This window comes from Dipodomys merriami, unplaced genomic scaffold, assembly GCF_024711535.1.
Source record: "Dipodomys merriami isolate MVZ:Mamm:240054 unplaced genomic scaffold, mDipMer1.0.p SCAF_4, whole genome shotgun sequence".
Classification (NCBI taxonomy): Eukaryota; Metazoa; Chordata; class Mammalia; order Rodentia; family Heteromyidae; genus Dipodomys; species Dipodomys merriami.
The window spans coordinates 66424632-66567605 of record NW_027205603.1 but is presented as its reverse complement, the minus strand read 5'-3'; the positions used below and the strand labels follow the sequence as shown (position 1 = coordinate 66567605).

At 45.8% G+C, this 142974-nt stretch overlaps 2 protein-coding genes and 2 long non-coding RNA genes across 4 annotated transcripts; 3 read left to right on the top strand and 1 right to left on the bottom strand.

Annotated features, from left to right (window-relative positions):
• Window positions 1-41538: 41538 nt before the first annotated feature.
• Window positions 41539-48154, top strand: Klf10 (KLF transcription factor 10). Its single transcript, XM_069991178.1, has 4 exons — window positions 41539-41681; window positions 44834-45067; window positions 45162-46071; window positions 46451-48154. The coding sequence occupies exons 1-4, from the start codon at window positions 41646-41648 to the stop codon at window positions 46708-46710; spliced, it is 1440 nt and encodes a 479-aa protein (XP_069847279.1). The 5' UTR covers window positions 41539-41645; the 3' UTR covers window positions 46711-48154.
• A 32533-nt stretch (window positions 48155-80687) lies between these two features.
• Window positions 80688-111309, top strand: LOC138805917 (uncharacterized). The gene is made up of 6 exons (XR_011365674.1): window positions 80688-80984; window positions 88294-88381; window positions 89462-89615; window positions 100185-100299; window positions 100800-100982; window positions 106547-111309. It is a non-coding gene; the product is annotated as an uncharacterized lncRNA (long non-coding RNA).
• Odf1 (outer dense fiber of sperm tails 1) lies at window positions 104133-112674 on the bottom strand. The gene is made up of 2 exons (XM_069991177.1): window positions 112225-112674; window positions 104133-104738 (listed from the first exon to the last, which is right to left on the bottom strand). Exons 1-2 carry the CDS (start codon window positions 112539-112541, stop codon window positions 104270-104272), a joined length of 786 nt encoding a protein of 261 aa, XP_069847278.1. The 5' UTR covers window positions 112542-112674; the 3' UTR covers window positions 104133-104269.
• A 13585-nt stretch (window positions 112675-126259) lies between these two features.
• On the top strand, window positions 126260-141461 carry LOC138806306 (uncharacterized). Its single transcript, XR_011365775.1, has 5 exons — window positions 126260-126345; window positions 129102-129175; window positions 133968-134060; window positions 137785-137892; window positions 141373-141461. It is a non-coding gene; the product is annotated as an uncharacterized lncRNA (long non-coding RNA).
• The last annotated feature ends 1513 nt before the right edge of the window (window positions 141462-142974 follow it).

The window sequence follows — 142974 nt, the reverse complement described above, 5'->3', positions numbered from 1 at the left end:
TGTCTCTGAGTTTTTTTGTTCAAGGCTAGTGCTCTACCACTTGAACCACAGCTCTGAGTTCAGTTTTCTGGTGGTTAATTGGAAATAAGCATCTCATGAGCTTTCCTGCCAGGGCTGGTTTTGAACCTGCGATCCTCAGGTCTCAGCCTCCTGAGTAGTGAGGATTACAGGCATGAGCCACTGGGGTCCTCTAGAAGCTGCTTCTAACTCTCCAATGTTGTCATCAGAGAGAGAGAGAGAGAGAGAGAGAGAGAGAGAGAGAGAGAGAGAGAGAGAGAGGATTCCTGAGTAGTCTAGCTGTCCCCTTCTTGTTTAAAGGGTACAGCCCCAAGCTGACCCAATCAAGTGCCACCTTTTTAAAAGCCTTAGCTGTGCACAGGTGATGGCCACTGTCCCTGCAGTCATCTTGTGACTGCAGGAAGGAGGAGCTAAAAGATGAATCATCTGGGTCCTTGACCTCCTTGCTGTCTCTGCTGCTGGTCACATGATTAATGCAGAGGCCACCCATAGTTCCTTCTGCCCTTCATTCTATAATGTTTATGAAGTACCTACTCTGTGCCAGGTGCTGTTTTACACGCTGGGGTACAGAAGTAAAAATAGATGAAGACATTCTTCCTTCTGGAACTTATGTTCCTGTACCAGGAAGAGAGGAATGACAAGCCATCAAAATAGCTCAAATAAATAAGTAAATAACATGCCAGAAAGTTGTTAAGTGCTAAGGATAAAACAGAGCAGTTTGCTAGAAAAGATTCTCAAATACTGAGTTTTTCTGTCTCAAGTTATTTTCAGGGGGCTGGGAAGGTGGCTCAGTGGTAGAGCGCTTGCCTTGCATGCATGATGCCCTGGGTTCGATTCCTTACCACCACATAAGCAAAAAGAAAAAAGCCGGAAGTGGCGCTGTGGCTCAAGTGCTACAGTGCTAGCCTTGAGCTGAAGAGCTGAGGGACAGCGCCCAAGCCCAGAGTTCAGGCCCCACGACTGGACCCAAAAAAAACAAACAAACAAAAAAAGAGTTATTTTCAGAATCAACCAAAGCATCTTTTGGGGGCTACTATAAGCCTAGTACTGGAGCGGGTAAGACTAAGGTCAGGCAAAATTAAGGGAGGATTCTGCAGAAAAGTTCTTTTCTCCAACTACAGGTACAAAGTATTGTTTAGTTTTGCAGTGCTAGTAATTGTGTGTGTGTGTGTGTGTGTGTGTGTGTGTGTGTGTGTGTGTGTGTGTGTGTGTGTGTGTGTGTGTGTGTGTGTGTGTGTGTGTGTGTGTATGTGCGCAGACCTGAGCACTGCCCTTCTTTTGTATTGCTCAAGTCGCTCATACTCTGTCTCTTGAAGCACAGGTCCAACTTTTTTGGAGGCTAGCTGGGGATCAGATTCTCAAGTACTTTTGTGCCAGGCTGACTTAGAATATTGATCCTCAGATCTCAGCCTCCTGAATAGCTAGGATTATAGGCATGAGCCACCAGTGCCTGGAATGCCATTGTTTCAAGTAGAAGATTCTAGTCTTTTCATTAGAAAAGCTTTGAAACTTCTTTTTAAATATATATTTACTTGAAAAGAGGTAAGATAGTTTGAAGCAAATAGTATAGAAATAATCATATAAGGCCAGGCTTGGTGACTCATGGCTGTAATCTCAGCATAGGTAGGAGGATCACAGACTAACTCTATTCTTGATAAGTAACTAAAAACAAAAATCTTGGAACGTGGCCCAAGTAGTACAGTGCTTGCCTACCAAGCATAAGTGTCTGAGTTCCAGCTCCAGTACTGCCAGAGTGAGAGGAGAGAGAGAGAGAGAGAGAGAGAGAGAGAGAGAGAGAGAGAGAGAGAGAGAGAGAGAGAGAAGGGGGAAAGAGGAGAAAATAAAGTAGATGGTTTATCTCAGTTTATATCAGGTCAGCAAAAGTGATGAGGGAGGAACCCATATGGCTTCTTCCTATCCTCAAACAAGCATCACTCGTTTAGTCTTTGTTGATGCTTTTCTCTATAACAGAAAATGAGTGTTGACTCCAAGCTCCTTAATAGAGAAAAGAAATCGGCCATTCTGCAGAGGTTGCCTGTTTGGGAGCAGATTGCTATTGTCCCTTGTGATCTTTGCTAATGTTTTCTAGCTCATATCTTGTAGATAGAAGGAGAAAATTTGGGCATCCCACAGAGAAAAAGTCAATTCCATACAGATAAATTGAAATCATTAATACCAGACAGCCCTGCAACATTAGGCTTCTGGCTGCTGGGAAAGGAGCAGCTTTTAGGGAGATGCGGCTTCCATTCCGGTGCTGTGAATGCATCCGCCCGTCCCACCTTTTGTTAGTTACTGTAAACATCCCGTCTTTCTCATCTCTGAGTGGCACCTATTAGCCAATGAGACCCCCCAGGGCTGGTCCTGCTTGTGACAGGGCATTTCACATTCCGTACTGGAGATAAGAAGGGACACCAATGATCTATAATACCTGCTGAAGCCAGCACAAGCCACCCATAGGGTAGAGAAGAATTGTGTCAGATTTCAATTGTGTGGCTTGAAGGGGGGGCTCCATGGTGACATGTCTGGGGTGCTTTGACTTTAATGGCTTTCTTTCCAGCGGGCCTTTGGCGTGGATGGAGCCATGGCCTGTAGATCATTCTCAGTGTCCAGCCACCAGGCTTTCAGGGGCCCCAAGGTGGAGGAAACAATTAGGAAAGTGACATGGTGGCTAAGAAGGTGGAGTCTGGAGTCTAAATCTCTCACAGTATCAACCATTCTGTTTGAGAACTGGGTTAGGTCAGATGTCGGTGGTTGGTACCTGTAACAAATCACCTGACCCTATTCAACTCACTTGATTTTTTTTATTTTTATTTATTATTTTTTGCTGGTCTTGGGGCTTGAAGTGAGGGCCTGGGTGCTGTCCCTGAGCCTTTTTGTGTTCAAGGCTAGTGTTCTACCACTTGAGCCACAGTGCCACTTCTGGCCTTCTTTTGAGTGGTTTATTAGAGATCAGAGTCTCACAGCAATCCTCAGATCTCAGCCTCCTGAGTAGCTAGAATTTCAGGTGTGAGCCAGTAGCACCAGGTATGAAATAACACAATGAAGATGTAATCAGCCAAACCCAGAGTGAGGGAAACTGTAGTATAGTTTGTTTTTTTAAACAAATACATGGCTGGGGATGGGGTATATTTGTCATTTTTGTAATACTTAGCAGAACAACTTAAAAGAAAGAAAAGAGCTAGGTACTAGCGATTCACACATATAATCCTAGCTACTTATGAGGCTAGGATCTGAGAATCATGATTTGAAGCCAGCCTGGGCAGGAATAAAAATAAAGCCAGAAGTGAAGCTGTTGTTCAAAGTGGTAGAGTACTAGCTCTGAGCAAAAGAAGCCCAGGATAGTGCCCAGGCCCCGAGTTCAGGACCAGCACCAAAAGAAAAAAAAAGAGGATTTATTTTGGCTTATGATTTCAGAAGTTTTACCCCCTCATGGCTCAGAAAGCATAGCAGAGCCTCATGGCAGGCCCAGGGCAGAGCAGGGGGCACTGTGTGGGCACTGTCAGGCTCTATTCTTTGTTTCTTTTTTCTTTTTTTGTCGGTCGTGGGGCTTGAACTCTGGGCCTGGGTGCTATCCCTCAGCTCTTCAGCTCAAGGCGAGCACTCTACCACTTGAGCTACAGTGCCACTTCCAGTCTTCTGGCGGTTTATTGGAGATAGGAGTCTCACAGTCTTTCCTGCCCGGGCTGGCTTTGAACCTTGATCCTTAGATCTCAGCTTCCTGAGTAGCTAGGATTATAGGCGTGAGCCACCAGTGCCCAGCTATTCTTTGTTTCTTTTTGTTCCATTCAGGCCCTCACCCTATGAGATTATGCCATTCACATGCAGCCTGGGTCTTCTCCCAACTTAGTCAATCCTCTCCTGAATCCCCCTCATTGATACACACAGAAGTATGCTTTACAAATCCCCTAGACAAAACTATCCAGGCAAGTTGGTAATCAAACATCACAGTTTGAGGTGGAAAACTGAGAGATTTAATAGGACTTAAAAAGTTCAATGTGTAAAGCTTCTTTGGAGTCAGTTCAAATAAACCAGTCATTAAAAGGCATTCTTTGAGACAGACTAGGAGATAATGCTAAGGAATTCTTGGTAATGTCAGGTAGAATAACAATACTGTATTTTTACTGATGTACTTACTGGTTGAAGATAAGTACTTGTGGATTTGTCTGAAGAATTTATGAAATCCAATGTTGTTAGGAATTCCCTTTAAAATTCTTCCTAGAGGGCTGGGAAGGTGGCTCAGTGGTAGTGCTTGCCTTGCATGCATGAGGCCCTGGGTTTGATTCTCAACACCACATAAGCAGAAAAGGCCAGAAGTAGAGCTATGGCTCAAGTGGTAGAGCGCTAGTCTTGAGCTGAAGCTGAAGTCTTGAGGGACAGTGCCCAGGCCTAGAGTTCAGGCCTCATGACCCAAAAAAAATTCTTCCTAGACAATTAAATAGAATTGTTTGGGGATGGGGAAGGCTGGATGGAACAATAGTGAGAATAAATGTGGATGTGGATAGAAGCTGGATATTGAGTACAAAGAATTTTGTTACCCTTCTCTCTGAATCTCCATATGTTTAAAAACCAACCCTCAAATTGCAAAGAGTCAAATTAATTTAGCCATGTGTCGTGGCTCATGCCTGTAATCCTGTATACTCAGGAGGCTGAGGTCTGAGGATCATGGTTTGAAGCTAGCCCAGGAAGGTCTGTGAGACTCTTTTTTTTTTTTTTTGGTCCAGTCGTGGGCCTGAACCTCTGGGTCTGGGCGCTGTCCCTCAGCTCTTCAGCTCAAGGCTAGCACTCTACCACTTGAGCCACAGCATCACTTCCGGCTTTTTTCTTTTTTGCTTGTGTGGTGCTGAGGAATCGAATCCAGGGCCTCATGCATGCAAGGCAAGTGCTCTACCACTGAGCCACCTTCCCAGCCCTGTGAGACTCTTATCTCCAATAAACTACTCAGAAAAGCTGGAAGCAATGCTGTGGCTCAAGTGGTACAGTACTAACCTTGAACATAGAAAGGCTCAGGGACAGCCCCCAGGCCCTGAGTTCAAGCCCTACAACCAACAAAAAAGAAAAATGAAATAAAAATTAATTTTAAAAAATTGAGTGCTGAAGAGCATTCTCCATTCAGATGAAATGGAAGATAGGTACCTGGTGGAGTCTGAGTGGATCAGCTGGTAGCAGGTCTAAGAAGCCCTGACAGCATAACCACATGACACCCTGACTGCTACCCACACACATGCTGATTGCAAAACTCTATTTGACATGCTGCACTGACTACCATAATGTCTATCAACGGAGCTAATTAAATTGTTAGACTTTGCCAAGCTGAGAGATGGCTCACTTTCCATACATACAGTCCCTTTTCCAAAGCTGCAACCACTCTGAGAATTCCCCCTTGAAGTCATAATCAGTCATCCAGATTTGTTCCCAATCAAATTGTGCCTCTGATAAAGAATTCCTAGTCTGCATTCAATCTTTCCTGAGTGGAGCTGGAACTTTGTTTATTTGATCTCAGCATGATCCGATGCGGTGGGCCAGGTCAGGAAGAGGCCTCTGGGTTTAGAGCAGAAAGGCATTTTTGAAGTCTGGAATCCAGTTAAAAACTGATTTTATTCCTCCCCAAGTTTCTGGCAGGGACTGAGAATGCGGCTTAGTAGTAGAGTGCTTGCCTAGAATGCATGAGGCCCTGGATTCCTCAGTACTACATAAACAGGAATGTCTGGAAGTGGTGCTGTGACTCAAGTGGTAAAGCACTAGCTTTGAGCACAGAGAGGCTCAGGGACAGAGCTTTGTCCCTGAGTTCAAACTCCAGGACTGGCAAAAAAAAAAAAAAAAAAAAAAAGCTTCTTTGGCCCAGTGGCTAAGAAACACCCATCTTAATATCAGTGAAACTATATTCCCTGCCTTATATGCCAATGTCTAGTCAGGCAGGAGAAGGGTGTCAGAACCCACCAGGAGCCCTGGCAAACCCCCGTGAGATATAGTGGAATGAACCATAGACCCCTCTCAGGACAAGGCTCTGCTCTCTCCCAGGTCCCAGTGTCCTTATCTGTGAAATGTGCATCGTGGTTTTAAGCACTCCTTTCTTGCTAGAAAGTCAGCTTTCTAGGGGCAAAGACAGCGTATCTCCCAAGTCTTCCTCTGCACCTTATGTGGGCCTGGTCTTTGTCCATACTTGTCCCAAGTCAGGACCAATTCCCACAGCGCTGATGCTCTTTCTCCTTTTCTCCTCCTGAGGCCAGAATCCCTGAAGGCCAGAATTCTTGCATGCCATAACTGTCCTTCTTCCTCTGCCGTGTCTCAGGCCCCAGCCATCCCCAAATAGGAAGGTTAATAAACAAATCTCCCACCTGAACAATAAGAACAACTATCACAGTAAACTATTTGAAAGACAAACCAGGGGAAATAAAATTGTGATTTCTACTGGATGATTCTCACTATTGTGAAAGTTTCTACTCTATTTTTTTTTTTGGGGGGGGGGTCCAGTCGTGGGGCCTGAACTCTGGGCCTGGGCACTGTCCCGCAGCTCTTCAGCTCAAGGCTAGCACTCTACCACTTGAGCCACAGCGCCACTTCCGGCTTTTTTCTTTTTGCTTATGTGGTGCTGAGGAATCGAACCCAGGGCCTCAGGCATGCAAGGCAAGCACTCTACCACTGAGCCACCTTCCCAGCCCAGTTTCTACTCTAAAATGTATCTAGATCAGGTATCTTTTATGTATCATCTGGGTCTCTAAAGCTAAGCTCACATGCATCAGTTAAAACCTATTTGTAATTCAGTAACTAATTTTGTTTTATAAAGAAAAATTTATGAAGCAAGCTGTAATTTAGAGGTCAGAAATGTGGTAAACTCTGTCTAGTTTTGATGCATTGATAATCACCGCCCTGTGTCCCACACTATATAACCAGTGCTACATTATTCCATTTCTTCCTCTGTCTTCTACATATTCAGAAATCTTACTTTTGTATCCCTTGTAACTTAGATTTTCTTTTTTTTTTTTTTCTTTCTTTTTTTTTTTTTTTTTGGTCAGTCGTGAGACTTGAACTCCTTTGTAACTTAGAAACCAGACTTTCTCTCTCTGTATTTTGTGTGTGTGTTGGTTGGTCCTGGACCTTGAACTCAGGGCCTGGGCACTGTCACTGAGGTTTTTTTGTTTGTTTGTTTTTTGCCTTTGTCGGTCATGGGGTTTGAACTCTGGGCCTACACACTGTCCCTCAGTTCTTCAGCTCATGGCTAGTGAACTACCACTTGAGCCATAGCGCCACTTATGGTTTTATGAGTTGTTTATTGGAGATAAGAGTCTCACAGACTTTCCTGGCTGGGCTGGCTTTGAACCGAGATCCTTGGATCTCAGCCTCCTGAGTAACTAGGATTACAAGCGAGAGCCACCAGCGCTCGGCTGTCACGGAGTTTTTGTGTTCAAGGTGAGTGGTCCATCACTTGAGCCACAGCTCCAATTCTGACTTTTTTGTTGTTAATTGAAGATAAGAGTATCATAGACTTTTCTACCTGGGCTAGCATTGAACCATGAGCCTCAGATCTCAGTTTCCTGAGTAGCTAGATTACATATGTGAGCCACCGATGCCTAGCTCAAAAGAAAACTTTCTAACATATGCTGCATCCCCAATTTCCCAACTTGGTAACGGCCTGAACAGTGACATGCCAGACAATTAGCACCTGGACTCCTGAATGTTTACTTAGACCCACAATACATGCACAGTCTGTTAGGATCTGAACTGCACTTAACTAATAAAGTTTATTAAAACTCAAAAATGACTAAATTAATTTTTAATTTAAAAATTAAAATTTAGGGCTGGGAATGTGGCTTAGTGGTAGAGTGCTTGCTTAGCATACATGGAGCCTGGGTTTGAATCTTCAATACCACATACACAGAAAAAGCTGGAATCAGCACTGTGGCTCAAGTTGGTAGAGTACTAGTCTGGAGCAAAAGAAGCTCAGGGATAATGCCCAGCCCCTGAGTTCAAGCCCCAGGATTGGCAAAAAAAAAAAAAAAAAAAATTGAAATTTAAGCCAGGGACCAATGGCTCACACCTAAAATCCTAGCTACTCAGAAGGCTGAGATCTGAGTATCAAGGTTTATATCAGTCTCAGTAGACAAACTGGAGAGACTCTTATCCCCAGTTAACTAGCAAAAAAATGAGAAGTGGAGGTGTGGCTCAACTGGTAGAGCACCAGCCTGTAAGCAAAAATGCTAAGCATGGGTATAAGGCCCTGAGTTCAAGCCCCAGGACCAACACACACACACACACACACACACACACACACACACACACACACACACACACACACACACACACACACACACACACACACACACACACACACACACACACACACACACACACACACACACACACACACACACACACACACACACAAAGAGTATTTGTTGTGGTATAGCTCTTAACTGCCCCTCAAAAGTTCATGTGTATAAAGTGTGGGTCCCAATGAAGCAGATGCCATGAGGAAAGTCAGAGAATTAAAAAAAAAAAAAAAAAAAAAGAGGCAAGAATTTAAAACGAAGCAGGAAATCAGTAACTCTGAGATGAACTTTGGCCTGCTTAGTAGAAACCTCCTTAGGGGTAGGCCAGGGGTGGAGACAGTCTCAGGAAAAAATATCGAAAGAGTACAATGGCCAAGTGGGTGACACAAGCCTGTTATCCTCCTAAGAAGTTGAGGCAGCAGGGTCAAGAGTTCAAGGCCAACTAGGGCAACAGTGACTCACGCCTGTAATCCTAGCTATTCAGGAGGCTGAGATCTGAGGATAGTGGTTCACAACCAGCCTGAGCAGGGAAAATCCATGAGACTTTTATCTCCAGTTAACCACCAGAAAATTGGAAGTGGCGGAAGTGGCACTGTGGCTCAAGTAGTAAAGGGCTCGCTTTGAGCTGAAGAGCTCAGGGACACACCCAGGCCCTGAGTTCTAGTCCCAAGACCAGAAAAAAAAAAAAAAAAAGAAAAGAGTTCAAGGCTAGCCTGGATTGCAATAGTGAACAAATAAAAACAAACCAAGAATGCAACAGTAGACAGATAAACATAAATGTTGGGTGTTGGGGGAGCAACAGTCAGGATAATATCCTGTCATCCTAGTTGGGAGCCAGAGACCAGATCTGGTCTAGATTTGATTTTATTGATGTCATTTTGAATATTCTTACCAGACAATAGTGTGCATTTTGAGATTTATCAGTTAAGAGAAATTACAGAAACAAGATAGCTCCCAATTTCACCAGGATTTGGGCTTCCTGGATAATTCTTTTTGTCCTACAAGATTGTTATTGTTGTTGTTACTATGATTATTATTTTCCAGGCTGGTATTAGGGCTTGAACTTAGGGCCTAGGCACCATCCTTTAGGTTTTTCCACTCAAGGCTGGCACTCTACCAGTGGAGCCACAGCTCCACTTCCAGATTTTGGAGGTTAATTAGAAATAAGAGTCTCCTGGACTTCCCTTCAGGGCTGATTTTGAACAGATCCTCCAAGTTCAACCTCCTGGTAGGTAGGATTACAGGCATTAGCCACCAGAACTTGGCTTTTGATTCTTTGAAGATCTTTAGAGCATATATTGTACCTGGAGGACAGTCAGAAGCTTTTCCTACTGTATGGCTGAAAATGGAAGTCCATGAAGTGTCTTTGAGCAGAATCGTATAATATTTAGTTGTGACAGTTGTGTGGAGAACAGGTAGGGTAAAATCTTGGGAGACCAGTTAAGAAGCTATTGCAGTTGAGCCAACGTGGAATAGTGTTTTCTTGGCCTAGTCTGGAGTGGGGAGAGGAACTAATCCATATACTTACAATGCTGGGGAATGAACCCAGGGCCTCTCATTCATATACTAAGCATATGTTCCACTGTTAAGCTTAACTCCCAGCTGAATACATAATATACATCCTTGAGATATCGTACTATAGCCATTAGCATCAAATGACCTCTGAATTCCTTCCCAATGAAATGATTCACAGATTTACTATAGAATAGAAATTGAATAATGAAACATTTTCACCTATGTGATCACTTTAATGAAATCTGGCAATTAGATGCCACTCCCCCCCCCCACTCCCCTACCCTCCCCACCCCCACCCTTTTGTTTTTGGTACTGATCCTGGGGCTTGAACTCAGGGCTGGGTACTGTGTCTGAACTTTCTTGCTCAAGGCTAGCACTCTATCACTAGAATCACAGCTCTACTTCTGATTAATTAGAAATAAGAGTCTCACAGACTTTTCTGCTCAGGCTAGGTTTGAACTGTCATCCTCAGATCTTAGTCTCCTGAGTTGCTAGGATTATGGACATTGAGCCTAATACCCAACTAGTCATTTGCTTTTCCTAGTTTTATAATTTAGAAAATTCAGGCTTAATGAGTTTGAACACTGAATTCAAATGCCAATAAATTCAGATCACCTTCATATCCAGGTCTTGTAAATGGAGAATCTATCCATCTCCTCTGTGAGAAAAAGTGCCAAGAACATGAAGCTGAGTCAAAGAAAGTCAATGCAGGCATTTAAAAATAAACATTCCAGGGCTGGGAAGGTGGCTCAGTGGTAGAGCGCTTGCCTTGCATGCATGAGGCCCTGGGTTCAATTCCTCAGCACCACATAAGCAAAAAGAAAAAAGCCGGAGTGGCGCTGTGGCTCAAGTGGTATAGCGCTAGCCTTGAGCTGAAGAGCTGAAGGACAGCGCCCAGGCCCCACGACTGGACCGCCCCCCAAAAAAACACAAAACATTACAAAGCCTGGCGCTCATGGCTCATGCCTGTAATCCTAACAACTCAGGAAGCTAAGGGCATCACAGTTTGAAGCCAGCCTGGGCAGGGAAGTCCATGAGACTCCTGGAAGTGGTGCTGTGGCTTAAATGGTAGAGTGCTAGCCTTGAGCAAAAGGAGCTTAGGGACCACACCTAGGCCCAGCATTCAAGGCAGAACAACAACAAACTATAAAAACACCATTTCATATGATTAAATTAACAAATATAATTGCAAGCTCTGTGGGCATAGTAGTGCACACCTATAATCTCAGCACTAGGGAGGCTGAGGCAGGAGGATCACAAATTTGGAGGCCATTCTAGGCTACATGGCGAGACTATCTCAAAAAACAAAAACAAACTAAAAGACCCCAAATATCATGGCAGAGAGAACATAACCTATTACATGATGATTGTGGCAACAATTATTCAGTCAGTTGGCAGTGAATGTTAAAAAAAAAAAAAAACAGCTCTTCTGGGGGGGAAATCATGATTTATAACATTTGCTAGTTTTCTTTCTTCCTTTCTTCCTTCCTTCCTTGCTTGCTTGCTTGCTTGCTTGCTTGCTTCCTTCCTCCCTCCCTCCCTTCCTTCCTTCCTTTCTTTTTTTTTTTGGGTCCGGTCTTGGGCCTGAACTCTGGGCCTGGGCACTGGCCCTCGGCTTTTCAGCTCAAAGCTAGCGCTCTACCACTTGAGCCACAGCACCACTCCGGCTTTTTTCTTTTTGCTTATGTGGTGCTGAGGAATCGAACTCAGGGCCTCAGGCATGCAAGACCAAGCGCTCTACCACTGAGCCACCTTCCTAGCCCTCCTTTCTTTCTTTCATTAGTTGTCGGGCTTGAACTCAAGGCCTGGGCGCTGTCCCTGAGCCTCTTTGTGCTCAAGGCTAATGCTCTACCACTTGAGCCACAGTGTCATTACCAGTGTTTGAGTAGTTAATTGGAGATAAGAGTCTTACAGAGACTTTTCTGCCCAGGCTGGCTTCGAACCACAATCCTCAGATCTCAGTCTCCTGAATAGCTAGGATTACAGGTGTGAGTGCACTGCACTTAGCTACATTTACTAGTTTTCTTGGTGTAAATACAAAGAGGATCAGTTTTGCCATGGTAATTCACATTATAATGTCAGGTCAACATTATCTGTTGCTGGCTCTTCCCCATCCCACTTGTCTCCCTATTCAATAGGTTTCAGTGACTTTCCTTACACCATCTTCACGCAGACACATCTATTTTGGTACCATTCATCCATCATCCTCTTTCTTTCTCCGTTCACCTTCATCCCCTCATACTCACAGTTACATTCGTGTTCTCTCTCTCTCTCTCTCTCTCTCTCTCTCTCTCTCTCTCTCTCTCTCTCTCTCTCTCTCATATGTGTGTGTAATTATATATATCCAGAAGTATATCTTCAGAAAGATAGGTATCTTGTAGGTCTAGATTCCATAAATGAGCAAAAACATGCACTATTTGGTTGTTTGAGGTTAGCTTATTTTGATCAACATGGTGATCTCCAGCTCTATCCCATTTTCCTGCAAAGGGCATAAAACCAGGACCAGTTCCAAAGCCTCAACATGAGGTCCATGAGCACAGAGTTGGAAAGAGTCACATATAACTGTCTCTGAAGATGGAGTGATCTCCAGCACACTGCCCTGGTGGTCCCTGTAATGTTTAGAGAAAGAGCTTTAAGTATCATGGACATGATAATATAAGATTCCTAGAAGCTCCCAGATAGATCACACACACACAAAAAAAAATTAAAGTGGCTGGGCACCGGTGGCTCATGCCTGTAATTATAACTACCCAGGAGACTGAGATCTGAGGACTGCAGTTCAAAGACAGCCCAGGCAGGAAAAGTCCATGAGACTCTTATCTCTAATTAACACCAGAAAACCGCAAGTGGCCCTGTGGCTCAAGTGGTAGAGCACTTGCCTTGAGCTGAAGAGCTGAGGGACAGCGTCCAGGCTGAATTCAAGCCCCATGACCAACAAAAAAAGACAGGAAGGAAGGAAGGAAGGAAGGAAGGAAGGAAGGAAGGAAGAAAGAAAGAAATTAAAATTTTTCTTTACTTCTGATATACTACTACTGGTCATCTAGAAAATCCTACAAAGATATAAAATTTCACTTATCAGGGAAGTGTTAACCTTGTGCAAAAAACAAGGCCCTGTTAAAAAAAAATAATGAAAGTATAAAAGGGCTGAAAGCATAGCTCAAGTGGTAAAACACCAGCTTAGCAAGTACAAGCCTCTGAGTTCAAACCTTAGAACTACTAAAAATATTTTTTTGGGAGGGGGGTCCGGTCGTGGGGCCTGAACTCTAGGCCTAGGCGCTGTCCCTCAGCTCTTCAGCTCAAGGCTAGCGCTCTACCACTTGAGCCACAGCGCCACTTCCGGCTTTTTTTCTTTTTTGCTTATGTGGTGCTGAGGAATCGAACCCAGGGCCTCAGGCATGCAAGGCAAGTGATCTACCACTTAGCCACCTTCCCAGCCCCTAAAAATATTTTTTAATGAAGAATAAACTTAAAAAGAAGAAAGAAAGATAAGTAGACAGACAGAAAACTCCATTTGAGTTAAGGTTGAGCATAGGTATACAATTATACCACAGAATTTCTCCTGCCCAAAGTCTTCCTTAGTACTGATTTAACTGAACTTTATATAGGTTAACTTAACTTTATATAAGTGAACTCTCAGCAGCATACTTCACAGGAGAATCCGGAAGCCAGGTGTCCTTGAGAAGGGCTGGTTTAGAGCAGGCCCCACAGTTTCAGCATTTGGGATATAAAGGACAGAAGGGCAGTGAGCTTATAATAACAAATGCAGGTTAGCTGTTTAGCTACCAAGACACCAACTCTCATAAAGAAATTCCAAGAAATCTGCTTCTACAAATACCAGCTCATCAAATTGCCACAACTCCTTTCTCCGTGGAGTAGTTTTAAAATACAAAATAGATCATTGTGAAGTATCTAAAGAAATGTTAGATGTGTGGCTAGAATTCTTCCTCACTTAATATCTAGAGCCAGGATTTAGGCTTTTAGGGCAGAATGCAGCATTTTGGTCCATAGCTCTGATTGGCTTTGACAGATGAGGATAACATTTAAATATCCACTGTGATTCTTGGGGTCATTACTTCGTTTAGGAGGCCAGGAGCCACCACTACTCTCGAGGACTCCCTTAAAGAGAAGACGCACACTTGATCCCAGGCTTCCTTGTGACTGGCGTCTGGTGTCATTGCAGGGGTCACCAGTGGCTTGGAATAGGCCCAATTGGCAGATGGTTGGGTGGCCCATGGGGCTCTCCTGGACTTATCTTCCTCTTGGCTGCTAGCCTCGAGCTCCTGCCCAGACTTGCATCAGGAGCTGCTGGAAGTATCTAAGCTGCTTATTCCACTTACCGGCAGGACAGGCCGTAATGAGCTTTGGGCAGGGTCTTTCAGACGGCTAGACAGACATCTGGAACCAGGTTTTTATCAGACCTACCCAAGTTTGATCCCTGAAACAGTTTGATTTTCTAGCATTTCCTCTTTCGCATATGGTTGAAAGCAGGACTCAGCTTAGTTCTGAGTTCAGCTTTGAACTGTTTATCCTTCAGCATCTGCTTTAGAAATGAGGTAAGTAAGTGGCTAAGACTCCTGGGCCAGGTAATGTAGGGCTCTCTGACACGGGAAGGACTTACCATACATGTGGTTCCCAGCTGTGCTCCTGGCCTCTTAGCAGCTACCAGCACCAGTGATGGAAAGTCCGGGGACTGTAGCTTTCTTGTTTATATTTTTCTAAGCCCTTTTCTCTTCCTTTCCTTTCCTTCTTTTCTTTTCTTTCCTCTTAAGATCCTATCTCAAAACCAAAATACAAACAAAAGGGCTGAGGACACAGCTCAGAACCGGTAGAGTGGTTGTTTAATATGTTCAAAGCCCTTTGATTCCCCAATATGATTCAACAAACAAACAAAAGATAAATGAGAATTAGCAAGGTAAAGCAAGGCAGACCTTACTTGATCTGTTGGAGGGTCCGGTCGTGGGCCTGAACTCTGGGCCTGGGCGCTGTCCCTCAGCTCTTCAGCTCAAGGCTAGCGCTCTACCACTTGAGCCACAGTGCCACTTCCGGCTTTTTTTTTCTTTTTGCTTATGTGGTGCTGAGGAATCGAACCCAGGGCCTCATCCATGCAAGGCAAGCACTCTACCACTGAGCCACCTTCCCAGCCCCTTAACTTGATCTTTTGCTGACCAGATGCAGGAGTTACCCACCTAAGGGAGAGGCAAAAACTTCTACCCCAGAACTCAGCACCCACAGGCTCTTTCTAATGTAGGTACTGCTAAGTGTTGGTTTCTGATCTACTTTTTTTTTTTTTTTCTTGACACAGGGCTGTTTCTTCGCTTTATAGAGCAGTGAACACAGCAAATCTTCCCTTGATATTCGCAATTTCCTCTGTGGTTGAGCACCACATGTCACTCTTGCCTATAATCCTAGCTACTCAGGAGGCTGAGATCTGAGGATCAAGGTTCAAAGCCAGAAAGGAAAGCATGAGACTCTTAGCTCCCACTAACCAGAAAAAAGCCAGAAGTGAAGCTGTGGATCAAGTGGCAGAGTGCTAGCCTTATAGAAAAAGCTCAGGGACAGCACTCAGGCCTAAGTTCAAGCCTTATTATTGGTACACACACACACACACACACACACACACACACACACACACACACACATCCTATGAGCTACATACACACAACTTGTAACTACCCCACACCCCCAACTCTTTTCATGATGAGCAAATAGGGGCTCCAAAATGTAGACATCCCAGGTCATGTGGTTTGTAAGTAGCAGACTGGAACAGAAAGCCACATGGTCTCTAGGCAATACTCTCTAGCACAGCCTGGCTCCTGCTGTGCCTTGCCTGACAGCCTGACAGGGCTCCCATTCATTGCTGTGTTAAGCCAAGCTCTACAGGTAAATCAATGCAACTGCAGACCAATCAAATGGACAGGATGTGCAGATTCCTAACTGCCCTGGGAACAGGGGTAAGAAGCCTGGGGAGCCGTGTCTGCAAGCATCTGGGTCCATATCAAGCTCCATTTCTTTTTTTTGTGTCCATGACTGGGACTTAAACTTGATATCGATGCTTTTGCTTATTGGCTGGTGCTGTACCACCTGAGCCATGCCCTCAACCTGTGTTTTAAAGTGACATTGTGTCATACAAATCTTTTTGCCTTTTCTTGTTGATTCTTTCCTCCTCCTCTTTCCTTCCTCTCTCTGTCTCTCTCTGATTTATTGGGTGCTTAAGTTAGATGAACTTGAACTTGGTGACATTTCTGTACAAATCTATTTCTTTGTTTTTTTGGTTGTTGGGCCTGAACTCTGGGCCTGGGCACTGTCCCTGAGCTCTTCAGCTCAAGGCTAGCACTCTACCACTTGAGCCGCAGTGCTACTTACAGCTTTTTCTACTTATGTAGTGGTGAGGAATCATACCCAGGGCCTCATGCATGCTAGGCAAGCACTCTACCACTGAGACAACTTCCCAGCCATGTACAATTCTATTTCTATGCAAGTATGGTTTTCTTTGAAAAAGATTTCCTCATAAACTAATATAGGAAGGATGTGTCAGTGGGCCCAGACGATGTTGGAGGGCTCTCAGAGGACGCCTCAAGAATAAGGGATAGCTTCCATTCAGCACACTTGACAGGTTCAGGGTTCAAATGCTTCAGTAGACCAGCGATCATGGGTCTGGAGATGGAGGACTGATTCTGTTATACAGTTGGTTTTCAACTTGGCCAATCTGATCAGCCAAGATTGATGAAGCACCCTGATGTAGGGCTCCGACCAGTGAGGTGGTGGATGGCCCATGGCTGGCAAACTGGAGCTGTATCGGTGTTCAGTGTGCTCCACCCCCTCAAAGGGGCTAAAGATCTGGTCCTTGGTTCTAGACCCTCCAGAGGAGGTCTAGCCTGATTAAAAAACAGAAGTTCTAGCTCCAAACCAGAGGTGACCTTGACATGGCTCATTCAGTTATTTCACAGGCCAGGTGCTGTGCTGGATGCTGGCGATTCAAAGGTGACTAAATCACCAGCACTCTCCTAAGGGTGCTCACTTTTTAGTGGGTCACAGATATGGAGACCTCATTCACACGGTATACAGAAAAAGATGATTGCTATGGTGCCAGGGCAGGGAAGTCTATGCAAGGAGCCCAAGAATTCCTATCCCTTAAAAAAATTTTTTTGGGGGTAGTATTGTGTACTTGGGGTCTTGTACTTATTAGGCAAGCTCTCTACTACAAGGCTTGGGCTTTTGCTTTTAGTTTATTTTGAAATAGGGTCTTGCTAATTAACTTTTGCCCAGGCTGGCCTCAAACTGTGATCCTCTTAGCCTTTACTTTCCAAGTAGCTTGGAATAATCCAGCACCTCTACCTGGACCCTCTCTAAACCTCTCCCTTCCCCCATAGTAGTAGTGCTACAGTTGAACTCCACTCTACCACTTGAACCATGTCTTCAGTCCTCTTGTGATTTATTGTTTAGGTAGAGTCTTGCTTCTTGCAACTTCAGACTTCAATCTTCTTCACACACACAATGGGGTTTATAAGTACCTTAGCCTTTATAAGGTTTATAAGTGCCTAGTACCTTGTTTGTTGAGATGAGGACTTACTAACTTTCTTTTGCCTGGGCTGGCCTTAAACCATGATACTCCTGATCTCTACCTCCAGAGTAGCTCTAGTGTGTGTGTGTGTGTGTGTGTGTGTGTGTGTGTGTGTGTGTGTGTGTGTGTGTGTGCTTCATATGTGCACATGCACCAGTCTTGGGGCTTGAACTGGACCCTGTCCTTGAGCTCTTTTGTTCAAGACTAATATTCTACTGCTTATGGCACAACCCCACTTTTGGCTTTTTGCTGGTTCATTGGAGATGAGTGTCATGAATTTTTCTGCCTGTGCTGACCATAATTATCAGATCTCAGCCTCCTGAATAAGACAGGCATGAGCCACTGGCACCAGCTTCTTCCCAGAGATACTTTTATGGGGTCACTTTGTGGCCCATATCTGTCTGATGATAGTAGGCAGAGGTCACAGGCCAGACTCAGGGCCTCTATGGTAAGTGTTAGGTTTTTAAAAAGAGATACCCGAGTAAGAACAGCACCACGCATGTGGCATTCAGGTAAGGGGTAGGTTTATTTAGTAGACCTGCTGGGACCAGGCAAGGTTGGCACTTCACATGGCTGGGAAAGGCCTGGGAAAGAGAGAGAGCTGGGAAAGAAAGAGAAAAGAGCAGAGAGAGCAGAGAGAGGTCAGGGCCTGGGTTAAGCCTTATCTAGGGTATGGGTGGAGAAAGGTGTGGCCACATCAAATTCAGATGTGACCTCAGCGGATGCAGATGTGACCTCTTCCAGGTGTGCCAGTTGCCTAGGTAACGCTGGTACTGGGTGGAGACTTTGCTGCGAGGAGGTTGGAGTCTTCTAGCCATCCAGGAGCGGACCTTACAGTAAGCACCTCAGGCTGCCAGAAACAGTTGCTCAGGTTGTGGCTTAAACAAGGATACCTGTCTTAAAGAGGAAGGCAGAGGAAACAAAATGCCTTTACTACCTTTGCCCAAGGTGCTGAGTTTGCTATCAGACAACTTGGGAGTGGTATTTTTCAATTACCCTCTGGGGTTGTTTGCAAGTCTTACTATCTTACAGGCTTTCCTTTGGATTTATTTATTTTTTAAAATTATTATTATAAAGATGATGTGCAAGCTGGGCGCGGTGGCTCACACCTGTAATCCTAGCTATTCAGGAGACTGAGATCTGAGGATCGTGGTTCAAAGCCAGCCCGGGCAGGAAAGACCGTGAGACTCCTATTTCCAATAAATCACCAGAAAACCAGAAGTGGTGCTGTAGCCCAAGTGGTAGAGCACTCGCCTTGAGCTGAAGAGCTGAGGGACAGCACCCAAGCCCAGAGTTCAAGCCCCACGAACAACAACAACAAAATGATGTACAGAGGGGTTACAGTTACATAAGTCAGGTAAAGAGTACATTTGTTTTTTTACAATATCACCTTTTCTCTGCTCTCTCCCAATTTTCCCCTTCCATCCTTACCCATAAATTGTATAGTTCATTTTCAACAGTTCAGTATCATTGCTGTATTTGTTCACCTTTGTCCCTCTATTTCTGTGCTTTCCTAACCCTCCCAAAGACAGATAAATGAACAGACAAGACAAAAGGAAAAGAAAACAACAACAACAAAGGGGGAAAAAAAGTTTCCATTTCCTGGAATTCATTTCCATACTATCACTTTATGCAATCAGGAGCACTTTTTGCTTTGGATTTAAATGAAAGACTGGTTCCTGGGTCCTAATGTCTTTTGCCTAATTAGCCACACATGGATCTGGGCTGCTGAGCCCCTCTGAGTTCTCACAGAAGTCAGATCTTACACAACTTGGGAGGATCTGGGAGGTGAAGCCCAGGACCAAGTGGAGGCTGGATGAGGAGTCACCAGGCAGTCAGTGTGACATGCTGAGCACCCTGCCACCTTGGAGGAACTGTAAACAAGGAGGTCTGGGGAGTGTGGAACTCCATGGAAACATCACCAGCATCCGAGGGAGGGCCTGGGGTTGTTCGGAGGTCCTGGCATTAACACTCAGGAAGAGGCACTGGAGATGAGGGCTAGAGAACAAGGACAGGCAGGAACCTACCAACCTTGAGTCTGCCTGATCCCGTCACCTCCCCAGAAGAATGGCACCATTGGGCTTTTCTTCTGAATCTCACATGAGTTCTTTTTTGGCCAGTTCTAACTTAAAACCTTCCAAGGAAGGAGCTCTGGGAAAGGCAATGCTATCTCAGCCACGTTGTCAGGGTGCATACCATGACCATTAAAGAAAAGGGTGAATGGACTAAGGAGGTAGAATACCCCTCTTCTGTCAAGAAATGAACACTGCAGGTCAAAGGGTCAGATTCATGTGGGGCAGAAATGCATTGCTTGGGAATTGAATTGTGGAGATTGTGTGTGTGTGTGTGTGTGTGTGTGTGTGTGTGTGTGTGTGTGTGTGTGTGTGTGTGTGTACCTCCATACTGGGGCTTGAACTCAGGACCCCTAGCTTTTTCCTCTCAAGACTGGCACTTTACTATTTGAATCACTTCCAGTTCTTTGGTGGCTAGTTGGAGGTAAGACTATCATAGACTTTCCTGCCCAGGCTGCCTTCAAATCAAGATCCTCAGATCTCAACCTCCTGAGTAGCTAAGATTACAGGTGTGAGCTACCAGCAGCCAGCCTTAAGAACTGTTGAGAAGGGCTGGGAAGGTGGCTCAGTGGTAGAGTGCTTGCCTTGCATGCATGAGGCCCTGGGTTCGATTCTTCAGCGCCACATAAGCAGAAAAAGCCAGAAGTGGTGCTATGGCTGGAGTGGTAGAGAATTAGCCTTGAGCTGAAGAGGTGAGGGACAGTACCCAGGCCCCGAGTTCAGGCCCCTTGACTGCCCAAAAACAAACAAACAAACAAACAAACAAAAAGAACGGTTGAGAAGACTTAGCATCTGCTTTAACAAGTGATAGCAAAACACACAGGAGTTTAGAACCTCTGTCTCCAACCTTACAAGCAAAAATCCATATTATTAATTCATCTTTAACAGCCTGCTAGTGGGAACCTTTACTAGCCCTACAGGGACATGGGGGCCATGACCTTGAAGCTGACATTACCCCATTGCCTTCTGAATGAGACTTTGGATTCTGTGTCTTCCTCCCTGATCGGTTCAAGAATGAGCTAAGATAGCAGAGGCCAGTGCCCTCCTGAGCTCCTGTGCTGGGAGGGGACAGTCAGCCGGGGACTCTCACACTGACACTGCCAAGGGACTACTAGATTGAGAAATGAAAGGTGTGCCCCACTACACAAACCAGGTTTCCTGGTGACTCATACATTTGATTTGTCTCATTCAAAGGATTGCCGTCAGACGATGCATCTGACACCCCAAGTGTGTGGGCATCTACGTGGGGACCATGTTAAGCAAGTGAAAATGACAGGCACCTGCCTTAGAGGTCAGGTGGCCTTACAGATGCTCCCGCAAGTCTTGTTTTCCCTGCCACTCAGACCCACCTACCTCTCCACTCACCTCCCACCACTCATGCCAAGGAAACTTGGCCCCAGCTGCCAAAGCCACAGGCAAGGCCCACCTCCTGCTCCTTGACGCAGGGCAGGACCTGCAGGTGACTTGAGAAGAGTGGAGGGAGGATGGGTGGGGCCCAGAGTGACCCAGCTAAGCCAGAAGGCCGAGTGGAGCAAGGCCTTCCTGCAGAAGCCAGCATGCACACCTGCAGGCTGCATCCTCCTGCCCCTTCCTTGTTGGCCTTGCAAATTGTCACCAAGGCCCAGAAACACATGGGAAGGCCTCACCATCTTCTTTTTTGTTTTGTTTTGTTTTTTGGGTCCTGTCGTGTGGCCTGAACTCTGGGCCTGGGCGCTGTCCCTCAGCTCTTCAGCTCAAGGCTAGCGCTCTACCACTTGAGCCACAGCGCCACTCTGGTTTTTTCTGCTTCTGTGGTGCTGAGGAATCGAACCCAGGGCCTCAGGCATGCAAGGCAAGCGCTCTACCACTGAGCCACCTTCCCAGCCCTTCACCATCTTCTTGATCAGTGAGAGTTTGTAATGCTAGCCAGACCATCCAGTGGTCCGGGGATCCTCTGCATGGCCCAGCCACCCAGACAGCTTGCAGATGGTTGAGTTCTACATGCGGGACTGAGGAAGTTGTATTTTAAACAAGTGTTCCCAGAAATTCCCAGGCAGCTGGTCAGAAACAAGCTGTGGAAATTACTGTATTACACAGAATGTGTGTGGAGGTGGGGCAGGAAGAAAAGGAAGCAACAGATCAGAACTTGAGAGTCCAGCTGGGATGGCAGATTGTACACAAGCAGAGGAGACTCAGGCTGGGCAGCTCCTCTAGCATCATAATTATTGAGGCCTGCATCTCAGAGGCTGGCCCTGTGCTGACATGGCTCTGCAGTGAGCAGTTCTTGAAAGTCTGTGCCCTTGGCTCCTCACTTCCCATCAACAACCAGGCCTGGCATGTCATAGGAGAGACTGAAAAACACAATGAATCCAGGCACTAGTGGCTCATGTGTACAATCTTGGCTACTCAGGAGGCTGAGATTTTGAGGATCACGGTTCAAAGCCAACCCAGACAAGATAGGCCCTGAGATGCTTATCTCTAATTAAGCACCAAAAAGCCAGAAGTGGAGCTGTGATTCAAGTGGTAAAGTGCTAGCCTTGAGCAAAAAAAGCTCAGGGACAGCACCAAGGCTCTGAGTTCAAGCCCCAGTATTGGCACAAAGAAAAGGAAGGACCAAAAAAAAAAAAAAAAAGAAAAATATTAAGGAAATAAAGGCTGGGAATGTAGCTTAGTGGTAGAGTGCTTGCCTAGCATGCATGAAGCTCTGGGTTCGATTCCTCAGTACCACATAAGCAGAAAAAGCTGAAAGTGGCACTATGGCACAAGTGGTAGAGTGCTAGCCTTGAGCAAAAGAAGCTCAGGGACAGTGCCTAGGCCCTGAGTTCAAGCCCCAGGACTGGGGGGTGGAGGGGGGAGGAAGGAAGAAAAGAAAAGAAAGAGGAAAAACATGATGAGTAAAGAAAGGCTGTGCAAGTGTGTGTGTGTGTGTGTGTGTGTGTGTGTGTGTGTGTGTGTGCACATGCATGCATGCATGCATGCATGCATGAGTGTGTGCGTGTGTGTACAGGTCCTGGAGCTTGAACTCAGAGTCTGTGCGCTGCCCCTAAGTTTTGTTTTTTTTGCTCAAGGCTAGCACTCTACCGCTTAAGCCACAGCTCACTTCTGGGTTTATGATAGTTAATAGAAGATAAGTCTCAGGGACTTTCCTGCCTGGGCTGGCTTCAAACCATGATCCTCAGATCTTAGCTCCCTGAGTAGCTAGAATTTACAGGAGGCTTGAACCACCAGTGCCCTGCTTTCATGCTTTTATTTAGCATCTGCTGAGTACAATCCATGACACTAGACGTGGGGCAATTGGGCATGATGGTAATTGCAGGAGAAAGTAAGTGGAGAAATGGATGCTCAGAAGGTCTGAGTTCATGCCTAGAAAACTCCACAGGCTAGATACAAGGCTGGATGCTATGCAGATACAAAGACACAGGGTAGGGGGTAGGCCATGCTGGGGGAGGAGCAACCTAAGATCTCTCTAGACCACTAGCCCTGCTGAGCTGCCCATGGCTACTTCAGAGACATTTGTCAGGTGACTAAAAGCAAGTGCCAGCCTTCAAGTTCCAGAGATCCACATAGTATGTTTTACAATTTGATCATTGAGTCTAAGTCCATAAAAGCAAATGCTTGCTTTTTCCTTTTTCTTTTTCTTTTTTTTTTTTGGTGCGGTCGTGGGGTCTGAACCCTGGGCCTGGGCGCTATCCCTCAGCTCTTCAGCTCAAGGCTAGCGCTCTACCACTTGAGCCACAGCGCCACTTCCAGCTTTTTTCTTTTTGCTTATGTGGTGCTGATGAATTGAACCCAGGGCCTCTTGCATGCAAGGCAAGCGCTCTACCACTGAGCCACCATCCCCGCCCCAATGCTTGTCTTTTTCTACCAGATATTAAGTATAAACTTCCCACTAATGATCTAACCTAGAGTGTCTACACTTGGCTGAGAAAAATTGGGAAGTGCAGGCTTACTTGAGAACTATGAACTCAGATCTGTAGCGAAGAGCTCTAAAGATCTACCGGGAGCCGCTCGTGGTCACTCAGTAGCCATGGCTGTTACCAGAAGTGAAGACACCTGTGTTGAGAAAACATCATGGGCCAGCCTGGCAGAGTGGTCACAGCCCCTGGACCTGGGGCAGGGCCAGCTTCCTGAACTCCAGTTTACTGACCAGCTGTAGTTCTCATGTTAAATGTCTTCCAGTGTGTCTCAGCTCCTTCCTCTGTGTGAGGGGAAGACACATGCAGCTATGGGGGGGGTGTCATGGGGAACAGTCCTCAGGGACCTGCAGTGGACCCAGCACAGGCGGTATTTGCTGTGGTCACAGGTGTGTGCCTTTTCAGCAACACAGCCAGCTTCTCACGGTCCCTTTTTGGCTACTACCAAAGTCACATCTGGCATCAGAGGGCTGGGTGCCTGTGATGCATGAGTCACTAGTGCGCAGGAAACTTGCATTCTGAAACCCAGGGAGGAAGCCTCCCTGTGGGACCCAATAATAAGGTTTACTAATCGGATCTGGAGACTAGAGGTATAGTTTAGTGGCAGAGTACTTATCTAGCATGGGCAAGATCTTAGACTGAATCTCCAACCCTACCAAAAAGGAAGGAGTAGGGGAAGGGGAAGGGAGGCATTTCAGTGTAGCCTCTGTCTTATTGCTGTTTCTGGTAACACAGTTGCTCTTACCTTCTCTGGCTCCACATATACACACACCCACTTGGAATTTAGAGCCTTAGCACATGCCAGGTAAGTTGAACCACTAGCCCACAGTGAGTCCTTTCTGAGTCCTTTGCCCGTCTCTTCCCCACAGCTGGGGAGCCTGGGAAGTGTAGATGAGCCTCTAAGAAAGACAGGACACATTGTTTTGTGATGGAGTGACACCATTGGTCCACAGGGACACCTCCAGCAGGCCTGGATCCCCTCACAAGGAGAGGAGGGAGCCATTTTGCGTGTGGCTTTCTTACGTTGGTGTCCTTCTCAGGTTAGTGAGGAAAAGCCCTCCCCGCCCCAACTTGCCATCTCAGACTCATCTTTCCTTAAAAAGAAGAAAACAAAGGGATTGCCTCATTCCTCTGTGAACTGTCCACCCACCTTCCTCTCGCACCTCTGCACCAGCTCTCCTAACCCCCCAGGGGTCTGCCTCTGCCACTGCACCTGAGCAGGTGGCCAGATGGTGGCTGTGAAACTCAGTCACCACTTTACAGAACTCTGCTTCAAAGACCTCTTCCCCTGCAAGACCTGGGAAGTGCAAAATGGAGTCACACAGGCCTTGGAAGGGTATTAAAAATGTGTGACACTTTAGGCATCTTTTGCACCGGTGTGTCTGAGTAAAATCCTCCCTTTAAGAGGATTATGCAAACATTTTTTGCAAGTAATTTGTTGGCCTGCATTTAACCGTCATTTAATTGGCTCTAATTTACTAATTTCTGCTTCTAGGTGTACAGCCTATAGAAACATGATTAAGATGTGCAAACTCAAAGCTGAGGGTATGGTTCATCTGCCTCCACTCTCTCCTCCTTTCTCTACAAAATGTGCAGAGTCAGGTGAACAGCTCCTCCCTCAGCGCTGGGAAGGCCTTCCAGTCTAGCCTTCTTCCTGGAGGCTTGCAGTAGTAACTCCAAAATGGCAAAACTGGCATCCACAGAGTGGAAACTGCAGGGAAGAGGAGGATTTCCTCTTGACAAAGAAAAACTCTTGATTAATTACAATAATTATTTTAAAAGAAGCAGAGAGCTAGGTGTTTATAACTATAATCTTAGCTATTCCAAAGGCTGACATCTGAGGATCATGTTTCGAAGCCAACCCCAGGCAGAAAAGTCCAAGAGATTCTCCACCTCCATTTTACCACCAAAAAGCCAGAAGTGGAACTATGGCTCACCAGCCTTGAGTGAAAAAGTTCAGGGACAGGAAGGAGGAGGAGGAGGAGGAGGAGGAGGAGGGGGAGGAGGAAGGGAAGGGGGAGAGGGGAGGAGGAGGAGGGGGAAGAGGGGGGGAGGAGGGGGAGGAGGAGGAAAGAAAAAAAATAAAAGAAACAAAGGGCTAGTAGTATGCCTCAGTGATAGAGCCCTTGCCTAGTATGGAGAAGGCTCTAGATTAAATCACTGCAAATAAATAAATAAATAACAATTCAATTAGGAGCCAGGGAGTGGTGAGCATTTGAGCACTGGACAGTGTTGAAGTTGGCACCAGGACCAGGCTGGGAGCTTTGTCTGCTCTTTGCTTCTTGGTTAGAGGAGTCCCAGTCAGCTGTGGGATCCTGTGAATATTCTGGTTAGAAAGTTCTGTCTCTCCAAGGAAACAGGGCCTTGGATTGAGCTAGGGAACAAGGCTTTCTGCATGAAGACGTGTCGTAGACATGTGCAGTTATTTCAGCAGGTAGCTGGTAGCACAGAGGGCACAGACGCTTCCTTACAAATGGAGTTAGTATCTTGCTGTCAATCATAAGTAAGGGGCTTGGGACAGAGCCTTGGCTCACTCAGAGATGAAGATTCTTATGATTATTATAAATTAAAAAAATAGTCTCTTGGGGCTGGGAAGGTGGGTCAGTGGTAGAGCACTTGCCTTGCATGCATGAGGCCCTGGGTTCGATTCCTCAGCACCACATAAGCAGAACAGTCAGAAGCGGTGCTGTGGCTCAAGTGGTAGAGCGCTAGCCTTGAGATGAAGAACTGAAGGACAGCGCCCAGGCCCAGAGTTCAGGCCACACAACTGACAAAAAAAAAAAAAAAAAAAAAAAAGTGGGGCTGGGAAGGTGGCTCAGTGGTAGAGCACTTGCCTTGCATGCATGAGGCCCTGGGTTCGATTCCTCAGCACCACATAAACAAAAAGAAAAAAAGCCAGAAGTGGCGCTGTGGCTCAAGTGGTAGAGCTCTACCCTTGAGCTGAAGAGCTGAGGGACAGCGCCCAGGCCCAGAGTTCAGGCCCCACAACCGGACCTCCCTCCCCCCACCAAAAAAAAAAATCTCTTTCTTTCTGATGATATAGACTTCAGACTGCTTCTGAAATGACTAGCAAGCTATGAAAACTGGGTTGACATGGGAAAAGTAAGGTCTTAGGATGTGTGTGTGTGTGTGTGTGTGTGTGTGTGTGTGTTGATACTGGGGTTTGAACTCAGGACCTAACACTTTCCCTTAGCTCGCTTTCTTTCTTTCTTTCTCTCTCTCTTTTTCTTTCTTTCTTTCTTTCTTTCTTTCTTTCTTTCTTTCTTTCTTTCTTTCTTTCTTTCTTTCTTTCTTTCTTTCTTTCTTTCTTTCTTTCTTTCTTTTTTCTTTTTTTGTCGGTTATGGGGCTTGAACTTTGGGCCTGGGCTTGGGCGCTGTCCCTGAGCTCTTCAGCTCAAGGCGAGATCTCTACCACTTGAGTCACAGAATCACTTGCGGTTTTCTTGTGGTTTATTGGAGTCTCACAGATTTTTCCTGCCCAGGCTGGCTTTGAACCACGTTCCTCAGATCTCAGCCTACAGGCGTTAGCCACCAGTGCCCGGCTCCTTTAGCTTTTTCACTCAAAGCTAGTACTCTACCGCTAGAGCCACAGCTCCACTTTGTGTTTTGGGGAGGTTAATTTGAGACAAGAATCTCATGGTCCCTCAGATCTCACCCTCCTGAGTCACTAGGACTACAGGCATGAGCACCAGTGCCAGGTTGCTGGGTCTTTAAATATGCTTTTTGATGGGTCTTTCAAAGTCTAAGTAAAGTGAAGGATGTTATAAGATACAGATTTGTCAGGAAATGTATGCTGAGTACTGGAGATGAGCTCAGTGGTAGAGCCCTTGCTGAGCATGTGCAGGCCCCAGGTTCAATTACAACACTGCATATATGTATACACATGTATATATAGTGAAAAGTTAATTACATATACTTCACTCTTAAAAATGAGTATATTGTTCAACTATCTCTATACCTAAGAAAATATATTTGAGTATCTTTTAGTTTCTAAAGGAAGTTCACTTTCCCCTACTGGTTACAAAACTGTAATTCTCTTTTTAAGTGGGTTCATAATAATTGTCCCTGTCTGGTGGCAATTAACCTCACTTGAGTGGTGAGTGAAGAGAAAGACAGAGAACAAGCATGAACTAATGATTTTCTCCACAGCTGTTTCATTTCTTAGCTACCTAGCAATGAGAGAGACAAAACCTTATGTCTTTTTATTAAAAGTCTTGTGATGTGGAAGAAGAAAGGTATTTCCTCTTATTAGAGCAAGTCCCAGAAACTCACACAGGCTCTTTTACTGGATAGTTGCTGGAAGAATTTGTAGAGTGAGGTTGATTTAGAGAACAACTCTCAAAACAGATACTTCAAGAAACTCCAGAATTCAAACCTCTTTTTTTTTTTTTTTATTGTAAAAATACTGTACAGAGGGGTTACAATTACATGGGCAAGCATTGTTGCCTCCTCCTTTACTTTCCATCCCTTCCCATCTTCCCCCCTTCCCCCTTTCCCCCCCCCCCCCATCCCCGTCAATCCTCTTTTTCTGTTTTTGGTTGTTTATGTTTTGAGTTAGAGTCTCAATATGTAGCCCAAACTCATCTCTTAATCTCAAACTCTCAGCCCTTCTCCTCAGTCTCCTCCCCACCCCTAGAGCTGACTGAGATTCAAATGACACCTTCACTCCCTGGCTGGCATTCTACCACCTGAACCACTCCTCCAAACTTCTTTTATTTATTCATTTTTCCGGTTGTGAGTGCTTGAACTCTGGGCCTGGGCGCTGTCCCTCAGCTCTTCAGCTCAAGGCTAGCACTCTGCCACTTGAGCCACAGCGCCACTTTCGGTTTTCTGATGGTTTATTGGAGATAAGAATCTCACAGACTGCCGGGCGCTGGTGGCTCACGCCTGTAATCCTAGCTACTCAGGAGGCTGAGATCTGAGGATCACGGTTCAAAGCCAGCCCGGGCAGCAGAGACCGTGAGACTCCTATCTCCAATAAACCACCAGAAAACCGGAAGTGGCGCTGTAGCTCAAGTGGTAGAGCGCTAGCCTTGAGCTGAAGAGCTGAGGGACAGCGCCCAGGCCCAGAGTTCAGGCCCCACGACCGACAAAAAAAAAAAATCTCACAGACTTTCCTGTCCAGGCTGGCTTTGAACCATGATTCTTAGATCTCACACTCCTGGGTATCCAGCATTACAAGCATGAGCCACTGGTGCCCAGCTACCTCTTTTAATTTTTGCAACAGTACTGGGGCTTGAACTTAGGACCTTTCATTCTTAGCTTTTCTGCTCAAGGATGACACTCTACCATTTGAGCCACACCTCTACTTCTGGCTTTTTGCTGCAAAGAGATGAATGTCTCAGATTTGTCTGCATGGGGTTTGAACCAAGATCCTTAGATCTCAGCCTCCTGAGATTACAAGTGTGAGCCTCTGGCCCCTAGCTGCCTAAATCTCTTGAGTACTGGGATTATAGGTGTGCATCACCATGCCTGGCTCAAACCTCATCTCCACTTTCAACTGCCCTTTGAATATATTCTTAGAATTTTATTTTTGATAATATTAGGGTTTGAACTTAGGACCTCATGGTTGCTAGGCGGATTCTCTATCAATTGAACTATATACTCACAGCCGAAGATACTTAGAATTTTAGAGCTAGAAAACCACTTTAGAAATTGTGTTGCGGGCTGGGAATGTGGGGCTTAGTAGTAGAGTGCTTGCCTAGTATGCATGAAGCCCTAGGTTCAATTCCTCAGTACCAAACAAACAGAAAAAGCCAGAAGTGGTGCTGTGGCTCAAGTGGTAGAGTGGTAGGCTTGAGCAAAAAGAAGCTCAGGGACAGTGTCCAGGCCCTGAGTTCAAGCCCCAGGATTGGCAAAAAAAAAAAAAAAAAAAGGAAGGACGGAAGGAATGAAGGAAGGAAGGAAGGAAGGAAAAAGAAAGAGAGAGAGAAAGAGAGAAAGAAAAAAAAAGAAAAAAGAAATTGTGTTGTATATGGTAAAATACACTTGCAAGGTAATTCTTCCGTTTTATAAAAAAACTAAAGAAGTGCATCGATGATTTACCTCTGCCACACTGGCCCTCTGGAAGGCAAGCCCCAAGTCTCCTGAATCTAGAGCAGTGGTTTGCAATCTGGAATGCACAGTGGGATCACCTGGAGAGCTTTAGGAACTACTGGTATCTGGACCTCACCCCAGAATGCTGACTTAACTTGTGGTGGGTTTGACTATAGTGAAGATTTTTAGCAGCACCCCAGGAGATTCTAACAAGCACCAAGTTGACATATACTACTCATCCTAAGTTTTGGGAAAGGACTCATATTACCTGAAGCAGCCCCTCTCCCTGTCCTGCCAATCTATTTTCCACCCTGTTATTTACGTTCCTTCTCTAATGTTGTCATATCCCAACAACCACTAAAGCCTAAATGCTGCCCCTCAAATAAAAAAACATAGTTTTGCTGGGAAGGTGGCTCAGTAATAGAGTGCTTGCCTTGTATGCATGAGGCCCTGGGTTCAATTCCTCAGCACCACATAAGCAGAAAAAGCCGGAAGTGGTGCTGTGGCTCAAGTAAGCTAAAGAGCTGAGGGACAGTGCCCAGGCCCAGAGTTCAGGCCCCATGATCAGCAAAAACAAAACAAAAAACAAAAAACAACAACAAAAAAAAAAACCACCAAAAACCACAGTTGTGTGCAATGAAACCACAAGCAATAAATAGGAGCAGAGAGGGAAAAATCCTGCAAGGCAGCAGGTACCAGGTCCTCCAGGCCTGCTGGCAACTCGACAGTGGGCCTCAAAGCGAAAGGAACAAGGGAGCCAGCACCATTCCCACAGCAGCCATAACCCAAATTTAACTGTTCTGCATCTGCTCGGGGCTTGGATTCCATCCTGGAGCAGCAGGCAGCAGAAGCTAACCACCGGTCCCAGCAGACCCAGCACACCGCAGAGACTCAGAGTCCTAGAGCTGCAACCCCTCCCCTGCTCTGCGGATGAGACCTTGAAGCCAGGCTCTAGAACAATCCTTCTCACTGCTCACTTGCTCTCTTGTTAGCCACAGGAGTCCGTTCATTGCATTTAGTTGGGTGTGTATAAAATGAGCGCTGGATCCCTATCTAGAAAAAGTAGTAGTGAAAGGGCAAATTTTTTTTTAATTTTTAATAGAAAAATATGGTGAAATTGTGACATTTATTTATTTTTTGCTGGAGTTCATTTCGATAAATATTATTTATTTTATTTTATTTTATGAACATACTGTACAGAGGGGTTACAATTACATGGGCAGGATAATGCGTACATTTCTTATCAAGAATTGCAGCCTCCTCCTTTGTTTACCCTTCACATCCCTTCCCAGCCTCCTCCCCCACCCCCCCAACCAATCCTCCCCCCCCACCCCCCAACCAATCCTCCTCCCCCTCCCCCCCCCCACCCCCGCACCAAGGTTGTTTTTGACATGACAACTTGTACTTCTCATTGTTGAAACAGGTCCACCTGTATCCTTAAATGACTTGTTTTTCCCCATCTCCTCCACAAGTTATACTGACATCAAATATAGTGAAGGCAGGGGTTATACTGTGGGGGAGGGAGTGAAAGGGCAAATTTAAAAATAATTTTTCCTTTTGTGTAAAGTGATCCTACAATGAGAAAAGCCTGTTTCAGAAATCCAGGGTCTTTGTACAGTGCTTTGGGCCCACACAGGTCATCAGTAGCTAGGAGGGACCTCTTTCTATCACTAGCCAATCATCATCATCCAGTGGATGGTCCCTCAGATCTGGGGCGGGACTTAGACATGTCTCCTGGAGAATGCACTAATCAAGACCTCCTAGCTTCACTGAGCCATTCCCCTGATGCTCTGACCTTCAGTTCTCAGTTCCTTCCTAGGTGAGTGCAGGTTACTCTTAACTGCTTCCCTCACCCCCAAAGTGGGAAAGATGCAGGCTTTCCCACAAACAAGCACACTAGCACAAGGCCAACCCTATGGGTAAAATGCCCACCAGATCTGACTGCCCAAAAGATAGCTATGATTTTTCTGAAAGCTTCAAGGCTCCAGTGGTATGTAGCTTCCATTTTCCCACAGAGGCATTTATTAGCACAGTTGCATGTGAAGCTGTTTTCCAACCCAATCCCTGAGAATCCAAGCGGAACACTCCTATACTATTTAGACTCTGGTTTCATTCCACTAGGGAGGGGCCTGGGGATTGAAGGGGCCAGATTACTTTCCTGAGTGGTGGCATCAGGTGACACACTCTCCAGCTGTGCCCAAGAGTTCATCTTCCCCACTCTCAGCAGCCATAACTATTACCTTCTTATTGATACAGACCATTCCTAGACAGATGCTTAGAGGGCATAGAACAGGTCATACAGCACTAAGGCACTTCCCCTTGTAAGAGACACAAGAAAGGGGATGCTTTAGAAGAATTGTGCAAGAATGAATTATCTGACTTACAAAGCTAAAAGGCTAAATGTAGATGAGTCTTTTTGGGAAGTCTGTGAGAGACTTAGCATTACAAATACAAACTGTTGTAGAGTGCCGGTGGCTCACGCCTGTAATCCTAGCTACTCAGGAGACTGAGATCTGAGGATCATGGTTCAAAGACAATCCAGGCAAGAAACTCTGTGAGACTCTTATCTCCAATAAACCACTCAGAAAACAGGAAGTGGCATTGTGGCTCAAGTGGTAGAGCGCTAGCCTTGAACTGAGGAGCTGAGGGACAGTGCCCAGGCCCAGAGTTCAAGCCCCATGACCACCAACAACAAAAAAACCACAATTTTTTTGCGCTTTTTTTGGTGCAAATATCCATTCAGTCTTTGTGCCAACTCTTCCATGCTCCATGCTTGCTTAGCTTGTATTGACTGGGCCTCCAGAATTATTTGACTTGGCTGTGGCCAGTCTTTACTATGGTTTACCAATCTTCAACAGACAAGCAGAGATGGAGTTGTAAGACCAGAGTGTCTTGATGACCAGAAGAAGCTGGTCTCACCAGACCAGTGTGTCTCCCTCTCCATCTGCAACAGGCATTCTCAGAAGACTGGATACAATACTAACGACAAAGACAACAATTATTATTTTGGGTCCCTGCTACTCAAAAGGATAGTCCTCAGTATATAACAACTTTGGTACCACCTAAGAAACTAGGTGGTAGAAATGCAGAATCCCCAAGATTTTGTGGGCCAGTACTGGGGCTTGAATTCAGGCCTTGCACTCTCACTTGGCTTTTTCTGCTCAAGGGTAGTGCTCTACTACTTAAACCATACCTCTACTTCTGGCTTTTTGCTGGTTAATTGGAGATGAGTCTCATGGTATTGTTTGCCTGGGCTGGTTTCAAACCCAAGATTCTTAGATCTCAGCCTCTTGAGTAGCTAGGATTACCATTTCAGATTCTGGAATTTCTATCACATTCTTCAGTCCATCTTTGGTGGTTGTTTATATCTATTATCAGTAACAGAGCATCCAAAACCAAAAGGGGCTCTAGGCTTGTCTTGGAGAGTGCCTAGAAAGAATGCACACCACAGCACAGATGAAGGACTCCAAGGGAGGGGATGTGTGACCTTCCTTCCTTGGTCTTCAAAACAGTCTCCCCACATTGGGAGGATTCCAATGGAAACTGTCCTCATGCTGGGCCATCAACCTTAGCTTCTAAAGTTACTCACCCTTCTACCACTTTATGTCCTAATCTTGATTAGAGTCCATAGACAGGCTACATGTTCAGCCTTTGAACTAGAATATCCCAAGCCCTAAGCTGGATTACCAGGATTCTGAAGTCTAAACAAGTAAAAGGAACTTGGACTATTCCAACAAAATGGATGTTCATACTGGGTTTTAGTTGTTGTTGTTGTTGTCGATTATAGGGCTTGATCTCAGGGTCTGGACACTCTCTGAGCTCTTTTGCTTAAGGTTAGAGCTCTACCACTTTGAGCCACAGCTCCATTTCTGGTTTTTAATTGGAGATAAGAGTCTCATGGGGGGGCTAGGAAGGTGGCTCAGTGGTAGAGCACTTGCCTTGCATGCATGAGGCCCTGGGTTCGATTCCTCAGTACCACGTAAGCAGAAAAAAGCCGGAAGTGGTGCTGTGGCTCAAGTGGTAGACCACTAGCCTTGAGCTGAAGAGCTGAGGGACAGCGCCCAGGCCCACAACCGGACCCCCCCCCCAAAAAAAAAAGTCTCATGGGGACTTTTCTGTCTGGGCTGACTTTGAACCATGATCCAGAGATCTCAGTAGCTGGGATTATAGACCTGAGCCACAGGCGCCAGGCAGAAGTTCATACTTTTAAGCAAGCTGTAAGAACTCGACTTTGTAATTATGGATATACAGAGAGAGGTACCTAATAGATTAAGTTTTATTTTATTTGGCAGTATGAGGTGTGGTTTGGGCTCAGGACTTTGTGTTTGTTTGGCAAGCATTCCCCCCGCCCCCGTTTTGCTCTGTCTTCTGCAAAGGGTCTCCATTTTTTGCTGAGCACTAGCTTTGTACCATGATTCTTCAACCTATGCTTCTAAGTAACTGAAACTATAGGTATGAACTACAACTGGCTTGTTGGTAAAGATGGGAGTCTCCCTTATGTTCTTGCCCTGGCTGGCTCTACCACTTGAGCCACAATGCCACTTCTGGCTTTTTTCTTTTTGCTTATGTGGTGCTGAGGAATCGAACCCAGGGCCTCTTGCATGCAAGGCAAGCGCTCTACCACTGAACCACCTTCCCAGCCCCTAGCTTAAGTTTTTAAAAAAGCAGACTAGTGGTTAGGCACCAGTGGTTCACACCTGGAATCCTACCTACAGAGAAGGCTGAGATCTGAGAATCCCAGTTCAAAGCTAGCCTGGGAAGACAAATACGAGTGACTCCTATCTTCGTTAACCAAGGAAAAAGCCAGAAGTGGAGGTGTGGCTCAAATGGCAAAGCACCAGCCTTGAGCAAAACCAGCTAAGCAAGAGGAGGTCCTGAATTCAAGCCTCAGCGCACGCACGCACACGCATGCACACACACACACACACACACACACACATTTGCTTACTATGTTACTTATCAGCAGATCCCCACATTCTCTTTTTAATTTTTTTAGGCTGTCATGGGTCTGTCACGTCTGCTCCTGGGTGCAGTCCCTCAGCTCTTGAGTTCAAGGCTAGTGCTCTACCACTTAAGCCACAGAGCCACTTCTGGGTTTTTTGCTGGTTAATTGGAGATAAGAGTCCCGAGATCCTCAGATTTCAGCCTTCTGAGTAGCTAGGATTACAGGTGTGAGCCACCAGAGCCTGGCCCCCATAGTTCTTGAGGATCTTGAGTTCTGCATCTCTTCCACAGTGTACAAAAGCTGTTTGTGAAGTGGGCGCTGCTTGTTCATGCTGTAAATCCTAGCTATTTGGGAGGCTGAGATCTGAGGATTGTGGTTTAAAGCCAACCTGGGCAGGAAAGTCCATGAGACTTTTTTTCTTTTTTTTGGTTGGTCATGGGGCTTGAACTCTGGGCCTGGGCGCTGTCCCTCAGCTCTTTAGCTCAAGGCTAGTGCTCCTACCACTTGAGCCACCACACCACTTCTGGTTTTCAGGTGGTTAATTGGAGATAAGAGTCTCATGGATGTTCCTGCCCGGGCTGGCTTTGAACCACGATTCTCAGATCTCAGCCTCCTGAGTGAACCACCAGCATCCAGCCATCCATGAGACTTTTTTTGGTCAGTCGTGGGCCTGAACTCTGGGCCTGGGCACTGTCCCTCAGCTCTTTAGCTCAAGGCTAGTGCCCTACAACTTGAGCCACAATGCCACTTCTGGCTTTTTCTGCTTATGTGGTGCTGAGGAATCGAACTCCGGGCCTCATATATGCAAGGCAAGCACTCTACCACTGAGCCAGCCCCACCCAGCCCCATCCAGGAGACTTTTATCTCCAATTAACTACCAAAAAGCTGGAGGTAGAGCTCTGACTCAAGTAGTAGAGCTCCAGCCTTGAGTGGGAAATCTAAGGGACAATGCCCAAGCCCTGAGTTCAAGCCGCAGTTTGGGCAAGAAAAGAAAAGAAAAAAAAAGACTGTGCTTGGTCTGCTGTGCTTAACAACTCAAGCTCCTTATCCTATAATTCAAATCTGTGATCCAGACCATTCAGACGATCCTGAAACTCCAGTGCTCTCTATCATCTGCCTTAGCCCCTTGACTCCCCCACTTAAGAGATCAACTAGGGGAAGCCTTCCTTAAGTCAGGAACTCATGATCCTGCCTCCTGAATGCTAGCTGGGATTATATTATATTATATTATATTATAGGTATGAACTATCATACCTATCCCCTTCCTTTGTTATTCTAAAGGGGGGAAAACAAAAATACCACAGCAGCAGCAGCAACAAATGATCAACATCTCTTAGAGGCACTGCTTACCACTGCCCAAGGGCTTTTGTCTTACTCATGTCCCATATGACAGCTTTCTATTCGCTGACACAAGGGCAAGGCACAGAAGGATGCATACTTCCACCTAGGCACTGGCCCACATTCAGTTTGCAACTCCAGGGGGTCTTGGGGACAATCTGCAATTTATTTTCTCTATTGGAAAAATACTGAATGCCTACAATAGAACAATTACTGCAACTGAATGATGATTATGATCTGGCGGCTGTCTTCAAGGAGCTCAGATCTAGGTGAAATGTGGGCAGGGTTTATTATTATCCACTAGATCCTGCTATTAGACATGGTAAACACACCATTCTCTGCTCTGGTAGCAGAGACCAATGAATTCCATCAGGAGTTAACAAGGAAGTCTTCAACTATTGGGCAAGGAGCAAGACATTGAAACCCAGGAAGACTAAGGGGGCCCTTCAAGAATAAAAATTACATTTCCTCCAAGACACTATGGCCTCCTCCTGGTGCTATGAAGAAAATCTGCTTCATCCTCAGTAGTCCACCCACATTGCTTGTCATCTCCCGCTGTCCCCAGCACACACCTCACTTCCAGCCCCCAGGCCCCATACCTGCACACTCCTTCCTGCTGCAGGACTCTTCCTTGTTTGGTTTTGCATGCACTTTACTCAATTTTCCCACCTTTTTCATTAGCTTTTCACTTTCAAAGTTTCCTGAGGGTATAACTCAATGGTTCAATGCTTGCTTAGCATTTGAACTGAGGAGGCATTAGGTTCAATCTTCAGGACCACCAGCAAATGAGAGAGAGAAGGGGGGGAGGCAAGAAGGGGGCAAAACTTCTCAGAAGTTGGGCACTAGTGGCTCATACCTGTAATCCTAGCTACTCAGGAAGCTGAAATCTGAGGATGGTGATTAAAAGGCAGCCCAGACAGGGAGTCCATGAGACTCTTATCTCCAATAAACTACTCAGAAAGAGTGGGAAGTGGTGCTGTGGATCAAGGGGTAGAGTGCTATCCTTGAGCAAAAGACCCTCAGGGACAGCAACCAGGCCCTGAGTTCAAGCCCCAGAACTGGCAAGAAAGAAAGAAAGAAAGAAAGAAAGAAAGAAAGAAAGAAAGAAAGAAAGAAAGAAAGAAAGAAAGAAAGAAAGAAAGAAAGAAAGAAAGACAGAAAGAAAGGAAGGAAGAAAGAAAGGAAGAAAGAAAGAAAGAAAGGAAGAAAGAGAAAGAAAGGAAGGAAGGAAGGGCTGGGAACGTGGTTCAGTGGTAGAGTGCTTGCCTTACATGCAGGAGGCCCTAGGTTTGATTCCTCAGCACCACATAAGCAAAAAGAAAAAAGCCAGAAGTGGCGCTGTGGCTCAAGTGGTAGAGCACTAGCCTTGAACTGAAGAGTTGAGGGACAGTGCCTAGGCCCAGAGTTCAGGCCCCACAACTGGACCAAAAAAAAAGAAAGAAAGAAAGAAAGAAAGAAAGAAAGAAAGAAAGAAAGAAAGAAAGAAAGAAAGAAAGAAAGAAAGAAAGAAAGAAAGAAAGAAAGAAAGAAAGAAGAAGAAGAGAAAGAAGGAAAGGAAGGAAGGAAGGAAGGAAGGAAGGAAGGAAGGAAGGAAGGAAGGAAAAGAGAGAAAGACTTCTCAGAAAGCCAGGCATTGATGGCTCACATCTGTAATCCTAGTTACTTAGGAGGCTGAGATCTGAGGATCGCGGTTCAAAGTCACCCCAGGCAGGAAAGTCTGTGAGACTCTCATCTCCAATAAACCACCAGAAAACTGGAAGTGGCACTGTGGCTCAAGTGGTAGAGTGCTAGCCTTGAGCTGAAGGGCTGAAGGACAGCACCCAGGCCTAGTTCAGGTCCCACGGCTGACAAAAAAAAAAGACTTCTCAGAGCAACTGTCTCCCATTGCCCCAAACAAATTATTTACTTACTTTCTATGCATTGCAGGGAACTTTCATTAATAATGCTTTCATGTGATATGTGAATATACATGTGTGTTTCTACAAATATACATACTGTGTACTTGTCTTTGTCTCCCCATACCAGCTTTTCTCAAGCAGGGACCTTGCTTGTCTGTTATTGTTCTCCCCAAACATATTAGATATTCGATGAATGTTGGAGTGAATAAATGAACAAAGGTACAAATAACTCTGTGTTTATTGAGTAAAGATATGACAGGGGCATGAAAATGTACCAGATGTTGGAGAAACAGCAACTCATTGGTGTAAGGTCCGCTCCTGGATGGCTAGCAGACTCCACCCTCCTCGCAGCAAAGTCTCCACCCAGTACCTGCGTTACCTAGGCAACTGGGACACCTGGAAGAGGTCACATCTGCATCCGCTGAGGTCACATCTGAATTTGATGTGGTCACACCTTTCTCCGCCCATACCCTAAATAAGGCCTAGCCCAGGCCCAGACGCCCTCTCTCTGCTCTTTTCTAGCTCTTTCTCAGCTCTTTCCTTTTCTTCTCTTTCCTAGCTCTCTTTCCCACCTCTTTCCCAGATGCTCTCTTTTCTAGCTCTTTTCTCTCTTTTCTAGCTCTTTTCTCTCTCTTTCCCAGGCCTTTCCCGACCGCATGGAGTGCCAACCTTGCCTGGTCCCAGCAGGTCTACTGAATAAACCTACCCCTTACCTGAATACCACGTGCATGGTGCTGTTCTTACTCACTACCTCTTTTTAAAAACCTAACAGTTGGCTGTGAAAAATGGAAGGTATAAGCTGGAGATGACATTAGAAGGGTTGTGGGGATACTTGGAGACAGGCTGCTAACTTATAATGAGATGACCCCTGGTAACGATTTTTTTAGGGAAGTGTCATGATTGGATCATGACTTTCAGAAAGCCATTCTGGTCTCAGCTAAGAGTTTGGACACTGAAAAAACACCTAAGGGGTGTGTGGGGGCGGGGAGGGTATGGAGATTGCTTTATCCAATTAGGAGCTGAAGACAGAGCCTAGCTTGGTCCTGTGAGTATACCTGTAATCCCAGCACTAGATAGGTGTAGGCCAGAGAACATGGAATTTTTTAATTTAATTTAATTTTTTGTCAGTGTGGGTCTTGAACTCTGGGCCTGGGCCCTGTCCCTCAGCTCTTTAGCTTAAGGCGTGCTCTACTCCTTGAGCTATGGTGCCACTTCCGGTTTTCTAGTGGTTTAATGGAGATAAGAGTCATGGACTATCCTGCCTGGGCTGACTTCAAACAGTGATCCTCAGATCTCAGCCTCCTGACTAGCTAGGATTACAGGCATGAGCCACCAGTGCCTGGAGAGAACATGGAATTTAAAGCTGATCTACATTACACAGCAAGTGCCAATCTAATATGAGCTACAAGTGACTCTATATTAAAAAAACAATAAAACTGACCTAGAGCAACACTTGAAGGGTAAAAATAGGCAGGGCACTGGGCCTGCAATCCTAGCTACTCAGGAGGCTGAGATCTGAGGATGGAGGTTCAAAGCCAGCCCAGGCAGGAAAGTCCCTGAAACTCTTATCTCCAATAACCCACCAGAAAACCGGAAGTGGCGCTATAGCTCAAGTGGTAGAGTGCTAGCCTTGAGCTGAAGGGCTGAGGGACAGTGTTCAGGCTCAGAATTCAAGCCCCACAACTGACCAAAAAAAAAGGGTAAAAATAGGAAGTAAGGAGATATTTCTGAGTCAAGAGACCTGGGGACTGAGTGGATCCTGGGCTTTGAAGAAAAAGGTGGAGGCTGGGCCATTGAGGAGGAATCCAAATAAAAACCATAAAAACAGCGATGTTAGGAATGGTGATGCTGGGTCGGAGGTACCAGGCCAATAGCCTTCTCTGAATCTCAAGGAATTGTGCTACCACTACCAGCTCCCCCCCCCCCCATCCTCCTCTTTTCTTTCCTGTTTTAAATCACTCCCACAAGACCCTGAACTCAGCATGCTGGGGCACCATGCCAGCAGGCCCCACATTCCTGAGGAAGGCACAGGGGTTAGGCCTGGGGAATCTAGCTTTGGCCACTCTAGGGGGTGGCACCCGGGCAGGAAGGAAGGCAGGCTTGCCGCTGGGCACACACTGGAGCTTCCTGCCCTACAGCAGGTGCCCAGGCCAGCTGCTCCAGCCCCTCAGGCTCAGATCAACAGGATGGGACAGCCCAATCGGAAGGAAGCCTGCAGGGAGGGACACCCCTGCAGACAGAAGCAGGAGCCTGGGGTGGATGGAAGCAGGAAGAGCCGCCTGCACTGCTGAGCTGGCGCCCCTCCAGCAGATTCAGGACAGGCGGTGACAGGAGGCCATTCAGTCCTCAGCTCCTCCGGGCCCCTACCCAGGGCCTCCCTGGCCCTGGCCAATAGTGGTATTATTATTACTATTGCTTTGGCTGGCCCCGGCTCTCGGTATATCAGAAGGAGCAATCATATGTTTGTAGAATTCGTAGTTTAAAAATTCTAATGCTCTTGCGGCTAGAAATTAAGAATTCCTACAGTATGAATCCTCCCTTAGTCCCCCAGAGAAGTGAAACAGCCTCTGGACAGGCCTCTCTGCAGGAGATAAAAATCTTCAGTTTGCCTTAGGCCCTGTTATCACCCTGCAGGGCTTCAAATAGCTGCTGTGAGCTCTCAAAAGGCCAAAAGGAGGAGACAGGGCGCCAAAGCAGAGCCTAGGCCTCTCTGATCCAGAGGCCCCAGGCCAGGCTGCAGCACATAGACAGTTTTCCTTTTAGACTATTAGAAGCGCAGCCTGCCTGGACCGGCTACCGGGTGAAGTATAGACGGAACTGTGTGTCTTTGACCTGGCCAGGAATCCCACTTCAGGTGGGCCCGAACCCAAGTCTGGAGACCCCAGAAGTCCTGGCTCCACTCCATCCCTCACCACAGGCGGAGGTCTGGGTCTCAAGGCGACCGGGGAGGGGGGGGAGGGAAGGGAGGAAGAGGGAGGGAGGGGAGGCCAGGTCTACCTTTGAAACAGCACGGGCGACTCCAATTTAAACTTTTAACTACACCAAGCTCAAACTCGATTCCGCAGTCAAGTGGCAGAGCCAGAAAGGGTAAGAACCGAGATCTGCCCACAGCCCTCTGCCACGGCAGGGCCAGCCCTGGCGTTGGGGTTTCCTGCAGTCCCCACACCAGCCTCTCCGCAGCCCCGGAGGAGGACTGGGCGGGGCGGGAAGAGGCGGGCGAGGTTGCCAGGGCCGCAGATGGGGAGGACGAGCCGGCGGCGTGGGCGGGTGTGTGTGTGTGTGTGTGTGTGCGTGCGTGTGTGCGCGAGCAGGTGTCTGTGCAGTGGCGGGGCTCCCCGCCCCCCTTCCCGCCCCGGTGCTCCTCACGGCTCCGCCAGGCCAAACCCAGCAAATGCTAAGAAATGCAGCTCAGGTCGGCCACTCGGCTGTGCTTTCTCGCCAGACGCGTCACAAGGACGGCGCTTCCAATGCAGATCTTTTGGCTGGAGCTCCTTGGCTCACAGCCGCCGCCTCCCCCGCCCGCTGGCTGGGCGTCCCGCCCGTGGCGGGCTGGGATGGTGGGGCCCTGCGGGAAGGGGACTGGGCGGGGCGGGCATCCCTCCCCACCCCTCCCACGTGGGGCCGGCCCGCTGCAGTGCCTGGCCGCGCCGCCGCCGCGCCTCCCCGTTTGAACCCCTCCGGTGGCGCCGCCCTCCTAAGTCTGGGGGGGGGGAACCAGAGGCGAGGGGTGGGCGACCGGCGTCACTGAGTCAGGTGGCCGCGGGAGTTTCCCCCGACAAGACCCAGGGAACACGCTAACGGGGGTTGTGTACACGCTCCACTGACACAGCTTCACGCTGCCGGGCAGCCGCTGATCACGCGTGGCCCTGGAAGCCCATTGGCTGGAGCTTCACACACCTTTGCTACTGATTGGCCGGCCGCAGGCTCCGCCCCCACCCCCGCCCGCGGCGCGGGGCAGGCTGAGCGGCTACCTGAATGGGGAGGGGGCAGACGGCGCGGTGCGCGGTAGCGGCGGGAGTGGCGTCGAGTGTCTCCGTGCGCCCGTCGGTGGCCAGGCAGCCGGCAGCCAGTCAGCTCGCTACCTGCAGCTAGGCTGCCTACCATGCTCAACTTCGGTGCTTCTCTCCAACAAGCTGCGGTAAGTCGCCTGGGGATGCCCTGGTCCTTCTCTGCGCCGTGGAGCCTGGGGCTAGCCGGGGGACGCGAACTCTGACAGCAGCCACGCCAGGGAACCCTGGCTGCAGCGGAGTCGGGGGGGGGGAGCCCAGGGGCTTCCTGACCGTAGGCTGCACCTCAGCGAGGGCGTTTGACTCGGAGGGGTTGGAGGACTAAGACCTGGATACCGCAGAGCGGGATCTGGGTCCGAGGGGTATCGGGAAGGGGAAGCGGTAGCCCCCCAAGGGAGATCTCAGTTAACAAGTGCGGGAGTTACGGACCGTAGAGGGGCGGGGGCTGCGGGCCGGGGCTGCTGCTCTGGCGGCGAGGTTGGTGGGAGGTGTGGAAGAGGAGGGGGCGCACCCTGCACCTGGCACTAGGGGAAGATGCCAGTCTGGATCCGGACTGCGCCCCAGGGTGGCGGGGGGCTGCTCATTGATTGGGGTCTGAGCAGGCTTGCAGGACGGGGCTGCTCCGCCGAGCTGGTCGCCCGCGGGGCTGGGGGAGGGGGCTCGGCGTCGGCGCGGGGGATGGCACGTGGGCCCTGCAGCCGCCAAGCGGGAGGGGGGGTGTCGAGGTACCCCGCAGACGTCTGGAGAGACTCCATCCCCGGCGGAGGCAGGTGGCCACCTTCCGATGACTGGAGGGGGCTGGGACCTGCCTCGGGGGCCGGGGGGGGGGCGGGGAGCGGGATCCAGCCGCTGGGTGGGAGGGAGGTGGGCGGGGAAGCCGGCTCCGCGAGACGCGGGGGCCGCCCGCATGTCTAGGCGGGAGCCGCGGGCTCCGGGGGCTGTGCGTCTGGAGCTCGCGCCTGTGGGGGTTGCACGTCTGGGAACCCGCGGAGACGGCGGCGGGCCGGAGCTGCCGGAAGCCGCGGGGAGGGGGCGCCGCGTCTGCGGGACACGCGGGGGGGTCGGAGGTTCCCGCGGGCCGCGTGGGCGGGGAGCGCCTGGGGCTTCGGCCGGGTCCCCGGGGTCTGCGGGCGGGAGGAGGGCGGCGGCCGGGCTTCCGCGGGAACTCAGCTCCTCCTCCCGCCGCCAAGGCGGAGTTCTGGGCTGGGCCCGGAGCGGGTGCGCCCGGGGAGCTCCTCGTCCCCGGGTGACCCAGCCCCGGCCTCCGCCAGGGGCGGGAGCGAGGCCCAGCCCCGCTGTCGGTTCCTAAGGGAACGGCGGCTCGGGGGAGCTGGCAGGGGCGGGCTCCACTAGCGCCGGCGCCGCCCCGCCCTCCCTATGGGCCCCTCCCCTCCGGGGCGGGGGTGGGGGAGGCCGGGGCTCAGGAAGTAGGGGAAAGGTGACGGCGCGGCAATTCCCAGTTCACGTTTCCTGCGCGGCCCGGGGCAGCCGCTGATCACGCTTTGTTCACATGCCTCGCCCCCACCCCCGCCTCCGCTCTGGGCCGCTCAGCCAATCAGAGTGCGGGCCGCCGGCAGGCTGGCCAATGGCACGGGCCGGGGCGCGGAGACGTGCTCGCGGAGAGGAATGTTCCCAGTGACTCACCCGCCAGCCTCTTTGAGGTTAGGGCGGCCCCAGCGGTTGGTCTCGGCCAGCGAGGATCTCCCCCGCCGTCCGCCTCCGCCCCCACCCCCTGCGCCTGCCTCCCTGCCCGCGCTTCCCTTTCCTGCCGGCCGCCCAGATCCCTTCCTTCCCCACCCAGTTTCCCTTCCTAGCCCTTCCCGGCTCTGGCTCTCTCTCCCCGGCCTACCTTTCTTTTTTCTTTTCTTTGCATGCGTGCCTCTGGAAGCTTTTACACTGCCTGTCTTGTGTCTGTGGCGGCTTACATAAAAGGCGCGCGCGATTATGCAATTGCATTGTTAGTGATATTTCCATAGCCCTGGCTCTTGTTTTTAAGGATCATCTTTAATCCAAGCTTCAAGAATAAATACGGTGTAACTTATGAAGTAATGACTCTTGGTATTTTTACACAAGCTCCGTGAAAAATAGGGAGTTGGTCATTGGGCCTTGAAAGAAGTTAATATACGTTCTGTTTTGATTCTTGCAGATTTCTCAAGTAGTTATATTCTCTGGCTTCGGCCTCTAGTATTATTGAGTAGCAAACATTGTGTTAAAGGCCCAGCAAAAGAGAATACAAGCATTAGATGAAACTTGGACAAAATAAGCTTTGCATTTTTCATCTCTACCTAGGTAATCAAGTTGTCAATTTTAGCTTTCAAATAGAAATCCCTGAGGATTGTTCGATTTTTTTTTTTTTTATTTCAAAACTATTCACAGGGGTTTGACTATTCAAAGATCGAACCCATATCAGCCTGGTATTGTATAAGAAATTCCTGTAATCCTAGCTATTCAGGAGGCTGAGATCTGAGGATCAAGTTTCTAAGTCAGCATGGCACAAAAGTACTTGAGACTGACCCCAGCTAACCACCAAAAAAGTTGGACCTGTGCTTATAGAGTATGAGCCTTGAGCAAAAGGAAAGAAGGGTAGCACCCAGGCCCTGAGTTCGAGGCCCAAGATTGGCACTCACGCGCAAAATTACTAGTACTGCAAAACAAACAATACTTTGTACCTGTAGTTTGGAGAATTTTTCTCCCTGGCGCCAGTGGCTTACACCTAACTACTGAGGAGGCTGAGATCTGAGGATCACGGTTCAAAGCCAGCCTGATCAGGAAGAGTCCTGACGTGAGACTCTTTATCTCCAGTAAGCCACTCAGAAAACAGGAAGTGGCGCTGTGGCTCAAATGGTAGGGGCTAGTCTTGAGCTGAAGAGCTCAGGGACAGCTCACAGGCTCAGAGTTCAAGCCCCATGACTGACAAAAAAAAAAAAAACTTTTCTGCAGACTCCTCCCTTAATTTTGCCTGACCTCAGTCTCACGTGGCTACTCTAGAAAGACAAACACATTTTTCTTCTCAGCACTGGAGGCGCAGATGCATTGAGAACATTGTTCTTCATCCCCTTAATGCTGATAAGTTATTCTTCTTTGTATTGCAAGGAAATCAATATTCAAGCAAACTAGATGGGGGGGCCGTATTACTACCATGAAGACTGGGTCACCTGACAAGTGAAAAAAATGAATTTTAGCTTGGAAAGGTTGCAAGTTTTGTTTGTTGTTTTTTAAAAGAAAATATATTTCTTTGTGTCATTGTATGATGAGAAGCTGATAGCTTCTTCTGTTTTTATAGGAGGAGAGAATGGAAATGATTTCAGAAAGGTCAAAAGAGAGTATGTATTCCTGGAACAAGACTACAGAGAAAAGTGACTTTGAAGCTGTCGAGGCCCTTATGTCTATGAGCTGCAGTTGGAAATCTGGCTTTAAGAAATACCTGGAAAACAGACCTGTTACTCCAGCCTCTGATACATCAGAGGAGGACAGTCTGCTTCCAGGCACACCTGACTTCCATGCCATCCCAGCATTTGTAAGTGTTGTTCTTAAATGGGTGTAAATTATATAGTTTATTACCACTTACATAATCAAATGTTAAATTTCTCATATGCATTTCTCTTCTTCAGTGTTTGACCCCGCCTTACAGCCCCTCTGACTTTGAGCCCTCTCAAGTGTCAAATCTGATGGCACCAGCGCCACCTACTGGACATTTCAAGTCATTCTCAGACCCTGCCAAGCCTGCTATCCCTGTACCTTTCAAAGAGGAACAGAACCCAGTATCTACCCCCAAACTCCCCAAGGCTCAGGCAACAAGTGTGATTCGACATACAGCTGATGCCCAGTTATGTAACCACCAATCTTGCCCAGTGAAAGCAGCTGGCATCCTCAACTACCAGGACAATTCTTTTAGAAGAAGAACCCACCTAAATGTGGAAGCTGCAAGAAAAAACATTCCCTGTGCAGCTGTGTCACCAAACAGGTCCAAATGTGAGCGAAATGCGGTGGCAGATGCCGACGAGAAAGCAGGTGTGCCACTCTATGACTTTTCTGTGCCTTCCTCAGAGACTGTCATTTGTAGGTCTCAGCCAGCTCCAGCATCCCCGCAGCAGAAGTCTGTGTTGGTGTCTCCACCCACAGTGCCCACAGGGGGAATGTCGCCTCTGCCTGTCATCTGCCAGATGGTTCCTCTTCCTGCAAACAACCCCGTTGTGACCACTGTCGTTCCCAGCACTCCACCCAGCCAGCCACCGGCGGTCTGCCCACCTGTGGTGTTCATGGGCACTCAGGTGCCCAAAGGCGCCGTCATGTTTGTCGTCCCTCAGACCGTAGTGCCAAGCCCAAAGCCTCCAGTGTTGAGCCCCAACGGCACCAGACTCTCTCCCATTGCTCCTGCACCTGGGTTTCCCCCTTCGGCAGCAAAAGTCACTCCTCAGATCGACTCATCCAGAGTAAGAAGTCACATCTGTAGCCACCCAGGGTGTGGCAAGACCTACTTTAAAAGTTCCCACCTGAAGGCCCACATGAGAACACATACAGGTATGGATGGAGCTCTTGTTCTTTGTGTCTTTAGAATGAGTGTGGACAGGGAGCGAGTTTGGCTATGATCACATATACAAAGCAAGCTTGTTAAGGAAGAACTTGCTTTATCAACGGGTAATTTACCAGAATTCATTCCCCTAAAAGACCTTCTGTGGACTTTCATTTTTAACTCAATGGCTTTTTAGATGTCTGGGTAGTTTAGTCAAAGGATCTTGAAAACTGTTAGACTAGTTGAGGCCCAATAGCCTTTAGCGTTCCTGAGAAGAGTATCGCAACCATGATGAAGTGAAAGTAGCAAGTAGAGCAATACTCATCCTGTGATAACTCAGTAATTTCTTAATGTATAATAACGATAACCTGAATTTGTCTGTTCTAGGAGAGAAGCCTTTTAGCTGTAGCTGGAAAGGTTGTGAAAGGAGGTTCGCCCGTTCTGATGAACTGTCCAGACACCGGCGAACCCACACAGGCGAGAAGAAATTTGCCTGTCCCATGTGCGACCGGCGGTTCATGAGGAGTGACCATCTGACCAAGCACGCCCGACGCCACCTGTCAGCCAAGAAGCTCCCAAACTGGCAGATGGAAGTGAGCAAGTTAAATGACATTACTCTACCTTCAATCCCTGCACCCAACCAGTGATGGATGAGGTGAAGAATGAGAACTAACTTTAGTCCCAGCTGGGAAGCAGTGGTGGGGTCAGAATACTTCTGCTACAAAAGTCTGTGGCCCTGGAGTGGGGCTGAGTGTAGCCTATGACCTGAGGTGGAGCCCAGTATGGGTCACATGACCAGTGCTTTGGCCACAGGCCCATCACTGCAGGGCAGGTTTCATTTACCACATGAGAGATGAGGGCTTGTGTTCCCTTGAGTATGGTTTGAAGGTTTCAGGTGAGGTCACAGGTAGCACAGGTTTAGAATGTGTGCACCTCTGTTACTTTTTTTTTTTTTTTGCTACACTTGAGACCAGTTTTTAAATGTGACTCTTCTCAAGCACTGGTTTCAAGAACAGGGAGACTAGAAATCACGGTACAGAGATGGACATCAGAAATCAGTTGGTATTATTATACAGATTGTCATCTTTTCCTAGAGTTATCTTGTTCACTATTTCTAGTCTTTCCCGTCAACTTCATGGGTGTAATTACTGAATATATCTTGAACTATCATTTTTACACTATTGGTATTTGGAATTGAATGAAGGCTGTACATTGCTAAAGGAGAGGTTGGAATCCTTACTCATTTAATTGCTTTGAAGTACAGCTACAATTTTCATTTTGCATTTTTGTTTTGAAGGTTTAACAAATGAGTATTTAGGCATTTTATTATGCTTTGGACTTTAGTTTGCCTGCAGTTTCTTGTGTAGATTCAAAAATTGTATATCAATGTTTTCTGTAGACTCTAAGATACACTGCACTTTGTTAAAGAAAAAAGATTCTGAAAATGAAAATACATTTTGTAAAGAAGTATATCAGTAATTTTAGATAACTCCTTGAAAAAGACGGCTCATGTTATCTGTAAAGTACCCTTACATTATGAAGATAAAATGTGTGCTTTATTAAATTACAAAATTAGTGACCATTATTTACAGATAGATAAATGTCCTATTTATTTATATGAGTTTTTCGGGGATGTAGAGGTAGGTAGGTAGAGAAATTATTATTGCCAGAGTATTTACTTTGTTTTTCAACTTGAAAATATAGTTATGTTCTCCTTACCACCCCAGTTTTGGAAGTACTCAAAAAACTCCCATGGAGTCCTTCCACAGGCCAGGCAAGTACTCTGCCACTGAGCTACATCTACGGCCTAGCACAGGGGCTTTTATTAATTAACAGCATTTCTGTTCTGTTCTGTTCTGTTGTATAGTAGATGATCTACACAGTGGTAAAATTGTTTAAAATAATATAGTGAAAATACCACCATATATTCCCATTTAAAGGTTTTCTGGCATCAAAACTTGGAATCTTGGTTAAAAAAAAGTTTTTTTTCTTAATTAGGAAAAAGTCCTTGTGAGTTACAATTTGCACAATGTTTCTTTTGTTGTACTTTATATCTTGTTTACAATAAAGAATTTTCTTTGGTATACTTAATAGCTTGTTGTATTTGTTAACCATTTTTAGGCCTCACCTTGACAATGATTGCATAGTGTCTGATTTTCTCCTAGAGTCTCATTCAAATTGAGTACAGAGGGAGCTTCCCTATGAATCAAGAGTTTAAAAAATGAGGCCAGCTAGCTATATCTTAGTTGAAATGCGTGAGCCAGCAAGTTCTAGAAAACCAACACATTTTAAACATTCTTGTGCATTTTGGTAATTTGAGATTAAGAGCTCCAGCCCTCAGCAAAACCTTGTTAAGTAGCATTTTAAGATAAAATGAACACTACAGTAAATAAGCACAAGCAATGAAACTGCTGTGGCAATAAAAGCCTGACCTATTATCCAAAGAGTGAAAGACCATTCTAGAAGTTGCATTAATTCTGACTAGAAAGTGATTGATGCCTTACTTGCAACAAGCATTAGTATTCAAACATGGATATGTTTGAATATGTCCCATCTGAAGAGAAATAAACTGCTAGTCACTCATCAGTAAGGATGTACTCTAAAATCCCTAAGGTCATGTCCAAATTCATGGGTGACCTAGAATCTGGCTTACTGTTGCATCCTGGTGAGGGGCAGTTGTAGGATGGGTGTCTAGTCATCTGTTCACCTGTTGTTACTTTTTTTCTCTTGGCAATTTAATACCACTTATGTTCAACATAGATGTTGAAGAAGATCTTTGCTGTTATGAGGCTTTGCTGTTGGGTAATACGAGCTTCACAAACACCCCTGGTGTAACAGGTAGCAAGTGTCCAGAAATGGCGCAGGAGGAAGACAGAGGAATTCTGCCTATTTCCATGCCTAATAGTAATGACATAGCAATGGGACTGCCGTTGTCACTGTTCTTCCCAATTTTAGGCAACTGCAACTTTAGGAACCTTGAAAGGATTCAAATAAAGCACTTCAAGGGCTTGGAAGGTGGCTCAGTGGTAGAGTGCTTGCCTTGCATGCATGAGGCCCTGGGTTCGATTCCTCAGCACCACATAAACAAAAAAAAAAAGCCGGAAGTGGCGCTGTGGCTCAAGTGGTAGAGCGCTAGCCTTGAGCTGAGGAGCTGAGGGATAGCACCCAGGCCCAGAGTTCAGGCCCCACGACCGGACCCCCCCCCAAAAAAAAAAAAAAAAAAAAGAAAGTAGGAAAAATAGAACTAATATGATGTTTGTGTTTTTGTTTTTGTTTGTTTGTTTGCCAATCTTGGGGCTTGAACTCGGCTGGTGTATTGTCCCTGAGCTTTTGCTGAAGACTACCACTAGACCACTTGAGCCATATCAACACTTGGGCTTTTTCTGAGTCGTTTATTGGAGATAAAAGTCTAATAAACTTTCCTGCCTCTCGTGGCTTCGAATCACAAACAAGCCTTAGATCTCAGCATCCTGAGCAGCTAGGATTACAGGGGTGAGCCACCAGTACCCAGCTCCTATATGAATTTCTTATGTGGTCCTTGTAGAGCTGTAGAGTACTTCCAAGCTAGCCGTAGTCCAATACTCGTAGATTTTGTGCTGTCTTCTTGGTATAGGAACTGACCTATTGTCATGAGTTGCATGTAGTTCACATATGTGTCTAGCCCTCTGGCTATCTCTGGTAGTTCATGTCTTGTCTTGTGGACAGCACTTGCCAGTTATTTTAGAGAATGCTGGATGCTGGTCAAGATCATTCTAGCTGATATTTTCTGATAATTAGATGGGGCCTGTGCATGTTGGGAAAGCCTCCTCACAGGGGTAAGGCCCTCAGCACATTAGCACGCCAGGAAGATGTGCTGATATGCCTTGTGGTCATGCCAACCTGCAGGAGTTTCCCACGAAGCTTACTGCTTGTTAAACATTTAGAGGTAGACACTTTCAAGACTATGCAAATAACCCGTTTCTCCTTAGACTTTCCCCTGCTCACTTTAGTATCCTTGTGTGGTTCTTTGGCCTTATTGCTAATTCTCTCATTATGTATTCATTGAGATAAACCCTGCGAGAAAAAGTTCTTGCTTCTCCATTTATTTATTTTTTTAAAGTTTATGTTAGCATAGATTCATAGGTATGTTCACACTCAATTGTCCCAATTCTGGCCCTTGTTAGCTCTTAGACTATTTAACCATATTTGGTTGATGGGAATTACATAGGTTCCAACCTAGCCTTTCTCACTAGAGTGAGAATGAGAATAGTCTTGTGTTAGTGATTTTACTTTTGTGGTTTGGGGGTGGATAAGGTCTTACAATGGAGCCCAGCCTGGCCTGTTATGATCCCGCCTCGCCCTTCCGAGTATGAGGATTACGGATGTGTGTCACCAGGCCATGTTTATTTTACAATTTTTTTTGGGGGGGTCCGGTTATGGGGCCTGAACTCTGGGCCTGGGCACTGTCCCTCAGCTCTTCAGCTCAAGGCTAGCGCTTTACCACTTGAGCCACAGCGCCACTTCCAGCTTTTTTCTTTTTGCTTATGTGGTGCTGAGGAATCAAACCCAGGGCCTCAGGCATGCAAGTCAAGCACTCTACCACTGAGCCACCTTCTCCTATTTTACAATTTTTTAGTTTTGGTCGGTTGTACTCTAACATTGAGCCACCTTCCCAGCCCCTACAATTTTTTTTTTTTTGTATTACTCTTGGAAGTTTTTTTTGTTTTTTTTTTTTGTCAGTTGTGGGGCTTGAACTCTGGGCTTGGTCAGCTCAAAGCTAGTGCTCTACCACTTGAGCCACAGCACCACTTCTGGTTTTCGAGTGGTTTATTGGAGATAAGAGTCTTACGGACTTTCCTGCCCCGGTTGGCTTTGAACCTTGATCCTCAGATCTCAGCCTCCTGAGTAGCTAGGATTACAAGCATGAGCCACCTGCGCCCGGCTTAATCTTGGAAATCTAATCTATATGCTTGGAACATTTCAAGAACTCTGGTAGCCACGGGGTTAATGGCTGCCACAGCCAGCGCAGGTTCCATGACCCTGCACCATTAGGCTCCCTTCCATTGCCTACCTTATAATAAACTCTGCCTTAATATATAGGAGCTCTTCTGTTGATTCCCCTGCCCTTTTACCTTGACATTTCCCCTATCGTAATAATCATTATCCTTGACTGAAATTGCTTCGTGTCTCAGCTTTTGCCTTGGCTGTAAAACTCCGTGAAGACTATGACCCTGTGGGTCTTGTTCATGGCTTTATCACTAGCATCTAGCACAGGCTGTGCTGAACACATAGCAGGAACTCACCCAATCTGGCCAAACTGAAAACATCCTAGAGATGGCCTAGGTAGTTGTAGGGGAGGAAGATAATTAGGAAGTTGTTAATATACAGGGCATGGACAAGAGTGGTGGAGACCCAACAGAAAGGGAGGAAGTAATGAGGATGAACAACACAGACAGGCCCTTCCCGGGAGGCTCACTAAATACTTCAGCCCACAATGGCTAAGAAGTGTTACCTCCACATATACCCTCACCTTGCTCTCTGGAGAATGTTCCAAAGAGGCAGGGACAGCATCGGGGACATTTACCAAGGGCACTGAGCAGTCAGTTAAGCTTTGGAGCGTGACAAAAACTTTTGGGAGGCTGGGAAGGTGGCTCGGTGGTAGAATGCTTGCCTGGCATGCACGAAGCCCCGGGATCGATTCCTCAGGATCCCATATACAGAAAAACCTGAAAGTGGTGCTGAGGCTCAAGTGGTAGAGTGCTAGCCTTGAATAAAAAGAAGCTCAGGGATAGGGCCTAGGCCCCAAGTTCAAGCTCCACGACTGGCAAAAAACCAAAAAACTTCTGGGAGATGACAACAGGGGACCAGCTGATGGGAGTTCTTTCTTCCAGAGCTGTCTGGTACCTGAATCCAGTCCTGTCCAGCCGCTGGCTTCTCCACAGGAAGCTGTGCCCTGGGGATGGCATCGGGGAGCAAGCACCCATCAGCTTGACGGAGGTAGCAGGCTTCCACCGAGGAATGGAGCCCCCAAAATGAGCAGACAGACACACATGGCAGAGAGAGGTTTATTATAAAGAATTAGCTCGTGGGATTATAGGAGCTGGAGACCCAGAAGAATTTACAATTGAGTTCTAGCCCAAATGCCAGCAGGTTCAAGACCCAGGAAGAGGTATTCATTTGTTTTAGTTTGTTTTCCTTTTGTTGTCATTTTTTGGTAATGCTGATATTTAAACCCAGGGCCTCACCCTTGCTAAGCAAGCACTCTACCATTTCAGCCACATGCCTGCCATTTTTGATGGCCAGTCTAACTTATGGGGGTTGGGGGTGGGGGTGGGAAAGGATGAAGCTGTGTGCTGAGCTGAACGACAGCATGGGTACGTGTTGTTCAGTTAGGAAACAGAGTCAGCACAGACGCAGCCACAGCCCATGTATCAGTGGAATTCCTGTCTGATTCCCTTGTCTTGACCCCAGCTTACAGCGCATTCTCCAAGGGTGAGCTCAGCGAATTCATGATCAACCGCCCAGGTGCTCACCACACAGGGGCTGAAATAGCTACGAAGTTATGTCCAGAGTCAGATATCCCATGGGAGCAAGGGTCAGTCGGAGTAACAAAAACATCTTTTCCTCCAAGGAAATGATCAAGCTACTTCTGCCCAGAGTCTTCTAAATTATGTGTGTTTCACATGAGCTTACCCCGATTTCCAAAGAATCACAGCTCTTACCTCTTTAGCTTGTACTAGCAGAAAGACAAAAACACCACCAGGGCCCTGGTGAGCAGTGCAGGGCAGGGCAGGGCAAAGGCTATGAACTGCTATTTTCCTAGTGGTGGGGATCCCTTTGTGTTAACTTAGGAAGCCTTCTGGAATGAATGCCTTTGTGTGGGGATTTCTAGATATCTCATGGTGATCTATTCTATGCACCCAGCATTTGGTTCTTAGCTGCTTTAAGGATAGGAAAGAAACAGCACAAGGCCAGCAATGGCTGCCTTATACCTGCTTTCCATGGGAAGGAAAATACAGATACTAAATGGGCAATAGTTTAAGAAAGGCAGTATAGTAGGTGGTTAAAGGCAAAATCTCTTCACCGTTGGGTTTCAAATTGGCCCCTTGTTGGCCAATTGACTTTAGCTCAGCTGAGATGGAGTACAAGGAGGAAGTGAACTGGAACTTGTAAAGCACCAGGGATGCCTGGCATGCTAAGCACCACACCAAGGGTTTTTGTTTGTTTTTTGTCAGTCATGGGGCCTGAACTCTGGGCCTGGGTGCTGTCCCTCAGCTCTTCAGCTCAAGGCTAGCGCTCAACCACTTGAGCCACAGTGCCACTTCCAGCTTTTTCTGCTTATATGGTGCTAAGGAATCAAACCCAGGGCCTCATGCATGCAAGGCAAGCACTCTACCACTGAGCCACCTTCCCAACGCAACACACCAAGGGTTTTTAAGAATAAGAATAGAGCCAGTGATACTGTGGCTCATGTCTGTAATCCTAGCTACTTAGGAGGCTAAGATCTGAGGATCTTGGTTTGAAGCCAGCCAGGGCAGGAAAGTCTATGAGATTTTTTTTTTTTTTTTAATTTCCAGAGCTCCAGCCTTGAGTGAAAAAGTTTAGGGTCATAGCTGGGTGCCAGTGGCTCATACCTGTAATCCTAGCTACTCAAGAGGCTGAGATCTGAGGATCGTGGTTCAAAGCCAGCCTGGGCAGGAAAGCCTGTGAGACTCCTATCTCCAATTAACAATCAGAAAACCGGAAGTGGCACTGTGGCTCAAGTGATAGAGTGCTAGCCTTGAGTTGAAGAGCTCAGTGATAGTACCCAGGCCCAGAGTTCAACCCCCCCCCCCCCCCACACACACACACTCACAGAGTAAGCATGGCTGTGTTTCAACAGCCACAGAATCCTGCCTGGGTCAAGTCTTATTTGGGGTCTTTGCCCCAAAGAGAGAGGGAGCTCTTGTGGACAGCTGTGCATGTCCAGCATCTAGAGGGACCCGAGTGTTGCTTAATCATAATGACTGGAGGGAGAGGACAGGCATCTGAGTCCCTGGTGGACAGATGCAAAGCTGGAACTACAAGCTGGCTTCTGCTCCCAGGCTTGTGGCTTGAGTGAGGGGTGTTTGACTTTTCTTCTTTAGCCCAGGGTTTTGAGGGCTGCTTGGCGTTGTTTCTGCTCCCTTTAGCAGCTGTGGAGCTAATGCTTTTTAATGGGAGTAAATGTGGCCTCACCCAAACTGCCATGCCTCCCATGGCCAGTATGCAGGCATTCTGGGTGGTCTTAAGTCGCTGCCAGCCCCACTGTTGAAGGGAACTGGAGCCAGCCCTTGGCCTTGGCCCTGACTTCTCTGATCTGGTTTGGCAGGGTTAGCATGGAATCTGCCCAGTGGCCATGTTTGGTACAGGAGAATGAGCAGACCAAATAAGAACTGCTTCAGGTCAGGCTGGTCCCAGGAGACTCAACCCAGCCCCAGACTAAATCCTCCCTGGGAAAATCTAGAAGTACAGTTCTATTCTCTTCTGCTCAGGAAGCTGAGCACTGACCACTGTGATCCTGAGTCCAGCCCTGGCTTCCACTGAGATCCTTTTGTAGACATTGCTAAACTTCCCTGAGACACAATTTTCCCAGGAGTAAAATGGACATGAGATTAATATTTATCTTTAACAAATTTATTTGAAGGTTGGCTGCATGTGTTACATTTGAATTAGCTCACAAATAGGAGGTGTCCATAAATGTGTATCAGAAAGCTGGAAATGGTGGTGTATACCTGTAATCCTAGTGCTTGAGAGGCTGTATTGCCAAAAAAACCTATATAGACAAATTAAAATTTTAAGGTACATGTTAGTTTGCATTTTTTGGGGGGGTCTGGTCGTGGAGCCTGAATTCTGGGCCTGGGTGCTGTCCCTCAGCTCTTCAGCTCAAGGCTAGCGCTCTACCACTTGAGTCACAGCACCACTTCCGGCTCTTTTTGCTTATGTGGTGCTGAGGAATCGAACCCAGGGCCTCATGCATGCAAGGCAAGCACTCTACCACTGAGCCACCTTCCCAGCCCAAGTTTGCATTTTTAAAAGATAGTGGTACTGGGATTTGAACTCAGGAGTTCCCAGATATTCTATAGGTATTCTATAACTTGAGTTACACCCCTCACCCTTTTTTTTTTTTTTTTTAATTAGCTGTGGGGCTTGAACTCTGTCTGAACACTGTCCCTAAGCTCTCTTGCTCAAGAGTAGGGCTCTACCACTCTAAGCCACAGCGCCACTTTTGGTTTTCTGGTGATTCATTGGAGATAAGTCTCATGTACTTTCCTGCCTCTGCTGGCTTTGAACCACAATCCTTAGATCTCAGCCTCCTGAGTAGCTAGGATTATGAGCGTGAGCCACCAGCATCCGGCCCTCATATTTTCTTACTGCCCATCTTCCCTTCCCATTGCAACAGTGTCCTGTTTATTCCTGTTCCTGCTCCTGCACTTCTTTTGCCTTTTTGACAATCTCTTTCCCTCCTCTGTCCCCTGTCCACAGTTAAACTTGTTCATTATGAATGCCCATTTTAAGTCAGGATAAAGGAAGGGCCCATCACAGAACCAGCACCCAGAGTCTGTATTAATTTTCTAGAGCTGCCAAAACAGACCACAAGATTCTAGGGGAACCTTGCTGATTCCTCCATATCATAGATAGACCTGCCTGTGACCAGCCACCAGCTGGCATTCTTGACTAAACCCTGGGCCTGTACTCATGGGACACACACTGAGGATCTTTATGCTAGTGACTTTGATATCACTGGCCAATTCCATGCTGCACAGCTCTGCATCCAGACAGCTGTTTGAGGAGACCACTGGGTAGCGACTCTCCACAGAGCATCCTTGTTTTGGGAGTAGGGATAGGGAACATAAAGAAGAGAAACTGGGGCTGGGAATGTGGCTTAGTGGAAGAGTGCTTGCCTAGCATCCATGAAGCCCTGGATTCTATTCCTCAGTACCACATAAACAGAACACACCAGAAATGGCGTTGTGGCTCAAGTGGTAGAGTGCTAACCTTGAGCATGAGAAGCTCAGGGACAGTGCCCAGGCCGAGTTCAAGCCCCAGGACTGGCAAAAAAAAAAAAAAAAAGAGAAATTGAAATAATTTTCATAGTGCACATTAATGTTGAATTTTGTTTTCACGCAATCACATAAAGATAGTATGTTTTTTTTGTTTTTGGCTAGTCATGGGGCTTGAACTCTGGGCCTAGGCACTGTCCTAGAGCTCTTCAAGGAGAGTGCTCTACCGCTTGAGCCACAGCACTACTTCTGGTTTTCTGGTGGTTATTTGGAGATAGGAGTCTCACAGACTTTCCTGCTCCAGTTGGCTTTGAACCGGGATCCTCAGATCTCAGCCTCCTGAGTAGCTAGGATGACAGGCGTGAGCCCCCGGCGCCCCTCTGGTTTTTGTTTTTATTTATTTACTTTTTATTATTTTATTAATTAATTTTTATTGTTATTACAAAGTTGATGTACAGAGGGTTTACAGTCACATAAGTCAGGTAGAGTACCTTTTTTGTGGACAATGTCACTCCTTTCCGTACTACCAATTTTTTTCCTCTGGTCCCCACCCACAAGTTGTATAATTAATTTTCAACATAGTATCTAGTGAGTACCACCATTGCATGTGTTCATCTTTTGTTTTTTTGTTTTTGTTTTTTATGCTAGTACTAGGGCTTGAACTCAGGGCCTGGTGCTGTTCCTTAGCTTTTTTACTCAAGGCTGAGCACTTTGCAACTTGAGCCTTACATCTACTTGCAACTTTTTGCTGGTTAATTGGAGATGCAACTAGATGGCCTCAAACTTTGATCTTCAAATCTCATCCACCTGAGCAGCTAGGATTATAGTTGTAAGCCATTGGTGGCTGGATGTATATGTGTTTTTACTCTGAGCAAGCATGGCTCCCAGAATGAATATCCCGTGATAGGGACCTTCAGGTCTAGGCACCACTCTTTCCCAGAACTACTAGCACCCAGGCTGGCATGTGTAACACGCCCAACTCAGAGGCCTGCAGCACCTTCCCAGGTGAGACTGATGATAGTGAAAGCTGCTTCTGCTGTGCGTGGTGGTGAGCGTGAGGTACATAGAAGTGGTCCAGCCCAGGGCAGACGCTCTAGCTCATGCTCTCCTCCTTTCTCACATTCTCCACTTGTGGTCTCAGAAAAGGCTGCCTTGCCCCTGCCTCCATTTGGAGGTCAGGACACCTACCTCTCTACCACCCACTGTGTCTCCTCTCAGACCCAGAGTAGCTAGGAAACACCCTGAGTTCTCAGGTCAGCAGCCAGTTGTTACTCGTACTGCCATCTACCGGCCTCAGCTGGCTTCAACTGGTGGGGTTGGGTGTGTAGGAGAGGTGACCCAGCAAGGGGCTTAACCTACAACATGGCGGCTGAGTACTGGCAGGGCCCTGGTTTCTAATTTTGTTCTGTGAGGTGAGTCTGGTTCTTAGCTCTGTGGCTCTGAGAACAGGACTTTTTCTGGGTATTCCAGCAGGGCGCATCTGTTGGTGACATTCTAGAATGATAAATTCTACAAGATTGCTGTGTGTGACAGAATGACAAGTCATTACTTATGGTGTGTGTGTGTGTGTGTGTGTGTGTGTGTGTGTCTGTCTGTCTGTCTGTCTGTCTGTCTATTTGTCTGTCTGTCTGTGTCTGTGTCTGGGATAAGGGGCGGGGGGGGGGGCTGGATATTAAGTTTGGCTTCTCTAAAAGATCAATCTAGAAAACAGATTGCGTACCACATGCCTGCCTTGGTCTCTCCCTCCAGGGCAGGCTCGGAAAGGCAGGTGTGTTCCATCTTATTGCTTTCCACTCTTCCCCACACCTGACTCTGACATTATCCCAGGGATCATCTGCAGGGAAGCCATCACAAGGACAAAGAGCAGAAAAAGGTTGTGATAGGAATTGAGGGAGGCTACCAGTTTCTAGGGCCGTGGTGACAAATGATCACGGCTTGGTGGCTTGAAACAATAACAATGACTGCCTTACATTCAGGAGGCCAGAATTCCCAAAGCAAGGTGCTGGCAGGGTGATTTAGAAGCTCTGCAGTGGAATCTGTTCCACGCCTGGTAGCTGCTGTGATTCCTTGGTGATCTTGGGCTTTGTCTCCCTATCCACCTGCATCTTTCTCTGCCATCCCCCGCCCCGCCCCCAATCTCAGTTTTCTTTCTTGCTGTTGGATTTAGTGTTGCTGTAGTTTAGCATGTTGAGGGTCTCTCAAAGCCTGTGTGTTAAACACTCGGTCCACAGGGTAGCACTGTTAGGAGATGGTAGAACCTTTAGGAGGTGGAGATTTGTGGGAGGTCTCTAAGTAATTAAGGGCATGTCCTTAAAAGGAACTGTGGGGGCTGGGAAGGTGGCTCAGTGGTAGAGCACTTGCCTTGCATGCATGAGACCCTGGGTTCCATTCCTCAGTACCACATAAGCAGGGGGAAAAAAAGTCGGAAGTGGCGCTGTGGCTCAAGTGGTAGAGCGCTAGCCTTGAGCTGAAGAGCTGAGGAACAGCGCCCAGTCCCAGAGTTCAGGCCCACGACCAGACCCAAAAAAAAAAAAGGAACTGTGTGACCTCAGCCTCTTTCCCTTCCTCTTTTGCTTCTTGGCTAGGAGTGGAGCAGTTTTCTCTGTCACATTTTCTCACCAGTGCTATGTGACACTCCCACATGATGCCTAAACACAATGGGTCTGCCTGATTATGGACTGGAACCAGTATCACCTTGAGTCAAAATATAACCTCTTCTTACTCTATAAGTTAATTGTCTCAGGCACTCTGTTATAGTGATGGAAAGCAGACTGACACAATGACTTGCCCCAATAGAGGAGCTACTTATAGCATCCTTACCTTGATTATAACTGCAAAGACTCTTGTTTGAAATAAGGTCCTATTTTGAGGTTCTGGGTAAGCATGGATTTAGGGGAGGACATTGTTCAATCCACTGTCTGGGCATACTTGGAAATGGCACATTCCTGTGCTTCCTTTCCATGGGCCAGAAGAGTCACATGGCCATATCTAACTCTGAGGGACATAAAAATGTAACCTGTGGCCAGGAGATAAGGAAACTAATGTGGGCTAGCAGTCTTGGCCCCACTGAGGTGAGTCATTATCTAGGACCAAGAAGCTGGAGTTCTTGGGTGGGGGGAGGGAGTTAGCAGAAGTAGATGAAGACTGACAACTTCTTTTATATGCATTCTCAGGATGAGAGACACAGCCAGTTTCTCCTCTTGTCCTTCTGCTCCTTCAAGGTAAACTTGGGTCATGTGAGGCTTTCCTTATCCTTCTTGGGCAATCTCTCCCTTCTGTGTGTGTGTGTGTGTGTGTGTGTGTGTGTGTGTGTGTGTGTGTGTGTGTGTGTGTGTGTGTCTGTGTGTCTGTGTGTGTGTCTGTGTGTGTGTCTGTGTGGTGGGGATTGAACTCTGGGCCTGGGTGCTATCCCTGAGCTCTTCAGCTCAAGGTAAGCACTCTACCAGTTGAGACACAGTACCACTTCTGATTTTCTGGTGGTTAATGGGTCTTAAACTCTGGGCCTGGGCGCTGTCCCTCAGTTCTTTAGCTCAAGGCTAATGCTCTACCACTTGAGCCACAGTGCCACTTCCAGTTCTTTCTGCTTATGTGGTGCTAAGGAATCGAACCCAGAGCCTCATGCATACAAGGCAAGCACTCTACCACTGAGCCACCTTCCCAGCCCCCAAGCTGGCTTTGAACCAAGATCCTCAGATCTCAGCCTCCTGAGATGCTAGGATTACAGGTGTAAGCCACTTGTGCATGGCTCTCCCCTCTCTTGTTTAGACCTCTGGTCTGGAGGAGGTGTCCAGAGGGCTCTGGAAACCTCTTTCCAGGCTTCCTCCTGGGTGTGAGAGATGACCTGACACATATCCCCTTCCCCAGCCCTGTCACCGTACTTCTCTAGAAAGAGGCCAGCCTCTGCTGAGTTGAGCAGTTGGCGGTGAAACTCAGTTTGTGGTTTTCTTCTGGGCACTTGTTTCTAACAAGAAATGGAAGTTCTGCTCCCAAGCAGTTCTATGGTTGGGGTACATAACTCAGGGGTAGCCCAAACGTGCAGGGCAGATACCAGGGTGACTGATAAAGAAATGTCCATGCAGTGATATATCATATTTAATAACTCATATTCCAGCACCACCATGGACAAGGAATGAGCTTAACCAAAGATGTCTTCACCACTCTCCACTTTTTTTTTGTCTTTTATTTTTGATACCGGGGATGGAACCACGGAGCTACATCCCAGCCCAACTCTCTACTTTTATAGAGTTAGATTATCCTGGGCTTAGAGCTTAAGGAAACATAACAAAAGGCTACATTCCAACAGGTAGATAACAGGATATCAGGAAGCAGTATGGTCAGCACCTTGAGACGCTCATTGCTGTCTTTTGACAGGATTACTTCATAAGGTCAGACACACTCAGAATAAGCAATCACACAACTAGGGGTTTCCATTGGCATCATTCTTTCTCCATTCATTCATATTTCCTGTACCTAGTAAAAGGAGTCCCAAGGGGGCTTAGGGTTTCCACAAGTGTAGTATTAGTACTACACTTGAAGAAAGTGATTATTATCAAAACCTCAGCCACAGGCTGGAGATATAGCTCACTAGTACAGAACTTACTTGCCTACTGCACTCAAGGCCCTGAGTTTGATTTACAGTATCTTTTTTTTTTTTTTTTTGGGTCCAGTCATGGGGCCTGAACTCTGGGCCTGGGCACTGTCCCTCAGCTCTTCAGCTCAAGGCTAGCGCTCTACCACTTGAGCCACAGTGCCACTTCCGGTTTTTTTTTCTTTTTGCTTATGTGGTGCTGAGGAATCGAACCCAGGGCCTCAGGCATGCAAGGCAAGCGCTCTACCACTGAGCCACCTTCCCAGCCCTGATTTACAGTATCTTAAGAAGCATATTTACCAACACTTACCTATCTCAGACACATCAACACATCTCTCTAAATTTGTGAGGGCCTAGGCAAATGGCCAGTGTCTATGTGGGTTTCCTTTCCTTTTCCATAAGTGTGATCATGTGAACCTGACTCAAGCGTGATCATGTGAACCTGACTCAAGAGCACCTCACAGAAAAACAGGCCTGAGGGCCAGCTCAGTGGGTACTGTTCCATTCCCTTACTTGTTCAAGAATCTTCAAAGGAGGGCACTCAGCCTGGCTTTGGTGGCCTTGGGGAGGGGATGAGAGGCAGGACTGGTTTGAATCTTGAGGTTTGTCATCATGAATCATGCATCCAAGTGGAAATAAATACATTGCTCCAAGTTGAGCCCCAAGATAATCTTTCAACTTATCAGAAAGGAAAAGTGAAGCTTTCAAGAGTTTAAGAGAGAAAATTATGATAAATGCAAATGTTTCTTTAAAAAAAACAGCAAAAAGCAAAAATGGGCCTAAATTCAAAATTGTAATAGGAGGGCTCGGAGGTAGAGCACATGCTGCTCTGGGTTCAATCTCCAGCTCTGAGCAGGAAAAGAACCTGCTGGGTTCTGGTAGCTTCCATTTGTAATCCTAGCTACTCAGGAGGCTGAGATCCAAGGAGTGTGGTTCAGAGAGAGCCTAGGAATAAAAGTCTGTGAGACCTTTTATCTCCAATTTAGTAGCAGAAAGCTGGAAGTGGAGGTATGGCTCAAGTGTAGAGTGCCAGCCTTGGACAAAAAAAGCTAAGTCCCTGGGCGCTGGTGGCTCACACCTGTAATCCTAGCTACTCAGGAGGCTGAGATCTGAGGATCACGGTTCAAAGCCAGCCCGGGCAGGAAAGTCCGTGAAACTCTTATCTCCAATAAATCATCAGAAAACCAGAAGTGGCACTGTAGCTCAAGTGGTAGAATGCTAGCCTTGAGCAGTAGAGCTGAGGGACAACGTTCAGGCCCAGAGTTCAAGCCCCACGACCGACAAAAAAAAAAAAAAAAGAAAGAAAAGAAAAAGAAAAAAGCTAAGCAAGGGCTGGGAAGGTGGCTCAGTGCTAGAGTGCTTGCCTAGCATGCATGAAGCCTCGGGTTCAATTCCTCAGTACCACATAAACAGAAAAAGCTGGAAGTGGCGCTGTGTGGCTCCAGAGGTAGAGCACTAGCCTTGAACCCATAGAGTCTCAGGGACAGAGCCCAGGCCCTGAGTTCAAGCCCTAGGACTGGCAAAAAAACAAAAACAAAAAACCTAAAACCTATGCAAGAGTGTGAGGCTCTGAATTCAAACCCCAGTAACACACACACACACACACACACACACACACACACACACACACACACAGGATTACCATACTGAGGAAGGAAGACATAAGTCAGCAGAGTTGGGCCTCATAGCACTGGGGCCTCTGTCTTTCCTGTTGGCAGGTTACGCAGCTCTAAGGGGACCTCCCATGTAGGCCAGGGGCCTTCTAAATTCATTTTTGCAAAGCACATGCACTGGCGAGGACTCCAGGAGGATATGAAAGTCATCTGTCCTGACAGCCTGACATGCTTTAAAATGTACAGTCCTAGGTACACCTGCCCCTCTGGTGTTCCAGGGAGGGCCAGATCTGCTTGGTATAAACAATCGTGAGTGTTAAGCCTTGTCACGTTGGTTTCCTGGACCCAGCTGCTTTCTCTCAGGTCTGCCCAAGGGCTGATCAAAGGGCCAGCTTCAACCTTGGTCTCGCTGCTTCTGCTACTCAGACCTATGACCTTGAGCCCTTACTTCATGACTTTTTTATGGTCAGCTAGGGTATTAGCCTGGGGCTTCATGCAAGGTTGGCAGAGAGTGAATTGAGATGGTGGAGATAACAGAAATGAAGGCCTGTTGAGAGTTCACTGATCATTGCAAATGTGAGACAGTGGCGTAGTGTCAAGAAGGTCCTGAGTTCAGTATTCTGGGGGGGCGGGGGGGAGGTGTCCAGTGAGACTTTGAGGGAAGAGCAAAACCGGGAAGCTAAGGAGGGGGGGAGCTGGCTGTGACATACTCCAGCCAGCCAGCCCAGGAAGGGTGGCGTCATTCCTGGTGAAGTTGTATGTGACTTTGTGTAGTTTTGTTGGGGTTAAACACCCAAGAGTCCCTGTGGCCTCTCTGGTGCCCCCAGTGCCACCCTCCTGGCTGGAGATGCTGTTGAGTCTGAGACTGGTGTCTGTGAGTCTGAGTTTGGTGCCTACTCCAATAAATGCCAGTCCTGAGAGCCAAGCTGTGCTGTCTGACAGCCAGTTGGACACAGAAGTCAGCTGCAGGGTGGCCTTGCTGGGCTGTGGGCAGGCCAGGGGGCCGCTCAGATGTGGCTGAGACACACAGGCTGGTCAAAAGGCAGATATGAAAGTGTGAGGCTCTAATCAAGAGAACCCCGAGGCTTTGCCTCAACCTAGGTGGTCTCAGTCCTCCAAAGACTGCTTCTCTGTGAACCTACCCCAGACTTGGTGACCTCCAGCCTCTGATTCTCATTCATTCACTCATTCATCACATAATTGTGGATCCCTTACCAGTCCTAGGCCTTGTGCCAGGCCCTAGGAAGACCATACTGAGCAAGCTATGATCCCTCCCTTCACATTCCTTAGGCAGTAAGGTTGAAGTCAGGGCTTTGTGCTTGCTAGGTAGATGCTTTACCACTTGAACCACATTTCTGTCCTTTTTATGTTTTTTCTTTCTGCATGTGTGTGCTGATCCTGCGGCTTGAACTGAGGACCTGGATCCTGTCCCTGAGGTTCTGGTTTGTTCTTTTGTGGTTTTGTTTTTGCTCAAGGCTAGCACTCTACCAACTGAACCACAGCTCCACATCAGGCTTTTTTTTTTTTTTTTTGGTGGTTAATTGGAGATAAGAGTCTCATGGACTTTCCTTTGTAGGGTAGCTTCAAACTATGATCCTCAGATCTCAGCCCTTGAGCATCTAGAATTACAGGGGTGAGCTACCAAAGCCCAGCTTTTAGTTATTTTGGCTTGAGTTAAGGTCTCAAATTTTTCCCTGGCTAGCTGAAACATACCTCTATCGTGTGTGTGTGTGTGTGTGTGTGTGTGTGTGTGTGTGTGTGTGTGTGTGTGTGTTGCCTAAATTAAGGTCTCAAGTTTTTGCCTGGCTAGCGTGTGCAGCAATTCTCTTACCAATGCCTCCTGGGTAGCTAAGATTACGGATGTACACCTGGCTTATGTCTAGTGATTCTTATCCTTGAGTTCAGAGGGAAATCCTTGGAGGGATTGTGAAAAAGGCCGATGCCTGCATCTACTACCCTGGAGGTTTTGATCTAGGATGGGAAGGAAGAACTGACTGTTGTGAGCTTGTCAGATGATTATTCTGTGTGTGCGCGCACAGTGTGTGGGGGTGTCTCCCCAGCCTGGAGATATTTATGTTCTGGCCTTAGTCCTTTGAGGAAGAACTTGCTGAAACACAGCGTGTAAAAATGTCACTGTTTCTGGACACTTGTGGAGGAGAGAGTGCCCCCTGGTGAACAAATGAATAGGTTGTTAGAATATGGGAAAGCAAATAATAATAATAATTAATAATAAAAATAATTATTATTAGGGGCTGGGAAGGTGGCTCAGTGGTAGAGCGCTTGCCTTGCATGCATGTCGCCTTGGGTTCGATTCCACAGCACCACATAAGCAAAAAGAAAAAAAACCGGAAGTGGCGCTGTGGCTCAAGTGGTAGAGCGCTAACCTTGAGCTGAAGAGCTGAGGGCCAGCGCCCAGGCCCAGAATTCAGGACCCACGACTCCACCCCCCCAAAAAAAATTAGTAGTAGTACTAGTATTTTGTGCTGGCCCTGGGGCTTGAACTCGGGACCCGAGCACTGTCTCTGAGCGTTTTTTCTTATGGCTAGACCTCTACCATGAGAGCCATAGCTCCACTTCCAGTGCTTTGGTGGTAAATTGAAGATAAGAGTCTCATGGACTTTTCCTGCTCAGGCTTGCTTCAAACCATGATCTTCAGGTCTCTGCCTTCTGGGTAGCTAGAATTACAGGCATGAGCCCCCAGCACCTGGCTGCTGCTTCTTCCTCCTCCTTCTCCTCATCCTCATCCTCTTCCTCCTTCTCCTCCTCCTCCTTTTCTTCCTCTTTTTCCTCTTCCTCCTCCTCTTCCTCCTCTCCTTCCTTCTCCTCCTCCTCCTCCTCCTCCTCCTCCTCCTCCTCCTCCTCCTCCTCCTCCTCCTCCTCCTCCTCCTCCTCCTTCTTCTTTTTGTCAGTTGTGGGGCCTGAACTCTGGGCCTGGTATTCTCCCTCAGCTCTTCAGCTCAAGGCTAGCGCTCTACCACTTGAGCCACAGCACCACTTCCAGGTTTTCTGGTGGTTTCTTGGAGATAAGAGTCTCATGGACTTTCCTGCCTGGGCTGGCTTTGAACTGTAATCCTCAGATCTCAGCTTTCTGAGTAGCTAGGATTACAGGCCTGAGCCACCAGCACCTGACTTTATTATTACTATTTTAATTAGTTTGCATTAGTTATTGGAGAATCACTTTCCCTGGGAAGGAATTATTTTTTGCAGGAGGAAGAGCCTCTTTGCTACCCTCTTCCTTGAGTGTGTTTGGTGTCAGTGCCCAGTGGGGTGCAATGTTTTGCCTGGCAGGATGGATTGCTTGGGCTGGAGGTCCTTATGCTTTGTAATTTTCAGTAGCTGCCTCTGGCTGGTGTCACCTCCCCCACCCCCACTCCACCCTGAAAATCTTGCTCATTAATTATTTTTCAATCTGGTTTCCTGCAGACTGTGAATCTTGTTAATTCCTACCATTCCATAACTTCAGTATCTCCTTTCAGACTGAGGAAGCTCTTGTTATTAACTGCCCACCCACAAAGTGACTTTAATGCAGAATCCAGAGTAGAAAAACCTGTTAAATCTACACAATAAAATAAGGACTATTTCTTCCAGGAAGTTAAAAGAATTTTGTATCAGCACTAAAACAACTATTTAAAATAAAATAAAAAATCTATTGGTTTTAAATTTTTTGATCTGAAAGAAAGTAGATTGTTTCTTGAGTCTTGAGTCCAGAATACATCTGGGTTAGATTTAGATTTTTTTTTTTCTGTTTCTGGAACAAGGGTCTCCAAGAATCACATTTCCAATAAAGTGTGTGTGTGTGTGGGGGGGTGTTTATGTTTTTGTTTTTGTTTTTGTTGGGCTTGAACTCAGGGCCTGGGTGCTGTCCCTGAGCAATTCATCTCAAGGCAACTGCTCTACCATTTGAGCCACAGCGCCATTTTCTGGTGGTTAATTGGAAATAAGGGTCTCACAGACTTTCCTGCTCAGGCTGGCTTTGAACCTTGATCCTCAGATCTCAGCCTCCTGAGTAGCTAGGATTACAGGTCTGAGCCACCAGCACCTGGCACAATTTTTTCTTATACTTAAAAATGTAAGAGCTAGGCTGGGAAGGTGTCTCAGTGGTAGAGTGCTTACCTTGCATGCATGAGGCCCTGGGTTCAATTCCTCAGCACCACATAAGCAGAAAAAGCCAGAAGTGGTGCTGTGGCTCAAGTGGTAAAGCACTAGCTTTGAGCTGAAGAGCCGAGGGACAGTGCTGAGGCCCAGAGTTCAGGCTCCATGACAGAAATACATATACATATATATATATATATATATGAGCCCCTTTTGTTCCATCATTAAACAAAGCTTTGCATGATTTTTTTTTCAGTTCTCACTTTTATGTAATAGATGGTCTGTGTCAGGCTTGGAACTAAGCACATTATATCCTATTTCTTTTTTAATTCTCTCAGTATCTGTACAGGGTTAGGTTCTCCTACTATTAATATTTCATGTGGATGAGGAAATGAGTCACAAGGCCTCCTAGCTAGCTGGTGGCAAAGTTAGCTCTTCTTTCATTTTTCAAGCATTTTTATTAGCATGTATTGTACAAGTGGGGGTTTCTTGTGATATTTCCATACATACAATGTACCTCAATCAGACATTTTCCCTCTCCACTACTAGGGCTTGAACTCAGGGCCTGGTTGCTGTCTCTTAGCTTTGTTCCTCAAGCTGGAGCTCTATCACTTGAGCATACCTCCACTTCCCTTCTAGTTTTCTGGTGGTTAATTGGAGATGAAAGTCTCATAGACTTTTCTGTGCAGGATGACTTTGTGAACCATGATCCTCAAAGTAGCTTCCTGAGTAGCTAGGATTACAGGTGTGAGCCCACCAGCAACTGGCTCCTTTTTTTCTTTTTTTGCCAGTGCAGGAGCTTGAACTCAGGGTCTGGGCACTGATTTTGAGCCACTCTGTGCTCAAGGTTAGTGCTCTACCACATGAGCCACAATGCCACTTCTAGCTTTTTCTGCTTATGTGGTACTGAGGAATTGAACCCAGAGTTTCATGCATGTTATGCAAGCATTCTACCACTAAGCCATATTCCTGGCCTTGGCTCCAATTTCTTCAGTCTCAACAGTTTTCATTGTTCTACTTTCCCACAGACACAAATTACTTCAACTATATCCATCCTCATTCACCCTCTCAATTGGCCCTTCCTCCTCCTCCCCACAAAGAAAGCCTATTTTACTTTTCTGTCTCTTATTTATTTTTTTTTTCTTTTAGTGTATAGGAATTGTTCAAAGAGGTCTCATCAGGGCATGCCACACATGCATGTGTTGTATTTAGGTCAGATTAGTCTGCCTTATTGTTCTCTTTACCCACCCCCTACTGCACAATAATTTTCAGTGAGGTTTCTTAGGCCATCTTCATAGATAGATGCAATGCATCTTGATAGTATTCCTCTTCTGTCATTCTCTTTCCCTCTCTCTCACCCATCCACATCCCTCTAAAAACTCCCACAGTGGCAATCATGGTTTATCTGCACACACTTGCATGCCTGTTTGTGTCTTTTAGGTTCAGATCCTACAAATGAGTGAAAATATTCAATATTTGCCTTCTTGCTCAAAGCTAGCCGCTTCGTTCTGGTCTACTCTTATTCTACTTGAATATATGCTTCCCTTCTCTACGTTCTCATCTGTTCACCATTGTAGGAGAACACAAGGTAGTTATTTAGAGCAAATAAAAAATGATACATTATTCAAAAATTAAAATTTGGGGTCTGGACATGGTGGTGTGTGCCTGTAATCCCAGCTACTTGAAAGGTTTAGACAGGAGGATCTTGGTCTGAGGATAGATTTAGGCAAAACCATGAGGCCCTATCTGAAAAAGTAAGATGTAAAAGGGCTAGAGGTATACTGCAAGTGGTAGAACACCTTTCTTCTTTATTTTCCTTCTTATTTTTTATTGTTTTTAGAATGGTAGTATACAGAGTGGTCACAGTTACATAGTTAGGTAATGAGTACATTCCGTTTTGGATAATATGACCCCATCCCTTGCTCTCTCCCAAATTTTCCCTCCCATCCCACCCACAAGTTGTATAATTTATTTTCCACATAGGGTCTGTGAGTATCACTGCTACATTTGTTCACCATTTGTCCCTCCATTTCTGTGCTCCCATTTACATTCTCATAGACAGATAAATGAACAAACAAGACAAAAACAGCAGGAAAGAAAAAAATTTTTGTTTCCATTTCCTGAAATTCATTTCAATAAATAATATTTTATATGAGCAGAGGCACATAGGCATTGCACCTCTATGTTCTTCCCCTATGATTATCCTCCTTTGTAGAACACCTTTCTAGAAAGCCCAGAGCCCTGAGTTTAAACCCTGGTACCAACACAACACTTCCCCCCACCAAGAAAAAACAAAAAACATCTAACCCATAAATAAATAAAATTATCCATTTAGTCCTAAATATGCAGGTTTGTTTTGAGATTTAAGCAAGAAACAGATTTTTTTTTTTTTTTTTTGTCATGGGGCTTGAACTCTGGGTCTGGGTGCTGTCCCTCAGCTCTTCAGCTCAAGGCTAGTGCCCTACCACTTGAGCCATAGCACCACTTCCAGCTTTTTTCTTTTTGCTTATGTGGTGCTGAGGAATCAAACCCAGGGCCTCAGGCATGCAAGGCAAGCGCTGTACCACTGAGCCACCTTCCCAGCCCAGGAATTTGAGTTTCTTGATGAGCTTTGAAACTGAGAAGTGTGTCGGTTCTTGGTGGCACAGGCTATGGACATTCCCCTCCTTTCTATGGAGTCTCTTCCAGGAGGTCACAAGAGAAAATGCGGAACCACCAAAGAATCTGTGATGGCTGAACAAGAGTTGAAGGGGAGGGAAGGTTAGAGGGAGCACAGGGAGAAAACAAAGGAGAAATAGAAGCAAGAAAAGCAAAGTGATCCGCGAGATCACTTTATTACCCCTTTATCTCTCTCCAGTGCTGGCATTTGAACTCAGAGTTTCACACTTACCAGGCAGGCACTCTTCCTTTCTGTTTTGTTTTGTTTTATGACAGTGTTGATTGAAGCCAGGGCTTCTCTCACGCTAGGCAAGAGATTGCTTTGCAATATTCTACCCCAGAATGCTGTTCCTCTAGATACCTCATTACTCTCAATCCCGTTTTTGGACCCTGAAGTATGTGGAAATTAAGAATTCCCTCTGATTATTAAAAATAATTATTACAGAAAGCATACTAACTCATATTAAAGGAATGTGTTATTAATCAAAGTTAATATGCTGCTGGGTGCCAGTAGCTCATGCCTATAATCCTAGCTATTTAGGAGGATGAGATCTGAGGATCCTAGACTCTTAGCTCTAATTAACCACCCCAAAGCTGGAAGCAGAGATGTGGCTCAATGTTAGAGTGCTAGTCTTGAGCAAAAAAGGTAAGGGACAGCAGCTAGGACCTGAGTTCAAGCCCCAGCACAAACAGAAACACACATACACACACACGTTAATATGCCATGTGGAACCAGAATCAAACATAGTCAGTGCAAGTAGGGTCTGAAAAGATTATGATGGGAAGCCAGGCTCCTGTGGCTCACGCCTGTAATCCTAGCTATTCAGGAGGCTGAGATCTGAGGATCACGGTTCAAAGCCAGCCCGGGGAAGGAAAGTCCATGAGACTCTTATCTCTAATAAACCACTAGAAAACTGGAAGTGGCGCTGTGGCTCAAGCGGTAGAGCACTCGCCTTGAGTTGAAGAGCTGAGGGACAGCGCAGAAGCCCAGAGTGCAAGCCCCACGACTGACCCAAAAAAAAAAAAAATAGATTATGATGGAAGGCCTCAGCCTGGGGCCTATGAATCACCTTTTAGAGTCTGTTAATACATTGAAACAGTGAGCACAGTGTGTGTGTGTGTGTGTGTGTGTGTGTGTGTGTGTGTGTGTGTGTGTGTGTGTGTGTGTGTGTGTGTTGTTTTGGGAGATGGAACATAGTAATAGAAGAGAGGAATTAGTAATAGAAGAGGGGACAATCCAGGGCTTTTACCAGACTTTTTAGGCGATCCCAAGAAAGGGCTTACAGTCTAGCCTTCCTGACTTTACTGCACTGGCTGTGGCCCAGTTGCCAAGGCAGCCAAGTTCCTTGGTGGCAACACTTGATCCCAAACCCCTTACACCAGGGTAGTGTCCCCAGATAATTACTGAAAATTCAGATTCACAGAGGAATGACCTTTGCCCCTGCTCTATGAGGCCAAGAGTGGATGACACAGTGTGGACCCTCAAGATGGAAGGGGATTGGTACCGAAGACACCATGGAAGCTTCTCAGCCTAAGGGTGAAGCAGAAGCTAGGGTGGAGGGTATACCTGAGTGGCTGGGCCACCCCAGAGCCCTACTGTGTGCTCCAGGAGAAACTGGAGCACATGCTATGTCAGGACACTGATGTTCTGCAGAGAGACCTTGAGCAATTTGCCAAGCTGGCCCTGGGGATATCCTGAGTGAAGCAGAGCTCCCCAACATGGGTCTCTGTTGAGAAGATGTCCCACCATATGTCCCTGTGCCAGATCAAGACTCTGCAGAAGTGTTTTGAGAAGATACTTAAGCTGTGGTCCTGGCTGCAGAAGCAGGGCTGACAAGAAGGAAAACCTTCAAGAGATCCACAAAGCAAAGACCCTTGTGCAGGCCAGAAAGGGAATCCAGTACTGAGAGTGGAGTGAGAGGCAATCTGCAGAATGTGGCCTGTGGTACCTGAACCCACCCTGCCAGCAGCCTGGGCTGAAGACATGGTCCAGGGTACGTTTGTAACCAGTACCAGAAGAGCAAGTGATTAAGCAGAGACTGTTCATAGTGAGATTTTGAGGCTCTAGATCTCCTTTCTTGAGAATCTAATAACCTTTCCTCTGGCTCAGAGCCTCCTTTGGGTAGTCACTGTGTTAGTCACTTTTGCATTGCTGTAATCAAAATACCAGAGAACAGCCAGGTGCTGGTGACTTACGCCTGTCATCCTGACTACTCAGGAAGCTGAGATCTGAAGATCCATGGCTCTAAGCCAACCTGGCAGGAAGGTCCATGAGACTCTTACCTTCAATTAGCCACCAAAAACAAAACAAAACAAAAAACTGGAAGTATAGCTATGGCTCAAGTGGTACAGCACTAGCCTTGAGCAAAAAAAGCTTGGGGACAGTGCTCGGGCCCAGAGTTAAGTCCCAGGACTGGCAAAAAGCAAGCAAACAAACAAACAAAACAGAGAATAACTCAGAAATGGAATTATTTATCTTGGCTCAGTTTCAGAGGTGTTAGTCCATCAATGGCAGATAGGGCAAGACAGAGGAGCGCAGTTCACCCAGCAGTGGACAGAAAGCAGAGAAAAGGACACAGAAAGAGACCAGGATTGATCCAGTTCTCAAGGACATGTCTCCAGTGACCTACTTCTCTAATTAGTCCTCTCCTCCTTCCTTTCACCACTTCCCAATAATGCCAGCATATTACCGATCCACCAGAGCACTAATCCTTCTATTAGGTCACAGTGTCCACGATCCAATCGGCTATGGAAATGCTACCAGAGACTCATCTAGAATTCTTCTTTCTTTTTTCTTTTTCTTTTTTGTTGGTCCTGGGGCTTGAACTCAGAGCCTGAGCTCTATTTCTGAGCCCCTCTGTGCTCAAGGCTAGCATTCTACCACTTGAGCCACAGCACCATTTCTGGCTTTTTCTGTTTATGTGGTACCTAGGAATCAAACCCAGAGCTTCATACGTGCTAGGCAAGCACTCGACCACAAGCCACATTCCCAGCTTCTCACCTAAAGTTTTTCAATCCAAACAAATTGACAACGGAGACTGGCTATCGCAGTACCAGGCCATGGCATCCTTATGTGCTTGGTCACACTCACCCATCCCCTCTCCTCCTCTCTGCTACCATTCTTGACTCTTTTGAATTCAACCTGGGATGCCTATCCTTCTTAAGCATGGCTACCGAGGAGAAAGTCCTAGGGCTTGACCTCAGGCCTGGGCATTGACCCTGAGCTTCTCTTGCTCAAGGTTAGCCACAGCACCACTTCCTGCTTTTTCTGTGTATGTGGTACTGAGGAATCGAAACCAGGGCTTCATGCATGCTAGGCAAGCACTCTACCACTAGGACACATTCCCAGTCCCTTTTGATTTTTGAGACGTCTATGTTCTCAGAAGAATATAGAAGATCACAGACTGCCCTACAAGCCACCAGACAGACATGATGCAGGAATAGCCACCCACCCTAGGGAGCTGAGTCCTAGAAACAAAATCCCTCACAGGAGAGCATATTTACCCCACATGTGAGGCAAGATGGCAAGATGAGCAGAGTGGTGGAGAGAAACAATGGATGTGCTGGGGCACTGAGGTAATGACAGAATATTATTCTCTCTCTTCTTTGGCTGAACCAAAATGGCCGCTCAAGCTCTTCACTTCCTCCCAATGGCAGCACTGTTAAATCCCTGGGTGTGTGGATCTACTGCTTTTGTGAGTTATGATTCGTGCACAGTGAGTCACACCCTCAGCTGGTCAGGGGACTTGTTAACCACAGAGTGACTCAGCAAGCCTTTTAAGAGACTATTACAATTTTGATTATAAATGCCTGCCAAAGATTTGTGTGTTACAGGGTTTGCCCAGCCAATGGCACTATTTGGGAGGTGGTGGAATCTGTCAATGATGGGATCTTGTGGGAGGAAGTTAAGTCCTGGAGGGACATTGAGAACCCAACCCCTCGCCTTTGTTTATGGGTTAGTGAGGGCCCAGCAGCTTTGTTCTGTCATGAGCTCCAAACCATGCTGTTCTGCTTTGCCACAGTCTTGAAGTGATGGGGCCACGTCAACTGATCCTGGACAGAAATCTCTGAAATGTTGAGTTAAAATAAACCTCCTTAGCCAGGCACCAATGGCTCATGCCTGTGATCTTAGCTACTCAGGAGGCAGAGATCTGAGAATCACAGTTTGAAACCAGCCTGGGGAAAGAAAGTCTGTGAGACTTTTATAGCCACTAAAACTTCTACAAAAAAAAAAAAAGCCATAGTGAAGCTATGGTTCAAGTGATAGATCTCTAGACTTGAGCAAAAAGAAGCTTAGGGACAGCACCCAGGCCCTGAGTTCAAGCCCCAGAAGTGGCGTGTGAACGCGCGCGCGCGCGCGCGCGCACACACACACACACACACACACACACACACACACACACACACACACACACACACACACACACACACACACACACACACACACACACACACACACACACACACACCAAACAAAACAAAACAAAGCAAAAAATCCCAAATGTTTAAGTTGCTTTTCTCAAGTACTTTGTCAAAGAGTGGGAAAATTGACTGAGACTTCTCAAGCCTAGCTGGATGTTAGAATCACTTGAAAAGCTTCCAGCAAACTCTGTTGCATTCCAGCTAGCTGACATACAATCTCTGGGTCAGAGCAGGAGAGGCTGGTGTCTATGTTGTAGAAGATTCCCAGGAGGTTTTGGTTGACAGCTAAGGCTGGGAACCACTGTTGAGGCCAGCTCCAAGATGGCCAGTGAATGTGCCACTGGAATTCATGCTCTTGACAGGCTACTGAGAGTATTAAGAACCTGGCTAGGCTATCAGGGCAAAGGCCCCCTCCCATAGAGTTCTGCATCCCTCACCACAGCATTGGGTGTCTTGCCTGGGGCTCCTGGACATCATGTCATCAAGGCCTTGAGCAGGCCCCTAAATAGGCATCCAATCAGAAAGGCTAAAGGATACATGGAGAGCTAGTGTGGGCTGTGTGGAGCCACTGATGTGATCCGGGGGTTGATATGACCTTCAGGCTATCCAATGAGCTTGAAAACCATGGGACTTTTCTTGCCTAGTAGGAGCTCTGCTTATCTTTTTCTTCAATAAAACTCTGTTGTTGTACTTCTCCTTCCATGTCCATGGACTCATTGGTAGAGATCATAAAAACAAATAACCTGATCCAGAAGTTGCAGTTATTCAGTATCATTACTGCAAGGATCCGCAGTGTGCTTTGTGCCCGCGGTGCCACAATTGGTGGGCAGTAAATAGTAGCTTACTATGTCTTCTAGTCCAGGAGGTCTGAGATCCATATTGCATCAGATGAGTAGAACATGGCAGTAAGAGTTTCCAAGAAGTGATATCACTGAGGGCACCATGGGGGCATCACTGGAAGAATATTCATCTGCTTTAGAAGCTAGCTCCAGCTAGTGGCCAGGGGCAGAGGTGGGATTCTTGAAAGGATTGCCTGTGTTAAGCATCTGTGGCACAAGGTCTACCATGAAAGGAGCTCCATCTCCCGAAGATCTGCTGTTAATGAGGGCTAGTATTGAGCAGTGATGAAAAGCTAGCTTTGTTGGCTTCCAATCCCAGTGTTGTCTCTTATTATGTAACCTTATACAAGTTATTTGTCCTCTAAGGTTCATTCTCTGTGTCTGTACGATGGGAATAATAGGGGCTAGAAAGGTGGCTCAGTGGTAGAATGCTTGCCTTGCATGCATGAGGCCCTGGGTTCGATTCCTCAGCACCACATAAGCAGAAAAATCCAGAAGGCAAAAAAAAAAAAAAAAAAAAGAAAAAAAAAAGAAGATGGGAATAATAGGTGGGTCATTGAGACTTTGAGGATTAAATAAAGTATTAAATATAAGGTGCTCAGCTAACAGAATGCATTATAGTTAGAATGAACTTGTCCCTGATATAAGGAAAGAATGGTGTCTAGAACAGAATATGCTAATTATTGTTATAACTTTTTTTTTTGTCGGTCATGGGGCTTGAACTCTGGGCTTGGGCTCTGTCCCTCAGCTCTTCAGCTCAAGGCAGGTGCTCTACCACAGGAACCACAGCACCACTTCCGGTTTTCTGGTGGTTTATTGGAGATAAGAGTCTCATGAACTTTCCTGACTGGGCTGGCTTTGAACCGTGATCCTCAGATTCCAGCCTCCTGAGTAGCTGGGATTACAGGTATGAGCCACCAGCGCCCAGCTTGTTATAATATTATCATCACAACAGAATATTTTACTCCTGCATAACTTTGATACTTGATGTTTAAAGCCATTTGTCCTACTAGATCTTTGTATCGTTTCAAAACCTAATACACACTGAAAAGCAGAAGAAAGTGTGACAGTTTCAGAGCAGAGTACAGGACACTGGGGAGGCATGCTGGTAGCTCATACTTGTAATCCTAAGTACTTAGGAGACTGAGATCTGAAGATCACAGTTTGAAGCCAGCCAGGGCAGATACAATCCTAGAGTAGGAGACTGAGATCTGAAGATCACAGTTTGAAGCCAGCCAGGGCAGATACAATCCTAGAGACTCTTATTTCCAATTAACTAGCAAAAAGCCTGACATAGAGGTATGGCTCAAGTGATAGAGCACCAGCCTTGAGCAAAAAAGCCAAGTAAGAGCATAAGGCCTCTGAGTTCAAGTCCCACTTCTGGGACAAAAACAAAAGCAGACAAAAATGCAGGACACTGGGAGATATTTTTGAGTATCCCAGATTTAAAAAAAAATTTTATTGTAAAGATGCTGTACAGGGGGTGGGTTAGAGTTAATTGAGTAAGGTAATCAGTACATTGCTTGTGGAGCATTGTTACTCCCTCCTTTGTTTTTCTCCTACTATCCTTCTTCTCTCCCACACCTCCCCCACTCCTAACCCCTGCCCCCGTAGTTTAAAGTTCATTTCCAACATAGTGTCTTGTGAGTTATCCCAGATTTTGAATAGCCAGGTGTGTTACCCACTCATCTTGTGTTTGGACATCCGGAAGTCTTTGAGTATCTCTGGGCAGATTACATGTCTCATATTTTCAGAGAAGCTTAGAGGGAGAGAATAATATCTGAGTTACACGTGGCTTTTCACTCTCCAAATAAAGCAATAAGAAAAAGCTGGGGCTCAGCCTTGAATTGCATATCTGGGAAGATTGCCAGAGGCAGAGAACTTGACCACCTTTCTAAAGAATGCAGGATCTAATAGGGGGTTCTACCATGCTATTCCTGGGATGGGCTAGAGCTCAGGCTCTTTGTTCCTTTTTGTGGAAGGGTTGTCTTTGAGTGCAAGGCAGACAATGTTCTAGAGTGAATTCAATGTGTGGCCCAGAGAACCAGAGCCCTTTCTCTGACAGTGCTGGGACTAGCTTAACACAGTATAGGCATGTTTGTTACACTCTGGTGAATAAGCTTTTTGTGAAAAATTTTCTGGTGAAGATTCCAAGCACTCACTTGTAATCTTAGCTCTCAATGGGGCAGAGACAGAAGTCAGCCTGTGAGATTATGTCTCATAAAACCAAAAAAAGAAGAGACAGAAGTTATAAAAAATAAAAAAAGAAAGAAAGAAAAAGAAAAGAAAAACTTCAGGATCTGGGTGGGAGATGCTCCATACTGTAGAATTATACAGGGGATTAAATCGTTTCTGCACTTGTCTGTATCTGTGAAACCATGGCCAACTGGCTAGGTAAGGCTGTTGCTTGGTAATGTTCTGATATTTACTTTGGTTCTTCCTCTTTCTCTGTCTCTCTCTTTATGCCAGTCCTGGGGCTTGAACTCAGGGTCTGGGTGCTGTCCCAGAGCATCTTTTGCTCAAGGTTGGTGCTCTACCACTTGAGCCACAGCGCCACTTCTGGCTTTTTCTGTTTATGTGGTACTGAGGAATTGAACCCAATGTTTCATGCATGCTAAGCCACATTCCCAGCCCCTTCTGTCTCTTTCTCTTTTGGCAAGGTTAACAAATGTTTTAATAGGAGGATAATCTGGTTATTAAAATATAAATCAATACATCTGATTGAACATAATCACACACTCACAAATGTGGGGTATAATTTGTATGATTATTCAGTCAGTAGAAAGAGGGAGCTTGGACCTTATTTTTTGCAGTTTCTTTTGTATGTATGCATATGTATAGGGACTTAAGCTCTCATTTAGCATTTTTGCTCAAGGTTAGCACTCTACCATTCAAGCCACAGCTCCATTTCTGACTTGTGGGTGGCTAATTGGAAATAACAGTCTTACAGACTTTTTTCTACCTGGGCTGGCTTCAAATTGAGATCCTCAGATCTCAGCCTCCTGAGTAGCTAGGATCACAGGCCTGGGCTACCAGCACACAGCTTACTTTTGCAGTTTCTGATGCTTGGGATGCATGTCAAACAGGAAACCAGACAGCTTGCCGGATGCCTAACATCAGGCTTTGTGGATGGGAAAATGTTGTAACGCTTCTGTAGCATCCTCAGCCTCCCTTCAAGCGCCTCCATCATCACTGTGATGCTGAGTAATGCTGCTGACCTCCTTTCCCTGTTAGGATGCCCTTCCTGTGCTCTAGGTGGGCCTCCCATCCCCATCAAAGGTCCTTTGCCCAGATCAAATCCCAGTCCCAGGTACTGGGCAGATACATCTTTCAAGAGGCTGCCATTTAATCTCCTACAGGGAGGCAACAAGGCCAAGAATGGAAAAGCTGCAGGTGAGAAAGGAAGAGAATATTAAAAGGATCTGGGATTGATGTCATCATCTGATCAGCCATAGATATTTTTTTCTTTATAGTGCTGGCAATGGAATCCAGGGTCTTGAGCATACTAAGTGTATAATCTCCCCCCCAAGCCTTCAATTTCTTTGTGCAGGTACTAGATTTTGAACTCAGGGCCCTTTGCTCTTGCTTAGCTTTTTCACTCAAGGCTGGTGCTCTACCACTTGAACCATACCTCCACCTCTGGGTTTTTTGCTGGTTAATTGGAGACCAGAGTCTTAAGGATTTTCCTGCTTGGGCTGCCTTCAAATTACAATCCTTAGATCTCAGCCTCCTGAGTAGCTAGGATTACTGGCATGAGCCACTTGTGTCAACCTAGTTCTTTTGGTTGGTTAATTGGAGATGGAGTCTTGTGCCCCCAGGGGTGGCCTCCCAGAGAAGAACAGTGTCTATCACTGCCCCCCTGGCCTTGACCTTGGGTGGAAAGAAGGCCTGGGCAGCAAGATGATAGCCACAAGTCATGTGTTCACCTCAGCTTGCCCTGTTGTGGGTGCTGGCCAAAGGCTTCACAGTCTGCTTGGCAGTGGGTAGCAGATGGGCTGTCCATGTACTCTGCCAGGGAGCTTGTGGGGACTGGCAGCTCAGCCCTGCATCTGCCAGTTGCGTCTGGCTGTGACCTCAGAGACTCCCCTGGGAAGCAGGAAGAGATGTGGGATCCTCCTCCACCTCCTGCAGGCAAGCAGGCAGGCAGCCAGAGGCCATCCCCAAGCCTGGCCAAGAGGAAAGGCCCCAGGCAGCTCAGGAGGCAGAAGTTGGCAGGGGCTGGTAGGGGGTCCACCTCCCACATGGTTTTAAAGCATCTTTCCAGGAAGAGCTTACCCCACCTGGAAGACCCTGGGAAGGCTCTTAAGTGGGTCAGAGACCTGTGGGTTATTTTTAACCCTTGGATCAGGTTCCAGACATTCACGCTGGTGTCAGAAAGCTCCGGAAGGCAGCTGGGCTGGCAGAAGCTGCCCAGGGGAAGGGAGGGGAGAGCAGCTGACAGTGGGTCATGCTGACCCAGAGGGCAGCCAAGTACAGGGGCAGAAGTGCAAACACCATAGCCAGTGAACTTCAGGAACTATTGGGTGCTTTGCCCCTTCCCAGGGCTCCTGGCTCTCCAGAAGTTTCTTGCTTTAGTAGAGGTGATGTAGTTAGATTGGCTGCAATGTGCAGACGTAGGGAGTTAGTGGCAGAGGCAGACAGCACCAGGCCCTGCAATGCTGTGACCTGAGCTGGGCTCTTCCCTCTAGGAGGAGCCCTCCCTTCAGGAATAGCATTTCCTGGTTTAAGGACTTAAGAGTTTAGCAGCAAAGCACTGTGGACTGTGGAAGCTGACTGCCTGGACATGTGGGTGGGGTTGCTGGGACCTGGGCTGGTAGCCTGGCAGTGGTGATTCCCCGGGAGAAAGGGAGACATTCCTAGCTTGATTCTTTAATTTTATTTTTAAAGAAAGAGTTTTCCTTTCACCAAGGCTGGTCTCCAACCATGATTATCCTATCTCCACCTCCTGAATAGCTGGGGTTACAGGTATGCACCACCCTGCCCAGTCAGAGATCCAGTTTTAAATGTGTCTTGGCTTGCTGTGGATAAGGATTTACTAGACTGGGGATGCAGAGAAGAGGATATACTTCAGAGCCACTCCAAGAGTGGGAAGTATGAGATGAGGGGGTCAGGAAATCTATCTATAGGTTGCTGGAAATCTATCTATAGATGTTGGAAAATCAGGCCAGGGAGTGAGGGATAAAGACGATACAGTTTGGGGGTGGGAGGTTGGATGGATGTCCCCTCTACAGCAAAGGGAGCAAAGGCTAGGTGGGGGTGGGGGTGGGGAGAGCATCCAACTTCCAGGATGTAGACAGGCTAGACTTTGCTGTGATGTTGAAGGACAAATCTGACACCCAAAGATGCAATGACATGGGCAAGGGAGAGAGAAGAGTTTCTCATGGTCCCTGGATCCATTCTCCCAACTCTCCTTTTCGTAATAGGACTCAGTAGTTTGTAATCTGCCCATGGATGCACAGTTTATTTCCCAATCTTTTTGGCAACTTGCAACTTGTCATGTGACAGGTTCTAACTAGTAGGGTATGAGTGGGAGGGAGAATGGGTACTGTACTGCTTCTAGATCATATCCATACTCTCTTTCCATACTCATATCCATACTCTTTTACTGCACAGGAGCTGGGTGTAGTCCTGCAACTGGGGTACCACCTTTGCCCCCAGCAATGAGGACACTCCTGGGAATAGTGCTTGAGCAAAACAGAAAGCATCTGGGCTCCCGGGGATTGCAGTTCTCCTGGACTGACTGCACAGCTCTGTAGCTCTTCCTTCTTAGGGACGGGTGTCTTCCTATTACAGCAGCTAGGCCTGCATCCTGAGGACGGCTCAGGCTAATCGTTCTGTGAGGAGTAAAACCTTGGAGGAAGGGGCTAGGAAAGGGAAGGGAGGAGAGAACTATCTAGAAAGCAGCATGGTGCAGCTCTGTGATGAAGAGATGGAAGCGTGGCTCTATGCTGAGCAGCCTGGTACAGATGTGAGGCAGACGCCACTACAAGGCCAGACTGCTTTTCTCTGTGACAGTCTCTGGACCCCTTTATCAACTCAGATGGACTAAATTTTCTTTCAAAAATGGTATTTGGGGGCTGGGAAGTTGGCTCAGTGGTAAAGCGCTTGCCTTGCATGCCTGAGGCCTGGGTTCGATTCCTCAGCACCACATAAGCAAAAAGAAAAAACCCGGAAGTGGCGCTGTGGCTCAAATGGTAGAGCGCTAGCCTTGAGCTGAAGAGCTGAGGGACAGCTCTGTGGGAACCTGTGGGGTCCCGCCCCACGCTGACGTCACCACGGCGCAGGCCAGACCGTTAGGGGCGAGGCGCCAAGGGGTGGCTTGGGGGGCGGTCCACCGGATATAACCGGGGAGGGATTAGATAGGGAGAGGAGCAGCCACAAGACATTGGGGGGGGGGGGGGGACGCGACTCCTGGAGCGGGGCTGTGCCCGGGCCCTCTTCAGGCTTGAGGAGAGCCCGGCCGGCAGAGAATCCCGGGGAGACCCTGGCCAGAGGATAGGCCCGAGGACGGATGCCGGCGCAGAGCCGGAGTGGCCTGCGCAGGGCTGCGAGGCCTGTAGAAAGGCCTGTGCAGGGCCGAGGGGCCAGCGGAAAGGCCTGTACAGGGCCGAGGGGCCAGCGGAAAGGCCTGTGCAGGGCCGAGGGGCCTGTGGGGCTCAGAGACGCCCGCGGAGCGGTGGAGAGGCCTGCGGAAGAGCGGAGAGGCCGGTAAAGAGCTGAGAGTCCAGAGCGAGTCGGAGGGGCAGAAGAGTCTGTGACACACAAAGCTCCCATTACCACCCGATTACACCGCAGATGGGATAGGGAGTGGGAGGGAGAGAGATTTTCACAAAACACTGGGTTTTTTATTCTAGGTTGTAAAAGCATGTACGTGTGTGTGTGCACGCGCACATGTAGTAGAGACGCACCTAATTCCTTTTTTTGTTGGTTTGTTTTTTGGGGGCCAGTCCTGGGGCTTGAACTCAGGGCCTGGGCACTGTCCATAAGCTTCTTTTGCTCAAGGCTAGCACTCTACCACCTGAGCCACAGCACCACTTCCAGCTTTTTCTGTTTATATGGTACTGAGGAAGACAGGGCTTCGTGCATGCTAGGCAAGCACTCTACCACTAAGCCACATTCCCAGCCTAACCTTAATTCTTTCTTAAGTCTTATTTTTTTCTTCTTGTAACCAGTTGTGTGGTTTTATAGTCTTGTGATTTTTTTTTTTTTTTTGGTCCAAATCGTCTTGAGACTGTGATACTCCTACCTCTGCTGCTTATGCAGCTGGGGTACAAGATTAAATTAATGTAGAATCCAATATGTAGAAATGGGGCCTTACTGACTTTGGCCTAGGCTGGTCTTGAACCATAATCCTCTAATTTCTGCCTGAAGTAACTGAGGATTACCAGTGTGAGCCACTATGCCAGGCCCCTCCTGCTTTTATTTCTACAGTTTTCCTATTTCTCTAGTGTTAAAAACTTGTTTAAGGATCAGCCGGGTGCTGGTGGCTCACGCCTGTAATCCTAGCTACTCAGGAGGCTGAGATCTGAGGATCGCGGTTCAAAGCCAGCCCGGTCAGGAGAGACCGTGAGACTCCTATCTCCAATAAACCACCAGAAAACCGGAAGTGGCGCTGTAGCTCAAGTGGTAGAGTGCTCGCCTTGAGCTGAAGAGCTGAGGGACAGCACCCAGGCCCAGAGTTCAAGCCCCACGACCGACAAAAAAAAAAAAACTTGTTTAAGGATCAGAGTGAAGCTTTGTCCTCTAGTCCCTAGCTAGCTTGGGACTTCAGGCGAGGAACTGGCCTCTCTGGGCATCTGCTTTCTATCTAAAATGGAGCTGAGAGTTGAGCTATGACTCAAGGTCATAAGGCACTAGCCTTGAACAAAGAAGCTCAGCGACAGTGCCCAGGTTCCAAGTTTAAGCCCCATGAACAACAAACAACAGCAACAAAAATATTGGTAGTGCTGGTGGCTCATGCCTGTAATCCTAGTTACTCTAGAGGCTGAGATCTGAGGATCACTGTTTGAAACTAGTGTGGGCCTAAGAGTCTGTGAAGCTCTCTTCTCCACCAAACTCTTTTTGGAAAAAAAAAATGTGGAAGTGGAGTTGTGGCTCAAGTGGTAGAGTGCTAGCCTTGAGCAAAAAACAACAACAACAAAAAAAAAAACAACAGGACAGCAAGCACCCAGGCCCTGAGTTCAAGCCTCAGGACTAGAATACACACACACACACACACACACACACACACACACACACACACACACACACACACACACACACACACACACACACACACACACACACACACACACACACACACACACACACACACACACACACACACACACACACACACACACACACACACACCCCCCACGGAGCTGAGAAGGGAGTCAATGAAATGATGTTTGCAAAGTACTCACGGGGTTTGTAATAATCTCATCAACAAATAAGGGTCACTGTTCCCTTGCTGAAGTCTGGTAGAAGGTTTGTTTCTCCTTCCCTCCTCCCATGTTTCTTCCCTGAGGAGTTGGCTCCCATTTTGAAGAGATTCTCAGTGAGCCTCCCTGGCAGGCTGATGGCTGTCATTAGTTGTGTTGTAAGCCCTTTCCTCTCATTATTACAAAGAAATGATGCAAGAGCAAATGAAAAACATGCTTAACACATCAGAGAAATACTAGTCTAGTCAACAATAATCTGGATGTTTTTTGGCAGTACTGGGAATTGAAATTGAAGTCTTGCACTAGGCAGGTGTTCTAACCACTTGACTCATATTCCAGTCCTTTCGCTATAGTTCATTTTCAAGAAAGGTCTTATGTTTTTGCCAAGGCTGTTCTCCCAGCTTCCTATGTATCTGGGATCACAGATCACAGTATTAACTACCATGCCTGGTTTGTTGATTGAGATGGGTCTTACATTTGCTTGAGCTGGCTTCAAATCCTCTGCTGATTTTTAGCCTCCTGAGTAGCTAAAATTATAGACATGAGCTGCCATACTCAGCTATAATCTTTGTTTGGTTCCTGTAAAACAAATATATTTAGGGTCCTAAAAATACTCAGAGGACTACTAGTTTATTTTCTTGTATTTTTTTCTAGCTTTTTGTTGTCCAGCTGCCCAGATAGGCCTCCAACTTTCATTCTTCCTACTTTAGCTTCAAGTACATTGGATTGTAGGTTATGTGCCACAATTCATGGCCCCCTAGCCCTGGTTTGTTTTGTTTTCTTTTTTGGTGCCAGTCCTAGGGCTTGGATCTAGGGCCTGGGTGTTGTCCCTGAGCTTTTTTTTGGTCAAGGTTAGTGCTCTACTACTTGAGCCACAGCGTCACTTCTGGCTTTTTGGTAGTTAATTGCAGATAAGAGTTCCATGAACTTTTGTGCCTGGGCTGGCTTCAATCCATGATTCTCAGATCTCAGCCTAGGATTGATTATAGGTGTTAGCTACCAGTGTCCAGCTTTCAGCCTCATTTTTTTTTTTTTTTGATCAGTCGTGGGGCCTGAACTCTGGGCCTGGACACTGTCCCTCAGCTCTTCAGCTCAAGGCTACCACTTGAGCCACAACACCACTTCCGGCTTTTTCTGCTTGTGTGGCGCTGAGGAATCGAACCTAGGGCCTTATGCATGCAAGGCAAGCACTCTACCACTGAGCCACCTTCCCAGCCCCTCAGCCTCATTTTTTAGCTTTAATTAGAAGGAAAGTTTAATTGGTAAAATCACAAAACTGAGCAGTCTTCGAGTCATTTAAGAAATTATAAACTAAATGCTTAAATTGTCAAGAAATTAAACTGCAGTCAAATTGATGACTATTATTTAGAAAGAAATAAAAAAATGGAAGGAAGGAAGGAAAATTTTATTTAAAAACTGCAAAATGGTGGGGTGCTGGTGGCTCACACCTGTAATCCTAGTTACTCAGGAGGCTGAGAGCTGAGGATCTGAGGTTCAAAGCCAGCCCAGGCAAGAAAGTCCATGAGAATCTTACTTCCAGTAAACCATTAGAAAACTGGAAGTGGTACTGTAGCTCAAGTGGTAGAGTGCTAGCCTTGAGATGAAAAGCTCAGGGACAATGCACGGGACCAGAGTTCAAGCCCCACAACCAACAAAAAAAACCTTTAAAATGATGTGAACCAAAATACAATTTAATATATTGGGGTAAAGGAAGAGCTGTATTTACAGTCAAAACCAGTCTATTTATATGCAGAGACAGAAACTGTAAAATTCTCATGGCACTTGGGCAGATGTCACCCTGGGGGACTGGGTATTTGGATGGAGGTAAGGGATTTGGCCAAATATGAATGCAGGGTGTAGGCACGACGACTCCAGCCAGGCCAGGCAATGACCCTGGGACCTGGGCTTCTGAGTCACTTACAGTTTAAATCTGTCAAATTGAAACCCAGATTTAGATGCCAGGCCTAAACAGCAGGAGTCACATCCAGCCACTCACCCCTATATGTCAAATTAAGAGACGTGGCAAAGGACAGAGAAAGGAGGTTTATCACAAGGCAGTGTGGAAGACAGCACTTCAGTACATCTTTAGCCATCTTGGTGGGTACAGATATTGGTCTTAGGTTAAATAGGGAAAACTAGATGGAGGGGTGGGAAGGATGTGTCTATGTAGAATCATCCTAAGTCCCAGGGAGGGATCAGTGGTAACATTGAGTGCTATGACAGTCCCTTGTTCCAAGATGGTCTCTGAGCCACTTAAGAGGATTGGGAATGAGGTAATGGCACATGGTCTGAGCAAAAAGCTGTTCTCTTTGGGGAAGTTTCACCTTTTGGCACCAGGTAAGAAGAAGGCATTGCCTAGCTGATGGCAGTTTGTTTTTGTCACAAGATGCTTAGGGTGGCTTACACATTTATTGTTCCAGTGCCCGACTGGAAGAGTGAACACTCAGATCAAAGGGCAGCTATGCCCAGTTAGGGAGGGCAGGGCTGGGACACGCAGCCTGTATGCTACCTGTTTAAAAACAACTTTTCAATGACCTTATACAAAATCTGAATTTTATTTTAGCTTTTTTGCTTAAAACGCATTTGATTGCTACAGAACAGTACAGTGACAGCAGGTTACAGAGGCCCTGATCACCCTGATTTTGTAGCATACTTCGTGCGCAAGTATTAAAATATACTGTGCCCTATAAACATATATAATTAGTATGCATTAATATCAACAAATAGGTAAATGCAAATATGGCCTGATGGCTACTTGACTTGTATATAAATAGAACAAATAGGACTAAGTTTAAGACCTTAATGAAAACAAGATCTATGCTTTTATATTTAGGACCAGTTGTATTTCTTTTTCTCAAATCAAGAGAAATCCCTGGTTAGAAAGTAATATGTAATGCTTCTTGTAAAAGTAGATTAGCAGCAAGATGCTGACTGCATAAACTTGTTCTATTACTTGGAATAAATCTACGCTTAAGATCTTAATTTACAAAAAGAAAGATGGCAAAAAAAGAAAGGTGGCAATTGACATCTAAGGAGTTTTTGTTTTTGATTTTGATTTTGATTTTTTTTTTTTTTGCCAGTCCTGGGCCTCAACTCTGGGCTTTAGTGCTGTCCCTGAGCTTTTGTGCTAAAGGCTAGTGCTCTACCATTTGAGCCACAGCTCCACTTCTGTTTTTTTTTTTGGTGGTTAATCAGAGATAAGAGTCTCAGGGACTTTCTTACCCAGGTTATCTTTGAACCTCCATCCTCAGATCTCAGCCTCCTGAGTAGCTAGGATTACAGGTTGAGCGACTAGTGTTTGGCTAACACCTAGTTTTATAGAAGAAGAAGTAAATCCATCTTTCAAATGTTAAACACAGGTCACTTTGTAAACTTATTTTACACCATTTCACATCTAATCATAGCTAATGTGGCTCCTGTGCCCATGGTGCTGGCCTCCAAAGTAGAAGAACAGAAGCAGTGACCAGTAAGCAAAGCACTGGCTCGTTTCAACCATAGCTCACTGTGCCACGAAGGCCTTTCTTTGCATGGCCTGCAGTGGTGGCCTCCCAATGGCTGCTGGCAGCTTCAGAGAGGTTCACCCCATCTCCTGCTACTACCCTGCTGCTGCTCCCTGCCCCCTTCAGGCCACCCAGACTTTCCCTCCTTCCATTTGATGCTTCAAAAATCACTTGTGCTGGGTGGACCAAGGGACCTGCTGTTTTTGGACACATGCCAGCTGCCTGTGGCCCTTCTCCCCACCAATAGACAGGGAAAGACAGTAACCATGACTGCACGTCATAGCCAGTTGAGATGGCCCCTTGCCAGGGCCACAGCCTGCTGGAGGGACCGTTGGGCAGTTAGTCACCTAGAATGCGGAATCCCCATGGGGCCACCAGGACAGTACAAGTGGGAGAGTTTATCTATTGTGGAGTGTTTCTACAAAGTAAAACTACATTGTTGGCTGCTGATGGCTCATATCTGTGATCTTAGCTATTCAGGATGCTAAGATCTGAGAATGGAGGTTCGAATCCAGTTCAGGCAAGAAAATCTCTGAGACTTTTATCTCCAATTAACTATCAAAAAATGCTGGAGGTGTGGCTCAAGTGATTGAATGTTAGCCTTGAGAAAAAAAAAAAAAAAGCTCAGAGACAGTTTCCAGGCCCTGAGTTCAAGCCCCACCACAGGTACGTGGGTGCACGTGTGTGCAAGCGCACACGCACACATACACGTACACACACACTAGCACTCTGGAGTCAGAGGCAGTAGGACCTCGTGCTCAAGGACAGCGTGGGCTATACAATCAGATTCCATCTCAACAAATTGTATTTAGATATCAATTTAAAACCTGACAAAATAGCAAATACAAAAATTTTTGTAATACCATGAGTGAAGACAAAGAGACACAGACTTTTTTTTTTATCCAGTCCTGGGTCTTGAACTCAGAGCCTAGGTACTGTCCCTGAGTTTCTTTTACTTAAGACTAGCACTCTTGAGCCTCAGCACCACCACTGGCTTTTTCTGTTTATGTGGTATTGAGGAATCAAACTCAGGGCTTTATGCATGCTTGGCAAAAACTCCAGCACTAAGCCACATTCCTAGCCCCACAGACTTGTGTTTTGTTGTTGTTTGTCTAGGACAGTATTTTTTTTTTTTTTGCCAGTCCTGGGGCTTAAACTCAGGGTCTGGGCACTGTCCATGAGCTTCTTTTACTCAAGGCTTGCACTCTACTGCTTGAGCCACAGTACCACTTCCAGCTTTTTCTGTGTATGTGGTACTGAAGAATCAAATCCAGGGCTTCATGCACGCTAGGCAAGCACTCTACCATTAAGCTACATTCCCAGCCCCCGGGACAGTCTCTTATCCCAGGCCTCAACGTAAGTGCTGACAATATAGGCATGTCTGGCTGGAAACAAACTTTTCCTATGGTGTTCAAGAGGATGAAAAGTCATTACCTTTTTTTTTTTTTTTTGGGTCCGGTCGTGGGGCCTGAACTCTGGGCCTGGGCGCTGTCCCTCAGCTCTTCAGCTCAAGACTAGCGCTCTACCACTTGAGCCACAGCACCACTTCTGGCTTTTTTCCTTTTGCTTATGTGGTACTGAGGAATGGAACCCAGGGCCTCAGGCATGCAAGGCAAGCGCTCTACCACTGAGCCACCTTCCCAGCCCCAGTCATTACCTTTTTATGGAGAGAAATTTGGTAATTCCATCAAAATCTAAATGTCATATACTCTTTGATTTAGATTTTTAACACAATGCTTCTGAGTTTAGTAATCAAGGGCTTTTCTATTTTTCTTTCTTTAACCTATTATTATTATTTTGTCATGGGGCCTTAACTCTGGGCTTGGGCGCTGTCCCTCAGCTCTTTAGCTCAAGGCTAGCACTCTACCACTTGAGCCACAGTGCCACTCCCGGCTTTTTCTGCTTATATGATGATGAGAAATCAAACTCAGGGCCTCATGAATGGAAGGCAAGCACTCTACCACTGAGCCACCTTCCCAGCCCTAACCTACTTTTTAAAATCTCTCTCCAAATATCTTTCCCCAAACAAATGGAAACTCTTCTCCATTCTTCCACATACCTTTCATTTGCTCTGTCTTTGTTGATGTTGCACAGAATTTGGCTTGGCTAGATCAAATGCTGCCTCCTCCAGGAAGTCCTCTTTGGTTCTCCAGACAGAGTAACTTTTGCCTCTTCTAAACCTGTGAGTACTTTTTTCCCCTTCTGTAGAAATGTTTGGGGTGAGTAGGACTGGGCTCAGCCCTACCACCTGCTTGTATAACTGCAAAGTGGAAGAGGTTAATTAGATGTGATTACACCTGGGCCGAAGCCTACCTTTATCACTAAACTGACATAGTCACAGCTCTGGCCCTGAGCACAGTGCATCTTATCTAGCCTGACCCAGCTCTGATCATGTGCACCTAAGGTTAGAGGCCCTCTCTCACATCCTCACATCAGCTCTCTAGACCGGCACAGTCTAGTACTATAGACACAGCCGTTCGTGATGATTTGAATTTAAAGTAATTACAATTAAATAAAACTTCAAGTTCAGTTTCTTATTTCTGCTCAAAAGCAGCCGAGCAGAGCAGGCCTCCAGGGCCTCAGAGTTGGCTGATATGTTGGGTCACCAGCGCTGGCTTCCATAATGATGAAGCAGGTGCAGTCTCTTAGTGTCACACGGGTACAGTCCACTTCTCCTTTCCTCTGCTACACTCAAAACACGCCAGGTACCAGGTGCTGGTGGCTCATACATGTAATCCTAGCTACTAAGGAGGCTGAGATCTAGACCATGGTTCAAAGCCAGCCTGGGCAGAGAAAGTATGTGAGACTCTTATCTCTAATAAACTACCCAAAAGCCCACGATGGAGCTGTGATTCAAGTGGTAGAGTGCTAGCCTTGAGCAAAAAAGGCTCAGGGACAGTGCCCAGGCCCTGAGTTTAAGCCCCAATGCTAGAACAAAACAAAAATAAAGAACACAAGTATTGTCACCATTCATGTGGCATTCCCCTGAGACAGAGGTGAAAGTGGTGGTGGGTGACGTGCAGCAGGACTTAGTATCCCTGAGGGCTCACACAGGAGGAAAGCACCCTGGGTGGAGTCTTCTCCATCTCTCCTGTTCCCATAATAGGCAGCTCCCCCACCTCCACTACTGACAGACGGCTGGCTTTCTCACTGGCTCCTCTTCTCCAGTAGAGGGTTCCTGGATGCTCTGTTGTCCTGCCTGGCAGTGGGGTGACACCTCTCCGCAATAAGAGTAATTCCCCTTCTCACAATGTGTTTGCAGATCTTCTCGTCTCTCCAGACTCTGAGGCTCCTGGACCCCAGTTCTTCAGTATCAGGTCAGGTGCTCACGCTCACAGCACCAGGCGCACCGGGCCAAAGACCAGAGCCAACCACTAGAGGGTGGTGCAGGCCCCCTTCAATTCTGGGTGAAGCAGGTAAGAAGGGCAGCTCCCAGGGTGCTCATTGCATCTCCCCACCCAGAGCAAAAACAAAACATAACCCAAAACATCTAAGAAAAGTAATGCAAATCATGATTCCATGGCTTATATGCATTTCTAGGTAGATGTGAACCAAAAGAAATCAAACAGGCCAAGAAAAAACACAAAAACAACCACCCCAAAGCTCCCAAATGAAGAAGTTCAATGTCCCATCTAATACTAGGGGCTGTCCATGAATAGATTCCTGTAGTAACAGCTTCTCCCACTCCCTGGCAGGCAAATGACCTAGCTTTGTGACCCCTTAGTTCTCCTAGACAAGAGAAAAACCAGAACATGAAAGCTTTCACTCCATTGGCTCTTTTATCACAGTCATCACATGAATGAAAATTTCAATTTAGAAATGAAGTGAAAAATGCAGTTGCTGTCTCTGCATAAAGCATGGCTTCCAGGCACCCACTGGGAAAGCAGAACCCCCGGGCCGCCCACTGGCGTGCAGTAGAAGTTGTGTGTGCTGGTGCCCTCTAGTGGTGGTGCTGCACCCTGGCCATTGGTAAAACCTTTCATCCTTAGCAGAGCCAACTTCTTACCCATAGAACGAAAGATTTCCACAACTGAGTTTCCTTGGGCTTTCATTGTGTAATGATCAATGCCTTCATCTTGTTCTGGATTTTAAAAAATTTAAAAAAACTTTTCTGCCAGGTGCCGGTGGCTTACGCCTGCAATCCTAGCTACTCAGGAGGCTGAGATCTGAGGATCGAGGTTCAAAGTCAGGAAGCTCCATGAGACTCTTATCTCCAATAAACCACTAGAAAATTGGAAGTGGTGCTGTGGCTCAAGTGGTAGAGCACTCGCTTTATGCTGAAGAGTGCAGGGACAGCACTCAGGCCCAGAGTTCAAGCCCCACGACCGAAAAAAAAAAAACCAAAACTTTTCTGATAGAGAAACTGGAATCAGGGTCCAATTTAAAATTCTTTCTGCCACAGCTTGAGTTATTTAATATTTCCTTTTCATGGACACCAGCTCCTGTTCTGGTGTGCAGGGGACCGGACTGGTAACCATAGAAGAGGCCTTCCTTGAATCCTATAGTCCTTGCTTGGAGGGTTGCAAATTCCCTTCAGGAACAGGCATGTCCTTGAGAGCTTAGAGCTCCCCAGGAAGGGGCAGGGGTAGGTTTGGTGTATGATGCTTGGGAAAGGCACCACCTGCCAGTCAGGAAACAGGAGAAATCAACCCTCCTGAACTGGGAGGAAACCAGCTGTCTTCTAGGGTCTTCACTGAGCTCTTTACCATGTGATCAGTTTATGCTGAGACAGTCCACTTCCTGCAGTATGAACGTGGAGGATTGGAAAGGAAGGGACTCAACAAAACATAGCCTTCCTCCCCACTCTCCTTCTTTCCGTCCCTTCCTTTCCTTCTCCTCTTGCCTCTCTCTTTCTGCAAAGCTGGGGATTGAACCCAGACCATTGGCATGCTAGGCTAGCATTCTACTGCTAAGCTACACCCACACTGAGCATAGACTGTTTTTTTGGCTAATCCTGGGGCTTGAACTCAGGGCCTGGACACTGCCCCTGAGCCTCCCTGTGCTCAAGGCTAACTCTCTACCACTTGAACCTCAGAGTCACTTCTGGCTTTTTCTGTTTATGTGGTACTGAGGAATGGAACCCAGGGCTTCATGCATGCAAGGCTAGCTCTCTACTATTTGAGCCACAGTCACTTCTGGCTTTTTCTGTTTATGTGGTACTGAGGAATCGAATCCAGGGCTTCATGTATGCAAGGCAAGCGCTCTACCACTAAGCCACATTCCCAGCCCCCCCACCCAGCACAGACTTTTTATAGCCTAAATTTATAGTGATATCACTTTTGCAATATTCTGCTTATCAGAAGCAAGACACTAAGCTCAGCCTATCCTCAAGAAGAGAAAGTTACACATAGGCATAAGTACTAGATGAGGATTATGGAGAGTTTTGTAAGGGGCTGCCTGATATGATAATCTAGGGGTGCCTAGCACTTATGGCATTGTAGTCCTAATGGCTTCAATAAAAACAGAGATAACTAGGAAAGACCCTGTAATATTGGATTGCACCAGTAATGAGAGAAGACAGTGTGTGTATATATATATTGTAGATTTGGTGGTGGAAAGATAATGGAATGTCTCAATGGTTCTGTTTTCCAGTAAACAGAAACTGATAATTAGCTACAACTGGAATCGTGGAAGGTGTGGCAAAGATGGCAAGTTGTACAATGGAGTCTCATGTTCTTCCCTCTCTCCCTTCCATTTTAGTGAGTCACTCAGCCAGGAACTATATTTCCCAGACTACCCTATACCCAGGCAGTACCATGTAACTAGATCAGTCAATAGACTTGAGTAGAAGCAATGTGTGGCATTTGTTGGCTTAGGAGTTTGAAAGTGAGTGCCTGTCCTTCATCTTTTCTTTTTGGGCATGGAGAACCTGTAGGATCCAGGAGCGCAGAGCCACAAGATTAAAGGCACCTGGGTGCCTGAAAGCCACTTGCCAACCAACAATATCTGCCCTAGGCTTGCATGTGAGGAGCAAGAAACGAACACTTACTTTTAAAGCATTGAAATTTCAAAGTTTGACTGTTACAGCAGGCAGCATTACAACCTAACTAATTCAGTGTAATGGGTTTGAAACTTGAGAAAAAGTATGAACTCAGCAAGTGAGCATGGAGATGTCTGGGGGACAGGCCACTTAGGTAGGGTACTGGACAAGGTGATCCATCTCTTGTATTTCCCTGCCAGAGATGCCCAACGGGCTGCAGGCTAAAGATTTCTTACCAGTGCATGTCCCCTGATCCTTGCACAACTTTACGAGGATAGTGCCCTAGAAATGACCTGGAATTAGACTTTCCCAAATACATCACAAAATAAGTTTGAAATGGCTATGATTTGTGCTCTGTAAATGCCAAAGATACCACTTTTTTTTTTGCTTAGTTTATTTATTTATTTATTTTTTTGTCCGATCATGGAGCCTGAACTCTGGGCCTGGGCGCTGTCCCTCAGCTCTTCAGCTCAAGGCTAGCACTCTACCACTTGAGCCACAGCGCCACTTCTGGCTTTTTTCTTTTTGCTTATGTGGGGCTGAGGAATCAAACCCAGGGCCTCAGGCATGCAAGGCAAGCGCTCTACCACTGAGCCAACTTCCCAGACCCTTTGCTTAGTTTAAATTGAATTTAGTCTCCCAGCCCATACTTTGCCAAGCTGGCAGGAGGTCAGTTCCAGCCATCTCTGTGGAGTGGGTCATGGTGTAGAGGGAAGAGACTCAACAGAAGCATAGCCTGCCATTCCTGCCTGCCTGCTTCCCTCCCTCCCTCCCTCGCTTCTTCCGGTCCTCCTTCTCCCTTCTTCATTGCCTCCCTTCTGTTTCCAGATCTCTCCCTATATTGCATATCTCACACAAGGGAAGTCCTGTACTTCACCTCAGGATGAGCATTGCTGATGTCCTTAAGCATCCTGGGATATTCTCCCAGCAATACTAAGAATAAGCCAGGTCCTCTAAGTGATCAATCTACCAATCTGTAACCTCTTCCTAGCCCATTTTTTTTGGCTCAGAATCCAGTCCTGTCCCCTCCCCTTCTTCTGAGAAATGAATGCAATGTCATTCATTCCAAATAAATGACCTTTTTCCTTTACCCTCTTTCTTCCTTATGCTTGTCATTACACACACACACAAAAGACATTGAGTGTAAGTTTTAAATAAGTCCTAGAAAACCCTTAAATGCCTACCAGTTATTTTCTGTCCTTACCAAATTAGAAGGGTCCAAGGTCTAAACACACTAGGTTTAGATTACAAACACCTGGCCACGCCCACGAGTGATCCCCTTGATGGGGAGGTGAGAGCGTCTCACTGGAACTGCAGGGAGCCTTTGGGGCCAGCAGCATTGCCTGAGTCTGAAATCCACCACACAGCAACTGAGGCCACGCCCCCATGCCCACTTCTGGCCAATGGTAGGGTGAGATAGGATTTGGAGGCAAGTTCGCGTTTGTGGCTTTGCGGAACTCGCTGGTAACTGGTAAGTCCTGACTGGCAGGCCCTACCTGCCCGTGCTCTTGCTGTTACTCCGAGTCAGACTAGCTTTGCGATATGAAGCCACGCCCACTTCTCAGGCTGCCATCTCGGTTTCTTTCCCGATTTATTCTAGACTTTGCTTCTGAGAGGAGCCAGTCTAAAACGCTCGATTAAAGATTAAATATTCTCATTTTTTTTATCAAGACATATCACTTATTTAGATTGCAAGTAGGAGTTCAGTCGATTTCCTGGATTTTAACTGCAATGAAACATAGAAGGATAAATGTTTTAAGTATCACTATCAATTTTTTTTCCTGCCTTAACGTATTAATTCTTGTTTCCACCGTGGTTTCAAGTTTATTTTTTGCTAAATTTGGCGCCTGCTACTATTCGGTCTGAGCTTTAAAATCTCAAGTGGCTGTTCAGTTCTCTCATGGCTCTTAACCCTCCTTAGAAACTGAATAACTTAAAAAGTCTTGGCATTACAAAATAGAAAAAGCAATATAATGACACTGATAATGACACTGGTAATCTAGAGTCGAGAACAATGGTGTTCACCTACAATTCTAGCACTTGTAAGTCTGAGGCAGAAGGATTGAGTGTGAGACCAGCCTAGGCTACATAATGAGAAGAAAGAAATCAAACAAAATTACAAAAAAGAAGACAATTTTCCATAGTGCCATTGTCCTAACTCAAGATCTGCCAAATTTTAGGGGTCTCTGTGCCTGCCTTCATCACCTTTCTGCTCTTTATAGCTCCCTTTCTTAGAAATTTGTTTACAGATCTGCCTGTGGTAGGTATGACCCACAATCTGTCAGCCCTGAAAGCAAGAGTCCCTTAGAGGATTTATGACAGGCTCACCTGAGCTGGACCTTTTTTAAACAATAACTTTTCCTTTTTCACTTCCTTCTCCCCTTTTTCCTCCTCCCCAGGTGAATTGATCAGACTTCTCAAAATATAGCCCTTTATCATCAGTCAATCAGTCTTATGTATATATTATTTTTTACTTCTTTATCCTTCATCTCCAGTCCTAGCTCCCTGCTTTGGGCATTCCATGAGTTTGATATGTGTTCGTGTGTGTGTGTGTGTGTGTGTGTGTGTGTGTGTGTGTGTGTGTGTGTGTGTGTTTGTTAGTACTGGTGCTTGAACTCAGAGTCTGGACACTGTCCCTGAGCTTTTCTGTTCAAGGCTAGTGCTCTACCACTTGAACCACAGATGCATTTCTGGCTTTTTGGTGGTTAATTGGAGATAAAAGTCTTACAGACTTTTCTGCAAGGCTGGCTTCAAACTGATCCTCAGATCTTAGCCTCCTCTGTAGTGCAGATTACAGACTTGAGCCACCAGCGCTCAGATTGATATGTATCTTTTTGTTGTTGTTGTTGGCTCTGGGGCCTGAACTGTGGATCTGGGCTCTGTCCCTCAGCTGTTCAGCTCAAGGCTAACGCTCTACCACTTGAGCCACAGTGCCACTTCTGGCTTTTTCTGCTTATGTGGTGCTGAGGAATTGAACCCAGGGCCTCATGCATGCAAGGCAAACACTCTACCACTGAGACACCTTCTCAGCCCAGTTTCATTATTTTTTCCTGCTGTGCTTCAAGTTGAGTATTCATTGGTGTGTAAATTCTGCACAGAAGCTAGATGCTGTAATCCTTTCTGCTCAAGAGGCTGAGATAGGATCATCATTCAAAGCTAGCCTGGCCAGGAAAGTTTGAGACTTTTATCTCCAATTAACCAACAATAAGACAGAGTAGATCTGTTGCTCAAATGGTAGAGTGCCAGCCTTGAGCAAAGAAGCTAAAGAACAATGTCCAAGCCCTGAGTTCAAGCCCCAATACTGACACCCCCACACACAAAAGTTCTGTGCAGTCTTTTAACTCAGCCTTTCTATTCTCCTAGATTGTTAGCCATTTGGGCCCTTTAGCTCTTCCTAGCCATACTAGGAATGTCTCTTCTGGGCCAGTATGAGGATCCCTCTGGGGAGTGCGCTAGTAATACTACCTCAGTTGACTCAGATGCATAGGCAGGGTTAAGGACCATGCCACCCCTTAGTCTTGGGATCTTTTAAGGTTTCTGCACACTCTACTCCTGCAGGACTAACCTCTCCTCTGCTGAAATCTGAGATTCTTGGCCTACTTCTTTCATTCCATAAAAATCTCCCCCCAGGGACTCAGAAGTACTAAAGTAGAAATGATGGATCCTATCTTAACCATGACCTTGTATTCATTTTCTGTTGTTGCTATACCAAAGTATCATAAAGTTGGTGGCTTAAAATAACACAACTTAATTTTCTTCCAATTCTGGAGTCAGAAGTTCTCAAATCGAAGTAATCAACAAGAATATGTTCCTTTTGTAGACCCAAGGGCAATTCCATTTCGTTGTTCCCCAGCATCTAGAGGTCATGTTGGCTCATGGCCCCTGGCTGGTGTCACGATACCACTGCTAGCCATCACATCTGAGGTCTGTGGACCATGTGATTACATGGGCCTACCCGGACAATCCCAGACCATCTCTCCAAATTAAAATTCTTAACCATATGATTATTCCTGCAGATTTACCTTAATATATTTTGCCATGAAAGGTTGCATAGATTCAGATATTCTAGTAATTAATAGGTGGATCTGTTGTGGGGAAGGGCATTATTTTTCCTCTGAACTGGAATTCAGTATTCTTTCCACAGTCATTTAGGTCACCTCTTTCCCCTCACTTCTTCAATGAGCTTGTTTGATACATTTGTCATATAAACTTTTTTGGTGTTTTTTGTTTTTTTTTTGGTTAGTTGTAAAGCTTGAATTCAGGGCCTGGTTTCTGTCCTCGAGCTTTTTTGCTCAAAGCTAGCATTCTACCACTTTGAGGCACCGTTCTACTTCCAGTTTTTGAATAGTTAATTGGAGCTAAGAGTCCCCATGGGGACTTTTCTGTCCATGCTGACTTTGAACCGTGATCCTCAGATCCCAGCCTCCTGAGTAGCTAAGATTACAGGAGTGCGCCACTGGTGCCCAGCTCTTTCCTTCGTTTCTTCCCTTATTCCCTCCTTCCCTCCTTCTTTCCCTCCTTCTTCCCTCCCTCCCACCTTCTCTCTCTCTTTTTAAATTTTTTTTTTTTTTTGTGAAAATACAGAAGGGTGGCTGGGAAGGTGGCTCAGTGGTAGAGCACTTGCCTTGCATGCCTGAGGCCAGGAGTTTAATTCCTCAGCACCACATAAGCAAAAAGAAAAAAGCTGGAAGTGGCACTGTGGCTCAAGTGGTAGAGTGCTAGCCTTGAGCTGAAGAGCTGAGGGACAGCGCCCAGGCCCAGAGTTCAAATCCCACGACCGGACCCCAAAACCCCCCCGAAAATACAGAGGGGTTACAGTAATGTGAGCAAGGTAATGAGTACATTTCTTATCAAGCATGGTTGCCTCCTCCTTTGTTTTTCCCCTACCATCCCTTCCCTCCCACCTCGACTAAGCCCTCCTCCGGCCCCCAGCCTAAATTGTAAAGTTCATTTTTCAACATAGTGTCTTATACATCTCATTGTTGCAGTGGATCAGCCTGTATTCCTATTTAAACTTTTGTTTTTTCCCCTTCCCCTCCCCAAATTATACCAACATCAAATACAGTGAAAATAGGGGTTATACCACGGGAGAGGGACATACAAAGCAATAAAAAATCACGTAGTACCATATAAATATATTAGAAACAATAGCAAGAAAGAAAAAAACCACTGTGTCCCTATCTTGGGGTTCATTTCACCTGACTTCATCTTATCTGGTCTACTTGTCCCAGACATATACTAGTTATTGCAAATAAGGGAAACCATAAGACCTATGTTTCTTTGGGCCTGTCTTACTTCACTTAATATAATTTTTTCCAAGTCTTTCCATTTCCTAACAAATGTGGCAATGCCATTCTGTCTGATGGAGGCATAGAATTCCATTATGTATATATACCACATTTTTTTGATCTATTCATCTACTGAGGGGCATCTGGGTTGGTTCCATATCTTGCTATGGTAAATAATGCTGCAATAAACATAATTTCTCTTTCTTTCTTTCTTCCTCTCTTCTTTCTTTTACTACTCTCTCTCCTTTCTGTCTGTCTGTCCTTTTTCTTTTTGAGACAGAATCTTGCTCTGTAAGCACAAGCTGGCCTGGAACTCAGGATTTTCCTCTCTAGTGCTGGGATTAAAGGCATGTGCTGCCTGAAATCATACCCACCTCACATGGAATTTTCTATCACCTTGCTTTTTACAACTTTTGAAAGAAACAGCTTCTGGAAGCCACTGGGGATAGATTTCCCACAATCCTAGACTCCTTGACCTCAGTGATTTTGTTTTGTACACACAGGGCCATTCTTTCTACTATAAAGTTGTATGGGCTTTGACAAAAGCACAGTGTCTTATAACTACTATCACAGTGACATACAGAGCAGTTTTGTCACTCTAAAGAAATCCTCTCTTCTAGGGCCCTGATAGCTCACAGCTGTAATCCTAACTGATAGCTCACAGCTGTAATCCTAACTGAGGATCCTAGTCATGCAGCTCATGCAGACAAGTCTAAGAAAAAAAAAATTTTTTTAAATCGGTTGTGGGGCTTGAACTCAGTACACTCTTTTGCTCAAGGCTAATGCTCTACCACTTTGAGCCACAGCACCACTTCGTTTTCTGGTGGTTAATTGGGGATAAGAGTCTCATGGACTTTCCTGCCTGGGCTGGCTTTAAACTGCTATCCTCAGAGCCTCCTTAGTAGCTATGATTACAAGTGTGAGCCACTGGTACCTGGCTCAAGAGATTCTTTTTGTTGTTGTTGGTCATGGGGCCTGAGGTCTGGGCCTGAGTGCATCCCTCAGCTCTTTAGTCTCAAGGCTAGCGTAAACCACACTTGAGCCACAGCACCACTTCCAGTTTTTAATGCTTATGAGGTGCTGAGGAATCGAATCCAGGGTCTCATGAATGCAAAGCAAGCATTCTACCACTGTGCTACCTTCCCAGCCCTCAAGAGATTATCTCCAATTCACCATCAAAAAAGCCAGAAGTAGGTATGGCTCAAATGACAGAATGGCATAAAAGCCAAGCAAGAGTGTGAGGACCTGAGTTCAAGCCCTAGTATTGGCCCACACAAGAAATCCCATGTGCTTAGTCAACCCTATGTGCATGCCTACATGTGTGCAAATGTGCACATACACACACACACACAATATGCATTTACATTTCTTCTATGTCTTTTTAGTGGCTTGATAACATGTCTTTTTTTTCTTTTCTTTTGTCAGTCGTGGGGCTTGAACTCTGGGCCTGGGCACTGTCTCTCAGCTCTTCAGCTCAAGGCGAGCCCTCTACCACTTGAGCTACAGCACTACTTCTGGTTTTCTGGTGGTTTATTAGAGATAAGAGTTTCACAGACTTTCCTGCCCAGGCTGGCTTTGAACTTTGATCCTCAGATCTCAGCCTCCTGAGTAGCTAGGATTACAGACGTGAGCCACCATGCCGGGCTACTCATTTCTTTTTCTCATGGAATTTTTTTTTTTTTTGGTCAATTGTGGGGCTTCAACTCTGGGCCTGGGTACTGTCCCTCAGCTCTTCAGCTTAAGACTAGTACTCTACCACTTGAAATAAAAGTCTCCTGGAGTTTATTTCCTGGGCTGGCTTTGAACCTTGATTGTCAGATCTCAGCCTCCTGAGTAGGTAGCAGGTGTGAGCACCTGGCAAATTTTATATTTCTTTTTTTTGGTCAGTTGTGGGGCTTGAACTCTGGGCCTGGATGCTGTCCCTCAGCTCTTCAGCTCAAGACCAGCGCCTCTACCACTTGATCCACACCACTACTTCCTCATGGAATATTTAATGATACAATGTGCCATTGTTATCCATTCACTTATTGAGGGACATCTTATTTTTTTTAATTTTATTTTATTTTATTTGAGAACATACTGTACAGAGGGGCTACAATTACATGGGCAGGATAATGCATACATTTCTTACCAAGCATTGCAACCTCCTCCTTTGTTTACCCTTCACCTCCCTTCCCAGCCTCCCCCCTCCCTCCACCCAATTATACCCCCCTCCCCCCCCCCCCACACCGACATTGCAAAGTTGGTTTTGACATGACATTTTGTACTTCTCATTGTTGCAACAGGTCCACCTGAATCCTTAAACGACTTGTTGAGGGACATCTTATTTGTTTCTGGTTCCTGGAGATTATAGGATAAAGATGCTAAATATATTCTTATTTTTGTCTTTTGTTTTTCAAAAAGTTACAACTATTTGTTTCCTTACTTATTTTCTGCTTTTAAAATATTTTGGATTTTGTTTTGTTTTTGAGACAAGGTTGTGCTCTGACACCCGAGTGGACTTGAATTCATCATTTATTTCTGCCTCCCAAGTTCATCCCAAGAGATGAGCAGCACTACACCCACATTGACTCTGTGATTTTTGTCACAATATTTAGAAATGTAATTGAATATATCTGTGTTTTCTGTTGTGGCTTCTGGTTGCCCTGTGTTGCTTAGATGGGTTTCCTCTCTCCCAAAGTTAAAAGACACCCTTCTCAATTTCCCTTCTATTACAGGTTAAGAGACTGCATAGGTTTAAGCAAAAGGGATAGAAATGCTGAGGAGACGGAAATAGGAGGCCGCCTGGAAGAGACAGTGATTTAGGGCTATGCAGCATTTTGCCTCTGAATTGTAAGTGATCTCTCTGAGTTTTCTGGATCTTCTCTGACTTTGCATAGATCTCTTCAGGTATTATAGTGTATCATTCCAGGCCTCTGGAGGCTGAGGCAGGAGGATGATCAGTTCAAGGTCAGCCTGGGTTAAGTACTAAGATTTTGTCTTAAAACAAAAACAAGAGATATGTGTCCAGATTTTGTAGAAGATAAAACAGACCCTAAAGTCTCTTTAAGTCCAACTATCTTACCTATTCCCTTCTTTTTACTCCATAGTTATTCTCCTCTCTAGACTTAACTCCTCCTTGAAAGTAGGGGACCAGGTTTAGCATATTGATCCCTGGTTCCTCAATACCTAGCTTAATGCCCCATGGAGAAGCAGGAAGACAAGGAAGGCAAATAGGAAAAGAAAGAGAAAAGAAGGGTAGGGAAGGGAGGAAGGGAGAAAGGAAGAGGAAGGGGAAAAGAGAGGAAAAGGAGGGAAGGCTAATTATTTCCAATTAACTCTCTGCTCTGTAGGGAAAGATTACTTGCTGGAAGAAGCTTCACATGGTAGACCAGTTGCCTCAGGAATAGCCTGCTGGATTTCAAACACCCTGCCTGGCTTCCATTACTGGTACTTTCTCTGAAGCACACCCAAGCACCTGGCATCATCAGCCTTGTCACCAGTGGAAGGCCAGAATTATGAGCCATCAAGATGTGGTAGGATATTTGATTGGTGTGATGACCTTATGACTAATACTGAACCAATGCTTGGTAGAGGCTTTAGGGGAAGGATATTTAAGTCTGTCATATTGTCTACATTGATTAAGAAGCCTAAGTGATAAGCCAATTTTTCAGTTTATGATATTTGTATGGATAGGGGAAGACAGAGATAAAGGAATTACTGTGTAGAGAGGTTGTGTGTTTGCTTGCTGTTGGGGGTGTGGGCTTGGGACCAAACCTAGGGCCTCATGCATACTAAACATGCGTTCTACCCACTGAGCTATACCCCTAGCCCCAGAAGCTGAGATAACTGGAAACTGATTTAGTCCACTAATTCTGAGCATATGAATTCACCATCTAAAACTTACAACTGAAGAGCAGTCAACTGATGTTCTTTAAATTTTTTTTTGTCAGTCCTGGGGCCTGAACTCTGGGCCTGGGCATTGTCCCTCAGCTCTTCAGCTCAAGGCTAGCGTTCTTCCACTTGAGCCACAGCACCACTTCTGGCTTTTTCTGCTTATAGGATGTTGAGGAATCGAACTCAGGGCCTCATGCATGCAAGGCAAGCACTCTACCATTGAGCCACCTTCTCAGCCCTGTTCTTTAATTTTATAGAATAATTTACAAGAAATCAAACAGCATAGCTATTGGGAATAAATTTCTCACAATCCTGTACCTGAGAAAATTATTTATGATAAGAATTAAATAGTTCAGCTCTAGAATATATGCTGTGAAGTTTATCATTTCCAACCTTAATTCTGCAATATTTACTAAACACGTTGCCATATTTACCTAAGTTGGTTAAGTTAGATAGTGAAAGAGCCTCTTTCATCTTTCATCTCCCAGCTGAGCTAATATCTTGCCTCTATCCATTCAAGAGTCATTCCAATCCAGATAGACAAAATGTTTATATGGTTGGATTCTGATCTGAAAACTGTACTTAAAGCTACAACTGTTCAAGCCTGAGAGTCCATCCAAGACAATTAGAAACAGCGTGTGTGTGTGTGTGTGTGTGTGTGTGTGTGTGTGTGTGTGTGTGTGTGTGTGTGTGTGTCCTGGAGCTTGACCTCAGGGCCTGGGCACTGTCTCTGAGCTTTTTTGCTCTACAGCTCCACTTCTGACTTTTTGGTGCCTAATTAGATACAAGAGTCTCACAGACTTTCCTACCTGGGCTAGCTTTGAACCACGATCCTCAAATCTTAGCCTCCAGAGTAACTAGGACTACAGGTGTGAGTCACCAGTACCCAGATAAGTGTCTCTTCTTTCTTCTCCCTCATATCTACTTCCTACCTATTCTCAGCTGGTTCATTGAGCAAGAAGCCCTACTATGTACCTGTCCCCAAGGCCCCAGACATGACCCACACCTGTATCTCACCTCCTCCTCTGCCTGATAATCACCCCACAGGCAATACAGTGCCAACTACTCCATCGAATGTTTTGACAAAAACCCTGTGGGAAGTAGTTTTGCCTTATCCTATAGAAGTTTCTGGAAAGATAGTTATTGAGACTAGTTCCTGGCACTGTGCCTCTGTCAGAGCAGGTTCTCAGTCAATAAACATGTGTCTTCCTATCAAGTTTCTCCCTATTAGGGAGATAAAGGTAGCCATTTCTCCCCAGGCCAACCTCTGTCTAGCTCTGTCCTGTGGGACAGTGATGTCAACAATGCATGCCATGAAAATGTCTGAAGGGCTCCCTGGCCTTGTTGAGTTTCCATTGAACTCCATCTTCCACGTTACATCTCTCCACAGTGCCTCACCCTTGAATTCAATTTGAAGTACTTTCTCTCCATCCCTATGGGAAAGCACAGTACCTAGCATTTCAAATGAGAATGTCTTACTGGCAGGTTGGTGGATGGATGGATGGATTAGCAAATGAGTAGGTAAATACAGAATGAGGGTGAATACAGAAATGAGCTGTTGGATTTGGAGGCATGGCTCAGGTTTTAGAACACTAGCCAACGAGCAAAAGCTTAGAGTTCAAGTCCCTGTCTTGAACAAAAATAATAATAAACTATTCTTGAGACTAGAATCCCCTGGTAGGGGCAAAGATGCCTTTTTGTTCGAGTGAAGGCCTCAAGGACATTCCATTGGCTTTATAGGATAAGATTTTTTCCCTGTTTTTTTTTTTTTTTTTTTTTTTTTAATTTTGGTGCCAGTAATGGGGCTTGAACTCACAGCTTGAGTGAGTCCCTTAGCTTTTCCACTCAAAGTTAGTGCTATACTGTTTGAGCCATGCCTCCATTACCAAATTTTTGTGATTAATTGGAGATAAGAGTCTCAAGGACTTTCTCACTCAGGCTGGCTTCAAACCATGATCTTTAGATCTCAGCCTCCTGATTAGCTATCCTGAATAGCTAGGATTACAGATATGAGCCACCTAATACCCAGCACTCCTGGGCTGAACTCCTGAACTTTGAACCTTGGGTTTGAAATTGATATCAGGAACTAAGATAAGGAGACAGTTGCAAGAAATCCCAAAGAGTTACCGTCCTTCCAAGGAGAGCTGACCAATCTCAAAATCCCAGGAATGTTGAGACATAACCAACTGTATGGCTTGCCTCATCTTTGTTCAGTGAACATGTTCTCCTACCCCCACCCCATACCCTTGATCTGATCCCTGCCCCAGCAAATCTAAGCCCACTTGACTTGGGTGTAGGTACTGTCATTAAACACCACGGCAAGACACTGCTACGTGCTTATCTTCAACTCATACTACCCTGGCTTGGACTGTGTGTTTTCTGAGCTGGTCCATTTCACTGGATTGCCTGGAAAGTAGGGTTGTATTTAAGAATTTGGAGAGAGTAGCTGGATGCTGGTGGCTCATGCCTGTAATCCTAGCTACTCAGGAGGCTGAGATCTGATAATCACAGTTCAAAGCCAACCCAGGCAGTGTCCCCAGTGAGACTCTCCAATTAACCACCAGAAAACCGGAAGAGGCACTGTGGCTGAAATAGTAAGCTGAAGAGCTCAGGGAAGGCACCCAGGCCAGATTTCAAGCCCCATAACCGACAAAAAAATAAAATTGGAAAGTGCAGGAGGGCAGATCTCACCCTCTCCTCTTCCATTCCAGTTCATTCGTCCAATGCCCACTAACTGCGAAGATTCCCCTGGTGGGTTGAACAAAAAAAAGACACCCACACACCACCAGTAGATTGCAGTTATGTATTTAGTTTCCTATGTTCTTGAACAACAACGGGCCACGGAAAGGGGGGGTAGAGAATGCTGGAAGAGCTGCCTGGCTGGAGTAGCTGACTTCTGCTAAAACTTAACTTCTTAATGTACAATCTACAAAATCATCTTCCTACAGGAAAATCGGCTTCCGCAGGGGTAGCAGGGACTGCAGGGGTCGCAGGGACCGCAGGGGCCGCAGGGGCTGCAGGGGCTGCAGGGGCCGCAGGGGCCGCAGGGACCACAGGGGCCGCAGGGGCTGCAGGGGCTGCAGGGGTTGCAGGGAGAAGTGCAAGGGTAGCATGGAGACTCGATCTTGACACAACTGCCCAGCCCGTAGGAGTACGTTACGTCCTTCTCATCCACACAGGGCGGCAGGCTGAATTCCTTGCAGATGTTCATGTAGCTGTACTTCTTCGATCCAAGGCAGTCGTACCTGTTTTCTCGCTCGGCTGACACGCACACCTTGCCGTCTTTCACTCGTACTTTGACTTGATCAGGCTCAAAGCCGCACACATTCACGGATCCTAAAATATTACTGCTACAGCAAGAGGAGGCCAGAATTCTATTTGTGGTTCTTCTGAGTCTGGAAGAGAGGTAAAAGAAAGGACTCAGGACTCAGGCACAGCCTGACAATAGGTTAATGGCTGTCTTCTTAAATAGGAAAAAAAGTCATTATGACAAATCAAACTTCATAGACGTGTGGAATGTAAAAGCAAGAGTCCCTTCTTGTGAATCACACTGACCCACCCCCACCCCCATGTCTCTTTGGTTTTCCAGATCTTCCTTGGCTAAATCTTTATTCTTCCTCAGTTATTAAACTTGGGCCTTAGCCTCTCAATGCCTTAGTTTCCTTATCTGTAAAATGAAAGAATACTTAGGACATAACACTATTAAATGCTTAGATGAGACTAGTTTTTTTTTTTTACTGAACACTCCACATGGCACATTGCAGATCTTGCATTATTACTACTGCTGCTACAATTAAATGTAGATAGATATTTTGTTATTTTGTTTCCCTATGCTGGGGAACCTAGGGCCTCAGATAGGCTAGGTGAGTGCTCTTATCACTGAATTCCATTCCTAGCCCCAGATGGACAAGGCTAGTAAGACACATATTAAGATGGCTACCAGAGTGGTATAGGGGTGTTAAAATAAGGAAAACAAGAGTGAAATAATAAAATGAAATAAATGAAACGAAATTTTAAAAAAGATGGCGGTGAGCGATTCTTAGGCAATCAGAGACATTCAGCCTGAAAGCTCCCATCAGCTCTGCTCTAGGTCCCCTGCTGCACTGAGGTGGTCTCAGACTTGGAGGAGTGGAGCTAGTAGAGAACTAGTCTGCTTGGCAGGATTGTGTTGATCACAGAATGGAATGACCTGTCAATGGTTTTCTAGTTGAGACTGTACCAGAAAGAGCTCATTCTGAGCCCATTCTAAGACTTCATATTAATGGCTCAAACTCACCCATAGGAAGAATCTTTACACTATGGCAAGTGGAAACTGCCACATCAGGCAGAGCTGATTGACATTTGTTAAATACCAGTTCCATGTTTCCTACAGAGCTGCCTTATTATTCAACAGCCCTATTGTGCAAATCCTTAATTTAAAAAATAGCTATTGCTCATAGCAATTGGTTAGGATCATTTAGAGATCAAGTGCTGAAGAGAATAGACTGGAATACATCCTGGCGCTGTTCTGTAGACGAGTTATTTAACCTCTCTGTTTACTTTCCTCATCTGTAAAACTAGAAATGATAGCCCCTACCACACTGGGTTGTTGACTTAGGAGATGCATGAATAGCATCTCCAACCATGTTTGGCACAGGGTTAGGATGTTAGGCATGTGTGTATGTGTGTGTGTGTATGTGTGTGTGTGTGTGTGTGTGTGTGCGTGTGTGCGTGCATGTGTGTGTGTTTGCATGTGTATATGCCAGTCCTGGGGCCTGAACTCTGGACCTGGGCACTGTTCTGGGCTTTTGTGTTCAGCTTTTTTTTTTTTTTTTTTTTTGTCCATTTTGGGGCATGAACTCAGGGCCTGGTCACTGTCCCTGAGCTCTTTTGTTCAAGGCCAGTGTTCTGCCACTTTGAAGCTACAGTGCTACTTCCAGCGTTAGCTTTTTGGTGGTTTATTGGAGATAAGAATTTCAAATATTTTCCTGCCTGAGCTGGCTTGACACTGTGATCCTCAGATTTTAGCCTCCTGACTAGCAAGGATTACAGGTGTGAGCTGGACCTTAGCAGATGTTGGGCTTTTTGTCTTTTTCAATGTATTATTGGGAGTGCTAGCCATGGCAATGGCATCTTCACAGTATCTGTGATGCATGTGTGATTATTAGTGCATCACCTCTTTCTACTAAATTCTATTTCAACATTTCTTTTATTTTTTACATAGGCTATACAAGTTCATCATCGAAGATCCAGAAAATGCAGATATAACTCTTCAGATGAAATATTGTAAAATAGCTGTAACTCTGTCTACTTCAGTGTTAAATTTTCTTGTGTGTTTCTACACATATTAAGAGTTTTGAGGAAACATGCTATACATATATATATATATCTACATATATATTGCTCTTAATCTCTATTTTCTACTTGCTAAGACCTCACAGGATCAATTTAACATGTGTTCAGTATCCTTTTACTGAAAATTACAGACTAAGACTCTTAGTGGCTAATTACAACCTGATCCAATAGAATTTATCCCTAAAAGACAGAGGCGAAGGAAACAACATAAGTAACAGATCAAGGGCAAGAATTGAGCTCCATTTCCACCCAAACTAAGAACTTGAAGATGGAATAGGGATAATCTTTCTTGCCCTGGGCAAGATGCTGGCATGCTGAATGAAAGCCATGCTAAAAAGAAAGGATGAGGACTGGTCACTAAAGTTGCAGACCAAGCATTCTGGCTCATTAGATGGGCAGAGAAGATCTCACAAAGCTGTGAAGAGCCAGCCTAAAACTAGACCCAGCACCCTCTGTGCCTGGATCATTACTTGAAGCTAAGTAGCCACACTGTGAGTGAATAGCATAGCCCTGGTTTCTCAGGAATCTCTCATGGAAAAGGTGTATCGCTGAGACTCAAACTCTTGTCCACGTGAAAAGCATCAAATCCTGCTACTACAGAGAAGTTAGGCCCAGCCAAGAGGACTGTGGACACCAAGCAGCACTGCTGAGCTCCCAATTCTGCCTCAGCTGCTCCTGCTAGATGAAGCCCACCTGTCCTCTGCAGGAGACTGACGTGGGAGCAACAGCTAACAGGCAAGGCCAGCTCCCAGATCTGCCTCCTACAGCTAGGATTCATGTTTTTGTGCTGGATTCCTCCTGTCCTCTGACACCTGCCTCTGTGGTTCCTTTGGTCCTGGCAGCAGCTATACAGAGGTCTTTGGGAACTTGCCTAAAGCTCTTGGCAGGTCAGGATTCTCACTGCTTTTCTAGGTCTGTAGTTATCTGCAAGGATTTGTGGGTTTAGAGGAAATTGTAGGAGCCCAAAGTGACTCATCAGACTCTACTCTGAACTCATAACTTGACTCCTGTCTAGTGAGCCACCCACCATCCTAAATGGCATTTTCTGTGGCTCTGGACAAAGAGACATTGCCTCCTGTGCCCCTGTGCTTGTTACGCTGGGGCTGTTTCTCAACTACAGTCAGTAAACACAGGAATCAGACTCTCGGGTTCTTTGCAGAAGCTTCATAGGAAAACTCAGAGGAAGCTGTTTGTGTCCCATGCTTCTGCCTTCTTTTCTCAAAGCTGTTTCACACCCAGGTCTGACCATGCTCAGCAACATAGAAAACTGTGCCTACAGCCATATGAACTCTCTAGTCAGCCATCTTCACAAGGATGTGTCAGTCATGTGATGAATAAAGTAATAAAAGATATTAGAAATGACTATCATCTGCCTAGAGCAAGAGAGGGGGAGGCTGACCTTCCCCCTAGGCTATATTGCATTTTTTTAAGGATCTATGTAGGCCATGCTGGCCTCAAACTCATGATCCTCCTCTAAGTGCTGAGATTATAGACATGTGTGATCACACTCAGCTCCCCAGACTTTTGGAGGACAAATGTCACAGTAGTAGGAAGCAGTCATGTGCTCTGTGATCTCCTGTCTGGGTTCCACTTGAGTTTCAGTCAGTATGTTCTGGTGTGGAGCTGACCTGTAGCTTTTCTAACAAGTTTCAGGGGATGTTACCAATTCTGGTCCAGGGACTACCTTTGAGAACCACAGACCAGTGGTTATGCTCTTAAGAGTCGAAGTCGGGAAAATATGGCTCTCCTTCCAGTCTTGCCTTGCCACTTCCTAGAGATCAAGAGCATTGCCCCCAAGTCTGTTTCAGCTATCTTTAATAAAGATGATGTTTTTGTTGTTCATATTAGAAGGATTAAATGAACAAGAAATGTCAGGCACATAGTTTTTAACGTACAATGTAAGTCTTCTGTATCTGGCTATATCAGGCTCCACCTTCCATGGACTGGCCTAAAAAAAGCTGAAGTGTGAAGTGATTAACTCTGTATCACTAAATAAGGTCAAATCAAATAATAGAAATGTATTTGAGACTGGGTGTGAGTGGTGCATGGTAAGAGCATTCACCTAGCACCTGTAAGGCTACGAGGTCAATCTCCAACACTGCAAAACAAAACAAAAATTGTACTTGGCTTTAGATGAGCAGCAGCACTTCCTCTTGTATCCAAGGGCTGATGGATTCCAAGATCTCCAGGTGTGAAGATTTTGATGCCAGTGCACAGAAGAACTAGCTCAACTTTGGAAGCAAGGACCTCTCAGAGGAACCAGAGGCACGCAAGGCACTCTCCTCTCTGTGGCAACGCCAGCCTGTCACCAGTTCTGATGTCTCACCCTAACTGGCTAAGAGTGGGCTCACTGAAAACTCAGACTCAGATCATGAAGCAGTACCAAGAAAAGACATTTTTAAAAGGTTGATTTATAAAATTTTAGGATGGAAACTCGTGTGATTTTTGAGGGGTTTCTTAATGAGAGGCTAACCGCTGATGCTTTGTGACCACTGAAACTTGTTTTGGAGTACCAGTAAAGGGGCAGAGATGGAGCCCAGATCAGAATGACACCACCTGCAAATCATGGTGTATTTAGCCTCCAGATCTAGAGCAGAAGCCCCAGTGGGCATCCCTCCATTAACTGGATAATAAACGTCTACAGCCAAGATTTAGGAGGAACTGGTTTCTATTTCTCCAGCTTTTGTGCAGAAAATAAGGAAGCCCATGAAGTGTGGAGGTGAGTCCAATGCTTACTTCACTGAGGTTGCTGGCTGGACCTGTGAAGGGAACGAGATTCAGATTTTCTCTGAATCCAGAAGAGAGGAGGAGGGCAGGAACACTGCTTAGTTTGAGGGTACAAGAGGTAATTTAGAGGAAAAAGGAAGCATCAAAAAGATGGACACAAAAGTGCTAGCTAAATTGAGTACTAAGGACAACACTCTTTTGAAGCAGCTGTTGAAGAAATAAGATTGAGCTGGCTCTTTTCTAAGTCTAAAAATAAAACCCAAGTGCATATCTGTATCACCCAAAGAAACGATACTTAGGCACACTCAAGAAACTTAGGGAATTTAATATTCTTTAATGGAATAAAAGGAAGTTTATTTGGAAGTAAGAGGAAAGCAGTGGAAGAAAGTAGCAAAAACTCTCCATCTGGAGAGGGGGACTCAAGAGGAGTCCCAATTTAATAATTTTTGGTAGAGGCTTTTATACCAGTCACAAAAAAACACCTAGAGATAGAGCAAGAGCCTCTCACACTGACAAATAAATTTAGTAGGACCCAGGCAACTACAAACTTGAGATAGAATTTTCTGGATAATATAGGCTGACATCTGAAAAGACATGTCACAACCAGCCAACACTTCAGCATTCTTTTTGAGGGGTGAAAGGTCATGTGAATATGAATTCTAAACTCAAAAAGCCTTGGGCAACACCAGACATTGTTAAAAAATTGAATTGATATGGTATTTATGGATATATTTAGTCATGGATCAAGAGCTAGGTTAGAGATAAGTGGGGAGGAGAAAGCATTTTCACTGGAAGAAAAAAAAACATTAACTCATCTGGGATTGGAGCTAGGATTGGGGCTTAATATTTTTCACTTCTATTCAGAAAAATTGAAGATTTAGGCTTACAGATGACATTAAGCCCTCTGGATTGTGAAATGTCAAGCTGTCAGAAATAGAACATAGAAATTTCCCCAGGTGGTATGAATGAGAGAAAAAAAATGGCCAAGGAGAGATAAAAAGAGGGCAAGTTTCAGGTCACTTCTAAAATGGACTTGGGGCTATCTATTCAGAGGTACAGGAATGAATGTAAGGACATCACCAGCCTCACACTGCTGGTACAAAGAAAGATTCAGGCATGGTCAAGAGAAGCAGAAAAAGCATTAACCTCCTGCGTGAACTACTCTGGCAAGAATGAAGCTGAGATTGTGTCTCTTGTGTGTCAAGAAATAGGCCTCTGGAAGAGAAAGCAGATGTGGAAAGACAGTGAGGCATTGTTCCAGTGGAGAGTGGAAAGAAGGGAATAGCTAGAAGTTCAAGACTGAAGTACTTGGACTCAGGTAGTCAAGTGTTCAAAGATGTAGAGGAGCTTGGGCACAGACCTTTTCAAAGTAAAGAGCCCTTAATTTAGACCAAATTGAAAAGAATCCCTGCCTCACAGCAGGTCATAGGACTCGATATCCTAAAAAGGGACAAAAAAATAAGCATTAATTCACAGTGTGGATGAGCTTGTAGGTGATTACTTAATCCCATTATGAGGAAAGCCCCTTCTCCCCCTGGTGGCTGAAGGCCTCATCAGTCATTGTCCTATTGTTCTTTCTAGTGAATCATCACTGTCACCGTTGTCAAGGGACTCCGCCTATCTCTGCCCACCTATCCATCTATCACCATCTGTTTTTCCATGATTCTTATCTAGCTACACCTATCTTTTTAAAAATGTTCTTACCAAGTTTTTCTCCCCCACCTGACTTTTACTGCTTACTACATAAAATGTGTTACTCACCTTTTTTTAACATGTTATTCCAAAATTTGTTTGTATCCTCACTTTCTATCTTTTTCATTAATACTCACAAACTAAAAAGATATATAAAGTTTGAAAGTTATAATCTCTAAAGGTATGTAAAGTCTGAAAGTTGTAATCACTAACTAAAAAGTACTTTCAAAACAAAAAAAATTAAATTACTAATTCAATGAAAAACCTGTCTATTGTGAAAGTTACTACTTAACCCTCTGGTTTATCTGTACAGCTTTCCTGGGGTTGGAAGAAGTGGCCAATAGACTGGGTGAACTTGAACTCTTAGCCTAGAGATGGCAGCTGGGAGAAACATTTTCCTACAATTCTGAAGAAATATCTCTGTTCAATTTGCTCCCTGTTCTTGCGGCCTCTAGCTCACATTAAGGACTTGATCAATTATTATTACTTTTCTGAAAGTCCAAATATATGTAAGTCACTTTAGTCATCACCAGAAAGAAATGTTGAACTTGCTGCTTCCAATAGCTTTTCAATGACACCCCTGTTAAAAAGCCCCCTTGATTTGTCACTCTGGCACTCTAACCATCAACCACCACCAACCTTGCCAATTGACCTTTTACGTTGTCTGTGGAAAATTGTAATGATTCCCATCATGGACCCAGTTACTCTTCTTAAATCTTTCCTAAGTCACTAGTCATTTAAACTTTTTTTCCCTTGTGTGTGTGTGTGTATGTGTGTGTGTGTGTGTGTGTGTGTGTGTGTGTGTGTGTGTGTGTGTGTGTGTGTTGGTACTGAGGCTTGGACTCAGGGCCTGGGCCCTGTCTCTGAATTTTTTTGCTCAAGGATACTGTTCTACCACTTCGAGCTTGTTGGTCATTCATTGAAGATAAAAAGCCTGAGTTGGCTTCAAACTTTAATCCTCAGATCTCAGCCTCCTAAGTATCGAGGTGGTGTAAGCCACCAGCGTCCAGCTTTTTTTTTTTTTAAAATCTTTGTTCAAGTATTAGAGGTCACCTCCCTCCCTTTCTTACAAACTAATGTCTAAGGCTGATCTGCCCAGTCTCCAAAGGTAAGAAGAGGTTCTCTTACTTGGCAAGCTCTCTCTTTTCATCCTCGATGGCTCTAATGGCTTTCCTCTCTAAACTGCGGAGGGACGGGCGAAGGCAGTACAGCTTGTAGTCACACAGGCAACACGGGTAGAGGTCACACAGGCCGCAGGATCGGGAACGCTTGGAGTAGCACAGGCAGTAGGGGTAAGGGTGCAGGTCGCAGCAGCAGTAGGGATGCATATAAAGGTCGCACAGGCATCGTGTGCATTCGTCGATGCATCTCAATTGTCTTAATTCTCTGTCCACCTTCTTTATGTCCCGTCTAACACTGTCCAAAAGACAACTCAGTGCAGCCATTACAGTCACACCTTATTGTTCTGTGAGTACCTTTGGGAAATGGCACTCGAGGGAAAAAATTGTTCTAAGCTCTTCTCAGAGGCCTCTTTTAAAATTAAATGAGGCACATATGGTTCACTTACTTTAAAGCTTATGTTCTGTGACCTCACCGCCTTCTAAGTATGTCATAGTCCTCTGGTTACCATGTGAACCACACAGGGTCATAGTCTGCAGAGACCCGCCTTAAAGTTGCGAAGCCCCTAGCTCAGAGCCTTACTGAGGCTGAGGTTTCATCCCCCTTGGATGTTTGAAGGGGTCTCCCAAGCAATCCCAGATCCTGGGACGGGGAGAGAGTTCTTGGAACTGCCCTGTAATGTCCTTGACTTGTATATGCTCTGAGGATAAGCACTACAAGATTATGTGTATCTTCATGAGGACAATGGCAAGAGCTGCCTAGACCCTGCCTTTGAGCCTTTCTGGCTCTACCCCTGATTCAAACCTTAGCCTTAATCAGTCTAGGCAGACAGAATGTATAGAACTTTAGTCGTATCAAGTCACCCTTACATGAGCTTTTTGTCCTTGCCCTCAGTTCCAAGTCTGTTGAGTCCTGACCACATTTTCCCCCTTCCCAGTGCTAATTACACCCAGTGCTTTCCACATTCAAGACAACTGGCCTTCCTTTACTAGGCTATCCTCACTAGATAAGCTTCAGGTTTCCATGGGTGGTGGGTCCTGTCCTTAAGCTCTCATCTCTGAGTGCTCAGGACTCTGTCCTATAAGTCCAGGCCTCCAGATGTTTGTCTTGCAGTTTTTTTTTTCTTTTGTTTTTGGTGAGTCATGGGGCCTGAACTCCGCCTGGGCGCTGTCCCTCAGCTCTTCAGCTCAAGGCTAGCACTCTACCACTTGATCCACAGCGCCACTTCCAGCTTATATGGTACCGAGGAATCGAACCCAGGACCTCACGCATGTAAGGCAAGCACTCTACCACTGAGCCACCCTCCCAGTCCCTCATGCAGTATTTTTCAAGTGTCTTGATCTCTAAAACACTTGTAGAACCTGACACCCTTGTTTTTGACTCTAATATGGAACCAGCCTTCTGGACTACAGATGAGGCTTCAGATTTTCCCTCTCCCTGAAACTGTGTCCTGCTTTTACCCACTCTTCCCATGGGCCAAGGCCTAAGGGGGTCCTTGAGGACAAATGGCTAGATGTGACACTGGAGAAGGAATTCAGGGTGCGTACAGAGTTTGGATTTTATTTTGAGCCTGGTGAAGGATCACCATGTAATTTTTTAACTGACAGGCGTTGAAAGGTAGGTCAGACAGGTAGGGAGACGACAGAAGAGGTCTCAGGCCAGCAGTCAAGAGACAAGGCCTGGAGCAAGTATTAACGGTTATAGGATAGCAAGGTCAAAACCAGTGGGTCATAGGCCCTATCTAATCTATTCTCCACATTGTAACCAGAGCAATTTCTGTTTATAAATCTGGTAACCCTCAACCTCCTCTCGTCCCCACCTCTTGCCTTAAAAGCCCTCCATCTTCCCTGAGCCCTTCAAAGGACAAGGTGCTAACACTTGGCCTCTGCCACCATGCCCAGTGTCCCACGCCCCCTCATTGTTACTGCCATTCATTACACCATAGCCACAGTGGTAAGGCCACTACCCCCAGCCTAGAAGGCCATCCCTTACTCTTTCACCTCATTCAAGAGTTAAACACAGAGGTACTCCCCATTTGGAAATTGAACACCCCACCCTCTATCCTGGACCTAGGTCATTTCTGAGGCATCTTTTTCTCTTCTCACATTCCCCTCCTTAGGGAAGTGGCCTTTGCCCCTCCTACCTCCACACCTGCTGCCACCAAGTAGTTCTATAACTATGCTCACATGTTTCTCATATGATTACTTTTTCCCCTAGTCTAAAAGTCACAAGGTCCTTGGCCCCTTGAAATCACATGAGCTGAATCCAACAGCAAAATTGAATAATACTCTTTCAGGAACAGAAGCTGAGACCCTTGGAGAGTGATTTGAGGCAGTCCTGAGGGGTGGCCTCTGTTCACAAGAACATGGCCAAGCTTTTCTGGTGTAGAAGCCAATCCAGATTTCTCCAGCTCAGGGGGGATAGACTTCTGAACTCCTAATCCCAGTGAATTCTATTCCCTTAGCAAATGTCAGCAAAGGTTGAGACAGGCAGGCTGTTAGTTTTAACTTGTTAAATACACAGGTTCAGAGGCTTAAACACACATCTGAATTTGCACAGTACATGATTAAGATGGTGATGGCTCTATTTCAACTAGGATTCTCCAGTCTCCCACATTCCTCATGAATTCACTCCATCATGAAACGTATTTTTAACATCCTTTCAAATAACTAAAGGAACCTCCTTGTAAAATCTGATAGAGAAATGGGTTCATTCACTTTAGAAAGTTGATTGAAATTCAAATTCATAAGAACCTGCTGAACTTCATAATGCTTCAGCTTGTGTGTGTGTGTGTGTGTGTGTGTGTGTGTGTGTGTGTGTGTGTGCGTGCACACATGCACGTGTGCGCGTGCACTTATGTGTGTTGGTATTAAGGGCTTGAACTCAGGGCCTCAGGTTCTCTCTCAAGGTTGGTGCTGTACCACTAGAGCCACACTTCTACTTCCAGCTTTTTGCTGGTTAATAAGAGATAAAAATCTCTAGGATTTGTCTGCCAGGGTTCACTTTGAACTGTGATCCTCAGATCTCAGCTTCCTGATGGTTAGTATCAAAGGTGTAAGCCAACAGCACTTGGCAGGTTTCAGTTTCTTGAGGCATAAACACATGGTATTTCTGTGGGCTTGATTACAGAGGTGGGGGCCTGACTTCTACAAGATAGTGTTCCTGGAAGCTCTCATCTTCCTTGGCTAGTGTCCAGGTAGAACCTTTGCTGGAAAGGAGGGCAGGGCTCAGCAACTTCTGAAGCTGGGAAATGGTTGTTTGGCTCCCAGTATTGGCAGAATTATAGACCCAAAAGGTTCCCATCACATAGGAGTACAACAGGTCGAATCCACGCTTTACACCAATGTCACAAAATGTGCTTCTCTAGTAGATATGGGATCCATGTGCAGTGGAAAGACATTAAGCACAAAATGATATACATATATAACTTCAGTTCTGTTAAAAATTCATGAGCCAGGGACTGGCTGTAATCCTAGCTACTCTGGAGGCTGAGATCTGAGCATCATGACTCAGAGCCAGCCTGATCAAAAAAGTCTTCAGATTCTTATCTCCAATACACTACTTGAAAAAAGCCAAAACTATGGCTGTGGGTCAAATAATAGAATGCTAGACGAGCAAAAGAAGTTCAGGGACAGTGCCCAGGCCCTGAGTTCAAGCCTCAGGACTGGCGCACACACACACAAAAAGAATCCATGTGCCAGGCACTGGCAGCACATGACTATAATCCTAGATATTCAAGTCAGGAGGCTGAAATCTGAAGATTAAGGTTTAAAGCCAGCTCTAGCAGGAAAATTCTGACAGCCACTTATCTCCAATTAACCACCAGAAATGTTGAAAGTAGGGCTATGGCTCAAGTGGTAGAGCAATAGCCTTGAGCAGAAAATGCTCAGGAACAGTACCCAGGACCTGAATTTAAGCCCTAGGATGGGTATGCGCACATATGCGTGCACACATACACACACACAAGAATCCATAAAACTGATATTTTTCTTCTACTTTTGAGGATATTATCTGTTTTATAATGAAATACTTTCTAATATTGTATCTAACACTAATTTTGCATTAAATCGTGAGACTCTGCTGGGTGCCAATGGCTCATACCTATAATCCTAGCTACTCAAGATTCTGAGATCTGAGGATGACATACAAATCTGAGAGACTTTTATCTCCAGTTAATCAGCAAAAAAGCTGGAAATAAGTGGAGCTATAGCTCAAGTGGTAGAGCACTACCTTGGTGGAAAAGCCAAGCAAGTTCAAGCCCCAGTACCAGCATTAAAAACTTTAGAAAAGCCGGGCGCTGGTGGCTCACGCCTGTAATCCTAGCTACTCAGGAGGCTGAGATCTGAGGATCGCGGTTCAAAGCCAGCCCGGGCAGGAGAGACCGTGAGACTCCTATCTCCAATAAACCACCAGAAAACCGGAAGTGGCGCTGTAGCTCAAGTGGTAGAGCGCTCGCCTTGAGCTGAAGAGCTGAGGGACAGCGCCCAGGCCCAGAGTTCAAGTCCCACTACCGACCAAAAAAAAAAAAAAACTTTAGAAAAAATTATGGAGCTGGGTCCTGGTGGCTCATGCCTGTAATCCTAGCTACTCAGGGCTAAGATCTGAGAATCATGGTTCAAAGCCAGACCAGGCAGGAAAGTCTGTGAGATTCTTAGCTCCCAGTAACCACCAGAAAACCAGAAATGGTGCTGCGGCTCAAAGTGGTAGAGCACTAGCCTTGAGCAAAATTGCTCAGGTACAGCACCCAGGCCCTGAGTTCAAGCCCCATAACTGACAAAATACTTTTTTAAATTAAAAATGAAATTTAAAAATTGCTATGCTAGGGGCTGGGAAGGTGGCTCAGTGGTAGAGCGCTTGCCTTGCATGCATGAGGCCCTGGGTTCGATTCGTCAGTACCACATAAGCAAAAAGAAAAAAAGCCAGAAGTGGTGCTGTGGCTCAAGTGGTAGAGTGCTAGCCTTGAGCTGAAGAGCTGACAGCGCCTGGGACAGAGCCTGGGACAGCGCCTGAGACAGCGCCCAGGCCCAGAGTTCAGGCCCCACAACGGGACCCCCCCCCAAAAAAAAATTGCTATGCTTGCTTCTGGGCCCTGCTTCTATAATTCAAGTGGACCTCATAGCCATTCCTCTGAGCAGACCACTGAGGAAGTGGTCTTATGTTAGCCCTCTCTGCCTGCCCCTACACCCACAGCTCCCTAGGGACAGACACATGACCAAAACTGGTTGATTCAATTCCCTGCAAGGAGCTTGATGACATGAAGCGTGAAAGCAGGCTAGGCACTCATGGCTCATGTCTGTATTCCTAGCTACTCAGAAGGCTGAGAGGAGAGGATTGCAGTTTGAAGCCAACTCAGGCAGAAACGTCTGTGAAACTTTTGTGAGGTTTTTTTTGTGTATGTGTGTGTTTTTTGTTTTGTTTTGTTTTTTGTTTGTGGGGCTTGAACTCTGGGCCTGAGCACTGTCCCTTAGCTCTTCAGCTCAAGGCTAGCACTCTACCACTTGAGCCACAGCTCCACTTCTGGTTTTCTGAGTGGTTTATTGGAAATAAAAGTCTCACAGACTTTCCTGTCCAGGCTGGCTTTGAACCACGATCCCTAGATCTCAGCTTCTGAATAGCTAGGATTACAGGCATGAGCCACTGGTGCCCAGCTTGTGGGGATTTTTGTTTTTTGTTTTTGTTTGGTTGTGAGGTTTGAACTCTGGGCCTGGGTGCTGTCCTCAAGCTCTTTTGCTCAAGGCTAGTTCTCTACCACTTTGAGCTACTACACCACTTCCAGTTTTCTGGTGGCTAATTGGCGATGAGTCTCATAGACTTTCCTGCTTGGGCTATCTTTGAACCACAACCCTCAGACCTCAACCTCCTGAGTAGCTAGGATTACAGCTTGTGAAACTCTTATCTCCAATTAGCCAGGAAAAATATAGAAGTAAAAGTGTGACTCAAGTGGTACTGTACCAGTCTTGAGCGAAAAAGCTAAGAAGAGTGTCAGGTTCTGAGTTCAAGCTCTAGTACCAGCACCAAAAAAACAAAAACAAAAACCCTTCTGAGAGCCAGTGGCTCATGCCTATAATCCTAGCTACTCAGGAGGCTGAGATCTGAGGATCTTGATTCAAAGCCAACTCAGGAGACCCTTATCTCCAATTGATCACCAAAATAGCTGAAAGTGGAGCTGTAGCTTAAGCGGTAGAACACAAGCTTTGAACAAAGAAACTCAGAGACAGCACCCATGCCCTGACTTTAAGACCCAGGACCAGCAAAAAAAAAAAGGCTAGAGGAGATATACTCTGACAATGGACCTAAAGAGATACTTTCCTTACTGGCCTGGGCTATCATTCTCACACTAACCTTCAGTATTTGTTTGAGTATGTAAGCTACTCTCTGTCTTTCCAATAAACTCCTAAGTTTCTGTTTTTTCTACTTCCAGAAGCCAACTACAATGACAGCCTGCCCTCTTAGCTACCCAGAGAGAACAGAAGACCTCTCTGGGCTGGCCGTGCAGGTTGGCTGTTGGCCTGGGGTCATTGTCCCATGTGAGTTCAGTTCCTCCATCTTAGCAATATCCAGCTGCCCAGAACAGCAGCCATTCCGAAAGGCCCTGTGGGTCTAGGACAAAGAGTGACTCAGAGCAGGGAAAATGCCAAGACCCACCCATGAACATCATCCCTGGAACAAGGAAGGCTTCCCTGGCCAGAATCTCAGAATTAGCTCTGGAAAACTCATGTCATTCAGAGCAGCTTCCTACTCAGCAGAGTAAATATTGGTGCCCTATTTCTCTGCTAGGGTATGCTGAGCTAATAAGCCTAGAAAAATGGGGAATGATCATATACAGGTCTAGGGGTACCCTCTCCCCAGTCTACAGATGGTCTTTTTTCCCTGTAAATCTTTACTTGTCCCTTCTCCCCCTCTAACTTGCCTTCACTCTCATGAAGTCTCCAAGAAAAATTGTTAGCAACCTCCTAGATTGTTCTCTCTGCACCCCACTTTTTAAAGATTAGCATCAGTTGGTTGTGCAAGGAGGTTTTATCAACATGTCTATAATATATGCATGCAATGTACTATGCTTAGACTTACCCCTTCTCTCTCTCTTTCTCCATCTTTAGTCCTGGGCTATTCTCAAAGAGAAAGATCTAAACATTTTAGAGCCCTAATTACCCTAACACTTCAGCTCTAGACAGTGGCCTGATTTGCTGCACTTTTCTTTTCTCAGATTTCTAACAATACCCCTACCCACACCTGCCTCACAATAGATGCTTGCTTGAAGGCTAATGAGTCAGTACCAGGCCTTACAAAGTGAGGGTTATTAGACCCATTATACAGATGAGGACGTCAATGTGGATAGCTCACACAGGAAGTGGCAGAGCCTTTCCTCCGCCCTTGCCCCTGCAGTCAACCTCCACTGTGTTTATCCTGGAACAGGAATGGAATAAGTTAAGAACATTTTCTCTGAACTTCCCTCAAAGATGAAAGAGGAATTAGACTTGAACATGAGGGACCAGAGATGTAGCTCAGTAATAGAGCACAACGTCAAGGTTGAGGCCCTGGGTTCCAGCCCCAGCACAGCAAAATTAAAAGATGCTTTCTTTCCCTCATAGGACCCTGTTGCCGACTTTGTCAGAACACCAACTGTGCCCGTTTATAGCACAGATTCTGCACAGAGCATTCCCACAGAGGAGAGTGGCAAGTCTTTCAGCACAGGAAGTGGATTCTTCACCCTGAGTCTTCTCCCTCCTGAGAATGCAGAGTCCTAAGCCATCTTTTTACCTCATGTTCTGTCTGACTCAGCTTTCTAGGGAAAACTTCCTGAGGTACACTGAGATCCTTCACTCTTTCTCTACTCCTGGTTGAGCTGCAGAGGTGGAGTCCAGTTTGCCTGGGATTGCCCACAGAGGAGGGGGATGTCAGGTTCAGGCTTGCTTTCTTCACATTGACTAATAGCAGGAGGATCTCAGGTTCAAGGCTAGCTTGGGCTACAAGTGAGATTAAAAAAAAAATTTTTTTAAGCAAAGTAAAAGCTCCTGAGCTGGGTGCCTGTGGCTCATGCTTGTAAGCCTAGCTGCTGAAGAGGCTGAGATCTGATCATCCAAGTGCAAAGCCAGCACAGGTAGGAAAATCTATGAGACTCATTTCCAATTAACCACCCTCCAACCCAGCCTCCCTACCCTCTTCTCCCCCTTCTTCCCCTCCCCCCCCCGAAAAAAAGCTGGAAGTAGAGGCATAACTCAAGTGGCAAAATGATATTGAGTAAAACAAGCTAAGGGCACTCAGGCCCTAAGTCCAAGCCCCAGCACCATTAAAAAAAAAAAAAAGGAATCCTGAGCTTTATTTAGATCACATCAACTGATGTCACCAGTGCACTCCTTATTGCTGTGAAAAGCAGTTCCTGCTTCTATACAGCAAGTCCGATGTAACTGCCTCAACCAGACTTGGCAGTGTCTGTTTCCCTGTGGTTGTGTCTTTTGAGAACAAGCCCCTCTTCCTGTACTTCACAGCATTGTAAATGATGCAAGATCCAGGCCCAAGAGTCTCCAGGCCTCCCTGGGGAGTGAGGACTGCATCTCAGTGATAATGGTGCCACAACAAGAATGAAGCCTCCCTTACTTTATACAATTACCCCCCCTCCCCCTGCTCCAACATGCTGGCATGTGGGGGAAGGGGTTGGGGGGTGGGTGGGATGGATTTGAAGTTGCTTGAATCCTTCCTCCTTTGGGAGTTGAAATGCCAGTTCACCTGAAAATGCAGTGCTGCTTCCCGGCATGCCTGTCACAAGGTGTTACAGACTGATTTCATATCTAGAAGCCCTTAACCCCCAGTGTATCTGGTTTGGGAGATGGGTCCTTTGAAAAGGAAATTAAGGTTGAATGAAGTCGGAAGGGTAGGAAAAATAGCCTAAGATGACTAATGTAATGGGACCTACCTGTACATAGGGGTAAAAAATAGCCAAGTGAGGACACAGTGAGAAGGCAGCCATTTACAAGCCAATGAGAGAGGCCCCGGAGAAACTAAATTTCCTAACACCTTGATCTTGGATTTGGAGCTCCCAGGACTATGAGAAATAAACCATCCAGCCTGTGGGATTTTGCGAGGCAGCCCAGCAGTCTAACGCACACAGTTGGTTTGGATCCAGCCCCTCAGTAGGACATCTTGCCTGCAGCTGTGTGGTGATATGTCATTAACAACACCCTCTCCAGGGACAAACAGGCTGATTTGTTGGGTTTGCCAATTACAGTGGCATCACGACTCCCCCCAGTAGGCCCCAAATCAAACTATCAGTGTGATATCACAGAATAACATGCTGAGAAGTGATGGGCACCATTGGCTCTTGCCAGCCAGTGCAAACTGGTTCCAGCACAGGCTTACCCTCATCTGACCCCAAACACACACACACACACACACACACACACACACACACACACACACACACACACACACACACACACACACACACACACTATATACACTATGGTCTGGGCTTCCCAAAACAGCAAGTGATTTGAAAATATAGTAGTCGATGTATTCAACTGTCCTTCTTACATTTTATTCCTAAATTCATTCATCACGTTCATGAGACATGAGAACAGAGCTGTCCCAAGTGTCTGGCTTTGCTTCAGAACCAAAGAGCCCCACAGGGGACACAAAGAAGAGAGCTATTTCCCATCAAACTAGGGATCTGCGTCTTTGAGCTCTTGCATTGTTTCTTTACTCATACACATGAGCTATTTCCCAGCAACCCCCTCTTTTTTCTAATTATTTACCTATCACATTCTCATCTACTTGGGAAAATATGTGTTAATTTCAATATTCATCATAGGTTTCAAGTCTCTCTCCTGAGCAGCTTTTTAAAGTACTTGAAATTCATAACTGAGCATCCTCAGGCACAAATTTGAATGATTAATTGGACATTTTCCATTTCACTCTGTCTTGGGTTGTACAGAATGTGGGGGTACCTAGCTCCCTCCCCATAGCCGTTGGCTGAAGCCAGCTGTGAACAGCCAGCTCTCTGTATGTCAGGACAATGAGCAACATCTCCATTTCATTTACTGTGAACGCTGTCCTGAGAGGCTACTAGCAGAATTCACTAGGAACCCTTTTCCCCTCCTGAAATTCTTTATTCCTGCTTCCTCTGCATACCTCCAGATCCTTTGGAAACTGGCTGGCTTTTGGTCCAGGGAACAAGGGGCTGGCCATTACAGGAGTGTCCACAGAGATGCATGCAAAATCTCTGCAAACCTGGAGAGATATTCCTATGGTGCAAGTTGCATGGGATTACCATGGCGCAGCTCCTCCCCTCTTCCCATCTGTTCTAGGATGCCAATGTGGCCATATTTGGGGGATGTTGCTGCAGATGTAGCAGGAAGATCTTGGAATACTGACTTATCCAGGGCTGCGATAGAGCAGATGCATCTGTGCCATCAGAAAGAGCTGACCAAATATTTTTCCAGCTCCACCTTCAGTGAAAACACACTGCTGGTTTGAAATCTGCCACGAGGAGCTATGGGTACAGCTCACCAATAGAGTAAGCTAAGCATGCTTAGGGCCTAGATTCAATCCCTAGCAGCCTCCTTATCTCCACCCCCCCCCCAAAAAAAAGCCCATTCCAAGGAAATCAGGACTTCCACTTGTTCTCTTTCCACAACCTATTTATTATCTTCTACCAGCATACTATGAGAAATGATTTTTGTATGTGTGTGCTGGTAATAGGGTTTGAACTCAGGGCTGCATGCATTTGCTTAGTTGTTTTTTGTTTTTTGCTTTGTTTCTTGCTCAAGGCTGGAGCCTTACCACTTAAGCCACACCTCCACTTCTAGCTTATTGGTGGTTAGTTGGAGATAAGAATCTCTCAGCTTTGTCTGGCTTTAAGTGGAGTTTCTTCAGATCTTAGCCTCCTGAGTAGCTAGTATAACAAGTGTGAGCTAGGAGAGCCTCTCTAGAAACAAAGAAACAAACAAAAAAATCACTTAGGGCTTAAGGCATAGCACAGCAGAATTTAGCAGTATTGTACAGGCTAGTGTGAGAGAGGCTCTGAGTTCAAATCCCAGTAACACACAGCACACACATACACAATTCCTTCTAAGAGACATAGCCTATCCAAGTAGACTCTTCTCCCTCCTATCATTTTCTAGAAGCTCTTGGTACTAAATGGGAGCAAAACTAATGTGAATTACTGACCCTCCTTTGATGGAATACTTTTTCCTCTTTTCCATCCCTATTTTTTGTGACTGAGGACATGTGGTCATTTCCACCTGTAACAGATCACTAATAGCTCCCTTGCCAGGTGAGGTCTAAGGCCTTCCCTTTTTATTACATAGGCTTCTCTGTGGACTTATTTCTAACAGCTTTGTAATCCCACAGGCAGTTCTATGCATAGTGCTTCCCATATCCCAAGGAAGTATAGAGATTTGTATGTATACATTTGTATGTATACTATGTATACAGATTTCATAGTCTGGCCTTTAAGCCACTCAACAGTGGCTCAGATAGGGGAAATATATATATATATATATATATATATATATATATATATATATATATGTTTATTGTTGTTGTTGTTGTTGTTGTTGGTCATGGGGCTTGAACTCAGGGCTTGGGCACTGTCCTTGAGCTATTTTGCTCAAGGCTAGTGCTCTATCCCTTTAAACCACAGCATCACTTCTGGTTTTCTGGTGGTTAATTGGAGATAAGAGTCTCATGGACTTTGCTGCCCAGGCTGGCTTCCAACCACGATCCTCAGATCTCAGCCTCCTGAGTAGCTAGGATTATAGACTTGAGCCACTAGCACCAGGCAAGAATTTATTTATTTATTTTTGTCAGTCATGAGGCTAAAACTCTAGGCCTAGGCGCTGTCCCTGAACTCTTCAGCTCAAAGCTAGCACTGTACCACTTAAGTCACAGTGCCACTTTCAGCCTTTTCTGTTTTTGTGCTGCTGAGGAATGGAACCCAGGGCCTCATGCATGAGGGGCAAGCACTCAACCACTGAGCCTCCTTCCCAGCCCCCAGGAATATTTTTTTCTTTCTTTCTTTCTTTTTTTCTTTCTTTTTTTTTTTTGTCTGTTGTGGGGCCTGAACTCTGGGCCTGGGGTGCTGTCCCTCAGCTCTTCAGCTCAAGGCTAGCGCTCTACCACTTGAGCCACAGCACCATTTCTGGCTTTTTCTACTTATGTGGTGCTGAGGAATCGAACCCAGGGCCTCATGCATGCAAGGCAAGCACTCTACCACTGAGCTACCTTCCCAGTCTCCCTAGGAATATCTTTAATCAGCTCCCCCAATAAGTTCTGGAACAGTCAGCTCAGCTTCAGGTCCAGGTTAAAGTAGCATTTGGAAGCCACTGCAAAAACATCCATGAAATATGCTAAAGTCTTTCTAGGCAGCTTCTGCAAGTCTGAACTCACCAGGGATAAGGCTGCAGGACTCACTACACTAGCCTGTTTTGTTCTGGGGCTTTGGCTCTATCACCCTCCAGTCCCCACACAGCTCAGGAGCCTCACTTAGTCTTCTGATTACCCAGAGACACAAAGGCTGGCTCTGAGGTACAAGAGGGGATGCACTGATTAACTGCCTTGTGAAAAGCTTAATTGCACATCGTTTGCTAATTTGTCATTTCCAAATGAAGTGCAGGCTGCCAGGTGAACTCAGCTGTACCCAATCAAAGGTGAGGGCCCACCATCCCCTGAGTGACTCAGTTATACCCTAGCCCCGTGTTAATGATGTGTGCATGCCCTCCCCCTTCCCACTTCTATATGGCTCCCCACTTCAGGTAGCAAATGAATCAGCTAGGGAGCTTGTTAAAAAGCCAAACTCTTGGATATCTGCCCAGGTTCCTGAGGCATTTTCAGAGGTCCAGGGTAGGGGCCAGGAATCCCTTCTATTAACAAACTCCCCAGGTGAATTTCCTGAATGTCACTGGTTTTATTAAAGCTCACGTGTGTGGTGTGTGGTGTGTGGTGTGTGGTTTGGGGTGTGTGTGTGTGTGTGCGTGTGTGTGTGTGTGTGTGTGTGTGTGTGTGTGTGTGTGTGTGTGTGTGTAATGTCTGGTCATCTTCAGGGTATTTTCTTCCCTGAAGGAATTCCTTTGGAGGAACCATGAATCAGCTTTTTCCTTAGCTCTTTGTAAAAATAAATACTGCATCTCGGAAATCCAATGAAGCATTTCATTTCGGTCCAGGAAAGAGAGAAACGCTGGGGGCCATCTGGCCAACCACACTTCCCCCAGAAAAGCCATCCTGGGCAGTCACCAAGCAGGTGGACTTGTCCCTTAAAGAGCAAGGTGGGGGAGGGGATGAAAATGGGACCCCAAAAAACCCTCCCCCAGCTGTAAACAGCCAGATGGAAACTCCCCCACCTCTGGCCAACAGGGAAATTCCAACCTCTGTGTGTGTGTGTGTGTGTGTGTGTGTGTGTGTGTGTGTGTGTGTGTGTGTGATCATCAAATCAAATGTTTTAGTTACTGAAATTACACATGTATTTCAGTACACAGTATCCACTCCCCAGAGGGCCAAGCTGCTCTGCTTCCAGAAAAGGAAAGTGTCTGGAGAAGTCCATTTTCATTTCAATGTAAAACTGGGGCTGGGAAATAAAAGCACAGGATTGACACATATTCTCAGCCAGCTGTGACTTAATGAGCACAATTCAAAGCTTGGAACCTGCTGGTCGCATCCATATTAATATGTCTATGGGAGAAAAAAACAAACCCACCAACAACAGGAAAAGTGACAAACTGCTATTCCTAGTATTTGAAATGCATTTTAAGTGACTGTTGAAATGGCTAACGCGGGTGAGAATCCTGTGGAGAAAACCCAGCTGTCGCCTCCCTGCCTGTCACTCATGTCTCTGCCTGGAACAAGCTGTTTTCACACACATCAGCAAGTCCCAGATCCAGAGCCAGGTCTAGGAGGTGAGGTAGCTGGGTTCAGGTCTTGGTTCTGAGTCACATTCTTCCTTAAAACCGGGCCAGAGCCAGGTAGAGCTTCTCCACTCTGAGGCTTTTATCTTGAATTGTTTGTTGCATCATAAGAGTCATTATGATCATAGTAACCTTTGTGATTCCGATTTCCCCAGTCATGAAGGCAGGAACAAAAGAAGAAGAAAAAAATGCCCTATTCTGAACATTTTGAGATCTTAAAAATAAAAGGTGCTGGGTAAGCCTACATGTTAATGAGTACCAGGCCTGCAGGGAAAGGCAGGGGGAGGGAGGGGGGAGGGGAGACAAAGGATGTGAAATGTGGAATGAAACCTCAGTCTGGGGACCTTGGCACTGGGTGAGAAGCAGCCACCTGGCAGGAAAGGGGCCCTGGGCAGATGAGCCATTACTGTAGTACCACGTATGGGGCAAGGCTCCTAGATGCTAGAAGACTGGGTGATTACCATTCACCCTCCTTCCCTCTCTCTCTCCCTTCCCTCCTCCCTCCCTCCTTCCCTCCTTCCTTCTTTCCTTCCTCCTTCCTTTCTTTCTCCTCTCACTCTTTCCCTCACTCCCTTTCTCCCTCCCTCCTTTTCCTTTTTTCCTTCCTTCTTTTCTCCCTTCCTTCCTTTTTTGGTACCAGTACTGGGCTTGAACTCAGCACTGGTTACTGTCCCTTAGCTTTTTTTTCTTTCTCTCTCTCAAGGCTGGCATTCTACCACTTAAGCCTCAGCTTAACTACTGGCATTTTGGTGGTTAATTGGAGATGATGTTCATGGACTTTTCTGCCCTGGGTTGTCTTTGAACCCAGATTCTCAGATCTCAGCCTTCTTAGTAACTAGAATTGCACACGTGAGCCATGGGTATCTGGGCTTCAAAGTAAAGTTCTTTGCCTTTCTCTGAACCTGAACTCTGCTGAATGTATGTTGCTGTTGTACGAATGTAGCTGGAAGTCATGATTCAGTGTGGACTCCCAAATCGCACACTTAGGTGAGTCAGTCCAGGCCAGGGCCCTTAATGTTTTCATTGAAGAAACATGGGAAATTGGGTAAAGATACATTAGACATTGTCCAAAGTAAAAGAGTGGGGCATCAGTGGCTCACGCCTTTAGTCCTAACTACTCAAGAGGCTGAGATATGAGTGTCTTGGTTCAAAACCAGCTCAGACAGACATCCTAGATACTCTTATCTCTAATTATTAGGTAGCACAATGCTAGAGCTAGAGATAAGTTAGCCATTAGTGAAAAGGCCAAGCGAGAGTGCAAGGTCCAAAGTTCAAGGTCTTTTTTTGAATGTTCAAGCACTCCCCCCCCCAAAAAAAAGCAGGGCACTAGTGGCTCATGCCTGTAACCCTAACTGCTCAGGAGGCTGAGTAAGCCTGAGCAGGAAAGTCCAAGAGACACATCTCCAACTAACCACCAGAAAACCAGAAGTGGCGCTGTGGCTCAAGGAGGTGGTAGAACTCTAGCCTAGAGCCAAAAAAAAGCGCAGGAACAGTTCCCAGGCCCTTAGTTCAATCTTCATGACTGACAAAAACAAAAGCAAAAAAAGAGGAAAAATGTCTGTAAGTGCGTATACTCCAGGGCCTGACACAGAATAAGCCATTGAAAGTTGCTGTTGCCATTTCTGATGGTGGCTCAGTGGTATGGGATTTCTAAATTATTCATCAGTTGAAAATACCTTCCAGGCCAGGCACTAGTAGCTTAGGCTTGTAATCCTAGCTACTTAGGAGGCTGAGATCTGAGGATCAAAGTTCAAAGCCAGCCCAGGCAGGAAAGTCTGTGAGATTCTTATCTCCAATAAAACCAGCAGAACACTGGAAGTGGTGCTGTGGGTAAAGTGGTAGAGTGCTAGCCTTCCAGCATGTGTTAGGCTCTTGGAAATCATCATTTCAATTCACTGCTGAGTCATAAAACTGACAATTGTGACATATTTGGACAAAAGGGCAAACTCTCTCACGTTTGCTTTCATATGATTGCTTATGCTCTCTGGCCAGGTCGCAAGCCTGGAGAGAAAGCTGTTACCAAAACCATTGACTAGGAAGGACTAAAGTGGGAAGGGAAGTGGCAAAGATACCAAGCAAACAATTCTCTGGTGGACTATGATTAGAATTAATCAAAATAGGGATGTAAATATCCACTCAACAGCCCTTCTGGGTTTTTTTGTTGTTGTTGTTGGTCATGGGGCTTGAACTCAGCCTGGGCGCTGTCCCTCAGCTCTTCAGCTCAAGGCTAGCGCTTTACCACTTGAGCCACAGCACCACTTCTGGCCTTTTCTGCTTATGTGGTGCTGAAGAATCAAACCCAGGGCCTCATGCATGCAAGGCAAGCACTCTGCCACTGAGCCATCTTCCCAGCCCGCCAACAGCCCTTCTGGAATAAACCTAGTAGCCAAAGGTGATTGGTTTGCTCTGAGGTGCACAAACGCTTCACTTTCCCCCCTAAAACCAGTGCCATTTAAACTATGTCCACTGCAAATCCTAGCAGTTCCCTGGAGAAGTCTATACCATTTTTCTTTTTTTTTCTTTTTTTGGTCCGGTCATGGGGCCTGAACTCTGGGCCTGGGCGCTGTCCTTCAGCTCTTCAGCTCAAGGCTAGCACTCTACCAGTTGAGCCACAGCGCCACTTCCAGCTTTTTAAAAAATTTTTTCTGCTTTTGTGGTGCTGAGGAATCGAACCCAGGGCCTCATGCATACAAGGCAAACGCTCTACCACTGAGCCACCTTCCCAGCCCTCCATTTTTCTTTCAATTTACATTTATTTTATATATGTTGATTCTTCTGCCAGCTCTCAAAGGCAAATCTTTATCAAATAATGTTATGATGTTTTTCTCCTTTGGTTTTGAACGCTCACTTGAGTATAATCAGAGACAAGACTGCAACTCTGGAGGACAGGGGTGGGGGTGGGGTGATGTTGGGTTCAGGTGTGTGCATCAGGTGATAAACAAGGACATGAGCCCAAGCTGCTTAAAACAAGGAGGGATCTTTTACCTACAGGTCCTAGAGAGGCTGGGGTGCCAACTGAAGGGAGGCCAGGAAGAAGAAGATGCAGCAAGAGGCTCCAGCATCAGGTAAGCACAGAGGGGAGAGGGCAGGAGGGAGAGAAGAAATTGGGGGAGACTCTACCCTGGTTAAGGTCCAGGGGCTGCGTATGTTATTATGGTTGTGTCAGTCCTGAGGCTTTAAGTCAGGACCTGGGCACTATACCTGAGTGCTCAAGGCAGAGCTCCACTTATGGCTTTTGGTTGTTAATTGGAAATAAACGTCTGACAGACTTTTATGCATGGGCTGGCTTTGAATTGAAATCCTCGGTTCTCAGTCTCCAGAGTAGCTAGGGATTACAGGTGTGAGCTACTAGAGCCAGGCAAGAGGGGTGGCTTATTCTTCCATAGGGGTGTGAATTGACTAGTTAAAAGAAAACACACCATCATTAAGCACTAGTCTGGGATTGTGGGGTTGTGAGTTTTTAGTTAGAGTCTCACTATGTGGCCTTTGATGGCCTCCAACTCTCAGATCTCCTGCTTCGGGTTCCCAATTTCTGGGATTGCGGGCATGCACCACTGTGCCCAGCTGACCATTAGATTTTAGTGTGGTTACTGGCTGAGGTGTGTGTTGATTTTTGAGTTGGTGAGATGAGGAACAAGTGGGCTACATCACAACCACTCAGGGAGGGGAAGCTTTAGCTACATGAAAGGTGATGTATAATTAATTGGATTTTAAATAACATATAAGGCCTGCAAATTGATGAAACCTTATTTACATGAATAGATCTAATGCTACTTACAGGAATAGAACTAATGTTATTTAATTCTCACAACAATCCTACCCAGTCAATGTTGTTATGATCCTAGGGTTGCAAATGAGCAAACAAAGGCTCAGAGAAGTGAGGCAGTTTGTCCAAGACCTCACAGCTAGAAAATAGTACAGCTGGAGTTCAAATCCAAAGGATTGGACTCCAGAAACTATATTGTCTCTAAACTACAACAAATACAAACAGGCACACTCAGACATTTCCTATCAGCTTTTAATAGGGTAGAAACTACCATAGCACAAACTTGTATGAATCCTTTTGGAGCAAGGTCTTCATTCATTCCTTCAAATAACAAATGTTGTTGATTATGTACATATATCTCTATAGACTTCCTGTAACTGTATTGAATAGAAACCTCATGGCTCCACCCTCCTTTTAAAAAATATTCAAGTCTGTGCATATGAGATCACTTAAAATCAACCCCAGCAGGCATGAGTGAACACTGACTGATGAATGAAGAACATTTTATGAGGCAAATGTTGTATTTAGCCATTTTGTTATTTATTGTGAGTGCAATGTGATTGACTTTTGTAAATGATTTTCATATTCCCAACAAGAAGAGAACTGAACTTGGAGAGAGTAAGGGAAGGAGTGACATAGTCCAAAAAGAAATGTACCCTTTACCTGAGTTATATAACTGTAACTCCTCTGTACATCATTAATAATAACAATTTAAACACTTAAAAATAAAGAGAACTCTTAGCAGTTAGAAGAAAATGTTGTATGAGTGATTTGGTTTTTGTTGTTTTGTTTTTATTGTGGGGGGGGACAGGACTGGAGTTTGAACTCAGGGTTTCATGCTTTTGTTTGGCTTGCTTGCTCATTTGGTACTCTACCAGTTGAGTCATGCCTTTATCCCAGCTTTTTGCTGGCTATTATTGAGATGGGATCTTGAGGTGCTGGCTTTGAACTTCAATTCTCTGGATCACAGCCTACTGGATAGCTAGTATTATAAGTGTGAGCCACTAATGCCTAGTTGTATTTCAATTTTTTTTTTTCAGTCATGAGACCTAAACTCTGGGCCTGGGCACTGTCCCTGGGCTCCTCAGCTCAAGGCTAGTGCTCTACCACTTGAGCCACAGCGCCACTTCTGGCTTTTTCTGCTTATGTGGTGCTGAGGAATTGAACCCAGAGCCTCATGCATGCAAGGCAAGCCCTCTACCACTGAGCCACCTTCCCAGCCCTGTACTTCAATTTTTGAAACTAAAGTTGTGTACTTTTCTTTGAAATTGAAGGTTGAAGAGGCTTGAACTCTGGGCCTGGGTCTGTTTGTTATTTATTTATTTATTTATTTAGTAGCTTTTTTGCCCAAGGCTAGTGCTCTAGCACTCATAGTTCCACTTCTAGTGTGTGTGTGTGTGTGTTTGTGTGTGTGTGTGTGTGTGTGTGTGTGTGTGTGTGTGTGTGTGTGTGTGTGTGTGTTCTGGAGCTTGAACTCAGGGCCTGGGCTGTCGCCGAGCTTTTTAGACTTATGGCTAGTGCTTTACCACTTGAACCACTCTGGCTTTTATGGTGGTTATCTGGAAATAAGAATCTCATGGATTTTTCTTGCCCAGACTGGCTTTGAACCATGATCCTCAGCTCTTTGCCTTCTGATTAACTAGGATTATAGAATTACAGGCCTGAGCTACCAGCACCCAGATCACTTCCAGCTTTTTGCTTGTTAGTTGGAAATGAGTCTTGGTGGCCTTTCCTATCTGGGCTGGCTTTGAACCATGATCCTTAGATCTTAGCCCCCTGACAAGCTAGGACTACAGGCATGAGCCACTGATGCCCAGCTGAGCTGAACTTCTTAAAAGTCTAATCCAACTGACTTCATGATGCTGACAAGTGTCTTCCTGGAAGTTCTCTGCTATGTTGTGGTTCTAAGAAAACACAAGAGCTTCTCCCCAGAGGAGGCTCTCAGTTTTCATTATTTCTCTATGCCTAGTAAGGATTAGCAAATCCTAGAGACACAAGCCACTGCCTTGTGAGAGTGAATATGACTTCTGGTGACTCATTCTTCTACTTCATTGAAGGATAGTTCTTTGTTATAAATACCCAGGGAAAAAATGCTGCCATACATTAGTCTATATTCAAACAGGCTCAGAGTTAGTGTTTTCTGTCATCAAAATCAAAGTGTTTCCTTGTCATCAAAAAGAGTGGCAAATGGCCCTTGATAACACTAATCTGTAATGGGACTTACAAATTTTGTCTTTGACAATGTCTTTTCCCACAGATATGCACTGCCAAAGTACTGATGCCAGTCAGTACTGATAGCAGATGGTTGGTTTCATGTGTCCACAGCTTTTGCAGCCAAGGACCAACCAAAGATTTAACAAAATTGCCAGTGACTCATATCCAAACTACCTAGGAAGCTGAAATCTGATGATTGTGGTTCTAAACCAGCTAGAGCAGAAAATCTATGACCAGCAAGAAACCAGAAGTGGAGCTGTGGTTCAGCTGGTACAGTACCAGCTTCTTGTGGACTTTCCTGCCCAGGCTGGCTTTAACCCACTATCCTCAGATCTCAGCCTCCTGAGTAGCTACGATTATAGATGTGAGCCACTAGCATCTGGCTTCATGCTCTTAATTTTAAAAGCATATGACTAGAATTTATTATCCTCAATTGTGTGTGTGTGTGTGTGTGTGTGTGTGTGTGTGTGTCCTGGTACTGGGAATTGAACTCAGGGCCTGGGTGCTGTTGCTTAGCTTTTTCAAGGCTGGTGTTCTACCTCAGTCATACCCAGCTTAGTGTGTCACTTGTCTGTCAGATTTCAGACTTTCCCTTATGGCACAGTACATATTGAATTGTATATCTGTTTATAAGTCCTACCTATAAACTTACAAATAAGCAGAAACTTTTTTGGGGGGTGGGGGGGCTGGTCCTGGGGCCTAAACTCTGGGCGTGGGCACTGTCCCTCAGCTCTGCAGCTCAAGGCTAGCACTCTACCACTTGAACCACAGTGCTACTTCCAGCTTTTTCTGCTTATGTGGTGCTTATGTGGGCCTCATGCATTCAAGACAAGCACTCTACCACTGAGCCACCTTCCCAGCCCCAATAAGCAAAAACTTAAAGCAGATCAACCCAAATAAGGAACTGGTTAAGGAAATTATTGTGCCCCTTTCAAGAATATACAACCATATGAACAATCATATTATCTATGTGCCAGTGGCTCACACTGGTAACGCTCTGCTACTCAGGAGGCTGAGATCTGAGGATCCTGGTTCTAAGCCAGCCTGGGCAGACAAATCTGAGAGATTCTTATTTCTAATTAACCAGCAAAAAGCTAGAAGTAGAGGTATGATTTAAGTGGTAGAGTGCCAGCCTTGAGCAAAAAAAAAGCCAAGCAAGAGTGAAGGCTCTGAATACCAGCACAGAAAATAAAAACAAAAATCTCAACCTAATCATATTGTAGAAGCATATTACAGAAATGAAGTATTGGGCCTTTTAATAATCTCACAAAACTTGAATAATAGTATACACTTTGTAAAAACATAAATGTTCCTAGCTCAGAATGAGGTTGAGGCCATTTACCTGGATTTCTCTGAGACTAGGGAAAGGAGCCTGGGAGTAGGAGGGGGTACTCCTTTTTTTTTTTTTTTTTTCCAAGTTCAGAGTGGCTGCCTCTCCTGTGGTGATAGACTAGAGCCTAGGGGCTGGAACCCTGGATGGGGGGGTGGGGCAAGAGGTAGGACTCTCTCCCTCCCCCCACCCATCTCCTGCCTGTCTCCTCCACAGTTTCAACCAAAACCCCTGACAGATGTCAGCCCTGGGACCAGAAGAACAAGGAAAAACTGAGCAGTTCTCCTTGCCACCTCAGCCAGTTTGAAAGGGAGGAGTCACAGGGTTGCAGACTGCACCACACAAGCTTTCAGAGCAATTCTGGAGAGAATCTGGGCTCGCCACCAGGCGGTGTGATTTTTGAAGATGTGATTTTTTCTATGGATTCTATGTGTGTGTGACAGAATTTGAATCCAGGCCTCACCCATGATGTTAGGCAAGCTCTAGGCTATTGAGTGACATCCTCAGCTTTATTATTATTATTATTTATTTTTCATTTTGTGTCCAGGTCTTGCTGTGGAATGGAAGATGATCTCCAGCAGGGGAACACCCCCCACCTCCTGCCCACCACCCCCCGGCTTTCCAAGTGCTGGAATTACAGGTGAGCTCCCACATCCACCCCAGGAAAGATTCTTACCTCCGTTTCCTTATGTACAAAATGAGGATGACAGTAATAGTTAACAGGGTTGCTGTGACTTGTGTGCTGAAAATTGAATATCTTTGAACTTAGTGATAAATGTCTTAGAGCGGATACATATTATGTACCAAATAGGAATTCCAACTCATCACAAATACTGTTATTGGCTTATTTTTTATTTTTCCAGTATGAGACTTTGAACTCATGACCTTGTGCTTGTCTAGAGAGGCCCTCAACTATTTGGGCCATAGCCCAGCCTATAAATACTGTTAAAATCTTGTGCTGTTGGTTTTGTTTTTTTTTTTTAACCTTAAAAAATAGTGACTTCTTGGTGCCAGTGGCTCACGTTTATAATCCTAGCTACTCAGGAAGCTGACATCTGAGGATTGTAGTTCAAAGCCATCCAGGGCAAGAAAGTCTATGAGACTCTTTAACCACCAAAAGGCCAGATGTGGAACTATGACTCAAGTGGTAGTGTGCCAGTCTTGAGCTAAAAAGCAAACAGTGCCCAAGCTCCGAGTTCAAGTCCTAGAACAGGCACAAAACAAAACAAGTAATGACTCCCTGCTGTTTGCATGTAAGAAAAACCTGTCATTATTTATTGCTCTTCAGGCTTGCCATTTCAGCATCTTAGAAATAAACCAAACAAAGAGAAATTAAAGTGTGTGACTGCATTCCTTCCAACAAACAAAATTGTTTGAAAATTTCCCTTTTCATTTCCAGATTTCAAGAGGTTTAGCCTGCTTCCTGCCCCTAATTGCTCTATTAACTTAATCTGCTCAGAGTTTCCCAAGACTTTTAAGTCATTGGTGTTTGAAGCTGTCTCAGGCTGGTCTGGGCTGGCCTCTTCCACCAAGAGTTGGAGCTGAACAGTTTTCCTTGTTATCTTGAGTTCTGTTTTGCTAGTTTCCTCCTTCCAAGAGCTTTGTCCTGACCTAATTAAAAGAGCTCTGGTATTTGTGCAAAGCTGCACAGCAAGTGAAATGATGTGTAGTTATTTTCCTTTCTCCAGTAGCAACCTGGAGCTACGCATTTGTCCTAATTTTCTCATTTGGCTCCTATTCTGTCTCCTGTGGGCATTCAGTTGCTTCACATGTAACTAGCGTAAATTAGTTCTCTGCATAAAAACAGACTGAGCAAGTTTATTCCTCTTTCTGAGTCTTTACTGTAAAATGGGAATAAAAGTTTATTTATTTATTTATTTATTTATTTATTGGGTCTGGTCATGGGGCTTGAGCTTTGGGCCTGGGCGCTGTCCCTCATCTCTTCAGCTCAAGGCTAGCGCTCTACAACTTGAGCTACAGTGCCACTTCCAGTTTTCTGATGGTTAATTGGAAATAAGAGTCTCATGACTTTTCTGCCTGGGCTGGCTTTGAACCGTGATCCTCAGATCTCAGCCTCCTGAATAGTTAGGATTACGGTGTGAGCCACCAGCTCCCAGCTAAGAATAAATTCATTTTAAGACCACAAGTTTGTGGTAATGTATCACAGCATCCTAGTAAATAAATATATATAGTATTTCTTTTTGTCTCTTTGGTTGTGTGTGTGCCTTTACTGAGGCTTGAGCTCAAGGCCTGGGCATTGTCCCTTAGCTTTTTTATTTGACACACTCACACACACACACACACACACACACACACACACACACACACACACACACACACACACACACACACACACACACACACACACACACACACACACACCACCCTGTTTAATTGGAGATAAGAATCCGCTTGCTTGGAACTGTGACCCTCAGATCTCAGCTAGGATTACCAGGAGTGTGTCCAGCTAATATATAAATTTTTATTCCCATGGGCTGGGAAGGTGGCTCAGTGGTAGAGTGCTTACCTTGCATGCCTGAGGCCCTGGGTTCGATTCCTCAGCACCATATAAGAAAAAAGAAAAAAAAAGAAAAAAAGAATTTATTTTCTCATACTTTTAAAGGGCAAAGTACAAACTAGAGGTGTCAGCAAAGTGGTGGTATTCTCTCCAAAAGCTCCAGGGGAAAACCCTTGTAGCTGTTAAACAAAAATTAGAGGGCATTGTTTGGACTAAACTTCTGTACCAGGCCCCAAAGATGAGGCTAAAAATCAATTAGAGTTGATTTAATCCAAACTGTTTTTTAACCTCCCAGGAATCAGGATTAGAAAGGAAACAGCCAAATTCACCTTCTGCCCACATCACATCAGGCCCAGTAGGGTTGAGGATCTAACTAGGCATTTGCCACAATCCCAGCCCCAGGCTTGAAAATCTGCTAATATATGATGTTTACCAATAAGTTATTTCTCCATTATCTTCTAGTCTCTGCTCTGCAAGGAAAAGAACTTTGAAATCACCAATCTGCTTTTTTTTTTTTTTTTTGGCTGCTTGTTTCAGCTTTCTTCAGCCCTATTCCATCTTACTAACTATCTCCTTACCTCAGCTCTTGTCAACTTATTTTATTTTGTGGAAGTAGTGTTCCTGGCTAAAATCAAAATAGAGGGCTAGGAATGTGACTGAGTGGTAGTGTACTTGCCTAGCATGTGTGAAGCCCTGAGTTCAATGCCTCAGTACCATATAAACAGAAAAAGCCAGAAGTGGGGCTGGGAAGGTGGCTCAGCAGTAGAGTGCTTGCTTCTCATTCATGAGGCCCTGGGTTCAATTCCTCAGTACCACATAAATAGAAAAGGCCAGAAGTAGTGCTGTGGCTCAAGTGGTAGAGAGCTAGCCTTGAGTTGAAAAGCTGAGGGATAGCGCACAGTCTGAGTTCAAGCCCCATGACCAAAAAAGAAAAAAAAAGAAAAGAAAGAGAGAAAGAGAGAGTGAGAGAGACAGAGACAGAGAGAGAGAGAAAGAGAGAGAGAGAGGGAGAGGGAGGCAGGGAGGGAGGGAGGAAGTAAGGAAGGAAGAAAGAAAGACAGAAAGAAAGACAGAAAGAAAGACAGAAAGAAAGAAAGAAAGAAAGAAAGAAAGGAAAGAAAGGAAAGAAAGGAGAAAACGCCAGAAGTGGCACTGTGGCTCAAGTGATACAGTGCTAGCCTTGAGTAATAGAAGCTCAGGGATAGTGCCCAGGCCCTGAGTTCAAGCCGCAAGACTGGCAAAATAAATTAATAAATAAAAATAATTGTTTTTAAAGGGCTAAGAATGTGGCTTAGTGGTAGAGTGCTTGCCTTGCATGTATGAAGCCCTGGGTTCCATTCCTCAGTACCACATAAACAGAAAAACCAGGAGTCGCACAGTGGCTCAAGTGGTAGAGTACTAGTCAAGCAAAAGAACAGGAAAAGAACAGGAACAGTGCTCAGGCCCTGAGTTAAAGCCCCAAGACTGGCAAAATAATAATAATAATAATACCAACCAAGATCTTTTTTTGGGGGGGGTCGTTGATCATGGGGCTTGAACTCTGGGCCTGGGCTCTGTCCCTCAGCTCTTTAGCTCAAGGCTTGCCCACTACCACTTGAGCCACAGGACCATTTCCAGCTTTTTCTGTTTATGTGGTGCTGAGGAATTGAACCCAGGGCCTCATGCATGCGAGGAAAGCACTCTATCACTAAGCCACCTTCCCAGCCCCAGGATCTTTAAATTGTTGTGCTTTTATAGTTCCACCTCCCTCAGCTTGTAACAATATAATTCCAGTCTTCTGTCTCCATCTTCACACATCTGTCTTTTCTCTTTCTCTCTCTCTTTTTTTTTAATGTACTGATCCTAGGACTTGAACTCGAAGCCTGGGAATTGTCCCTTAGAGCACCAGCCTGGAGTGAAAAAGCTATCACTTGAGCCACAGCTCCACTTCTGGCTTTTTAGTGGATAATTGGAGGTAAGATTCTCTACTTTCTTGCTAAGCTGTCTTAAAACCCTGATCCTCAGGTCTCAGCCTCCTGAGTAGCTAGGATTACAGGTGTCAAGCCATTTTCTCTTGGCTCATTTTCTCTTAACAAGGACATCAGTCATTAAGTTTTGGGCTTATTCTTAATTATCCTTAATTATATCATCAGAGACTCTATTTTCACAAAGGTCATACTCACAGGTCTCTAGGATATGACTAGCATGTAGTTTTTAGCAGACCACTACTCAGGGCCAAGAAGGTAACTCAGTGGTAGAGTGCTTGACTTGCATGCATGAGGTCCTGGGTTCAATTCCTCAGCACCACATAAGCAGAAAAAACCAGAAGTGGCACTGATTGACAAAAAAAAAAAAAAAAAAAAGACCACTACTCAAGTACTAGAACATATGGATCTTGTGATGTTGTTGAGTAAGCATGGATGTGGTAAGGGCTGAGAGCAGAGCTCAGTGGTAGAGGCTGTGGGTTCAATCCCCAGCTCTGCAAAATAAAACAAAATAGGATACTCTTATGTGTTAAGTGATGCATCAGACTCAGCCAACAGTAATCACTGTAATAATTACTACCATGGAGTGAACGTTTGCTTAGAGCCAGGCTTATCACCAAGTGTACAGCTTCTTCAGAAAGATTCCAGAAAGATTAGCTAAAATGAGCTAATGGTAAGATTCAGAGCTGGGGCTCCAAATGAGGCTGTTGTGATTTTTGGAGCCTGTAACTAATCCAGTGTATTTGATAGTTTCCTAACTGTCTTCCTTAGACTAGCTGGGACTCATGCACCCCATTGCCAGCTATCAAGACTCTGGGCTGGGAAGGTGGCTTAGTGGTAGAGTGCTTGCCTTGCATGCATGAAGCCCTGGGTTTGATTCCTCAGCACCACATAAGCAGAAAAGGCTTGAAGTGGCACTGTGGCTCAAGTGGTAGAGCACTAGCCTTGAGCTGAAGAGCTGAGGGGCAGCACTGAGGCCCAGAGTTCAGGCCCCACAACCACCACCAACAACAACAAAAAAAGCCTGAGGCTGAGCTCAGTTAGGGACAAGGGCTTAGGACAAGTAAATTGTTTTACTTCACAAATAAAAATTCAAGGGCACTGGTGGCTCACGTCATAATCCTAGCTACTCAGGAGGCTGAGATTTGAGGACAGTTCAAAGCCAGCCTGGGCAGGAAAGGCCATGAGATTCTTATCTCTCCAATTAACCACCAGAAAACCAGAAGTGGTGCACTGTGGCTCAAGTGGTAGAGCGCTCGCCTTGAGCTGAAGAGCACTCAAACCCAGAGTTCAAGCCCCATGACCAACAAAAAACAAAACAAAACAAAACAAAACATGGCTACAGGCCATGGTAGAACACCAGCCTTCCAAGTGGGAGGCCTTGAATTCAAACTCCAGTACCACATATGCACCTGCTCCCCCAAGTATGTGAACTGTTCAAAGGGATTTCACTGTGGTTATTTCACACATTCACACACTAGATTTTAATCAGATGGATCCTCTCTCTTACTCTGAAAGAAAATATTTAAAGCTGAAATACTGAATGTTCCTCCAAGATTCTACAGGGCTACAGTATTGCATATTTACTTGTTTAATACTTATTTGACAGTGCTAAGGATGAAACCCACAGTTTCTCTCAGACTAGGCAATAGCTTTACAACTGAGCTATACTGCATACTTTTCCAATTGCATACCTAAAAGTCCTGCCTGGAGTCTTGTAAGTCAATGTACTTTCTTGACAGTGGGACTGCCTCTTGGTTCTCTCTTGTCAAAGAAATCTAAAATGGGCCAGGTGCAGGTAGCTCATGCCTGTAATCCTGGCTACTTAGGAGACTGAGATCCGAGGATCTCAGTTCAAAGCCAGCCCAGACAAACCACCAAAAAGCTGAAAATGGAGCTGTAGCTCAAGTGGTAGAATGCTAGCCTTGAGCACAAAAGCTCAGGGACAGTGTACAGGCTCTGAGCTCAAGCCACACACACACACACACACACACACACACACACACACACACACACACACACACACACACACACACACACACACACACACACACACACACACACACACACACACACACACACACACACACACACACACACACACACACAATCAAAATAGGCATTATTTTCTGTTCTAGAATGTGTTTGTCAGCAGAGAAGGTTAGTGTTCGGAAAAGACTACCAGAGAAAGAACAGAACTAAAAATGGATTGGTCATTTCTTTTTTTTTTTTTTTTTGGTCCAGTCGTGGGGCCTGAACTCTGGGCCTGGGCGCTGTCCCTCAGCTCTTCAGCTCAAGGCTAGTGCTCTACCACTTGAGCCACAGCACCACTTCCAGCTTTTTTCTTTTTGCTTATGTGGTGCTGAGGAATCGAACCCAGGGCCTCAGGCATGCAAGGCAAGCACTCTACCACTGAACCAACTTCCCAGCCCCATGGTCATTTCTTTTTCTGCGAGGAGCTTCATTATCATGCCTGTCTCTCTAATCATGATTTCTCAGGATGTCAGATAAACAGCTTCGTTTTATTGAGTGGAGTAGAACTTTGCCTTCAGTAACTTCATTTTGGTGTTTAGCCCTGGTCTTTTAGGGCCTGGGAGCTCATTTAGTCCAAAAGCAATGGACTCGTATGACCTCTAGTGCCTGCCATTGTCATCTGAGTTCAATAAACATTTGTTGACTTGAGCATTCATAGGAGACCATTGAGAGATTAGGTAAAATCTAGTTCTAAAAGATTCCCACAGGGCGGCAGTGTCTCACATCTGTAATCCTAGCTACTCAGGAGGCTGATATCTGAGGATCGTGGTTCAAAGCCAGCCTGAGAAGAAAATTCCATGAGACTCTTATCTCCAATGAACCACCAGAAAAACTGGAAGTGGCACTGTGGCTCACGTGGTAGAGTGCTTGCCTTGATCTGAAGAGCTAAGGGATAGTACCCAGACCTAGAGGTAAAGCCCCATGACAGACCAAAAAAAAAAAAAAAAAAATTCCCAAAGGTCAGAATATATATATATATTTTTTTTGTCGGTCGTGGGACTTGAACTCTGGGCCTGGGCGCTGCCCCTCAGCTCTTCAGCTCAAGGCGAGCGCTCTACCACTTGAGCCACAGCGCCACTTCCGGTTTTCTGGTGGTTTATTGGAGATAGGAGTCTCATGGTCTCTCCTGCCCGGGCTGGCTTTGAACCGTGATCCTCAGATCTCAGCCTCGTGAGTAGCTAGGATTACAGACGTGAGCCACCAGTGCCTGGCCAAGGTCAGAATATTTTAGAAGTCACAAGGAAGCCCTATCCAATGGGCCTGGGATGACTTGTTCTTTTCTAATTTTGGTGGAGTTTCCAGAAGAGGAAGAGGGCAGATCCCCCAGATGGATTAGGAAGGATGTCGGAGGATGTGGCAGGTGGCTGGCACATTTTTTCCCCATGCTATATGCACTTGTGCTAGTATTTTTAAATGGCCTATCATCTGTTTTCAAGGTCTGCTACCAAAGGCCATTCAAGATATCTGAGTGATGAGAAGATGTCCAAAGGGACCCATTACCTCCATTAAACTTTCACTGAATTAGACTGCCTTCCTGTATTGTTCCCTTTTCCTTTTATCTGTACATTTTGTGTCCTTAGATGATTGAATTCCATGGGCAGAGGATCACTTTCCCAATTCACCTCCACCCTCCAGCTTAGCCTTCAGCCATACCCACTACCAACCCTTTCACAATTACTTTTGCTCTTACCTCCAGCCTCTAGACTTGTACACATACCGGGCTCCTCACATAATGGAAGTGTTGGCAGGAGCCTTCTTGTTCAATAAGATCCAGAGAAGACTTTTGCAAACAACCTATTCCAGGGGCTAGGAAGGTGGCTCAGTGATAGAGTGCTTGCCTCACATTCATGGGGCCCTGGGTTCAATTCCTCAGCAGAAAAAGCCAGAAGTGGTGCTGTGGCTCAAGTGGTAGAACGCTAGCATTGAGCTGAAGAGCTGAGGGACAGCGCCCAGGCCCAGAGTTCAGGCCCCACAACCGACCAAAAAACAAACAAACAAAAAACTATTCCAAGGGCTGGGAAGGTGGCTCAGTGGTAGAGTGCTTGTCTTGCATTCATAAGGCCTTGAGTTTGATTCCTCAGCACCACATAAGCAGAAAAGGCTGGCAGGTGCTGTGGCTCAAGTGGTAGAGCACTAGCCTTGAGCTAAAGAGCTGAGGCACAGCACTCGGGCCCAGAGTTCAAGCCTCACAACCACCAAAAACAAAAAACAAACTATTCCACAGACTTCAGGAACCCCAGTGCCTTCTTTGAGATTTCTGCAACTTCCCAGATAATGGACAGGGGGTTTCCTCAGCTTTCAAATTTCCACACAAAATTGGAGGTCCTTGAGATCCATGTCAGGCTATCTGACCAAAAAAGGAGAGTCACACAGGGTGAAAGTTTTAGCAAGAATTTATTTTAGTGGAACAAGGTTAAAAGTAGTGAAACCTTATGATGAATCCAAGTCTGAAAAAGATATACTTAATTCCTAACGTCTGGCCTGCTCAACCAAATGGGTTGCCAGAAATTAGGGTAGTTAAATTGGCAAGAAACGAATCGAGGCAAGATGTGAACAGAAAAGTGATAGCATTTTTTGGAAAAGAAAGATGGTAGAGATGAAGCACATGGCATAGACATTCCATAGGGAAGACAGCACGCTCCTCTCAGCTCTGCTAATTACTGAGGTTGACCTTGGGTTAAATACTAAGAACTAGATGGCTGATTGGTAGGTCTACTTTAAGGTTTTCTGTAAGGTTGAGACCATGTCAAAGATTTACTGTCCCATCCTTCTTCATTCTTTGGTAGCCTCTGGACTGAATTTGATGGATGAGCAGGTTTCGGCTGATTAGCTGATCCTGATGCCGGCAAGCTGTTGTTTTGTTTTTTTGTTTTGTTTTTGTCGGTCTTGGGGCTTGAACTCTGGACCTGGGCGCTGTCCCTCAGCTCTTTAGCTCAAGGCTAGTGCTCTAGCTCTTGAGCCACAGCACTACTTCTGGTTTTCTAGTGGTTTATTTGAGTTATGAGTCTCACAGACTTTCCTTCCCGGGCAGGCTTTCA

Excerpts from the sequence above, each read along its gene's own strand:
- Klf10 (XM_069991178.1), top strand. The coding sequence starts at position 41,646 with ATGCTCAACTTCGGTGCTTCTCTCCAACAAGCTGCG. Across the intron at positions 41,682-44,833 it reads CTTCTCTCCAACAAGCTGCG|GAGGAGAGAATGGAAATGAT; the intron begins GTAAGTCGCCTG and ends CTGTTTTTATAG. Across the intron at positions 46,072-46,450 it reads CCACATGAGAACACATACAG|GAGAGAAGCCTTTTAGCTGT; the intron begins GTATGGATGGAG and ends TGTCTGTTCTAG.
- Odf1 (XM_069991177.1), bottom strand. The coding sequence starts at position 112,541 with ATGGCTGCACTGAGTTGTCTTTTGGACAGTGTTAGACGGGACATAAAG. Across the intron at positions 104,739-112,224 it reads GAAAAGAGAGAGCTTGCCAA|ACTCAGAAGAACCACAAATA; the intron begins GTAAGAGAACCT and ends CCTCTCTTCCAG.